The sequence below is a fragment of the Salvia splendens genome, chromosome 10 (genome assembly GCF_004379255.2).
Source record: "Salvia splendens isolate huo1 chromosome 10, SspV2, whole genome shotgun sequence".
Classification (NCBI taxonomy): Eukaryota; Viridiplantae; Streptophyta; class Magnoliopsida; order Lamiales; family Lamiaceae; genus Salvia; species Salvia splendens.
The window spans coordinates 11,833,621-11,940,619 of record NC_056041.1 but is presented as its reverse complement, the minus strand read 5'-3'; the positions used below and the strand labels follow the sequence as shown (position 1 = coordinate 11,940,619).

At 38.2% G+C, this 106,999-nt stretch overlaps 11 protein-coding genes and 2 pseudogenes across 17 annotated transcripts; 5 read left to right on the top strand and 8 right to left on the bottom strand.

The window, feature by feature from the left end:
- Positions 1–5,714: 5,714 nt before the first annotated feature.
- Positions 5,715–7,111, bottom strand: LOC121752612 (annotated as a pseudogene).
- A 2,193-nt stretch (positions 7,112–9,304) lies between these two features.
- LOC121751359 lies at positions 9,305–11,915 on the bottom strand (annotated as a pseudogene).
- Positions 11,916–14,654: 2,739 nt separating this feature from the next.
- LOC121752366 (phosphatidylinositol transfer protein 3-like) lies at positions 14,655–16,691 on the top strand. 2 transcript variants are annotated; one of them, XM_042147393.1, is made up of 7 exons: positions 14,655–14,984; positions 15,056–15,314; positions 15,393–15,429; positions 15,515–15,620; positions 15,701–15,811; positions 15,900–16,026; positions 16,352–16,691. In XM_042147393.1, the coding sequence occupies exons 1-6, from the start codon at positions 14,817–14,819 to the stop codon at positions 16,014–16,016; spliced, it is 798 nt and encodes a 265-aa protein (XP_042003327.1). In that variant the 5' UTR covers positions 14,655–14,816; the 3' UTR covers positions 16,017–16,026; positions 16,352–16,691. The 2 variants fall into 2 exon arrangements, with proteins under 2 accessions (XP_042003327.1, XP_042003326.1); XM_042147392.1 differs by lacking the exon at positions 16,352–16,691 and having other exon boundaries at positions 14,656–14,984; positions 15,900–16,150.
- Positions 16,271–20,459, bottom strand: LOC121752365 (glycine--tRNA ligase, mitochondrial 1-like). Its single transcript, XM_042147391.1, has 10 exons — positions 20,287–20,459; positions 19,743–19,897; positions 18,801–19,183; positions 18,585–18,702; positions 18,157–18,351; positions 17,839–18,063; positions 17,582–17,641; positions 17,265–17,345; positions 16,721–17,126; positions 16,271–16,598 (listed from the first exon to the last, which is right to left on the bottom strand). The coding sequence occupies exons 1-10, from the start codon at positions 20,408–20,410 to the stop codon at positions 16,381–16,383; spliced, it is 1,965 nt and encodes a 654-aa protein (XP_042003325.1). The 5' UTR covers positions 20,411–20,459; the 3' UTR covers positions 16,271–16,380.
- Positions 20,460–21,234: 775 nt separating this feature from the next.
- Positions 21,235–25,751, bottom strand: LOC121751195 (glycine--tRNA ligase, mitochondrial 1-like). Its single transcript, XM_042145909.1, has 9 exons — positions 25,558–25,751; positions 24,959–25,341; positions 24,726–24,843; positions 23,512–23,706; positions 23,202–23,426; positions 23,053–23,112; positions 22,685–22,765; positions 22,146–22,551; positions 21,235–21,737 (listed from the first exon to the last, which is right to left on the bottom strand). The coding sequence occupies exons 1-9, from the start codon at positions 25,735–25,737 to the stop codon at positions 21,520–21,522; spliced, it is 1,866 nt and encodes a 621-aa protein (XP_042001843.1). The 5' UTR covers positions 25,738–25,751; the 3' UTR covers positions 21,235–21,519.
- A 1,424-nt stretch (positions 25,752–27,175) lies between these two features.
- On the top strand, positions 27,176–29,691 carry LOC121751197 (mitochondrial import inner membrane translocase subunit PAM16 like 1-like). 3 transcript variants are annotated; one of them, XM_042145912.1, is made up of 5 exons: positions 27,176–27,412; positions 28,049–28,102; positions 28,632–28,719; positions 28,974–29,104; positions 29,222–29,691. In XM_042145912.1, the coding sequence occupies exons 2-5, from the start codon at positions 28,100–28,102 to the stop codon at positions 29,345–29,347; spliced, it is 348 nt and encodes a 115-aa protein (XP_042001846.1). In that variant the 5' UTR covers positions 27,176–27,412; positions 28,049–28,099; the 3' UTR covers positions 29,348–29,691. The 3 variants fall into 3 exon arrangements, with proteins under 3 accessions (XP_042001846.1, XP_042001845.1, XP_042001847.1); XM_042145911.1 differs by having other exon boundaries at positions 27,177–27,408; XM_042145913.1 differs by having other exon boundaries at positions 27,207–27,292.
- Positions 29,692–29,973: 282 nt separating this feature from the next.
- On the bottom strand, positions 29,974–32,179 carry LOC121751196. Its single transcript, XM_042145910.1, has 3 exons — positions 31,919–32,179; positions 31,119–31,229; positions 29,974–30,538 (listed from the first exon to the last, which is right to left on the bottom strand). Exons 1-3 carry the CDS (start codon positions 32,033–32,035, stop codon positions 30,266–30,268), a joined length of 501 nt encoding a protein of 166 aa, XP_042001844.1. The 5' UTR covers positions 32,036–32,179; the 3' UTR covers positions 29,974–30,265.
- Positions 32,180–33,826: 1,647 nt separating this feature from the next.
- On the bottom strand, positions 33,827–42,210 carry LOC121753411 (protein BONZAI 1-like). Of its 2 annotated transcripts, XM_042148711.1 has the most exons (16): positions 42,010–42,210; positions 39,920–39,967; positions 38,302–38,450; positions 38,168–38,216; positions 37,908–37,964; positions 37,365–37,550; positions 37,129–37,263; positions 36,765–36,826; positions 36,586–36,688; positions 36,394–36,508; positions 35,577–35,653; positions 35,363–35,500; positions 35,119–35,283; positions 34,811–34,924; positions 34,591–34,687; positions 33,827–34,497 (listed from the first exon to the last, which is right to left on the bottom strand). In XM_042148711.1, the coding sequence occupies exons 1-16, from the start codon at positions 42,151–42,153 to the stop codon at positions 34,403–34,405; spliced, it is 1,734 nt and encodes a 577-aa protein (XP_042004645.1). In that variant the 5' UTR covers positions 42,154–42,210; the 3' UTR covers positions 33,827–34,402. The 2 variants fall into 2 exon arrangements, with proteins under 2 accessions (XP_042004645.1, XP_042004646.1); XM_042148712.1 differs by lacking the exon at positions 38,302–38,450 and having other exon boundaries at positions 42,010–42,047.
- A 6,395-nt stretch (positions 42,211–48,605) lies between these two features.
- LOC121751901 (transcription initiation factor TFIID subunit 5-like) lies at positions 48,606–56,162 on the bottom strand. Of its 3 annotated transcripts, none has more exons than XM_042146713.1 (19): positions 55,910–56,162; positions 55,548–55,626; positions 54,684–54,762; positions 54,516–54,613; positions 54,378–54,434; positions 54,149–54,236; positions 53,916–54,025; positions 53,161–53,268; positions 52,907–53,043; positions 51,851–51,961; positions 51,694–51,763; positions 51,561–51,612; positions 50,227–50,385; positions 50,070–50,146; positions 49,807–49,923; positions 49,443–49,708; positions 49,247–49,342; positions 49,099–49,177; positions 48,606–49,014 (listed from the first exon to the last, which is right to left on the bottom strand). In XM_042146713.1, the coding sequence occupies exons 1-19, from the start codon at positions 56,083–56,085 to the stop codon at positions 48,961–48,963; spliced, it is 2,013 nt and encodes a 670-aa protein (XP_042002647.1). In that variant the 5' UTR covers positions 56,086–56,162; the 3' UTR covers positions 48,606–48,960. The 3 variants fall into 3 exon arrangements, with proteins under 3 accessions (XP_042002647.1, XP_042002649.1, XP_042002648.1); XM_042146715.1 differs by having other exon boundaries at positions 49,099–49,153; XM_042146714.1 differs by having other exon boundaries at positions 51,573–51,612.
- A 4,434-nt stretch (positions 56,163–60,596) lies between these two features.
- Positions 60,597–61,980, top strand: LOC121751903 (trihelix transcription factor ASR3-like). The gene is made up of 2 exons (XM_042146718.1): positions 60,597–61,559; positions 61,654–61,980. The coding sequence occupies exons 1-2, from the start codon at positions 60,941–60,943 to the stop codon at positions 61,962–61,964; spliced, it is 930 nt and encodes a 309-aa protein (XP_042002652.1). The 5' UTR covers positions 60,597–60,940; the 3' UTR covers positions 61,965–61,980.
- A 33-nt stretch (positions 61,981–62,013) lies between these two features.
- LOC121751902 (magnesium protoporphyrin IX methyltransferase, chloroplastic-like) lies at positions 62,014–63,962 on the bottom strand. Its single transcript, XM_042146717.1, has 2 exons — positions 63,287–63,962; positions 62,014–62,698 (listed from the first exon to the last, which is right to left on the bottom strand). The coding sequence occupies exons 1-2, from the start codon at positions 63,833–63,835 to the stop codon at positions 62,291–62,293; spliced, it is 957 nt and encodes a 318-aa protein (XP_042002651.1). The 5' UTR covers positions 63,836–63,962; the 3' UTR covers positions 62,014–62,290.
- A 129-nt stretch (positions 63,963–64,091) lies between these two features.
- LOC121751899 (probable alpha-mannosidase At5g13980) lies at positions 64,092–71,704 on the top strand. Its single transcript, XM_042146712.1, has 29 exons — positions 64,092–64,544; positions 64,672–64,755; positions 64,844–64,932; positions 65,116–65,290; positions 65,448–65,567; positions 65,669–65,755; positions 65,836–65,907; positions 66,097–66,210; positions 66,533–66,633; positions 66,714–66,807; positions 66,890–67,057; positions 67,160–67,249; positions 67,446–67,511; positions 67,620–67,676; positions 67,776–67,989; positions 68,061–68,191; positions 68,325–68,384; positions 68,474–68,533; positions 68,617–68,688; positions 68,873–68,920; positions 69,039–69,158; positions 69,275–69,340; positions 69,751–69,863; positions 70,022–70,106; positions 70,371–70,481; positions 70,561–70,653; positions 70,757–70,804; positions 70,956–71,024; positions 71,302–71,704. The coding sequence occupies exons 1-29, from the start codon at positions 64,350–64,352 to the stop codon at positions 71,524–71,526; spliced, it is 3,027 nt and encodes a 1,008-aa protein (XP_042002646.1). The 5' UTR covers positions 64,092–64,349; the 3' UTR covers positions 71,527–71,704.
- A 369-nt stretch (positions 71,705–72,073) lies between these two features.
- Positions 72,074–79,133, top strand: LOC121750579 (signal recognition particle subunit SRP68-like). The gene is made up of 13 exons (XM_042145138.1): positions 72,074–72,385; positions 72,468–72,534; positions 72,689–72,799; positions 73,494–73,689; positions 74,332–74,417; positions 74,591–74,786; positions 74,966–75,077; positions 76,037–76,164; positions 76,337–76,543; positions 76,626–76,735; positions 77,323–77,452; positions 77,762–77,911; positions 78,685–79,133. Exons 1-13 carry the CDS (start codon positions 72,295–72,297, stop codon positions 78,904–78,906), a joined length of 1,806 nt encoding a protein of 601 aa, XP_042001072.1. The 5' UTR covers positions 72,074–72,294; the 3' UTR covers positions 78,907–79,133.
- The last annotated feature ends 27,866 nt before the right edge of the window (positions 79,134–106,999 follow it).

Sequence of the window (106,999 nt, the reverse complement as noted above, 5' to 3'; positions counted from 1 at the left end):
ACACCCGGCACGGCATGGGCACGGTTTGGCGAGGACACGGCGGCTGCAACGCGTGCCGCCGCGGAACCGTTCCTCCGGAACGGCCTAGGCACCGCAACGACACAGCGTTGCGGGTGCTCTCATGGCTGATGCGATTCGATGGGCCGGCTTGCGGGTTGACCCGTTTACCTTGACTGCGTAATTGCTATTTCAATTTTCTCAAGCGAATTTAGGTCATCTGCAACGCTGTCTCTTATCCATCTCTTAACCGTCCCTTAAATTACTATTCATGGGCTCACTGTAATTTTTTACTCCATCTCTTAACTAAGGGACTGAACCTGCAACCCTCCATCTCTTATCCGTCCCTTAACCGTCTCTTAAATTACTATTCATTCAATTTTATTTTTTATTTTTATTTTCAACCAAATTCAATTAATAACTTCATTAAGTAAAATAAAATTATAACATAAAATAAAAATACAACTTATCAAAAAAATAAAAAAATACATAATTAAAATCCTAAAAAAATAAAAATTATATAATTTAAAATAAAATTTTATAGAAAATAAAAAAAACTACTCCACCGGCGAATCATCCCCCGAAGGCGGTGGAGGTGCACTGAAGCCACCTGAAGGCGGAATACCAAGTTGTCTTGCCATAAACTCAATTCCGGCAAGATAGACTTGGTATTGGGGAGGCGTCATGCTGGAAGTGTCCGCCATTATAGCGATCATGTACATGGACATTAAGGAGTTCGAGGGTGCCCCCGAGCCCGAGCCCGCCTGGCTTGATTCGGCTCAGCCCCTCCTCCCTCTAGCCGCCTTCGTCGCATTTCTTCCTTGCGGCCGACGGCGCCCACGGGAGGACTCCCCGGCATCGTCTGCCGTGCCCTCAACCTCCTGCGAGGCAAACTCTTGTGCGGCGCTGCCCGAACCGCCGTCACTAGATGAGTATTGGCCACCTGCCGTGTGCTTCGTGCGCTTCGAGGTCGAGCCCGAGTTGGACCGGACACCGTCGGCCCACCTTTCCTCGTCTTAGATGACCTCCCAAACATCGACATGTTTGAATTGTTTGGCGGTGTCGTCGAAGTAGACTCGCAAAGTCGACCTCAGAATGTCGGCTCCCGTGGCTCCGCTTTGGTAATGAGCTTCATTTTGTGATGAGAGGTTAGATGAAAATTGGAGAGAAAATGAAGATGATTTGGGAAGAATCGATGAGTATTTGTGTGTGAAATGAGGATGAATTAGGAGTATCTATAGAGTAAAAAAAAACGGTAATATTACCGTTTTTCGTTTTTTAAATTTTAATTTTTTTAATTCAAATTTTTTGAAAAAAATGATTTATTGCGTCAGCATGACCATGCCCACTCACAGGCCGGCAAGTGGGCGTCACGCATGGCGTCGGAGCGCGCCACGTAGCGCTGGATCGTGGCGAGACGTCTCGCCATCCGTCTCGGCGGGACGGAACGCTCGGGGGGCTGGGGACGAGACGGGGTGCTGCAACGCGTCACGCCGCCGTCTCGTCCCGGCATGACGGATTACGGGCCACCTACGTGACGCGTTGCGGGTGGCCTTAGATTTATATGCACAAAAAGTTAAACATCAAAGTTTTATGGCAATGTCGTGATAGTACTATTAATCTATTATTTAGGTAAATGTATTATTCTTTGCGCATATGTTTATCCTGTTTTGGATGATTTTGTTGTGATTTTGAAATCAACATTAATAAAACTTCTAATATCATATGCTAAGTAGTTTTTGTTTCTTTCGTACTCCCTCCGTTCCACAGTAGTAGAGTCATTTCATTTTGTGTACTTATTTTAGAAAAATGATAATAAATAGTCAAAGTGGAGAAAAAATAAAGTAAAAGAAAGAAAAATGTAGATAATACTCTTCTCTACATTATTTTCTCTCTTATTTTACTCTCTCTCAACTTTAACTATTTATTATCGTTTTTTTTATAATGAGTGTGCAAAATGAAATGACTCTACTACTATGGTACACAGGGAGTATGAAATATTGTAGCTTTTTGAAACAATTGGGCATATATTAGATATGTGATCAAAATATAGCTAATTTCAAATGCAAAACTAAAAAAAGGAATAGGTCATTAGTCCAGTGGCAGAGTCATGAATTCAATTTAGAGGGGAAAAAAATAAATATATGAAGAAATTTAGAAGTTTGAGGTGGGCATTTATAAAGGAAATTATATTTCTTTTAAAATTCATTAACAAATTAATATATTGTAGTGGGGCAATTGTTCCTTATTCCCACCGAGTGGATCCGCCCCATTACAAGAGATCACTATTACATCGTTGTTGGTTCACTTTAAGAAATTTGGAAGTTTAAATGACTTAGTTCATTTTTACATTGTTTAGTTTATTTTAAAATCTGAATTTTCTATAATGAACTAAAAGCAAAGGACAGCATATTCTGCATTTAGGGGCGTTCGACTCTATATTTTTATATGGAGTTGAAGAAGGAAAATAAACCATGGAGACGATAATGAAAAGAACAATATATGCAGAAATAAATAAATAAAGATTCAAGTAATCTATAAAAACCTAGCTATATATACAGAAATCCATATATACATGCATGATCTCTTGATCAAGTGGAGATTTTGTTAGAAGATTGGCAATTTCTCAGCACTCAACCCCAACGTCTCCTTATCTCGGAACTCGAGGGGACTAACTGATACGGAGAAACCCGTATCAATGATAATTGGCGAGAATTCGCCGGATATTGAAGGTCCGTTCGCGGAGGAGTCTCTGTCGAGCAACCGATGAACAAAGACGGAAAAGTAAATTGCAGAAAAATAAAAGACGGAACGATAAAGATAATTATATTTCTTTCATGATTCCTTCAAAAGATAACAAAGACTCATATTTATAATACTCCCTAATAACCTAACTTAGTGATCAAGAAATAGGAAAGATATGGAAATCAATAATATATGGAATAATAGAGATATGAGGATATTCTATAGATATACTCGTATCAACTCCCCACGGTTAAAATTCACCTTGTCCTCAAGGTGGAAACCATGAAGCCACAACGAGAGTTAAAAGCCGAAGCTTTGGCGAGGTATCTCCTCCAGGATCAAATGCACACCGAACAGTAGAGCATCTCCCTTCATCACCTCCATCAAAAATCATCAAAGGATGACTATTGTGGTTGCCAAAATTCATCGTTAAAATGGGAAGCTTGTCCACGCGTACCAGAATGCTCAAACACGACGTGTCCTTGCGCGGAGGAATCCACCGTTTATCACCGTCAAGCGATGTTGGTCGATGATTCATTCTTGCAACGTCACCATCAATTGGATTCGCGTCATCATTAAAACCTATATCGTCCAAATTGTGAAATTTCTCTGTAACTCTACTCTTGCCGAGAGAAGAACTAAAGCAGTCGCGTTTCACACCCTCTGAAATCCCCAATTTTATAGAACCGGGGAAAACAACAAGTAGAAAATGAGGGCCCGATGTTGGAATGGTATTAGAGTCGCCCGACTGAGAGATCACGGCTAGTGGGAGTGGGTCATCGTCTAACAATTCGCCCTCATCTCCATTGATATCGTGGCTGCACGGAGGAGTTGGCGGGGGTAGATTCATGGAGCTCAAGAGTTGTGATATTAGATGTCTTCCAACGATATGCAAGGACTCTGTAACTCCTAAGATGATTGAAGATTTGAGGCCTCGTAAATTTAATCACATGATTAGGAACAAGGATCTGAAGGAAACTAAGGTATTCAGGGCAGGCAAAACAAGGGCTGACTCTGTTTTGCCAAGATTATTGGCTGGAAAAGGGCGCCTAGATTTGGAGGTAGTGTATGTAGTCGCGTTCGATCCAGGAGGGAAAGTCTCAATGCTTTTGGTATCATCAACTTTGTCCGTTGTTCCGTGGTTCCCACCTTGAGGACAAGGTGGATTTTATCCGTGGGGGAGTTGATACGATCATATCCTAATTAATTAGTTATCTTTGATTCACCAAATCTTTCCATATATTATTTTCTTGTTTGGTAAGTTAGGGTTTTTAGTATAAATAGAGCCTTTATGTAATTAATTGCCCATCTATGAAATAAACGTATTTGGCTCAATTGAGTTTTGCTTCAAGAAACAAACCCTCGGCTGCCGACGAGTTACACTCGCGCTCAGCCACCCCCTCTGCCGGACTCGTCGCCGACCCAAACGCTTGGGCGCTCGACGACGATGGTACTAGTTTCTTGATTGTGTTCGATAACCCCTTTTGCTGTTCACGTCGCCGACCCCAACGTTCGGGCGCTCGATATCGACGGCAATTGTTTCTTCTTGATTACGTGTGGACTTCGACCGTTGAGGAGGAAGATCCTTAACAGTGTGGTTGTGAGTTTGTGTGTACGTATGTATTGTATATGTAGCACTAAGATGTGTTATTTTAATAAAATCCCACAAAAGAATTGGTTAAAAGCTAGGAAATTAACGATGCAACCAATAGAAAGTTTGGGGGGGATTTCTCATGCAAATCAAGGAAATGGAGAGGAAATTACAATGGAATTTAGCTTAGATTTTTCTTTTCTTAGCCTCCAACCAATACTAAGCATTATCAAGCAAGAAACGCCACTGTGACGTGGTGCATAGTAATATAAATGTATTTTATGTAAAAACGAAATACTATATATTTTGTCCTCGAACAGCATTCTTCCCAATTACTCTATTAATTATTTCCACCTAAATAATTAGATTTTTTGTACTTCAACCAAAATATTTCGGACTGATTTTGATAGAAGTCTAAACAAAACCGTTTCCCCATAAGAAGCTGTCTATTTCCAAATTAGTCAAATTTATATTAAAGAACAAAGAAATCCTACTACAAAATTACCCAATTCTGTTGTCATGTCTCAAGCTCTCTCTCAAAACGGGCTCTAAACATTTTAAGTGAAAAATATTTATAATTTAAATATTCAGAGGGTGTTAGAGTTTAGTTTAGCACTGTAAAGTACTATTTTTGAATGCTTGTATTTGTAAAAATTCTTTATTCATTTTAATCATATTTATGAAAAGAAATGTTTTGTTTCAATATATTTTGCTTATGCATTTATAAGATATTTTGAGTTATATTTAATACACTAGAAACAAATGAGTCAAAGTCTTCTACACAATAGACTAGTTGTGCACTGCGTTTAGGTAACTTAGTATCCACCATTTCAAAAATTAGTGATTCATACGAACATTATATGAACAATACTCATACAGGGTATTATCTTATTTTAAACTTTATTACAAGTATGTGTACACCGATAAACGAACTTAAACATCTATCAAAATATTTGTTATAGGTGGAGCTAGACATGATACATCGATTGATGAAAATTAAGTATAACTATACATTAGGTCCACAAAATTAATGAGCCAACATAAAAAACATAGATATTACTTCCAATCTTATTGTATAGGTTAGTAACCTTCTGAATTTCCATTTCTACCCTTCCGCGCAACAAGGATGACAATAACAACAGCTCCCAAAAGGGCAATCGGCCAAACGAATTCGGGCACCATCGTAAATTTAGACGCCCGTAAGTTGTAACCCAAATTCAAAAATAAATGATACATTTATGGAATTTTAATAGGAGTAGTAATTAATTTTTTGGTGTTGGAAAGGCATGTAAAAAAACTCACCAGAGTTGGAAGAGGCTTAGGATCAGAGTGAGCAAGTAAGAGGTAAAACAAGGCCATGAATCCGGTATGGCTTTCAACGCTAATATAGTTTGATACAAGAGTTAGTGTCTCTCCCCCACGATAAAACCAGCCTCATTTCCAGCTTCATTTCCTTTCCCATATATTGGCTTCGATGAGCATATGGTTCTTCCTCCCTGTTTCAAATACACGTGTCAACTGTTGCGTTCAAACCATCTCACGTCGGAGGATTAGAAAAAGTTACCTGGCCATATAGTGTGTGGTGCCTACACCCCCGGCATGCTGGTGCCCAACCCCATACACCACTTCTCCACCAACCGGAAAACTAAAACTCACACTTTCCGTATCAACGCAGCCATCTTTCTCGACTCCACCACCACAAGATTCAACTCCATATTCAACCTACACAACAACTCATCAATCTAATTAGAATAACAATATTCTAACACATATCAAGTTTGTGAAGTTGAAAATTAATTACCTTACAATGGTGAGTAGCTCTGATTCCTTTGGATTGATCAGCCTTTGTCCAAACATCAGTGACAATCGAAGATGAATCCCACTCCACATATTTCACAGTATACCTCAAATAAATTCTCTTATTTTCGCCACGAAACCCTTGTTTGAGTCTGCATCTGCTATCATCAGGACAGCAATGCAACCCACCTCCGGCTTCAAAAAAACCGTAGAGATCACACCTGCACTCCGTGCATCCCATCTTATCATCTGCACCACGCGTGTCAATGGCGTGCACATTTAGCACCCACCCTTCCTCGTACCCTATATAAATGGCACATATATATTTATTTTCATTACACATTGAACTACTAATAAGCCGGATCCTACTATAAACTAATGGAGTACTATTTCAATTACTTTTCTTTTTTTCTTTCATATTTTATCAATTTTACATTAAAATTTTTGTCATCCATAAAGTATCTATTTTTAGGGGACTAAGAGAGTATTATTAGTGAAGTACCTTCCGGGATGGTGGCCGGATCACCAACTTGGATTGCATAGGGATGAGGAATATGAGTCGATGTTCTGCGCGTTTCTGCTCCCACGCCAAAATACTGCGTCAGTCTATTCCCGCTAATCCCACTGTTTCTCACGATGCTCAGATCATCATCACCGTCAACGCCACTGTGTTTCCGAGCAAAGTATCGGTTGAGAACCTAGTGATGGAGATAAACTTGATGGAGAGGCACCGAATTTCCTCTCTCATCGACTAACTCCGCGTTGAAGCTCTTCAGCCCGATGTGTCCACGTGGGAAATCGATGTTGAAGTAGTTCTTGTTCGAGACTAATCCGGGCTCCATCACCATCTCTGGCGATCGGAAAACCTCGGTTTTCACGACGTTTGTAGCTGCCATGGTAGTGGTTTGATGATGAATGACTAGGAATAGGATTGTTACCATGATTATTGCAAGGTTTGCAGCCATTTTCGGTGGTGGGAGAATCAAGAAGAGTGTTTGGATTTGTATTGTATAAAAGTGGTAAATAATGCCCTTTTCGACGATTAGGTTATTAATGGACATGCACAAAGACAAAATCTAAGTACACGTATGATATCGACGCAAATCACGCAAGACTTTATGGTATGTTCCAGAATATGGATACAAACAACGTTTAAAATAATTGAAATAACAGAGAGAAGACTGTAATATTATATACTCCTATACGAAGCAAAGCATGGGTTAATATACTTAAAAAGAGAGAGAAAAAAGGTATAAGGGCTAGATGTGGAGATGTAGACGTTCTAGCTACATACTGTATGATATATTTAAATGCAAGAGGGTAACCCAAAAGAGATATAGGCAAAAGGGGAAAGTCGAGAGCGACAGTTGAAATTGACAATTAATTAGGAGATTAAAAGTAAAGATTTTTGTCCATTGCTAGTGAGACGTAGGCATTTGTTGATAATTTGATATATTAGTATGATATATATAATGACACATAATGTCATAATGAAAAGTAGGCCGTTATGTGTATCAGTATGTGCCACATATTAATCAGTGATCAATTTAAATTCACTATATATGTATTACCTCAAAATTCGTAAAACTAACGTATTCAATAACATTTTGTTAGAAGATAAATGCATCCCCATACCTCCTCTTTTGCATTTTCTTTAATACTCCTACAACAAAGTATGAATGGCCGTGAACCATACCAAGGCATTATTTGGGGGATATACTGTACATTTGTAATAATGATTTGTATCATAGTATTATCATGCGTGAATTCGCATAAAGTTTTAATAGATTTGGGTTCAGCAAATTATTTGAGACATGTTATATATGTCTGTCTATCGTAAAAATTATTCTAATTAACTTCTGTAACCAATTATATAGTTGTGTTTCTATACGAAGCTAAACAGGAGTTATATTTATATGACCAAAATTAATGTTTAAAATACCGAATTTTTGTTCAAATATCACATGAAAATAATCGACTATTTTCTCTCTGGGTCACCCGGGTGACAGGCGGGAATACTTACCACTATACTACAACTACTTGGTTACTTGTTTGATCACATTAAAATTTATATCTATTAATGAAGTGAATTACAATTAGTTAATAGGGGCTCTTTGGACTAATAAAAACAGGGTGTGGTTGCGGACGAATAAAAGCATTAATATATTTATCATAAATGAAAGTATATAATTAGGAAACATTTTGTTAGATGAGAGTCATGGGACCGTATATATTTGCATAAAAAGAGAGAGCAAGATAACATACGATTTAAATCTACTATAAATAGTTTAAAAATTCGTCATAAGGCCTGTCTAGGCTTGGCTCCTTCATAGTTTGAGTTTATGGATTGTTTTGTCTAGTTTGACTTTGGGTAATCAGTTTGCAATTTTTTGCAATAGAATTTAAATGGAGGGAAGAAATATGATTTATTCACACTTGTTAATCTTCACTCTAGGTTTGCTTGAGGATCATAGAGCAACCACCAAAGATACAAGGGCAATAGCTTTGCTACACATTTTTGGTGTTGTTATTCATCCACTTGCAAAATCTCTCGTCTATGCTAAGGGTATAGTGTTTGTAGGTAACTACTATTAACTTATACCCACCATCTCTATAGCTACTAGTAACCACCATTGTTATCTTGTCATCAATGTAGCCAGTTTCTATTTCACCTCATTGTAGCACGTTGCTGTTAACCATTAGTATGTAGATGCTTCTAGCCTTGTTTATAGTTTTGAAGTTTAATTGCATTCGAAGAAATGATTTGGTTAGTTGTTGTAACACTGCTAAGATTGCATATAACAAATTACAAATCTAATAAAACTCCCCCACGCTGTTATCTTATAGATAAAATTCTCATAATAAGGGTGTAGTGATATTTGGTGCTATAATACAATTAGATTAAGCAATGACTTCATTCACCCTGCATTCCCTCAACTTGACCTCTACAGATGTGCTAGTAGTGCCACCCACGACAACAACATCACAACATTCATATGGTTTTACATTAGATAGGTTTTACATTTCACTACTCTTTCTACTCACGTTCTATTATAAAAGTAATTATATAAAAGTGGGATCCACATTCCACTATCTTTCTTTTCACTCACTTTTCTTTATATTTTTAAAACTCGCACAGAAGTTTTTAGTCGCATATGGGACATGACACATTGGCTACCACGGTTTAAGGTCGGCGAAGGGCCCCGTGGTCCAGTTCAAGAAGGGCTCCCCGGGCTTCAAGAAGGCGTCGTCACGGTGGGGCGGGGCAGCTTTCGAGCAAGTCCATTCAAGATCTGATGGAAAGCATCTCCCGGCTGAGCAGGCTGCGGGAACAACATGGCCTGTTTCATGGGTGGATTGGCGAGCAGCCGTTGTTTCCTCAGTATCACATCAATGGGGATTGAGGTGAGGATCGTGTCGAGCTTAGGTACGTCTCTCTCTTGGACGAAGACTCCGATGTCCTCCCACGGGATGGCGTCGGCGAAGGGGAGGACGATGTGGTCAGCGATGATGACGGGGATGCACCCGAAGACCACGGCCTCCACGAGGCGGGGGCTCCAGGGGCGCCCACCCGAGTGGGCTGAGGCAGAAGATGGCTCGCTGCATGTCCTCGTAGTAGGTGGGAGTGTGCTCCGTTGAGATGTCGAACAGAGGGTTGTTTTTGAAGTTCTCCCACACCGATGCTCGCGCCCCTCGTGCGTAGTATCCACCCTGAGGGTCGTTCCCGGCGTCGTAAAACAAACCACGGAAGTAGACGAAGATGGCTCGAGGAGTGGTGGGAGGGATCACATGGGTTTGCATTTTTTGTGGAGGAGCGTAGGGCGGGATCGTGATGGATCCCTCCCGTTGGCACACGTGGTTCCGTTGTCCAAATGTTTGAACCAACGTGGCACGTTCCAGCAACGGAAGAATCCCCCTCTCAACTGCTATGTCCTCCTGTAATTATCAGGACAGTTACTATAAAGGTTCAACAATGCACACTCGAATTCTATATTTGTATGATAATATCAAATTTGGGACCGTGTTGATAGAAATCCATGGATTCCATTATCAGGACAGTTACTATAAGGGTTCAGCAATGCACACTCGAATTCTATATTTGTATGATAATATCCAATTTGGGACCGTGTTGATAGAAATCCATGGATTCCATCTTAAAACCAATTGGTGATAAGAGGAGAGGCACACTCGAATTCTATATTTGTATGATAATATCCAATTTGGGACCGTGTTGATAGAAATCCATGGATTCCATCTTAAAACCAATTGGTGATAAGAGGAGAGGCCCCAATTTGGGACCGTGTTGATAGAAATTCATGGATTCCATCTTAAAACCAATTGGTGATAAGAGGAGAGGCCCATGGGACTTATACAGTGGATTAAGCTCTTTGTATATACCGATATGGGATATTATTATATTCATTTTTATGTTTCAATTGCCAACACGTGTTACTCATACTAATAAAGCAGATGTTATGTTGCACTTGCACATTTTCCAACAATTATTCGTATACCTTACTTGATAGTGGAAGCAGGCACCAAAGTCGTGGGGCACGATGAAGAAGTGGTCGGCGCCTTGGGTCCGGTTCCAGTAAGGGGAGGTGGTGGAAATGAGTAGGATGGAACTCCTCATGACGCGGGGGGACTTGAGAGCATCTCCAATAATAGGCGAGCGACCAGCTCGCCGATTTTTGGCGCTCGTTAGTCCGCTCGCCGAACTATTGCAGCCGGCGAGCGCTAAATCGGTGAGAATTTCGGCGAGCGCTCGCCGATCCGCTCGCCTCTATTGCAGCCTTCCGATCGGCGAGCGAAAATTTTAATTTTTTTTATTTAATGTTTTTTTATGAAACTCATTCTTGGTTGTTTCTCTTTTATAGAGACATCCGTGAATGTTTTATGTTCCACTTTCGATGTGGGACAAACTCATTCTTGGTCGTTTCTCTTTTATAGAGACATCCTTGAATGTTTATGTTCCACTTTCGATGTGGGACAAATCATTCTTGGTTGTTTCTCTTTTATAGAGACATCCTTGAATGTTTTATGTTCCTCTTTCGATGTGAGACAAACTCATTAATGAGGATGTTGTAATGTTATTTTAATTTTAATGAAGTGTGCTTTTTTAATTAATGTACTTTTTAAAGTTTTAATATTATTATTGAATTTTCCCGTATCTGTGTCGTAAATTTAATTCCGTATTTTGTGTGATTGTTAATGATTTGTTTTTTATAATTTTGTTTATTATGGCTGAGCTATTGCTTGTCCAGTTTTTATTGCTTATGATGTGACAGGAGGAGTTTGTGGCTGGGCTATGGCTGGCCGATTCTTATTGCGGATGCTCTGAAGGGCAAGGGGAGGCCGTCTCTGGTGAGGTCGCAGGTGGTGTAGACGGGGATGTAGAACCAATCGGCTTCTTGGGGATTGAGGGTCCGGACGGGGCTGGATAAGAGGAAACGGTGCATGTATATCTCAGCTGCAAACATATGGTGGAGGCATCTCTCCTCCTTTTCTACCATCTTCTTCTTGTATTTGCTAGGGAGTTTGTACACGAACACTTTTAGCCTTCCCACTGGATCATCTTCCAACACATCACCAGCACTTCCTGACATTGGCATATTTTTAAATATGTCATTTGGATACAAAACGACGTCTTTTGGTGATGCTGAAAACACAAATTCTTACCGGAGATTCTCTCGGTTTTCTGACTTCTCTTGAGCTTGAAAGTTTCAGCCCTCAAAGAAGATCCAAGAAAGAAACACATTATCAAAGCCCATCTCAGATTTCTCATTTCTGAATCAACAGAAAAAAATATATATCAACAACAGCTGAAATGTGATGATACCTTTTCAGCACGGAATCTGCTGCACCAAGAAACGGAAAGTAGGGATTTAATCAGCAATTTGAAGGAGTGATTAAAGGAGGGAACTTTTGTTATAGTTAGGATGTCACTACAAGAACCACTTTTCTTTCTCACTTCGCAATAAAATTGAAATCTTGATTCAAGTGATTTTTCGTTCAACATTTATAACTATAATCAAAGTTAGTCACAACTTTCACGAATTAAGAAGTTACTTGTAGTACATGTATAAAAGTCTTTTTAAAAACTTTATAGCATCTGTAAAAATAAAATGTCCATTTCAAGAAATAAACCATGTACAAATCAACCGAAAGACTAATTAATCTTGGTATGAGGATAATTAAGCTAATCTTTACTAACTTATTTAATGTAAAAGTTTCGTGGATGGCATGTCTCAGAAACATTTAAGTTCCATTCAATAGTTTGATCGATGATTTATCAAAAAATGAGTTTGCAGTTGGCATGTCTCACCAACTTGAAAGTAACATAGCTGTTTTCAGGGTTATTGTGGCAATATTTGGTATGACTAATTATCATATAATCTTGCAAAATGAACTGCCCTTTCTTAGTATATGGTTTTCTGCATATAAACGTATAAACATATTAATTGTAAATGTGATATGCCAAGGTAGTAGTGACGCACATCAGAACTCTATATTAGTACTCCCTTTTGCCTCATAAAAGATGTCTCAATTTTCTTTTTAGTTTGTTCTACTAAAAATGTCACATTTTCATTTTTATAAAAAGTTCTCTCTCACAATAATATAAATATTATATTTTCTCTTTACACCTAACACACAAAATAAAACCTCTTAAAATTCCGTGTCATTACGGAGTGAATATGATATTGTCTGTTTTGGGCAAAGCCCACACGGTTTTGCTCTTTGAATACTTCCCAAAAGACCTTATACTAATGGAGTTGGGGTAGCTCATATATATGCTTGCAACTCTTACTCATTCTATGATGTGGATTGTGGTTTACACCAACAATCCTCACTTAAACCAAGACCACTAAACCAACATCACCCACAGGTCATCATAGGTCTTGATCGAGCTCACACAGAGACATCGGAAAACTTGCAAGCGCAGTTCACAGAACCCCGAGCCACACAGGCCCGCCATTGAAGCATGGCTCTAATACCACTGTAGGGGTTTGGTTGTGCACACCTGAACTCCACATTAGTATGACATTGTCGCTTTTGGCAAAGCCCTCACGGTTTTACTTTTGAGATATTCCTGAAATATCTTTACTAATGAAGTTGGGGTAGCCCATAATATACTTGAAACTCTTACTCACTCTCCAATGTGGGATGTGATTTGCACCCCACAAAAATGATATGTTTCATTAAAATAAGTTTTTTTTATATTCCTATATTTTTTCATTTCTCTTCTTATTTTATTGAAATATTATTGTTTTTAACATCATAAAAAGATGTCGATTTATATATGGATGGGAAAATTTGAGAAAAATTGAAACTTTGTAATTTAATATTTAAATTTCGAAATGGCTATTATTCCTTAATTTTATTCCTCAATCTACGTGCTCATGAGAAATGCACCAACGGTAATGGAACGGATGAAGTATTAGTCATGTTGATGACCATCTCTTTTAAAGTTGTCAATTTACATTAATTTCTGAGCAGTATGATTCAATACTTTGTCGCCATGGTCCTTCATGAACTAAAATGGAAAATTAACTAAACTTTTATAAAGAAATGGAAAGTTTCCTACCTTTATGGCCATATATATATAGATGATCAATCTCAAGGTTACCTTCTGCTTACTTTGAATCCACCTAATCTGGATTTTAAACTGTGTTATATTCACAAAAGCTAATCGAATAAATCCATTCGATTTGGAATAACTCTAATACTACGAGTTAGTTAATTTCTTTTATGTTGTAAGTTTTTGGTTATGATCCTAATTTTTCCAATACATTTTATCATGGATTTCAAGCTAAATTGATATCTCTAGCACCTTAACATACTTCTATGAAATATAAAATATTATTGAAATGTAAATATTCTTATAAAACATTGAACTTGTATCTTTACTGGCTAATAATTCATATTTAATTTTTTATTTTATAAAATAATTAATTAATTAATTTTAGTTTAACTCTTTTAGTCTCCAAGACGCCTTATTTTATGGCTCATACTTTAAAAAATGTGAAAAAATATGAATTGCAAAAATTAGTGAAATGTGAGATTCATTTTTACTAATTTTATAATGAGATATAAGTAGAATGAGTTAGCGGAATATGATGTCTAGTGAAATGAGACGAGTAACGGCGGACGGATCAAAATGAGAAATATAATTGGGGACAGAGAGTATGGAGTAATATTTATTTAAGTTTATCATCCATAAATTTTAATTATATTTTATCGACCACTAAATTTTACTAATAAATTTTGTATAACTATTTAATATATTTCTTTTACTAAATTTTACTGGTCCGATCAATTGAGTCGTGGATCAGTAATTTCGTCTGTTGGCTTATATTTGAGATCAAAGTTTAATACCCATAACAACTTCTAGGAAGTTACATTCCAAACAAAAAACATAGCACCAAAACAGGAAAAATCAACACAAATTGCCAAACAACAAGTCAATAAATTTGAATTTCCAAACTTGATGGCCAAATCACATGACTTTTCCTCCTTCCTTGAGCCCCCCTACCTCCATCATTGCCTAAATATAATTAATCTGCCTGCTAACTAAACTGCCTAAACTCTTTCAGTTTGTGACTGAAATTCATCACAATTTCCAAATTCAATAAATACAACTACACATAGAATATCTCCATAATCTTACTTCATAATCAAATCCCAGATGGAGAAAGCATTGAATCAAGAAGTGGAAGAAAAGGAAGAAGAAACATTTTACTCTCCCAATTGTATAGAGGAGAAAAATGAAGAGATTCAAAGCAATGGTGATGAGGAAAAGAAGAAGATTCATCAATTGAGAGAGTTAGCTGCAAAGCAAGATCCAGCTTGCAAGGTATGTATAGTACAGCATGCTCCAAACACACACACAGAGAGCATGAGATAATGAAAAATGGAATTATGCAGGAAGTAGATGAAGCAACATTGAGAAGATTTCTTTGTGCTCGTGACCTTGACATCGAGAAGGCTTCCGCGATGCTGATCAAGTACATGGCTTGGAGGCGAAAGTTCGTCCCAAGGGGCTCGATTTCAGCATCTGAGGCTCCCAACCACATAGCACACAACAAGGTGTTTATGCAAGGCACGGATAAGAGAGGCTGTCCCGTTGCACTTGTTTTCGGTGCTAAGCATTTTCCCAGCAAAGGAACCTATGAAGAACTCAAACGTTAGTACTATACTTACATATATATTCTGTTTTTTGCAACATTTTATGAATTACTGTACATTTTCATTGTTTTTTCAGGTTATGCAGTGTTTGCTTTGGATAAGATATGCTCTAGGTAAAAATGAATCTAGTCATGCTACATATTTCTGACATTTGGAAATTTCTATGTACTGATTTAGTTTGGATTTTCTTGATGCAAGAATTCCTTATGGAGAGGAGAAGTTCACAATAATTGTGGATCTTGAAGGATTTGGCTACTCCAACAGCGATGTTCGAGGGTATATTGCAGTTCTCTCCATTTTACAGGTGCGAGATAACCACCATCGTCATGATAAGTTCGAATTGCATTGACATCCCTACTAACTGTTTTGATCCGTGTGTGATAGGATTATTACCCAGAAAGACTCAAGAAACTGTTCTTTGTTCATGTATCGTACGTATTCATGACCGCATGGAAGATTGTGTACCCGTTTGTTGACAAAAATACCAGAAAAAAGGTCATTTTCGACTTCACATAAGCTTTGATTGGAATTATAATATGTTTCTTTTTTGAAGAAATATATCTGATATTTTAGTGTTATGCAGATCACATTTGTGGACAACAAGAAACTACAAAGTGCTCTGCTGGAGGAGATAGATGTAGATCAGCTTCCACAGATTTATGGAGGCAAACTGGAATTAATCCCAATTCAAGATTCCTAAATCAAGAAAGGCATATATTTATTAGAATTGCATCATTGATATAGCATGCTACATATTTGCAATAACTTGTAAAAGGGGGGTAATATATTGATGACAGATAACATCATCCCACATTAATGAATTGAATTCATCAATCTTGCATGACTAATATACATAAGTTTAAGACAGGAATGGAATTGGCACAAAAGGTGTAGTGACCCAAAAAAACACATCAAAGTAGCTCAACCACTTTGGCTGAAAGAGAGATTGTGTGATTAAATAAAGAATGTCACTATTATTGTGTGAAAGAGGTAAAAGAATGATAGTACTAACATTCAGTGAGGATTGTATGATAGGCCTACCTAACAAACCAACTCAGTGTTGGTCACGGCGAATGAGTTGGATACCTCAACAAAATACCACCCCACGTGACCGAGCCATCAGTCAGTTGCTTGGCCACGGATGCCACCTCATCCACGTTCACACGAATCTGCTGCTTGCTATCTCTTTCTCGAACAGTGACAGAGGACGTAGAATCGACTGTAATGGCGAAAGGAACTCCAAGCTCATCCGTTCTAGCATATCTCTTTCCTATAGAGGTACCTGCATATTTTAGGTTCGCATTTATTAAGTTTTATTAAACACAACCAGGGTTTATTGATTAACTATGGATAATGGAGCATTCATAATCTTCAATATAAAGATAACTCTCCACAAGAGAGTACCTGTTACATCAATCTTGTACGAAATCCCAAAAGCCGTCAGTGACTTGGCGATCTGCTTAGCAACTTCCTCATATTCTTGGTTCTGAATGAGGGGAAACACTGTGCATTTGATGGGAGCTACCAGTGGAGGGAAACGGAAGACGTTCACTTGCTCATCGCCGCATTTACTAGGCCTCATGTAAAAAGAGTGCTCATAAAGACAGTATATGATCCTTCCAATTCCAAATGATGGCTCGATGACCGATGGTGTGAAAACCCTTTGATGTTCCTTTCTCTTCTCTATGGAGATGGACACCATACTATTCTTTATAGTCACAGTTTTGTTAAGAGCACAAACACGTAAGGTGGCTTCTCCTTTTCCTTCCAAATTCGCTTTCATCTCCATTGCTTCTTCCTTGCCCATCGCCTGATTTCAAGTTGGATCAATTTTTGCAGAAGTGGTAAATCATGGGTTAAAAAGATAAAGCAAACATAAATGTGATGCCTCATTGAGTAATAATATAATGTTGAGACACAAGATAATACTGCATACATAACTAAATACCTCTAATGCTTCCACCACCATCTTATGATCACCTTTGAAGGCAAGACCTAGTTCCTTTTTAACAGGAACTACGGTGAGTTTCTGAAGAAGATGAAAAAAATATCAGAAAGAAAGCTTGAAAAACAAACATATGTTTCTGAAGATAGGGAAAATCAATGCAATTTCACGAGTACTCCTCCCAGTTATGAAGTTATGATAGTCAAATATGAAATGCCTGACACCCTCCGATTATAGAAAAAGACGGGCATTTTGACACTTTAATCATGATCTCTATAAGAACAATGTGCGGTGTAGAGTGAACAAGAGCGAGGACAGACCTCGACTTCTCTAGGCTGTTCATACTTTTCGTATGCCACCAAGGGTACACTGCTTCGATCCTGCAAAAGTAGAACTATAAACATCATATCTCTTTGTAGCATAAAGAGAAATATTCTGCCTCTCACAATTATCACTCGGCAAAATACAAATGTTTTCTTCTAGAAATTGCTTGAGAAACGCTCTATCACACTAGATTTATCTGCCCCGGTAAATAGCACAGGAACAATGAAGATTAGTAAATGAGGCAAACTCTTACAGCATGAGCCTGCAGATCATATGCTGATCTATCGGCAATTCCAACACACTCAACCCAACCATAAGAGCTTTCTATTTCAGCATCCCAACAGTCTACGGAATAGTGTGCCATCTCATTTCCCAGATGTTGGCGGAAACGCAGACGATCTTTTGCAATTCCAAGTTGCGTTAAAAACAAGTATACTCTCCCAATATAATAACCAAGTGTTTCATTATCGATGATCCCCTGAGACACGGAAAGCACACTGGTAATATTAAAGGGAGAGAGAGACAGATAGACACACAGACAGACAGAGTCTCAGGAAGAAGATAAAGAAACCTGAGAAACTGCTTCGCCAATAGTCAACCTTCTTGTTGGTTGTCCAGACATCTGGTCTTCTCTTGGGAATATAAATAATTCCAAGTCTGAAACCTCGGAAAATTTAGGAAAGGACTTGTGTTTAGGATCCACAAAATGTTCGATCTCAGCAAGCGTAAATTCACGGACCCTTAAAAGGCCTTGCCTTGGAGAAATCTGCAAAGTTCACGTGTTGGTATATGCTGAATCGTTATGAGGGCCACAACTCTCTCAAAACAAATTATTAAAAGCAACTAAGAAAAAGAAGAGAAATTAAGATGGAAAAAAGCAATAGCTATCGATATAATTAGAGATAGTTGCAAGACTTTCTTTGTCTTTATGGACATAAATTGTATACTGGACTTTGTGGGTCGTGTGTTGTGCAAAAATAGTAAGATTGCATACTAGACCTCATTTCTGAAAGCTTGACCAATCTGTGCAGCTGCAAAAGGAAGCTTGTTGCCATTATAGTAGTATAAGTCCTTAAAGTTCACAAATATACCTTGAGCGGTCTCCGGACGCATGTACCTGCAGCAAATTAGACTAGCTAAGTTAATCTATGAGTGTGCATATCCATTTTGTATGTTTGCAGTATTGGTGGCAAACAAAAGTCAGTAGTTTCTCACCCAGAGCTGGATCCAGATGGCCCAATTGATGTCTGAAACATTAGATTGAAAGGATACGGGTTTGAGAGAGCGTTCTTAGTATCCGGAGCAGTAATGCTGTACTCCTTAATCTTCGCACAAAGCTCCTCTGCAGAGAAATCATCCAAAACAGCGAGAATGTGTCTCAGTTCGGCTGCCTTCTCTATGCTAAGTTCATGGTCTTTCTCTAGTTTGTCTTTGCAGAAATCCTTGAGCAAATGATCTGCTCGGTGACAAGCTCCTGTTTTTTCATCTTTGACCATAAGGTCAGTGAACTTATCGACATGACCGGATGCCTCCAGTACAATGCCTGGCGTAACACATGGGCAATCAACTTCTAACATGTTCTCTTCAAGTACAAAATGCTGTGACATTTAAACAGTTTTGGACAGAAACATCAATTATATTTTTGTGAACAAGTAACGCAACAGAATTAAGCACATACCAATCAAAAAATGCAACAGCAGACATTTGTAAAACAAAGATTTTAAGTAACTCAGGGAAGAACGAACAAAGTGTGCATATCCATGAAATAAATTTTGTTTCAAAGACAAAAACCTAAAGGGAGGAAATAGAAAAGCTCAAAATACAAATACAACCAGTAGTCTAACAAACATACAAAAAATTAACACCAATGGATCTAATTATATCTCATTATTTAACTGTCAGTCCTTGCAGTCATCATATATCCGGTTAACATCTTTCAGTCAATAAAATAACTACTGTAGAAAATATTCATCTCAACTGAAGTGAAAGCCAAATCAGCATTGCCAAGGAATTGGTTGTAACATCTCCATAGTACATACTGAACCAACAAAAAATGACAATCACGCGATCATGGAAGGAAGACTGAAACAATCATAAACTAAAACATTCAAACCAGCATTAAACCAAAGTATATGGAAAAATGGAAAGTGTGCTGACCTGACGCCAAAAGGCAAGGACGTTGGCCTTGACAGCGCAACCAGGTGGGCCATAATCGTAAAGTCCAGCAACACCACCGTATATTTTGAAGGAAGGGATGTAAAACAGACGGCGCTCTAGTGTGTTAACAACAGCTTGCCGGAATGCCTCTCGTTCTGGGATTCTTGCACGGCATTTCAGATTTTCAGCATACAATAATAAGATCTCAGTTCACCAGTTTCCATCAAGAAAGATAGTTCTTCACAAGAATAGGATTAAATGGAATTATGCAATCGTTAATTCAAATTCTAACCAAACTAAGACAGGCATATCAACCTCAAAATATAACAGCTGAAGTCGCAGAGGATTACTAATTAATCATGTAATTCATGATAAATCAACATCCAATTTTGCATTTGACAAGCTATAAAAATTGAGTCTTGATCAGCAAAACAGTCTCCTTTCTCCCATATTCCACTAGAAAATGGCTACAAATTTCTAAAGGTACAATTTACCTTAAACCCCGCCAAAAATTACAAATCGAGTAAAATGGGAGGCAAATAACCTGTTCTTGAACAGGGGGTTTGTGGTGAAGACACGGTTGAATAAGGTTTGGAGGTGAAAAAAGCAGCACCACTCCGACGAGATGGCGGCCACAGAGAAAATGCTCTCCTCTTCAAGACTTCCATTAACGACGACTTTTAATTGCACAACACTTTGCACTAGTATAGCAATGGTCGAAGCTGATTTTATTTTCTTGATCCATATATATTTTCACTTTTAATTACTTTAGTTAATTTTATGTGTTAAGTGAAGAGATAAATATGAATAATTTTAAAGTTAATGCGAGAGCTGTTTTTTTTTTAAATGAAAATATAAACTAAAAAAGAAAAATTGATCGACTAATAAAGTGGTTCCTATTTATTTTTACTTTTGGACTAACCTTATATTGTAGAATAAGGTAAAAGATAAATCTCCTTGATTTTTGTTTGTGACGTACTTGTATAAAAGAGGGAAAAGAAGATAAATGGATGGATCGATATTTTTCGGAACGTATAATTTGTTTTACTCCATGTCAAATAATTAGTCACCATATTCTCCATCGAAGCCTCTTCAATCTTCATAAAACATAAATTGAATACCAGGTATTTACAATAGTTCAACAAAATCTTATACAACGTCTACCCTAAATCATTATTTTAACCATGAAATAACTTAATTCTGAAGACTACAAATTACTCCATTCATTCACAAACCGTATATAATTAAACATAAAAACGATTTCATTTTATAAATATGAAGTGTTTGTAAAATTTGAAATACAAAATAGTGTATAAGATTAGGCAATTATACTCTTTGTGACTGTTTGATCTGTTACATAAAATAATCATGAAAAATATAATTTAGGATTGAGTTGTGAAATTATTTTAATTAGAGGAAGATGATTATGACTCATTATCATATAATATCCATTGAGTAGCGAAATTTAATGTCATGAACCATGCACAATACATGTTTAATCCCAAGATATAATCTTGCAAACCACACGGCCCAAAATAAAATTTGATCGTACAACACAAAGCTTTGCAGCAAGCAAGCCTGCAACAACGTCTTGAATAGCAAAGGTTTAATAACATAGCATGGTAGTACAGCATCTCGATATGAGTATATAAAACAAAATTGACAAGAAATCATCAAGTTATTTTTAACAAGTCAGTCTAAATGTAAATAAATTCAAATTTTAGAGAAGATAATTTTACCAACTCCGTATTGTATTGTGAGACAACGGAGGCTCGACTCATGATGAATGAGTTGGGTATTTCCACAATACATCTGGCCATGTGCTCACACCATCAGTTACCTCTTTCATCAGAGATGACACCTTATCCACATCCACACGAATTTGCTGCTTGCTATCTCTTTCCCGCACTGTCACTGAGGTTGTAGAATCAACTGTGATGGCAAATGGAACACCGAGTTCATCAGTCCTTGCATATCTCTTTCCTATCGAGGTTCCTGCACAGTAAAGCTCACATGAATAGCTGGAAACTACATGTCAAATTAAGCTCCCAACATGTGTATAATTTTTGGATCACAAAACCTATTAAGTTAATAAAGGACCAAGGAACTTGAACAACATTTGGTTCAAACTGATAGAACCAACATAAGCCCAAGGTACCTATCAAGTACAGACCAGAAGCCTGAGTTCATAATGGGCGTAAATCACGGAGTAAGCCAAATGAACAAACTAAATAGTTCTACACCTCCTATAGGTTCACAAAAAGTATTTGCTGAAGAGATGGAAAAGAATAAGGGAAATAAAAAATGAGAGAGAAAGGGCATACACACAGATTGGTATAACCACACTAAAACATGTTAACATATAAACATATTTATGGTAAATGTCATATGCCATGGTGCTACCTGTTATATCAATCTTGTAAGAAATCCCAACAGCAGTCAATGACCTGGCAATGCTTTTGGCAACTTCCTCATATTGTTGGTTTTGGACAAGGGGAAATACTGTACATTTGATTGGAGCTACCAATGGAGGGAAACGGAAGACATTCAACAGTTCATCTCCATCTTTACTAGCTCTCGTGTAAAAAGAATGCTCATAGAGACAGTATATGATTCTCCCAATGCCAAAAGAAGGTTCAATCACAGACGGTGTGAAAGTCCTCTGGTGTTCTTTTTTAATTTCTTTGGAGATAGACACCATGTTTTTCTTTATAGTCACAACTTTGTCAAGAGTACAAACACGGAACTCAGCCTCTAGTTTTTCTTCCAAAGTTGCTTTTAACTCCATAGCCTCCTTTTCTTCCATAGACTAATCAGAAGTAGCAAAATGAGAAAATCTTACAAAATCTCATAACGAGAGTAATATGCACCATATGGACATGTAGTAGTAACTTCAAAAGGGAATGTAAAACTTGAAAACAAAAAGAATGACCAGTATGTACCAGTAATGCTTCAACCACCATTTTTTGGTTTCCCTTGAAAGCAAGACCCAGGTCCTTCTTGATAGGTGTTATGACAAGTTTCTGCAGAATAAAGCAAAGACGTCAGAAAGCAGGGTGGAAAAAACACACTATAAAGGACATAGTCAGACCGTCAAAGAGACGAAACTAAGGAGAAAGGTCGGCAAGGTCAAGAAATCATGTTAGGAGTGTAACAGAAAGTGTTGGAATAAATCTCTCCTCGGACTCTAAAAGAGCATTTATATATATTACATGCTATCAACATACTAGAATCCTGATTTCAGTAATATGGTATGCTCAGAGTAATATAACAAACTACAGAAGGAGCTAAGATAAGACGGAGTAGAGACCTCCACTTCTTTAGGTTCAGCATACTTCTCATGTGCCACTAGTTCCACACGGCTTTTATCCTGCAAAATTATAGGTTGAGCACTTAGGTATTACAAGATTTAAAATTAAAAAAATCCAATGTAGATGAGCAAACTTGATGAACTCGTACCGTGTGAGCATGTAAATCATATGCTGATCTATCAGCAATACCAACGCACTCAATCCATCCATATGAGCATTCAATTTCAGCATCCCAACAATCGGCAGCATAATGTGCCATCTCATTTGCCAAATGTTGGCGGAACCGTAGGCGGTCTTTATCGATTCCAAGTAAGGTGAGGAACAAGTATACTCTTCCAATAAAATAGCCGAGAGTTTCATTATTGACAATACCCTGAGCATACAGGATGATAAGTTGATGTCAGCAAGGGAAAATTATACGCCACAGTAGAGATTAAAGCAAAATGAGTGGCATGGACCTGAGAAACTGCTTCACCAATTACTATTCTCCTAGCTTGCCGTCCAGACACCTGGTCTTCTCTTGGGAACATTAAAAATTCCAATTTGGATACTTCAGCAAATTTAGGGTGTGACTTGTCATCAGGATCCACAAAGTGCTCAATCTCAGCCAGCGTAAATTCGCGAACCCTTAAGAGACCTTGTCGTGGAGAAATCTGCAGACCATGAGTAAATGTCAAGCATTAATGTCACAGTGACACAGATACAAAAGATCTCATGTGTCTGCAGTTATACTGGCACAAATAGAGGTTAACATAAAATAAAAAATGTAAATAGGATTTTCAAAATGTGCATGCTCAATAGAGCTCCAACAAAACAGAATTTAACAGAGCAAAAAAGCCCAAAACATCTTATAATCTGTTCTGTCCTTCACATTTCTTAAAACATCTATGCGCCAGTTTAAGTGGATGCAGTTTTAAAAGTAGATCCATTGTTAGAATGCTTCAAAAACTTGCACTCCCTCCGTTCCGGGATAGTTGAGTCATTTCATTTTCTACACTCGTTTTAGAAAAATTATACTCTCTCCGTCCCACTCAAGATGGCCACATTCTTGAGTGGCACGGGATTTTAGGAAGTGATGTTAGGTGGAATAAATTAAAGAGGAAAAAGGTAGTTGAATATTTTAATAAGGAGAGAGGAGGTTATTTCCAAAATTGGAAAGTGGTCATCTTGATTGGGACAAACAAAAAAGGAAAGGTGGCCATCTTGAATGTGACGGGGGAAGTAATAAATAGTTAAAGTGGAAAAAAGTTAAGTAAGAGAGAGAATAAGGTAGATAAGACTCTTATCTACCTTATTCTATCACATACTTTATTCTGTCTCCATTTTAACTATTTATTATCATTTTTCCAAAACGAGTGCACAAAATGAAATGACTCAACTATCGCAGAACGGAGGAGTACTCAATATCCCAAAAGGTGGTAAGCATGCTGCCAGCCTGCCACACAGACCCAGCCAACTAGCAAATATGTGCTACTGCTAGGCAACATTACACTATGTATTAAGTGTCGGATTAGGTGGGACATATTAAATATTAACAGGCATCTCTCTGAGATGTGCTGCAGTGGCTGCACTCTTCAATTACCAGATACATATACAATCACCTCATATCATGTTTATCATTTTACGTGAAGCTACAGAGCCTGTCTGAAAATAACTTAGAAAATGTACAAACCTCATTCCTAAAAGCTTGACCAATTTGTGCCGCTGCAAAGGGAAGCTTGTTGCCATTGTAGTAATATAAGTCCTTAAAGTTCACAAAAATGCCTTGAGCTGTTTCAGGACGCATGTATCTGTATCAACTTGAGCATTAAAACACCAAAGCAAAAAAAGGAAACAACCAAGTAATCATGTTTCCACTGCCTTAAAACTTTTACACTTGAAAAGGTAAAAATATTGGATTCTCACCCAGTGCTTGCCCCAGATGGCCCAATTGATGTCTGAAACATTAGGTTAAAAGGATAGGGGTCCGAGAGACTGTTTTTCGTATCTGGAGCAGTGATGCCATATTCTTTGATCTTTGCACCAAGTTCTTCAGAGGAGAGGTCATCCAGCACGGCAAGTACATGCTTCAGTTCGGCTGCCTTCTCTTCGCTCAGCTTAGGATCTTTCTCAAGCTTTTCTTTGCAATAATCCTTGAGCAGATGATCTGCCCGGTAACAAGCTCCAGTCTTTTCATCTTTGACCATAAGGTCAGTGAACTTGTCAACATGGCCAGACGCCTTCAGCACAACCTCTGGGGTAACACACGGGCAATCAACTTCCAACATGTTCTCTTCTAGAACAAAGTGCTGAAACATCAAAACATGTTTAATCAAGCAAAATCAAGGGCAGGCAAGGAAGCATAGTGTAGTTATAAATTACTAATTGGAAACAACACAGTAATATATTACTACTATACATACAATACAGAAAGAACAATTCGAGCAACTATCTAAGAATCATTAAAATCCAAATAATTCGGTGGCCTAGGAAACCTAGAAATAAGAGAAGGAAAATCCGCGGACCTGACGCCAGAAGGCAAGGACGTTGGCCTTGACGGCGCAACCAGGTGGACCATAATCGTAAAGTCCGGCGACACCGCGGTAGATCTTGAAGGAAGGGATGAAGAAGAGGCGGCGTTCGAGCGCGTTGAGAACGAGGTGCCGGAATGCCTCCCGCTTCTGAGCTTCTTGTGCAGCGTCCATTTTCTGAGTGAGTGAAGAAGGTTTTAGGTTGAAATCAATAACCCCCAATTTCAGATATATATACTCCTTCACTCGGAGAGTGTCGCCAGTATCGCCAAATTGCGATGTAGCCCCTATAGTTTGACAAATTACTAATTTAGTCCTAAACTTAGCTCGACTTCTTTCATCTAGTACTATCAATTTACTGATTGGATTTTTTCTTCACTCAAAAATTTCTATCATAGGAGTATATGCTTTTTCGACAAAAATTATGCAGTGATTTTCTCAACTAAAACAATTAATCTACTCCTATAAAACACATGTATCATGGTCACTTCAACATACATAACATGATTTTATAAACTCAATTTTTGAATTATTTTTATTGGACTACAAGTATTTTTATCATGTCAATCAGACTTTGTTTTGCATTATAAACTGAGCCTAAATCTCCTATTTGTAGATAGAGAAATCACAAGATGTTAATCATTTTGCTTTATTGATTTCCCTAATTTAATATACTCCCTACGTCCCATAAAAATATGTGCACTTTCCATTTTCATCTGTCCCATAAAAATATATGCATTTCATTTTTGAAAAGTTGTATCAATTTAATAATGTAGGTCTCACCATCCACTAACTCTACATTAACTACCATTCTACTCACATCTCTTACTTTACCATATCATTTTTATCTTCTCTCTTAATTTATCAATTTTGTCTTAATTCTCGTGTCATCTCATCCGTTCATATTTTTATGAAACGGAGGAAGTACTACCATAGAACTTTTTAATTTCTTTTCCATGCTAATGTGAATTCAAGTTCCTCGTGTAATAAAATTAAGAGTTCCAATTAAAATGCAACTGTTATGGAGGTGGTGAATTTTTTTAGCAAGACTAGAGTTGGGGGGGCAAATATGTAGCAATTGAGTTTGGGAGGGCTATAAATAAATAGTTCCAGATTTATTGGAATCTAAAAATAATATCTCAATCAGAAATTCTATTGTGTAGGGTTTGGGGATATTTTCCAGTGGTGAGATATGGACATGTGTGATCTCTTTTGCTCCTGTTTATGTAATGTGAATTTGTTGATAAAGTCAAATTTCTTGACTTAAATATCACATTGTTTATTCATCTAATAACTACTAAAGTACTAAATGTTAAAGCACTGCGAGTATACCTCATCAAATTGGTGCTAAAATTATAGGTGGTGATCCTCCACAGCAGATTCCTCACAAATCAATAAAATAATAGAGTATATATTTATTTGATTTATTTTATGTAATTAATTTTCTCTTACCTAACAATCTAAATACTCCTACCGATCAATTTCTAAATTCACGAGTAATGTCTCATTCTTAGTGGGATAAATTAATTCATTTCAAGAAACTGATAATAATTTTAATGATATACGAGAAAAGAATGGAGTTTTTATATTTCTGGAAGTTTCAAGAACTTTTCATATAAAACCAAAATAGTCTACACAGATGCCGCCTTCTTCATCAACAACCCTCACACGAGATTAACTCTTTCCCAAGAAATAAAACGAAACGAATCGAACCTCATATTTAATTTAGGTCGTCGAACCCTTTCGCGAATCCTAAACACAGAAAAACTTCCTCTTATTCTGCTCTGATTATTTTTTTTTGTATTTTAAGATACGGATTCTGTTCGATCTTCTCTTGAACGTATTGTAGGTCTCTTCTTTCTCTTTTTTTCTCTTTTGTTGGGATTGTTCCTAGCAAATTTGGTTTTCTGATACATTTTCCCTTTGATTGCTTTCATTTGAAAGCACTAAAAAGATTGATTGACGATTATGTAACTTGTTATTTGATTAATTGAATTTTATTGATATGCGCTTATGTGTCGATATGTTTTGTCAAAGAAATGGTGGTTTTTTGTTTTTTCATCGGTAATTTCAACTTTTGTGTGCAAAATTTTGCTATGTTTTTTTGCCGTTTGCTTTTCCCCTTGACGATTATGATGAACGGCTGCCTTAGGTTATCTGATTATAGCTATGTTCTCTGGAAAAAAAGATTGATTCTTGGGGAGCTTTAAAGATAAATGATGTTTGAAGTGATGGCGTGCTGCAAATTTTGATTTTGAGAAAAAATAAATTAACGTGTCCTCAGGGTTCACCTCGTTAATATAATTGGGTTGAGTTCTGTGGTCATTCGGTGATTCGAGCTGGATCTGCAGATTTAAAGTTTTGTTTTAGTAATGGATTATGTACTTAGATATGAATTGGGTCTTACTTGTAACTTGTATGTCTGTTTTATCCAAGTCTGTACAATTTAAATTGTCGAATCTTATGGATTCTTGTTTTGATGCAGGTTATTTGGAGCTCATTAATCGATTGGTGATTGTGTTTTGCTCTTCTAGCCATGGTATGTATCTGGGCCTGACCTGGTTTTCTCTAAAATAAGGCATAGATTTGCTGCAAGCATAGGTTCTGTACAATGTACAATTAGAATGACTTCTTCTAGCTTATATATGAAAATATGATGGAAAAGTATCTCAAACTGACTGATTAAACTTTCCAGGATTAGGAAGTGTTTTAATGTATTAATTGTAGTACATAGTATTTTTTGCGTTTTCACCACTTCAATTTCACATGCTGTTTCTTGGATATAGCTGGCGAAAATTCTTTTTGATGATTGTCTTGCATTTCTTGTTTACGGCGGTTGTTGTGTGTTCTGTGTGTTTATTTTCTACTTTCTAGAGCCCCACACTTTATAAATTATCCAGAAATTTGATTTGCAACATTCTATTCTGCCGAGGCATTGTAATTTGTAATGTATGATGTTATAGTTGGATCACATACTCGAAACATATTTTCCGCCATCCATGATATGATTTTGAGAAGTGTATGTAGTATAATTTTCATTGCAACTTTATGGTGTTATGTGGTTGCAGGCAGCTAGAATTCTTGCTAACTTGATTGTCATGGGTTCTGGAATAATGATCAGGGCGTTTGCTCAAGCATATCGCCAGGCACTTGCAAGTAAGTTTTTTCTTTGGGTTATTCACTAATTATTCCTGTTAGTGCCCAATTTGACTATTTTAAAGCTGTTGAAATGTGTGCAAATAGTTTTTATGGGGAGAAATAAGTAAGTCTTTGGTGCTTGTGCATGGAGTTGCAATTTTCTTCCAAGCCAAAGAATGAATTTAAATGAATGCATTTTATGCTTTGGCATTTTAAAGTGAATCGATCTCCCTCAATCATCTCTGACACTATTTTCTCATGGTGTATTGCAGACGCCTCAAAGACTGGTGCTGCACAAGAAGCAGTGGAAACTATCAAAAGAGGTAGTAAAATGATGACTGAGGCGGAGGCTAGGCAAATTCTTGGTGTCACTGAGAATACACCATGGGAAGAGATTGTGAAGGTCTTCTTCTTTCTCTAATTTCTTTTCTCTTTTTGCTTGCTTTTTAGATAAAAGTTGGGTTTTCATATATATGGTAATAGTAATTCAATGATTAAAAATCTCCCTTAAATTTATCAGAGATATGACAAGTTGTTTGAGAGGAATACTCAGAGTGGCAGTTTCTATCTCCAATCGAAGGTGGTTAGAGCAAAAGAATGCCTGGAAAGTGTTGAGAAACCAAAGCAGCAGCAGAACTCGAGTTAAATCGTTTTCTCCTGGTTCGTGAGATATCTCTTACTGAGCTGTGAAATATAGGGTAGTTATATTACTCTCGGAGAAGATCGTTGTTTCTCATATAATTCTTTTTGGGGTTCAACGCCTGGAATATGGTACAAAAAGTTTGAAGTGGCTGAATTTCATATCTTAGTTGAGGATCGGAATGTGCGATCCTACTGCTGTTTGTAAACACAACTTTCGTATCCTAGCTATATCATTATATATGTGCGGTTAACGAATAACCCTTGTAACTTTTTTGCACGAGCTAGGCTGTTTATTCAGAAGATGGCCTATGTTCTCATAGCTATTGATTTGATGCTCTTGGTTTGGAAGTGTTGTATTTGGTGCGGATGTCCGCATGGTGCGGATTGCACACGTGTGTCCTATTAGACAAAACCTGCTCTAGTGAGACACTCATGATGTGTCTTATCAGGCACTCTAAACGTCCGTAAGACAGTTTTATGTAAAAATTGCAACTACAAAATTAAGAAAATCTTGCAAAAATTGGGCAGCTAGAACCATCACTATTGACCACTTTGGTATACTTACCAAACCTAATCAAGATTTTTTGAAATTGACTAAAGTATGACTATAGTTCGATCGACTTAAAAGAATGTTTCCTCCTTAACCTGGAAGGTTAGATGTTCACTTGAACATGAACTATAAAAATATAATACACAGAAATCATCATACAGAAAATGCAGCTCAGAGAGATCATTGCTACTTAGTAGTAACAATCAACATAGTGTTTTTATTTCAGCTCAGCATACAACTGATTTGTGTTGCTGTACTGTTGCCCAGAATGCCTACTCACGTCCCATCACAGTAATGGCGACCCTAACTAAGCCTTTGAAAATTGGGGCAATGCCTTGTAATTCAAACAAGTGCGAAAATTGTTTTGAGGATTCATCGCATTCCTGACCTCTTGTCAACACGTTCTGGTTCTGGTTCTGGTTCCGCCTCCTCAACTTCTTGGTCTGCTTTTGCATTCTTTGAATTTGCAAGTGCTTGTGCTTGTGCATCTGCATCTGCTTCTGCTTCAGCTTTTTCAAGTAGAGCCTGTCTTTGCATGGTTGCCACCATCTCTCTCATTGTCTTCTCTTCTCCTTCAAGCTGAGCCTTCATAATCATTTCTGCTTCCTTGTCAATCGGCTTGAAGTAGTCCTCTATGGCTGCCTCCTACAAATTTTTCACCTTATATAAGTGGACTAGAGATAACCAAATATTGCTGGCAAGAGATACAGGACATAACTTCATCATGCCTCTAGATGAATAGTGAAAACATGAACTAAAGGTGCGAAAACACTTGTCTTCAGTATCAAGTGTGAAAGGATGCAAGATGTTATTCTATCCAATTAACAGACACCAAATTGAAACTCGCCCTTGACATAGACCACGAAGCTGTCTAGACAGCATATACAGGAAGGCAGAGAGAATTGAGCATCCAGCTAGCTATTAATTGCCTGGTTCCAGTACCAATGTGCAAAAACAAGAGATTGCCTAATTTCTTCCCTGACAAGACGAAGATGAAAATCTATCAAGATTCTAATGGTATATGGGTGGGTAGCTTTCAATCATTTGCTCTCTATAGGAAGGTCGGTGGTTACTGATTAATTTTAAGAACCACAATTCAAGATAAAATCCACATCCATGAATGAGTAATATTGGTCTAGAGGAAAACGTTATCCTCAAATTTCATAACATTATAGCCCTGTAACTGTAAAATCAGGCAACAAAACTGAAGAGTTGAGAAACTTACTGTGTCCTCTAACTTCTTATTCAAAGACTGCATTTCCTGAACCATCTTCCGCACCTCTGACAAAATAATCTGTTCGGGTACCTTATTAAGAGCAGCTTTCCTTAATTCTGCCTGTCAAATGACAAGATAACAATGTAAGAAACAGGACGAACCTAATGAATACATTAACTGGTAGATACATAGGCATGTAAATTGGAAATCTAGTTGTTCCCACCTTTTCATTTGTAACTAGATGTGCATATACATAACTCAGTAGCTCACAGTCCATGACAAATATCAACCCAACTACATGAAAACTATCTTCAGAATGTACAGTTTGTTAAAAGCTGTATATCACCAGCAAAAGGTCATTTGGCAAGACAAAGCATATTATGAATAATTTCTGATCCCAACTCAACTGGCTATGGCATCACAGTGGTGGTAACACAACAGACATTTGCAGCTTATATTATCAAAGCCTCTATTGTTGTATATCAAAGAGTAGCCCCTACCGCCAGCTCAAGCAAGCAAATTTCGAACAATTACATGAGCTTCAATCACTCATACCTAGAAATTCTTCATTTTCATACTCCACGTTGCGCAATTCAATAGTATTTTTGTTCTTTTAAATCAAAGTAGCTGCATTAATGACAATGATCCAACAACTCCACTCTAGCAGTTTATTTCAATTTCAATAATTACAACAGAAAATACTACACTAAAAACCCATTTCATTTCATCAAGGATGTAACTAAGCAATAGGTGACTGCAAAAGTATAATGAAATAAAAAAAACGAATTTAAGTCAGAGCAAATTGAAACCTCCTGGAGACGTTTCTGAAGCAGCAATCTGTAAGATCGGATTCTGCGCTCTTCGTATCCGGAAAGAACCCGAGCGTAGAACATAGTTTTCTTGAAGAATTCCCTTACTTTATCCATTTTATTCCAATCACCCTCAATTACACTTCTTCTTTCTTCGTATTTCTTTGATGTATCAGAAATCAGGATACACAGTTTCAAACAAATCGTTTAAAGTTGAAACTGAGATGGGATTTTGGGCGTTTCAGAAGTCGGATTGCGCAAAGTAATGAAAGTAATGTTTTATTTTATTTTTAGACTAAAGGCTCATTTTGGTCCTTAACATATATTGCATTTTTTGATTTTGGTTCAAAACATTATCTTTTGAATTATTCGATCCCTCACAAATAAAAATGGGTCACATTTGGTCCATTTTGGACGATTTCGTCAAAAATTTGACGGAAATTCCAATTTTGGACGGAAATTCAAAAATTTGACGGAAACATGTCAGCTTCCAACTCCCGGTGTTCTGCCGCTGCTGCTCACTGTCAAGTCTTCTTCTCTCCTCCTCTCCCTCTCCCTCACCATCGACCCCTCCATCGACCACCTCCCCCTCACCCTCGCCGTCATCCAGGCACCCTCCGCTACGGCTGCCTCCCCCCGCCGCAGTTCCACCTCCTCCTCTCAAATCGTGGCTGCGGCAACACCGGAAGGCGTCTACGGGGGATTGATTGCTGAGTTGAGCGAGGCGATGAAGGTGGACGTCGTGGCAGAGGTGGTGAGGGAGATGATGTAAGGAGGGGGTGAGGCTGAGGGATGAGACGATGATGACGGTGGGTGAGGCTGAGGGATGAGATGGAAGGTGGATGTCGTGGCGGAGGTGGTGAGAGAGGTTTGGGTTTAGGGTTTCCGTCAAATTTTTGATGGAACCGTCCAAAATGGACCAAATGTGACCCGTTTTTATTTGTGAGGACCGAATAATTCAAAAGATAATGTTTTGGACTAAAATCAAAAAATCGCAATATGGTAAGAACCAAAATGGGCCTTTAGTCTTATTTTTATGAAACGAATTCGATCAAATAAGTCTATTAAGTCGATAGAGGAATTTGGAAATGCTATTAAATTTTAAATTTAAGTGGGGAGATGATCAAAGTATAAGTGTATTTAATATTAAGTGTATAATTAGAGAACAAATCTTAGCCATTAGATCAAAATGATTTAATTCACTATACGGGCGATTTAAGTAGTGAACTAAATCACTCTTATAGTAAACTAAATTCGTGTTCTTTACTTATGTATTTAAGTAGTGGTTTAAGTGTATATTAGAGAAAATTAGTACTCCACTATGTGAGATTAAACTTAACTAGGTAAACCGTAGGACTATAACAATTTTGATAAAAAAAAGAACCTAGTTTCGAGTACTATTCAAGCAAGCAACTGTAGATTTCATGACAAGACACGGCGAAACAAACTATGACAAAAAAAAATTTGGTTGAAATGGGATAATAACATCATTCATAAAATTTGATATTTTAATAGTATACTCTTATTATTTTTTAAATTCATAAAAAAATTACACAATTCAAACAAAATTCATAGTTGATTCTTGAGACAAATAACTATAATTATAATTGATAGAGTTAGAACATCGAATGAGAAATTGATCAAACAATTGCAACATTAACTAAACCATCAAAGTAAAGAGGGATCAACTCAAAGTATGAGCAATATATAATCAAGTTCAATTCACAACGTATGCGACTCAATTCACAACGTATGCGACTCAATTCACATTCTAGATCTACAGTTACCTAGTGATACCGTATAAGATGAAACAAAATATTGTGGAAGTACTTTGTCACATGTAATAACTACCATCCATCAAAATCATGAGAAATTGCTAACGCATATTACAATACTACTTGGCAAAACTTCATCAAATCCAGCAGTATAATCTAAAACATTGATGTACTTGATAGTTTATACAACGCATAAAACAGCAAAATCAAATCCATGAAAATGTAGATCAAACCTCAAATTGTGGTCAGAATTTACATACACCGACAGCTCCCTATTACAACCATGCATCAATAATTACTGCATCTACTTATGAAAGAAGTATGATTTCTACTCCAATCGTAGGCAGCGATGACAAGTCGAAAAGAAACAGTATCCTTTGCATAGACGAGTCGGAAGATTTCAGATTTCAAGAACCGATGCAAAATGTTGTGATTGTATCAAAATTTGCAACAATTCATGTCTACGTGAGAACCGTTCACAGATTTTAAAAAAATGAAACTTCATGCTACACAATGAACAAGAATGGTTTCTTTTAGCCATTTCCAGATTTATGAACCCTGACAAAGTTGGGCACGTTCCGTGGAGAGATAAAAAAACCTAACCAGGAACTGGACATAGATCATTCCGGTGCAACTGTCATAGGCTCTGGAAGCAAGCTAGGCACAAAATATCCAGAGTGTAATTTTGTATTTACAGTTGTAGATTTGATTATGCAGTTGGGCCAAGACCTCGAGCTCGCACATAAGTTAAAAACTGTGTCGGTAATTCTGCTAGAAGTGATTGAACGACAGAGTCTTCTCCACCTGCATTTCAATAACACCCCGACCAGCTCAGACTACTGAATATGCTCTTATAAGAACAGTATATTACTGGAATTCAATAAATTTGCTCCTTACTTTGTACATCACGGAAAGGAACAAATTGGACAATGTCGCGTGATGCAACCCGTCCCGATGAACTTTCGAGTCTCTCCCCTTTGTCGGCGTCCAATATCTGATAAATGAATGACAAAATATTATTCAATAAGTATGTGGGAAATGAATAGAAGAATATAGATTCACTGGTTAAGGGAATAACCCAATCAAGTACAAATCACACAAAAAGAAAGGCATATACCTCCATTTCTTTGAAATCAGCTCCCCCAACCCCAACAATAAGTATTGACAATGGCAGATCAGATGCCATAACAAAGGCATCCTTTGTTTCCTGGAGGTCTGTTATAACTCCATCCTGAGAATTAGTATGGAAAATGAATTAGTGAAAGGTGAGGTCTGTGAGGATACAATCAGATTTACTTACGATATCAGTGATTCTAAAAATGCAAACTTCACTCAGGTTCTCTATACAGCATATGATCAGGTAAGCTAGAAGTCTAGACTATAGAGCATACAGCAAAAAGTACAAGTTCAATGTTTTTAACATACCGTGATAATCAACAAAACAAAATACTTTCTTTCATTTCTTGCAACAGATCCACTGGCTATCTGAGCTGCCTGCATAACTACATGTCCAAACAATGTTGGTCCTGCTAATGAGACATTAGGAAGAGCGTTTGCATAAGCCACCATAATTCCATGGATTCCTTCAACCTGAGAGGAAATGGAATGATTAAAAATGAAAGTGGAAACTTAGAAAGAATGCTTGATCAGTACGTAGTCCCAGCTTCACCTCACAATAGGTACTGCTGCCATTTAAGTTAAAGCAGTGAGATACGGGACCATCAATTGGCCGGGCTCCGAACCCCCAAGCAGGAAACTTTTTATCATAATCGTAGAACTGCAGAACTCCTCCAACTTCCAAAATTGCCTAAACTAAGAGAGAGCATATTAGCGTTTTATCTTCAAACCCAGAAACTGAAATGATAATACTGAATGCATCTCACTCTCTGATATGCATTTGGTCTCCCTGATGGATCGATATAGTGCAAGGAATCAGGTAAGCGTGGATTACCATTTGAAGCTGATTTAAAGATATTGAGAGTTAGTAACAACCTCATCAAACACTAGGATAAAAGAAATTATAGTACTGCGTATATGGACGCCCATACATTGCACGCAAACTTAGGACAGCCACAAGTGTGAAAGCAAGAAACAGAGAACTCTTCACATATTAAAGAGTCGCCAAAAAAAATACTCCCTCAGTCCCGTGTTACTTGCACTATTTTCCTTTCTGCGCGTCCCAAGTTATTTGCACTCTTTCCATTTTTAGTAAAAATTATCACCTACAGCCGCAATTGTTGACTTTGCTATACACTCAGTCCTTAATCTCCGTGCCGAAAAGCAAATGTGCGAGTAGCCCGGGACGGAGGGAGTAGTACAACTTGTTAACTTATGACAGCAGTGTCTCTTCCATTATACTTGGCATATGCTATATAAAATATTGCATCATCAGAAACCGGATGACCTATTACTTAGTAAGGAGGACATTTTCTGTTCATTGTATAAAGATCCTATGACACAACAAAAAATTGTCTGCACACAGCACCAAGGGAAACAACACAATCATGGTAGCATATTTGAAATCTAATGAACTGACCGCTCAATCAAAGAGAATCCAACTCGGTTTGTACCGGCTTTCATCATACATGACACAACCAAACAGAAGGAAAGAAAAGTTGAAAAATATGTAAGTTGAATATCAAGAGGCACTCAACAATCAAATCCAAAGGAAAGCATGTTTAGCATAGACTGAAGGTATACCAGTGAAATCAATAGCAACCATAAAATTTAGCTCATATCCTCCAGCCAAATAATCGAGGAATGTGTGCTGGATGTTCTCTGAATACTTATCCACAATCAACTGACTCTTTAAGACCTACAAGAAGAAATATGCAACTTTTAAATAGTTACATATATGCTGAAAAAACTCTTTCTAAACAGTCTGTTTCTTACCTTGCGCTGGTGATTTTGCCCAACTGACGTTGGGATAAATAAATTTTCTACGGCGCCGGTAGAGTGCAGCTTTTCCAATTCTGCCAGTGACTTCTGAACTTTTCTGAACAGTTACAGCTCGGAGTCAGTGTAGGCTAGAAAACTGTTACAGAGCTGGTTAAGTAAAGATAGCTGCTTACCCCAATAAAGCATGTTTTCCATTGCTGTTGAAGTCAAAACATTCAATAAGTAGTGGGCTGTCCTGCATTAGATAAACCACGTTAGGTAGAAATCTCCATGTAATTACTGAAAAAGAATAAAGAACATCTATACATGGAGAACTAAAGATATCACAATCCAACATTATTATTCATGATTAGCTTTATACAAATGATACGCATAGAATTTAACATCTGAAAGAAAATCTAGAATCTAAAGCACTGTATTTTCTGTAACAAGCTTGGGTAGCAACTCTGTCTACTAAATACTATTTAATAGAAAGTAAAGTTTCATGCTACTCAAGTGACAAGTGACATAGAGACTTTCTAGAACCATCATTTGTACCTTGCTTCCTACTTGCTGAATACTCAGGAAAATTGGCTTCCATGTTGGTTCATGATCATTTTCCAGGACTTCAGTTTTACAAATTGGAACTAATATTCCATGCTCTGTAGCTTTTGATATTACAAGAAATGGGTCCTGACAAAAAAAAGGGACAAAGATTTTAATGAGTTTTTCTGACTTCATACAGAATCTGATATTCTGATTATGAGATAAACCAGGAGAAAGAACTCTCTTACACTTTTTGAGAACAAATCCTTGGATTCCAAGTCTGAACATCGCAATATCAACTCTACTGTAGTCTTTGACGCAACACTTTCTTCAGCGTAAACTGTAAGCTGGCCACATTTTCGAGTATGGCCTGGAGCAGAAACTTCTTCACGTGCTAGATCTACAGTTACGGTTCTGTATAGTTTTGCGGCAATCTACAAAGAGGAAATGAGGGAAGTTGGGTGAAAATGAAATCTTATGAATGCTATATATCCATTGGAAAATGATTAAAAGGTCCGAAGCCTAAAACAGATAGGTTATGGATATAGAGTCAAGGATTGCCCATTATCCCACCTCAAAGTCAAAGGACTGCACAAGTACCGCTACGGCTTCATGGGGAAGATATTATCAATCAACCATTAAATACAATTTAAAAAATTAGTTCCTAGAGCAATCACAGGAGAGATGGGAAGAGGGGTTTGTTTGTAACTGTAACGAAGTTGTAGATTTTATTTTCTCTACACATGTAAACATTATTAAATGCAAGAAACAGAGATGAAGAATAAGCATACCTCAGATAACATGCAAGTAGCCACACCAAGAAGCTGCTGCTCCTCTAGCTTAATTGCCTATAGCAAGAAAAGAAAACAAAACCGAATAAAATCAATCCGGTATATCTTGTTCTTATGAAATAGGCAATGAAGATAACATAGCGAGGGACATCAAAGTATGATGTGACGTTAATGAGAGATAATAAAGTATTGTTGGACATTCAGTTAAATTTCCACTCTTTGTAACAGAAAAAAAAATTTAATAAAGGAAAGCATTCAACCTTCACATCCATCCCATGAAACTGAGTGTCGACATCATAGACACGTAACCTGCAGCAGAGGAAGCTCTTGAGATGCATAATACAAAATCATAAAAATTATTGGGTATAAAAACTACATTCACAATTAAACTCACACCAAATTCTGCACCATTTCGAATTGGTAGGTAACAGTAAATTTTTTAATCCATTTGGGACTCAATGAATTCAGAACTACTTCTGTCCGACCAAGCTCGCGTAGCGAACCGTCACTTCCTTTGATATACAGAACCGCCATAGGATCACTCTAAAATTATACAACGATAGTCAGTGGAAGGTGAGGGTGTCAAGGTGAATCCATTAAATTTGTCCAAACAGCATCATACCCCTCACCAACTTTAGTAACCAAATTCAAGAATAACAGGTGTAAAAGAAAAGAGGTACATCATAATCCAAAGAAACTGGATACAACAAACAAAGAAGTCTTGAAAAAGGTCATGATTTTTTTTAAACAAGAAGTGATAGAATTTTCCTTGTATATATCTACAATTTTACCGTTAAATTAATTTTGTACATTGCATGTCTATGTGAGTGTAATTTATAATACAAATAATAAAACATAAACAAGTAGTAGTACTCCCTCCGTCCCGCTTTAGCAGTCCCAAGCACTTTTGAGCATTCGTTTTGTAAAAATGATAATAAATAGTTAAAGTGGAGAAATGGTAAAGTACGAGAGAGAATAGCATAGATAAGACTCTTCTCTACAGTATTCTCTCTCTTACTTTACCATTTCTCCACTTTAACTATTTATTATCATTTTTACAAAATGAGTGCTTAAAAGTGATTGGGACTGCTAAAGCGGGACGGAGGGAGTAAGCATTGCAGTAACTGATCTCAGTAGTTAAGGTCTGGTGTAGTTTAAAAATGTTTATCAACATGTAAAATATGAGAAAATGCTCCCACAGTCCCTTATAAGTGTTCCCATAAATTTTCAGTCTGGGTTACTAAATATTAGGTAAGTGTGTGGATGAGTGGAAAAGGGGGCCATCATTTACTATAGGGTAGTGTACTGTATTGTAGTAGTATATTTTAGTTTAGTGTGTAGATGAGTTGTGGCATTGTGGGCCATGCATGGTTTGTTCTGAATAAGTTGATATAGTGAGAGTATAATATAAAGGGTTTGTGGTGGGTAGTAACCAAAAGTGGAACTGGAACACTTTGAAGGGTAAACTAAAATGGGAACACAAACTTGAATATTATCTCATATACCAAACAATACTCCCTCCGTCCCATTAGAAATGAAACGTTTTCCTTTTTGGGTTGTCCCATTAAAATGAAACATTTCCTAAAATGGAAACATCATCTCTACTTTTTTCCTCTCTTACTTTATTCTCTCTTCAATAACTCACAAAATAACACTATATAAATCCCGTGCCGAAAACCAAATGTTTCATATTTAATGGGATGGAGGGAGTACTTTATACGCCTTCATTTTTACATTATCTACATTTTGGCCCGAAAATTGTATCTCATTGTTATTATCTTGTTTATTCCTAACTGTAAAACCAAACGGGTCCTTAAGTTACAATACTAAAAAAACTAATTCTAAAATCAAAATCAACACATTTAAGCTTATAAAGGTAAACAGACATGCATAGACTGTGAACACATCAGCAAGAAAAGAAAAGAAGAAGCATTCAGAAAATGATACGGTATTCTAAACGAAGAAATGAATATAGTTGAGATAGTTCTTTTTCTGATAAATTAAAAACAAACCTTGGAGAGCACATCCCGATCACGTAAGTCTGTTGCAGAGAGAGATAGCTGCAAAATATTTTAAGTTTGATCAGAAGCTTGATAAATCACCAATGAAACAAATTTCAGCAATACAAGTGAAAAGGCAAGAAGTCATTAAGATGATCCAGCCACGAAGTCATACATTGCAAAATATGGAGCATCAACAGCAGAAAACAGGACACGTTAACAAAATTGCTAAATGAAAATGCAAGAAGTCATGAAGCTGATCCAGATTACCTAAGGACAGGCAGTTATAATTGTCTCTATTTAATTTGTTATAGTCCACCTTTGCACCAATAACTTGAGATGAACAGTAGACTACAAACCATCCTAGTATAATATCGCATGTCTATGAGTGACCTAAGGGACAGTGTGTTTAAGAAAGTAAAATCCAAAGTAGTGGGTTAATTGTACTCGGATCACAAGAAGATTGTATAAGCAAGGAAAATATATATGTTCACATCCTACTACAATTTTACATACATTAACAGCAAGCAAGGCTGCAAGAGTGACTATTTAAAACCCTGATCACTTTCTAATGTGTTGTCAGTGAGATTTTATTCATTATAGCCACATGCAAACTTTATACAGTACAGATTTATTCTGAGAGACAGCCCCAGAGAAGAGCTCAGATGCCTACCTGGGCCCAATTTGATTCAACATCTCCGATACAATATATACTACCGAATATTTCAACGTCTGAATTTCCAGGTGTGGACTTAATAAAACACATCTCATACTGAAGCACCATTTCTCCAGCAGGTCTTGCCAACCCCTCACCCCCAAACGAATACTTACATTATGGACTACCCTAACTAATTTCCTGAACTAGTACCTTGTACTAGTAGTTTGTAGCAGTACTTATCTTAGGAACTTGTGCAGAAACATGTCCTATGATACTTGAGCATTGCAAACTCTCCAGTGCCTCCAAGGAAAATAGGGATCAGTGACGGTATGCATTATGCATATGTTACCAAAAACACCTAAAATCCACCTTCAGGTACTAATTGCTATGCCAGAGTTCCTGATACAACCCCATCCTATAATCTGACGTAGCGCTAAATACATGGTATTACTCATTGTAATAATGGAGTGCTCATTTCAGTTGGAAGAAGAAGAGAAGAAGAAGGAAGCTCGGCTTTGAGCTCGGCTTTGAGTTCGGCTTTGAGCCGAGAAGACAGTTGGTCTTGAGCCGAGTAGCAAAGGAGTTCGGTTTGTGTACCGAGAAAGGAGTTCGGTTTGTGAACCGAGAAGGGAGCTCGGTTGTGAGCCGAAGAGAGTGCTCGGTTGTGAGCCGAAAAGAAAGTTCGGTCTTGAGTCAAGAATAGAGTTCGTCTTGAGCCGAGAAAGAAGAAGCAACAGTTCGGTCTTGAACCGAGAAGGAAGTTCGGCCTAGAGAAACTAGCCGTTGGAGCAGCAGTTAGTTAGCCGAGATGTAGCGGTTATTCTTCTTGCTTTCTTGATTCTTCTTGTAGTTAGTTAGTAGCAGTTGCTACGTGATTAGAGAGCTTTAAATAGCTCACCATGTATGTAGTTTAGAGATAGAGTTTAATCAATAAAGAGTTTTCCAGTTTTCTCTCCAAGATTATCATCTTCAATACTCAAAGTGTGAGTGTGTGTGTTTCCTGCATTGTGTGATCTCATACAACAGTGAGTGTGTGTGTGATCTTATTAAGTGTGTGAAAGCCTTGTGTGCGTAAATCCCAACACTCATCCATTTTGGCTATTTTTACAAATTCATACTTCATTCCTCGAATTAGGATAGAACTACAAACGAGAACCTAATCACGCTCAATTGCTCAATCTCCCCAATAATTTTCCCTAATACGCGAATACCAAACTAAATGTCTGCGTACGAAATCACAACGCGGAAAACAAGTTAGCCAACATTTCCAATTGCAGTAATCCAATTTCAATTACCTATGCACCATCAAAACCTAAACAAACACACACATAAACAAAAATAGCAAACTCTACCAAAAAAAAGTCAAAATACAGTTCAGCAAGCAAATGCCGAACACATAATCGATTGAATACACATATCCAGTGTGCAAACAATTAGCACGGACCTCGATCTGAGAGTAGAGACCATTGTAGCCGCGAGACTTGAAGAAGGCATCAACTGCTTCGTTAGAAGCGTTAGCTGCTGCGCTGGAGTTGGTGCCTCCGACCGCCGTCTGCCCTCCGGCCACGTCGGAGCAGCAATTCCCCATCGCCGGCGTCGCCTAATTATTGGGAGGGAAAAAAGAAAAAAGAGAGTAGCAGCTAAAATTACGTAAAGATATTTTACTGAGGCGTTGGCAATAATATATAGAGCGAGCGCGGTGAAGACAAAAGAGAGTGAAAAGAGTCAGAGCAGCTGTGAGGCGGGGCCCACCTGTCTTTGAATGTCCACGCGGTAATAAAATTACGTCATTCCAAAAATAGTAAAGCTTTCATTTTTAATTGAACATTTGATATTTTTAATAAATTTAAAATTTGATTGTAACATTTATGGATTTAAACTTTGCAGTGAATTTTGCAATAAAATTAATTTTTTTTCGAACTCATTCGAAAATTCATTATAAAGAATAAGTTCATAATTTTTTATTAAATTTTAAATTCATAAAATTTAAGTAGACCAAAATATGTGATTTAAGAAACAATATCCTAATTTATAATTTGTTCTATATGTCATAATACAAAATCTCTCATTTTAAACACTGATTATTTAGGAGTATTATTTCTTTTCACCACGGGTTTTAAGATAAAAATTGGTAGAGGAAAGTTAGCTAAACATTAGTCTCTTGTATATATACCTCTATATAAGATTATATTAAAATGACAAACACTTTTAAAGTGACAATGTACCACCAATAAGAACTCTTAGATTTATGTGCTGATTTAACCTTAGTCTGTCACGTGACTGACTTACTTGCTTATATATCTTAGATTGTTTGACTATCTTTATTGTCGTATCACATATTGCTTAGAAATATATGCTAAGTTGCTTGCATATGTATTGCAGATTGCTTGTCTATATTGTCATTTTAAATATGATGTCACCATAGTGCTCTTATTTCGTATCGCAAATTAGTTGTATATGTATCACAAATTGGTTGTCTATGTATCACATATTATTTCCCTTGGTTGTTATTTTAACTATGGTGTCGGTGCCATCATAGTGCACCCCTACATCCATATATATATATATATATATAGTCTATATATAATGATTTAGGAGTATAATCCTACATCCCTATAGTGTCACCATAGTGCACTCCTACATTCAAGAGGAGAAATACTCCTCCCGTCCCACAAGAATATGCATTCTTTCATTTTTAGTTCGTCACATAAGAATATGGACTTTCTAATTTGAGAAAGTATTTTTTCTCTAGTAAGGTGAGACTCATTCTCCACTAATAATATTTTAATTATTTTTTCTCTTTACTTTTCTCTTACTTTATCAATTTTATATTAAAATTCGTGTCAAATATAAGATGTACTATATTATTTGGGGACGGAGTGAGTAATAATTAGATCAATTGGCGATATTGCAAATGCTTTAGGAGACATCACTTTTCGGTCACTTTTGGTTGTGATTACTTTAGCATTGCACACTGTACTTTCACCTACTTAATACACTATTAACCAGAAAATAATCATAAACTATGAAAAGTTATTAGCAATGTTTGCTTTAGACTGTTTGATTAGTGATTTTCTATCTTGTTCACATTTTTTCTCCTACTCTCTTTAAATAATTTCTCGATAAGAATTAATCTCATATTAATCTCTATTAAATTGGTGCTTTCATTAAGTTCTCATCCTCGAATTTATTTACTCTTATTCTACCATGTTCGTTGTGTTGTTAAGCTCCTCTATTGCTACTTATTTTTCTGGTGTTAATCCCGTGGTTTGATTTTCTTTCCTAATTTATACATGTTATAGATATGTATAAGAATATCATTGATGTGAATCAAATTGTACATTTTTATTCCCCTAACTTTACATGATTTATATAGTTTGATGCTTGCAAAAGTATGTTTTATGGTGTAGGAATGAAGCTCGGATGGTGAAAAGGTTGTGCAAATGGCGTCGTGAGTTCAGAAAGCTCGGAAAATGAGTCACCCGGCCGGGTGAATTTGTGGGGTTGAAAACCCACCCGGCCGGGTCATATTTGAACGTAACTCGGAGTCCAGATTTATCGTCCGGTCGGGCGATGTCATCTTTCGGAACGCCCGGTCGGGCGTTTCCCTGCGAGCCATCCAGAAGCCTTTCGCCCGGTCAGGCGATTCCCTCTTCTAATTTCGCCCGGTCGGGCGTTTTGGAGTTTCAACTGCAAAATGGCAGTTCTAGCGGCAGTTTTGAGGATTAAAAACGAGAAAAATCATAGCAGAAAGGGGGAGGACTCCTAGGGACGACTTGGACAGAGATTGGAGAGAAAGAAGAGAGGAAGAAGAAGAGAAGAGGAAGGAAGGGAGATCCAATCTTCATCATCTCGGAGGAGATTTACTACCATCTACACATTGAGTTCTATGGTTCTTCTCGTTTGGTTGTGGATGTGTAACTAAACTCTTCTGTTGCTCCTAATTTGTGAAAGATGTGAATTACTTTAGGATTCTATGGATTAATATTATTCTATGATATTTTCTACGGTGCTTTTTACGTTGAATTATAATTCCGGCCTGTTTTATGATTCAATCTTGTCTTTTAGCCAATGTCTCTTTAACTTGGTTAAAAGGTGGAAACGTAGATAAAGAGTTTGAGATTTGTATCGTGTTCAGCATATGAATCTTGGATAAGCTGATTTACATGTCGTTACAATATTTGTTGGACATTTACTATGCGTCTGTAGGAATGTTTAATTGATTTTGTAAATGAATCATGTACGTTGGAACGTAGAAGTTGGATTAGAGCTTACTATGCGTCTGTAGGAGTGATAATCCGACGAGTACGAATTTGATCTTAGTGTTCAGCAAGGTTAAATTCAAGCATCTACGAACATGTTCAGTGTGAGTAGAATGAACGAGTTTATTACAACTTTCATTAGATTAATCTTTAATCCTTAGGTTAATTGGTCCGTTAAGTTAATTCACATCTGGAGCATATTAGGAGCAACGCTCTCAATCTCTTGAGTTTCTCTATTTTCGCACTTTAGTTTGTAAATTTAGTTTATTAATCTTGTCAATTCTCGTTAAATAACATACGACTCCCTGTGGTTCGACACTCGAAATACTACAATCGACTCTGTACTATTGCAGATAGATTGTAATATTAGAGCTATTTAATTAAACTTGTTTGATCTTACACTTGATATTTAAGCTCGAAAAAATACACATCAATCATTAAGAAGAATACAGAATTAAATTATTAATCTCATTTTATTTATGACGCCTCGCTACGCAGAGATTTTCTATCTTATTCATTTCTAACACTCTCTTCAAATAATTTCTCGAATTAACCTCATATTAATTCATATCAAACTTCGTAGCTATAATTAACATTATTAGGAAAGACGCACCTACTACTCCCTCCGTTCTATAGTAGTAGAGGCATTTCTTTTCGGCACAGAAATTAAGAAAAAAATGTGTAATGTATTAAATACAAAGATATTAAAGTAGGAGAGAAGAAAAAATATAGAGAATAAATAAGAGAAATGGAAAAGTAGCTGAGAAAAGATGTGTTGACTTTTACTAAATAGATAAATGACTCAATTACTATGATACACTAAAATGGTAAAATGACTCTACTATGAAATATGAGGAGTATAATGGAGGGTAGTAGCACGAAATCGAATATTCGGTAATTTGAATGTTGATACGATGTTGCAACTTGCAATAATACCAAGTAAATATATCAAGGAAAGTAGATACTTTTACAACTGATGACATGGAAACACGTATGAAATTTGGTGGCGAGGTATATAGTTATGAAGTCAAGGTCGAAGTCAAGGTCAACCACTTTAGGCAAAAGAATAAAAATGTAGTAGTGGGCAATATGGCCTTGTACGACGATAAAGAATGTGCCTATTTCCTCTTTTGGCTAATCATGCCCACCGAGAAGATTTGTTGGATCAATTTTTAGTCCAAAATTAGATTTAGAGGAACCATGTAGTATATCTTAATTTATTTGAGTAGTGGACTAGAGATACATACACTGATAGACATCTTCAATTCTGTTTACTGCTCATGTCTTATATACTCTTATAAATATAAAATAATAGTATTACAAAACATGCGAGACCATATAACAAATTGAATATTGGTTAATGTATAAGAAAATATTGCGTGTGAACTAAATGAAATATGGGGCTTTAGTTAAAAGTCACAAATTTTGGTAAGATATATATGGGGCTTTAGTTGAAAGTCACAAATTTTGGTAAGATATGGCATTCACCATGATAATTGTTTAATGCAGAAGAAAATATTGCGTGTGAAACTAAATGAAATATGAGGTTTTACTTGAAAGTCACAAATTTTGAGTATTTACCAGGATAACTCTTTATTCATATAACATATTACGTTTACCAAAAGCAGTAGAGAAATCACTGGGAAGTACTTAGAGGGTGAAAAATATTTAACGAATTCATAGCGAAAATGATGTGGTTGGAACTCATCTAATTTACCCGTAAACTTTCTCTATACTGGTAAAATGGTGGCGTGGTGATCGCTAGTGGTTGGAGTTCGCTCGTGGCATTTCACTGATGGAGGATACATACTGAATCACGAACGTAGCTTCTATTAACACTATGTTATTCTCTTTGTGTGTGCGCGTGCGGTGCAGTGTGTGTGTTTTTTTTTTCTCACTTCCCAATAAAATATATCCAGTTTTTTTCGACTTTCAATTTTTATTATTATTATTATTATTTTCATCCCAAACTTCACATTTTCATCTATAAATAGCTCTCATTTCAACCCAAAAAATCACATTACACAAACAACTCTCTATCTCATTTTCTCTCTTACAAACATGTCCGGCGAATACCTCTCCGGCTCCGGCGGATGGAACCACGATTGGTTTAGGGTTCAGCGGTTCGTTATCCGCATCGCCGGATACGAATTTCTCGCCCCATCCTCTTACCCAAGGCTCACAAATTCCAGGTGGCTACCGTCCTTACCCGGTGGACATGCAAAATACCATGGATGGGCAATACAGGTGGACACCCAAGCACGGCTCGACACAACCATTGTCCCAACTTCCCGAGGGCAATTCTAGCAGTCATGGTGTCCGTAGCCATAGCGGTGGCGGTGACCTCAACGTCCGCACTCCGTACACTCCGCTCGAGATGGAGAAGATATTCGATGCTTATGTCGGGATCTCCGAAGATCGGGATGTAGGCACGAACCAAACCGGGGACAGGTTTTGGGGCCGCATCGCTCGCTTGTACAATGCCAACCGACCGGAGGGAAAGGTGGTGCGCACTGAGAGTATGTTGCGCAATGCCGTCGGAAGAGCCAACGAAGAAATCCAGAAGTTCCAGGGGTATTACCTCACGGAACATCGGTCGTGACATCATCACAACCGCCATGTTGGTCTACCAAACAATACTACACCATTCATTCAAGCATCTCAAGTCTCAACACTTGGAAGAAGGTACATCATCTTTCAAAGTGGAAGGGAGGTCCAATCCTCCTTCGGTTCCTCTAGCAAAAGGTCGAGGTCGCTATCCGACTTCGGCGAGGACGAGGTGGCAAGCCAGCTTGTCGAAGCTAGTTGGATAATTACGATGTCGGCCCGAGCGGTCCCAACGTCGTCCGTCGGATAAGAAAACGGTCATTCGCCGTCGCGTCGCGACCTCCAGCCGAACCGTTGGCTCCACCCCCTGCCTCCACCCCCTGCAATGCCTCCAAACACCAACACGTTATTTCCCATTTTGAATAACACCATTTTTGCCGATACATCTCGGATGTCTCCCGAGCAAAAAGAGGCTCATAGCCGGATGATACGAACCCTCCAACTACAATTGGGTATGCTCCCCGACCCCAATCAATAGCCGCCATCGAACTAGTCTTCTTTAAATTTCCACGAATGTAATTTTTTTAATTTTCAGGATATTACTTTTTAACTTTTAGGATTTTAATTATGTAATTTTTTATTTTTTAGTAATTTATAATAATATTTCGGATATTTTCTACGTGTGTGTAGTAATTATTATGTATGTAATAATTTAGCCTCTTATACATAAATAGTCTATGATGTTTCAATCATGAACATGGATAATCCTTGGAGAATTTTTATACCCGTTTTGGTACTTTTGACATTTTTTGGCCCAAAATTGCCCCAGGCATGGAGGCATTTTCAAACTTTCCACCCAATGACTAAATATGATATTTTCCTTGACCTTTTTACAAAATATGATATTTTTCTATGTTGGATACTTGAAATGATATATGTTGTAAATTTATCCAAAATAAATAAATAAAATAATTTCCATATCCTTTTTATGCAAAAATAATTTAAAATATTTTTTGACTCCTTGTGTATGAATAAACAAGACAAAGTATCACTTGGATTAAAATTGAATATTTCTACTTAATCAATTTTAATTTGTAAAGATTATTAGACATTATTATTAGTTTTTCCTCTTATTTTAATTTTACATGATATCAAAAGAAGAAATAAGGAAGGAATAAAAATAAGATATGAAAGAGAGAGAGGAAGAAGGAAGAAAAATAAGGACGCCTTATTTAAATAAGAAAGACAGAGATGATTTAACATAAATTTTACTTAGTTTAGCTTTTGTGGAAGCTTGAACTATTTAGCACTAACATTTCTATTTGACAAAGCCTTTCCTCCAAATATAGGTTCAAGCAACAAAATACAGCTACACGTCATAAAACGAGCTAAGAAATAAGAATACAACCAGTATACCTCATAAAACTAGTTCTACACCATATAGAAAAAGATTGGATAAATGAAATAGCTAAGTTATCAAAACTGATACTCAGACAAAAGCAAGATGGAGAAAGTGTAGTCGTTTCACAGGTAGCATAGTAAGTTGAAGAGCTTAGCTTCCAAACTCGAGGCACCACATAATTGATCTACAACTGCTTTGAGAGAGCGCCGGCAGCAAATAAAAGGTTTCTTCTGGAGAACTGTTAAAGCAAGCAGTCACCAAAAGCAATAGACTTGATTCAGTTAAACGGAGTGAAGGATTAAAGGTGAAGTGATGGGTTTACCTGCAGAGCGTAGACAGGAGTAGATTTGGTGAGCAAGGTTTTCAGCGATCTCGGTCTGCTTGTGTACCCATTTTTGCCGCTGAGGATGAAGACCCAATTATGAAACCATAATGCTGAAAAAAGGTACATATTTTCTAGTTAAACTTACTTCTCATCTGATTTTGGCACTCTTGAGCTTGTAGCTACATCCCATATCTTCACAGTGCAGTCAGCAGAACCTGAAGCTAGAAGCGAACCTTCACAGCTGAAAGGATAGTTCACAATTGAAAGACTGAAAAGCCGTCTTCTACTTGACACAAGCCCTTAAAGATTTGAGTACAAGAAGCTGGAGAAGCGCACTCTACCTGAAAGCCAGTGACCAAATGCAAGAGCCATGGCCGACGAATGGGGCAAGGCAGCGTCCAGATGCAAGATCCCACATCATTATTGTACCATCTTCATCACCAGATGCCATATAGCGACCATCAGGTGACATTGCCAAACTTAAGATCATACTTCTGTGACCAATGAATATTCTAACACACTCGCCACTCTGGACATCCCATAGGCGCACTGTTTTGTCACTAGATCCGGTAGCGAGATAGTTGCAATTTGCATGCCATTGCACACACTAAGATGGAAACCAAAGAAGGCGATAAAACTACTTTAAGTTACTGAAGATCATACTCGTAGAATTAGCATGCTTAGCCACCCAAATAAAATACTTACATCTACATCAGATAAATGACCTGCCAAAATCCTTAGAGGCTGTATTCTGTCCATCGACCAGATCCTTGCTGTGCGATCATGTGAAGCACTAGCAAAATAGTGGCCAAGTGGACTAAACTGCATGAGTTTATCACAGATACATTAGTCCAGGCATGCACATAACAAAATTTGCATAGAAGATGAATATCTTCTTTTCTGTTTATCCAATAAAGAGCAGGTTCCCATAACTCATAATAATTGGAGCTAATTGCTTTTACTCCTACCTGTACATCCCATACAGGGTAATTATGACCCTTGTAGCAGACGAGATTTGCATTCAGTCTTGAGCTCCATAGTCGAACTGCAATCACATGCCATCGATTGCTTAAGGAAACCATTAGAGGAGCAAAAAAAAAAGAATAATTGTGAAGTATAACTTACTTGTAGAATCTGATGAAGAAGACAGAATGAAATCCCCAAACGGACTAAAAGTGGCAGAATGCACAGGTCCGGCATGACCTCGGAATAATGTGTAATTTCTTCCCCCAGCAGTTGAGCTAGGCTCATTGGCAGCCAAATCATTTTCACCCTGCGAAGGAGCTGGCATTCTAGAGTCAACATCAAAATACATTGATAAACACAAAAATTATGTTTTGGCCGCAAAAAGGAGGACTCCTATATGCAAACCACTTGGTAAAAAAAGGTATGAATTATCACATACACTACTTCAAGATAACATCAAGAATCTTTGGCAAAAGTTTCTTTAGAATCAGAATGACAAGATTGTTCAGATCAAACTTATCTATATGCATGACAATACTGCATATAAAGATTGAATTGGGGATAAGATCAACATTAAGCAACTAAAAGTCTGAAATTTGACAGGGAATAAGACCCACTAATCACCAAATTATAGCTTGTTTTAATGAATGGAAGTCCTCCTACAGGAGGACCTACACTGAAACAAAATCTTGCCTACGTTAAATCCATCAGATATTAAAAGTAGAACATAAAGACACAAAAGAATTTTAATGGGTTGATAGCATTTTTACAACCCAATTTGGCTAATTAAAGAAAGTACTCCCTCTATACCACAAGAGTGCTCAATTTTCCATTTTAGTCCGCCGCACAGGAGTCTGGTCATTCCTTTTTTTAGAAACCCCCCTTATATTTTTACTCTATTTTTTAAACTTACGTACAACAGAACCAAGAATGGCCCACATCATTTATCCTTTAACTACATAAGTGGGACCCTTCTCCACTTACCCCTATAATAAAAAATGGGACCCGTTCTCTGCTTAAAATCAACACCACCCAACTTTTATTAAACCTCTTGCACATAATCAGTGAGCACATTCTTATCGGCTGGAGGGAGTATAACATAATCTCGACTTTAACATATTAGTAGTACCCAATAAATGTATTCTGCATTAACATCTAGAGCGGGTGAACTTTTCCAATACCGGATAGTTGCTTTGGCAGTTTCACACCCTTGAGAAATATGAACAAGATAGAAAATAGTGACATGGATCTAGCTAGTAAGGTTCCTTCCACATATTAATATATAATAATATATTCCACATGAAGTTCAGACTGCCAATGCGAGTATACGGTACTGGAAAATTCAACCTGGTCTAGATTTGAAAACACAATACATGTAATGGGTGGTACTAATACGTCAAAGTCTAAAGTGTGTTCCATTTCTGAAAAACCAAGACATACTTTGGGTGTGAAAGTGTAATTGACCCTTGTTTTAAAAGGTGGAGAGAACTAACACATTAACTTACAGATTACATTCTGTTGCCCAAGCTTTGCCATGTCCCAAACCTGTCCATTGAACTTTAATTAGCACATCAATGAGCAAAGACAATTGATTATGAAAATAGAGTACATAGAACAATAAGAAACCTTCAATGATGAATCTGAAAATCCACCGGCTACCATTGACCCATCATGAGATATTGAAGCACAATTCAAGCTGCAGAACAGTTCCCATTTATCACCATGATTCTGATATGCATAGACTGCCAGACAATTAATAGTAATTTCTTTATGAAAAGCATACCTGTCATGAGTGTTGATAAAAGTGTATAAGCTAATGGAAGGCAATGCCATGCTACTCAACTGCACACGGTTCCTCAAATCTTCAAGAATAGAATGTTCCACCTCTAGCGGTCTAAATGTACAGAAAACAAGTATTAGTTCAAATTCTTTACCCAAATTAGCTAGCAGATTCAATTAAAATAAGTTAATATCATTCCATCACATGAATCATTTACAGAATGAGATAGGAATATGTATAGATTCACGATCATTTCAATAGTGGAAGCGATTAGTTGATTATAAAACAGTTCAAAATAACTCCACACAGACAATAAACCAACAAAACCAGTCAATCATCTAGCCCCTTCCCTCTTCTTTCCAAAGGGGAAAGAAAATAATAAAGCAAATATACAATCTACTGTAGCAATACACATCTAACCTTAACCCCTGAACCACAACACTTAAAACATGCTAGTGCATCTATACCACAACATCCTCCTTATCCTTTAACTCAACATTGAAAGCTGATCATCTAACAACCCCCACCCTTTAACTCAACATGGTAAATTGATTTATTGCTGAAGTCGTTAATCAGTTCTGTTTAAGTAGGGTACACTAAAACAAACTCTATACGCAACATGATCATATATACCACATTCTCCAACAAGAAACTTCGATATCTACAGAACCCTGTAAGTTGAACTTGCAACATGTTTTTAGTATTATCTCACATGTCGGTCCCTGGAGCATTGCATAATCTCATAATCTAATTGAGTTGAGAGTTGAGACAGAAATAATCTAATTGAGTTGAGACAGAATAGATCACCAGTACTCTCATCAAAAGTAACATTATATACATCCATAAAACACAATCTCATGGATCTCGACTAAAAGAACCAAGGAATTCCAGATTTATACTATTATAAACACTGTTTTAGCAACTTGGCATTAAATGGACAAATTGAGAGGTCAGGAGTAGCAACAGTCCAAATTAATATGCTCCCTAGAATGATGAAACAGGAAATACATATAAGAATTAATCATAAAACACAACTTGACAAGGTCATTTCAGATATACATTACTGGCTGTGCTAGCTCAGGTTTTACACATGGTGCAGTAACACTATCTGAACGATGAGCTTTTGCTGTAGCACCAGCAACCTTATCCTTTTTCAACTTTTTTGTTGTAGTGCCTTGCTTGACATCAGATCTTTTCTGAAAATGAATTGTAGAAAATATTGGTCAGCTAAACGAAAAAGGAAAAGAAAAGGTTACTTCCGCCAGTAGTACAGTTTGAGAGTAACTGTGAAAATCTCTATACAAGTAAACAACCTTATTTTCTTCCAGTTCACCTTCTCTCGCTTCAACATCTGCCATTTCGAAATCCATACTAGGAGCATCAATCTTTTCCAACCTTTCTTCCAGAGAATCTTCAAGCAACTATCACATTTATATAGCATAAGAATGCTAAGATAAGAAGATACTCTTCTAGCTAACATATGCTCTAGTATAAGATAAATGAGAAGTAACTGAAAGTCCAGCATATAGAGAAAGGTAAAGTTTTCATTCCTACACTACCAACACAACAGAGCAACGGCTTGAACTATTGATAAGCAAGATCCTGCATGAACAAACCCGACTTCATATATGAAGAGCTACAACTACAAACAGGTGCTTGAGAACAAGCCACTAGTTTGATTGCATCTTAAAATTTTATACCTACATGCATAAGTTAATTAAAAAGCATTATGTGAAGTGAGTATTAAAATAAGTATCAGGTGGGAATCAACAGACTAGTCCTTGTTCCAGGATCATCAATACATGCTAAAACCAAAAACAATTAGAGGTTTGTCTATTCCTAAAGAAGTATAATTAGCTATCATGGTATCACACCACTTGCATAATAAGTCCAAATGAAAGCTGTATCGAGCCAAATCTCTCTCTTAGTATTCTAAATAATGCAAACATGAAGATCTATATATAGCATTTCACTTAGTAAATAATGTAATTTCATACTCAAATCAAGGGGACAAAGTGCAAAATTGCTAAAAGCCTAAAACAAAGTCCTATGATTATGGCTGACTCACCCCCCAGTGAATTTCTTTCTGGTTTAACAAATTAGCAGTATCCTGGTCACCTCCGAAAAATGAGACATATTCAGCATCATCAGCAATGGAGTTTGGTTGTCCAGGAGACACTGCAAAAGACCAAACTGCCGTTTGTGATTCCCCGTGAAAAAGATATGCACAAAAAGGGAAGGCAAAGCAGATTAAAAGCACCAAGAAAGTAATAAATAACCAGGAAGAAGAGGGAACTGCACCTTGGAAGTTGATGTGTTCATTGACAATTCCAAGCATTGTAATTGATTGAGATTTATGCAAATATTGTAGAAGTAGGTCATAGGAGTACTGAAATGAAAATTGGAAAAGGTAAGCATGTTTTCATGTTCCCAGTACAGTTTTTATGCAAATATGCACAACTCATGACTAGAGCATCAGTTAGTTTCTAGTATGTAGTATTCGCAAGAGAAACAGATCGAGAGAGATTACTTGGCATATCTTGATGCCCGCTTTTTTCTGCCTTAGAGAATGTGCAAATTCCATTTCCTACATATAAGATGAGATTTTTAAGATTGATTGTGCCTGAATGCATCAACTTAGAGTCACCATTCTAGGAAAGTGATGGACCTTCAGATGTGAGGGAGAAAGAACACCTTCTAGCTTTTGAAGGTCACGTATGTGCATAACTTCATGATCTCCTCGAAAGCTATTAAAAAAAGATCGAGCTGGAAAGCAAGCGAAGATTTCAAGAGGTTGCACTGGTAATGTTTTAGAAATTCAAAATATGCATCTGACCTTCTTGAATATGACCTTTTTCCACAAGATCCATAAATGCATGGATAAATACTGGATACAAAACTCTAACCAACTCATGCTGCATGGCAATAGGAAGCATTGTTATAGAGTAAAGTTAATTCAACTAAGGGGTTCAGAATAACCATGCCGCAACCCTTTGGTTATTAACGGCATGAATTGAAAGTGTTGTCAAACAACATTACAACAGCTTTATTACAACAGAAGTCATGAATAGGAAATTTAAACCATAACGGCAAAACAGGGGAATGGCAACCTGCAGGAAAAAAAAAATACAAGCTATGAAGCTATCTGCAATAAAATTAACAAGGCAACCGCATATCAATATAAGGGAGAATCTTAAAAAAGGGCAGATGAAAAAATCTTCAAACTGAGATATCTACTTCTTGTTCTTCGAATAGCCTCCGTATCATTCCCAACTCTTAATCCTATTCTAAAATTTTTTTTAAAAGCACATTTTTACTCCTTTGAGCTATGATGCCTTCCTTCCTATCTTCACTCTCTCTTCAATTTCATGCAAGTCAATGCTTTTTATTTGGTATTAATGGAGTATTAGAAAAGGAATACCAACCACCAATCTCAAAAACATACTGAATCAATATATCGCACAAAATAAACCCATAGATGGGAAGGCTATTTGTTAGAAATAGGAAGATAACTTAAAACCTTTAAGTAACAAGAGAAGCAACGTTAGTTGGACCGAGCGCAAATAAAGGTACATTAGCAGCTGAATAGTAACACTGGCAATGTGTACAAGGCAGCAGAAGGAATTCTCTTTCACACGGCTGACAGACGATTACTAGTGCAGAAAGCAATAAGAACCATGAGAACAGAAGCATTAATTACCTGGTACTGATCCAGAGAACTATAAGCCCATGACCGTAGCTTGCTATAGCCTTCTTGGTACTGAGCGGGACCATCCACTCTGAAAATCACAATATACACAAAGTCGTCAAATACCAAACACCCTTAAACGAGGCTGGCCACTCTTCTTCAATTTTACTTTCATAAATTCCAAAAAAAAAAATATCACCACTCACAACTTGTTAGTATTAATACTAAGAAAGGAGATGCATCTCATTTACTAATACTAGTATTCGAGCTGAAGACCAGCTCAGAGAGATACATTTGAATTTACATCCTCTACCAAACAAAGAGTAAGGGAAATTGAAGAATGCGGGAAAATATGAGCGGATTTTAGTTCATACTCAGAGAAAGAGAGGATTTGTTTAGCAATATCAGGATCAATCTGTGCAGTGGAGGATGCATTGCTGCCTTTGCTGCTGCTTTGCTGCTTCTCTTGCTGAAGAACGAGGCCGGCTTGCTTGAAACCCCTCTTGTCCAAGTAGGCGAGAACCACTTTATCGATCTCTTCTTGGTCCATTCTCTCTCACTGTGTCGTCATAATTGAAAATCTGTTATTGGTATACAACCCTAAATCCCATGCTTCTTTTGATTATGAAAATATTGGAATTTCGTCTCCAATTATTTTATCCGTTTATACATTAATAACCGTCTTTTGATTATGAAAAACAAATCATTATTTTCATAAAAAGGAAAAATTGTCTAAAAAGTGACAAATTTTGGGGAAAGTTTGGTTTTTCCCCTAAATTATAAAAGTTGCGCCTAAAAAGTCACGAGCAAAGTTCCCAAACTAGCGATCTGACGACATATTTCCATTAAAAAACTTGTCCCACGTAGCATGACGGAGGCGTGACTTGGCAAAATTTTTGACTGGGCACAAAACGACGCCGTTTTATGCTTTTTTTTATTGAATCTTCTTTACACATCGTTCATCCCTAAACCGTTTGTGACGATTTCACTCTAGTCGATTACGTTTTTCGTCGATTGAATTGGGGGTTGCACTTTCGAAATCAGCCAAAAAAGAGGTTATACCTGAGTTTAGAGTTAAGCCATAAATTTTGCCATGTCATGCCTTCGGCATGCCACGTGGGATAACTTTTTAACGGAAATATGTCACCGGTTCAGGTAGTTTGGGAAATTTGCACGAACCGATAAAGTTCGTAACTTTAGGTACAGTTTTTATAGTTTGTGGGAAAAACCAAACTTTACCCAAAGTTTGTGACTTTTTAGGCAATTTACCCTTCTAAAAATAATATTCCTCTGTGAAATTTTAAAATAATGTTATTTGAACAATGTCCAACTTTTATAATATGAAAATTAATTAATTTGATATTGTAAGAAGGATAAGAATTCATTCTTATTGAATAATTATTGCGATGGGGGTGGAATATAATACTACTAACTAAAAAACAAAATGAAATAATATATACTCCCTTCTTCTGAAAATATAAACTGACACGAATTTTAATATAAAAATTATAAAGATAAAAAGAAAAATGTATTATGAAAAATAGATCTCACAAAAAATTTTATTTTTAGAAAACCGACAGAAAAGTAAGAGTTTTTATTTTTTAGGGACATAGGAAATAAATGGATCAAAATGATTAAATGAGATAATACTTACTGGATGGAGCTTGTTTAACATTATTTTTTCACTAGTATTACTATTTAATTATCTAGTAATAGGGGTATGATCAGATCAATAAGTGAAATTCTGTTAAAATCAAAGCAAATCTCATTTGATCTTGTGATGTAACCGTTAGATTAATGTCACGTGTTATCTAATAATGTAACTTAGCTAATAATGTACTATTTTAGTATAATAATGTAGTTTGTCTAATAATGTAACATCTTATTCTAATAATGTATCTTATCACAATCTTCCAATCTAAGAATCCAATGACTAAAATTTGCTTTGATTTTTGATAGAATTTCACTTATTAACCGTAATGCGTCCCTCTAGCAATATACTCAAGGTTCATGTATAACTTTGACGAATTCACTAACCAACGGGTAAAATGTGATCAAATGTTTTAAATGACGAAATGAATGTATGATCATAGTGGTAATTAACCACTATAATAATTGGAAACATCGTGAGTTTGATTCAATGGAAAATGAAGCTATATATAACTCTAATTGTGATAGGGACATGATATTCTATTTTATTCCGGAAGGGAGCTGATATACTCTCCGTATATTTATTTAGTTTATTTATGCTTTAGTATTATTTAGTTGTTATGATTTTATTTACTTTCCATAGTGGTTAGGATTTGATTTGCTTTCCTAGTTTATAGAAGATCTTTTTGTACCACATATATTATAAATATATGTGGAGTCTTTTATTATTATCAAGCGGAATGAATTAAATTAATATTTATCATTCTCTCCCTACGGTTCTCCCTCTTGGTGAAACCGATTTCTCTCTAATCTCTCTCAACGTCTCTTTCACTCAAATAACTACTTTGATAGGTAAACCCTATCAAATTGGTGCTTTAATTAGGTTCTCATCCTCCTATTGATCTACTTTCTACCACCATGTCCGTCTTGCTGTCAAACTCTCCTCCTCAGTTTTCTGGTGTTAACCCCGTGAGATGGATTTTGGATATTCAGGAATATTTTGACTATCACTTGTTTTCTGATGTTGATCGTCTATTTTTTGTGAGGTTATTTTTTGACCATCCAGCATCTGTATGGCTCCATGAGTATCGACGCTCGAATCCTAAGTGCTCATGGCAAGAATTTCTGGATGTTGTTTATCATAATTTTGATGAAGATGTCATTTACTTCGCCGAGACGAATAAACTTCTCAACAAAATTACGGAGGCAGTTGCATATTTAGCTAAAAAGGAGGCCATGGCTAAAAAGGAGGCCACATCTGATTCTATCATCGAGTCTGTCGCAAAAAACGATGATGAGCCAACAACAAATGTAAAGTCTGATCCCTTCATCGAAGAGACATTAAAAAATAACGATGAATCGTCTGAAAAGCTAGATGAGCCAATGGATTTGGTGGAAACCAAATTTCCTCCAAAATCTCATAGCCCAAAAATCACTATTGTCATCATTGGTTATGTCACTGAAGACACGGAAGAGATCTCATGTCCAAAGACGGTTTGTCCATCACTCGTTGCGATCCCAAATGATACAATTTTGTTTGCAGATGAAGATCCAAACAAAGACAGCGCCAACGAGATGTGAGATTATTTTTCTGACTTCCACCTTGATGGCAAGGTGGTTTTCAACGATGGGGGAGTTGATAGGGACATGATATTCTATTTTATTCCGGAAGGGAGCTGATATTCTCTCCGTATATTTATTTAGTTTATTTATGCTTTAGTATTATCCGTATATTTATTTAGTTTATTTATGCTTTAGTATTATTTAGTTGTTATGATTTTATTTACTTTCCATAGCGGTTAGGATTTGATTTGCTTTCATAGTTTATAGAAGATCTTTTTGTACCACATATATTATAAATGTATGTGGAGTCTTTTATTATTATCAAGCAGAATGAATTAAATTAATATTTATCATTCTCTCCCTACGGTTCTTCCTCTTAGAGAAACCGATTTCTCTCTAATCTCTCTCAAAATTCATGTCTCTTTCACTCAAATAACTACTTTGATAGGTAAACCTTATCAAATTGTGATACGGAGGAAATCTTAATCTTTGTACATTTATTATAAAATATTAAATGGTATAATTTGCACATGATAAAAGGTTAAAAACTTTTACTTTTAATAATTTTCAACCTTTTATGAAATGGAGTACGACAAGATAGCCCAAAAAGAAAGTGATAAGTGAAGGATCACTTCAACTCATGAACCACCTATGAATCACATTGCAATATACTCATGGCGGGCTAAGGGGAACTAACGAATGATAGTATTGTTGGCCCGATATACGCAAATAAATAGTACTCCCTCCGTCCTTGAAAGTTTGTCCCATTTTTCCATTTCCGTCCGTCCCACAAAATTTTTCTCATTTAACTTTTTACCATTTTTATAGTGGACCCTATATTCCACTTACTCATTCATACTCACATTTTATTATAAAACTAATATATAAAAGTATGACTCACATTCTGCTAATTTTTTCAACTCACTTTTCATTATATTTCTTAAAACTCGTGTCGGGTCAAAGTGAGACAATATTTGGGGGACAAAGAGAGTACTAGTGTTTAACCGACATCGTGTCCACTAGTTAGTGTCAGATAGTAAGGTTCAAATTTTCAAATCTCCAAGCTACCTCTCTAACGAAATTCTCATCCGTTCAATAATAGTGAAGTCATTTTATCATTTTGATACATTTCATAATAGTAGAGTCATTTTCCTTTTTAGTAAAAGTTAATATTTCTTCTCACTTACTGTATTCTCTTTTCATATCTCTACCTATTTCATTTCTTACTTTATTATTCTCTTACTTAACTGATTAACACAATTGTTCTTAAATCGTGTATCATAAAGAAACACTTCTAATACCGCGGAACAGAAGAAGTATTATTTTATCGATAATTGAACTAAGTGTATGTATTCATGCATATGAATTTCCACTCATGTGTTGGGGATTGTTGGAGAAGTTGGTTTTGAGTTTGTAGAACTCTAAGCAATTCGAGAATTGTTGGAAAGATGCATTGAAAGGCTGTTCGTCTTTAGCATCTTGATTGTCGTGTATTTTTATGCTTGTATCATATTGACGTTTGTAAAATTATGTCATATTCTTGACTAACAAATTTTATCGATGTGTTATTATCATAGATTCATACAATAATTATTAATTACACATACAAATCATATACTATCACCGTCGTCGTTATTGTTATTATTATTATTATTATTATTATTATGCCCGTATCACATTGATGTTTATAAAATCGTGTCATATTCGTGTCAAACAACTATACAGCAAATCGTACTCATGTCTGTGTTTTGTCACATGATATCAGTATGGTACGCCAACTAGGTCAAAACGTGGGATATATGATCGAAATATTACCATAGGATTAGAGAAATTCACACAATCAACAAATCCAGTCAATGAATGTGGCGATTAATTAGGAAAGTGACAGAATCAATACAAATCGAGAAAGTGACGTTAAAAACAGTCAATAAAAAATGAGCAATGTACCTTAAAAGCTAATAGGATTCATCACCCAAATAAATGACTCTTATTAAGATTTGAAATTGAAAGAGTGCGATTTGGTTAGCATGTGCATTCGATCCTGCAATAAAGACTGTTGCCCTTTTTAGGACACTCAATAAAGACCAGTGCATCACAGAATAAAGACACACTTGAAACCTTCAAAACAACACCACCCAAACACACACATTTGATTTGTCTGGTTAAGCACACAAGAGATCCAACTCTCTAGAATGGCGGCGCAAGGACTCCAATCGCCCGCTGACAGCAACAAAACACCGCGACATCCTAGGTGGAGCCGACAGGAGACGCTGGTGCTCATAGAAGGTAAGAGGCTGGCAGAGGAGAGAGGGCAGAATGGGAGAAGATCTGGTTCGGTTTTCGGATCAGACCAGGTTGAGGCCAAATGGGACTACGTCGCGTCTCACTGCAGACGAAATGGAGTGGGCAGAGGGCCGATCCAATGCCGGAAGAGATGGAGCAATCTCCTCAGCGATTTCAAGAAGATACGGACATGGGATTCCCGTGTGCCACAAGAAGAAGACGAATCTTTCTGGGATATGAGGAGTGATTCTAGGAGGGAGAGGAAGCTTCCTGGTTTCTTCGACCGAGAAGTGTATGAGGTGTTGGATAGGAAGGATTTCGTAGGATCTGCATATCAGCTTGCGTTGGTCGCAGTGAGTCCACATGAGAACAATGTCAATGGTGACAGCTTAGACGACGAGGATGGGATGGTGGACAGTGAGGAGGCCGAGGAGGAGGCAGAGGAGGTGCTCGTCACAAGCCCGGGAAAGGAAAACGTTCAAGCAAATGACAAAACATACACAATCCCATCCCCAGTGCCTATATCAGGTAAACTAAAACATTCCATAAATCAATGCTGCTTTAATCAAGAAATTTACTCAATTTTTTCACAGAACTCACATTTTCCTATTGTTAACAACAGAGATGAGATATAAGCCATCATATACAAATCAAGGTACTGGAAACAAGAACAAGAATTTCAGGAGAGAGGAAGAGTTTCAAGAAGGCGCGAAGAAGAGAAAGCGGTCACCAAGTGACTGTGTAAAAACTGATGTCGACAGCATACTGATCAAAGCTCTAGAGAGAAACAATGAACTGCTGAGTGCACAGCTCGAAGATCAGAAGTCAAGTTTCCAGTTAGCCCGAGAACAGAATAAGGACCAGCATGAACTAATAGTCGAAGCACTTACCAAGATCAATGCTGCTCTAGAAAAAATTGCAAATAAACTGTAAACTACTTAACAATTTAGATGGATCTGATAATGCAGTATGCGAGCCGAAGTCGAAGAAGAAAACATTTAGCATTTTGCACGAATAGAGTAAAACTGTAAATACACATTTGAAATGATGCACAACGCAAGAACTTAGTGCAGACAATATGCATCACTCAAGTTAGTTATCAACGGCAACCCTTTACACATAAAGCACAACTCGAAGTTAGCAAGCAAAATTTTCCCACCACATCACAAGATTGAGATGCACAATCCATCTCTGTACAAGATTTGGATGCCAGAGATAATAGAATAGGTCGAGGGCGTCTCTAACCTGAACTCTCTGCGCTATGCAGGGATGGCCTCAACAATTCGGGAAAAGTAGAACTGCGTAGTGGTTAGCCCCCTCTTCCGTATCCTCCACCCAGCTTTTTGCAGCGCGCTCTCGACATCAGCCTCAGCGTGAAGATATGCTCTCGTAGCCTTTGAAGGTCCGGGAAACAACTCCCCCACCCTCTTCAACAGATCATAGTAGAACGTTTTTGGGGCAAAACTTAGAATCAACCGCTTCTCAGCCAAAGAGGCGAGATGTGCAATCATAGCATCCGCCTTGTTTTGTGGGTAGTGTATCAAGACATCTAAACAGACGACAGTGTCATACTTCCCATTCAAGCTCTCCAAGTCGCTCACTTCAAATCTTGGCAAGACCAGTCCAGCGGGAAGCTCTTCTTTTCCTTTCAAAAGCTCATTTCGGGCCTGCACCAAAGTCCATGAATAAGCAATTCAAGTGCAGATAATCAAGGTGAGATGCATCCAAACATATCTACTTCTCACTATGCACTCAAGAAAATATTGCAAAGGCCTAGTAACAACATGATTTCTTGATTGCTGAGATTGAATAGCAGATAATTTAACTAAAACGGGACCATCTACATCATCTGGTCTTAATCCAATCATGAAAACACGCTCTTTTCACTGTAAAATAGCACTAATAGGCCATGACTCCAAATCCTCGAAAATCATCACTGTAGACCGGTAATGACCATCAACTACTACTCGTGGACCAAACAACTCCTGATCGACTTAAGCCAGCACTGATACCATATGACCATATTAGAATTGACCCCATCATATCATAGACCTTATAAAGAGAGAGTTATCCAACATATTACCAAAATGCAATATCAAGAATTCCACACACTCCAAAACATCAACCGAAATGCAAAATTACCCTCCCACGAATCAGTTCATTCATATAACAACAAAAGCAAATACGAAACAGACTGTATAACTAAAACTATAAAAGTGTATATCCTTCTAAAATTTGATACTCCTATTACTAACCTGTTTCTCAGCCTCAGCAACCATGGCGGCCGAGATATCGCTGGCGGCCACGACCGCCCCTTCCTTGGCGAGCGGAATGGATAAGCAGCCCGTCCCACACCCGGCGTCGCACACCGTAACGCCAGCCAACGGCCCTTCATCCAGCAACATCTTCATCACATTCTCCACAGTCATGGAGTGGCCGAGCCTGATATCCCTCTGCACCTTGTTCACATCGTCCCCGTCTCCATAAATCCTCCGCCACCGCTGGAACCCGTCGTTGTTGAAATACTCCCTCACCACCTCCTTGTCGCCGCCGCCCACCTCCTCCGCCTGCATCTGCCGCCGCTTCTCGGGGTCAGACAAGGAGAGCACCGCCGCCAGCGCCGCGACGGACCCGCCCCCGATTACGGCAATGGTGGTGCCGTCGATGGCGTCGGCCACCACGGCGACGTCGGCGGCGGGCGGAAGGGCGGCGGCCACTGAGAGCTGGCGGCTGCGGGGGAGGTGGGAGCGAGGCTCTCGGAGGGGAAAGTGGACTGGGGAGTAGAGGATAGAAGAAAACGCCATTTTTGAGGGATTTTAGAAACTGATAGCAAAATTTGGAGCAGTAGTTGTGGTCGTTTGAGGCGGTGGTCGAGTGGCAGTTGGGATAATGTAATCCCGGGAAAGGATAGAATGTGCCGACGTGGCTCCAAAATCGACATAAAAAACGAGTTAATTTAAACATTATAAAAAAGTGAATTGGCTCTAACTTTGTTTGAATCGGGAATAATTAATAAGTGACCAACATCAGTAATTTCAACAAAGATTAAAATTTTATTAGATTCCACGAGTCGTCGTCACTCACAGTCACCACTCCACTCCAAGGTTCCACCTCCAAAAATCTAATTTTGAAGTCAATTTATTTACCATTGGCACGTCAATGCGGCATGCCTTATCCGCAATTCATATAAACCCACGTTGTTTTCATTGTTACCAACGCTTTATAATTACGGAACAATAGTCTTTCTTGTCCTTTTTTCTGGGGTTGCTCTATTTGCTCATTTAGCTGCTGCCTGGGTCGATTGCAGCTGCCGCGATCATGGCTGCATTTGGGGTTTTAGCGATGGTCTTGAGTGTGTGTTTTGTGGTGGAGGGGAAGTACATAGTTTACAACACCTCGGCAGGCGTTGTGCCTGGGAAGATTAACGTGCATTTGGTTCCTCACACGCACGATGATGTCGGGTGGTTGAAGACTGTTGATCAATACTATGTTGGATCGAATAACTCCATCCAGGTGGTTTGATTCTTCTATACACGAATTGGGGTTTTTGAGTTGTCTTGGTCTCAGTTGACTTAATTTCTGTGGAATTTGTTGAGTTGAAGAAATGGACTAACTGATTCTAGCATGTGCGTGTTTGTAGGGCGCCTGTGTGCAGAATGTGTTGGATTCATTGATTCCAGCGCTGTTGGCTGATAAAAACCGGAAATTCATTTATGTTGAACAGGTATCAGTTCCATGAAGTATGAGCCGGTTTATTTAGTTAACATTTATGAAATGCATTGCTTATGGTAGAAGCTTTTATGTTGTGATAGGCGTTTTTTCAGCGGTGGTGGAGACAGCAGAGCGATGAAATGAAGGAAACGGTCAAGATGCTAGTTAGCTCGGGTCAACTTGAGTTCATGTATACTAATTTATATAAATTCTTATGAATATTTTATAACCAAAATAAAATCTTATGAAGATAGTATTGCTGTTTGTTTGCTGTCGAATAGTTTGTTTTCGGGTGCTAGAAATATCACATTAGCGAATAAGAATTTTAGTTCATAGTTTTACCTCTCATGTCCTCTTGAATCTGCATTTGCAGAAACGGTGGTATGTGCATGCACGATGAGGCTGCAGCTCATTACATTGATATGATAGACCAGACAACACTAGGCCACTGGTACATTAAACGGGACTTCAATGTCACTCCAAGAATTGGTTGGCAGATAGACCCGTTTGGTCATTCTGCTGTACAGGCTTATCTTTTGGGAGCAGAGGTACCGTATTCTAGAAAATGCACTCATGTTTTCTGAATTTCTGATTTTACATGTTCTCCAGGTCTAGATTTTTTCCCTAATCATTACAGAAGTAATGTGTTTGTACATTATATAATTTCTTATCTAAGCTGAATTCTTCTTTTTGTTGGGCATTTAGGTGGGATTCGACGCTCTATACTTTGCTCGTATTGATTACCAAGATAGAGCCAAGAGGAGTGCTGAGAAGAAGCTTGAGGTTATCTGGCAGGGTTCCAAAAGTCATGGTTCTTCCTCTCAGGTTGCAATAATTTCAGCATCATCTTATTTAACAATTTGATAAATTCTCAACTTATTGACTAATTATTACTAGGCTGTCTAATTTTCTTTTGATCATTTCAGATATTTACTGGCGCTTTTTATGCCGGAAATTATGAGCCTCCAACTGATTTTTATTATGAAGTCAATGATGATTCCCCCATTGTACAGGTAACTCTTTTGATGACCATGTGTCGCCTGAATTTTTGGGTTATGCTGATACTGATATTTTCCAACTTTCTTGACTGAAGGATGACATTGAGCTATTTGATTACAATGTTCAAGAACGTGTAGATGCTTTTGTAGCTGCTGCCTATTTTCAGGTGTGGTTTAACTTCCATGGCTGCCAAACTATCATTTATCATGGCCTTTTTGTTGTTGCCGTTCCCACATTGCTATCTGACCATGTTGTTTTCCTTTCTGTTTTATTTGATTTGAAACTATTCAAATAAATGCATTCCTTCATAAATCATCGTGGTTTACTTGATAACTTCAATTGGTTTTGTTTGCAGGCTAATGTTACCGGTACAAATCATATAATGTGGACTATGGGAACAGATTTCAAATATCAATATGCACATACATGGTTCAGGAATATGGACAAGCTCATACACTATGTGAATCAAGTTAGTATCTATAGAACATGTTCTATCATGTGCTTCCCAATGGTGGATGATTATCAGAAGAAATCTCCGTATTTGAACTTCTTACTTACCTTCCCTTGCACTCTTAAGCGTTTGTATGCATGAAGATTTCGATTCTACTAAAAACCTAGTACATATGTGGGAGTGCATAATTTTTCTCTATCATTAATGAACAACCGGATATTGTTTTCTATGAAAGTATAAAGTTGCTAATGAATTGTTATTTACAACAATTACTATATGAATAAAATTGATCTGTGTTTCTTTGTTTTCATTAATATGTATTTTCTGAGCCTTCTTGCAGGATGGCCGTGTCAGTGCCTTATATTCGTCTCCATCCATATACACCGATGTGAAACATGCTCTGGATGAATCATGGCCTCCTAAACTTGATGACTACTTCCCGTGAGCTCAAAATTATATATATGCGGTTTATGTATTGTTCTACTTCAGTTTTATAGTAACAAAATTAAGCTGTGTATCAGGTATGCTGACCGTATAGATGGTTACTGGACTGGATATTTTACGAGTAGGCCTACCAGTAAAGGCTTTATTAGAGAGCTGAGTGGCTACTATTTGGTATGCCAAAAAACTCCTATATATGTGTCGGATTAAATTGTGAAGGATTTATATGAAATCTCAAACTCACATACCTTATTAGGCAGCAAGACAGTTGGAGTTCTTTCGAGGAAGAAATAAATCCGGCCCTACAACTGACTCCTTAGCTGATGCTTTGGCAATAGTACAACATCATGATGCAGTTTCAGGTACTGCTAAACAGCATGTGGCTGATGACTATGCAAAACGGCTTTCAATAGGTTATGAGGAGGTAAGGCTTTCCCCTGCTATTATAAATTCTTCATCAGTAAAGTTGCTTGCCTCCACTTTCTTTTTAGTAATATCATTACCTTCTGTCTCTGAATCCATGCAGTCCAAGGATGTCGTAGCAGCTTCCCTTGGTTGTCTAACACAATCACCATTGTCTTCCGAATGCAAAAGTCCTGTCACAACCTTCAACCAGGCAAGAATTCATGCGCTTTCCTTTTTATCAGACCTTATCTTTTGTTGTTTACAAAAACATGGAGCCACAGTCTTCGTTTCGACGTCTCTGTTTCTGTCACTGTTTTACTTTTTGTTATTAGTCGGATACGATATTTTTCTTGTTGAACTAATTGCATGCATGAAATGTTTATTTATTTATTTTACTGTTTTTTCAGTGCCCGCTGCTGAATATAAGTTATTGTCCTGCAACAGAAGTTGATCTCTCTGTTGGGAAAAAAATAGTAAGTATTATATTGACTTGATCGCGTGCGGATTAATTAAAATAATAATCACATGGCTACTTTTCACTGATGCTCTAATCTAACTTGATGCCTGATTTCCATCTGCAGGTAGTACTTGTTTATAACCCTCTGGGGTGGAAAAGAACATCTGTTGTCAGGATTCCCGTGAGCCTTTCATGTTTGCTTTATTTTGTACTGTACTAATTTTGTTAGTATGCTTTAGTAAGATCTTGGTCATTTTCATTCTTGATTAACTTCACACAGGTCATCAACAAGAATCTCTCCGTATCAGATTCTACTGGAAAATTGATTTTGTCACAGCTTCTTCCTATAGTTAATGCTTCATTATCCATGAGAAAATTCTATGCTAGTGCATATACGGGTGAATCGCCTTCGTCCGTTGCCAAATACTGGCTTGCTTTCACAGCAGTAGTTCCACCTTTGGGTTTCAGTACTTATGTGATCTCAAGTGGTCAATGTAAGCCTTATTTTTTATTTTTAAAGCAGTGAAATATAGTGCATTACTAATACTCACATGTTGCAATCTAGCTTCTGTTTCGACAAAATTTGTACCAAACTCCTTTGATACTGGTGGCATTGAAGTCGGGCAAGGCAATTTGAAGCTTATATACTCTGGAAATGATGGCAAGCTTATGAAATACATTAATGGAAGAAACTCGGTAAGACATTTAGACAATGCCTTATATTTGTCCTTTTCATCGAGTCTGATACACTAAAGGTCAAACATTACTGTTGTCTATTATTACTGGATATTCTCGTGATTAATGTTAAATTGTGCAATTTTTGTTGAAGGTCAATGTGTCTCTTGAGCAATCCTATAGTTATTATGTTGGGAGTACTGATGAACTTCAGGTAATGCTTATGTGGTGTTAAGACTTCCCTCATAGAGTTGTTGCGTTGAGTACTTGACGTTAATCTGTCGTATTCTTTACTGCTTGAAGGCTTCTGGAGCATATATTTTTCGGCCAAATGGCACTCACACAATACAGTCTGAAGAAAAGGTATTTGTATTTCGTATAGTGCTACAGCTTTTGCTGATCTGAATTTGCAGAATCAAGCAGTAATTATTCACCTCATGTTGTAGATTCCACTTACAGTATTTAGAGGCCCACTTTATGATGAAGTTCATCAGAGATTTAGTTCGTGGGTATATCAGGTATGTTTACAGATTCAATACATAACACTTTTAGAGTGAATGACGATCCTCTCACACGTAACAAGCTTTTAATGAAGAATTGGGACCTCATGTTGTGCAAGAATTTTTAGGTATATATTATAGACACGTGATAATTGTTTATGCAAAGCTCATATTATGTTTTTGATGAACTGTTTGTGCATAGACTACAAGAGTTTACAAGGAGAAGGAACATGCCGAGGTTGAATTTACTGTAAGTTAATATCTTTCCTTGGGTAAATTATATGCTATCAATCTGTTTAACTTTGTTATATGTCAAAATGGGAATAGAAAAAAAAGAACACAAATCTCATATTATTCATCGATATCAGGTTGGACCCATTTCCATAGACGATGGAAATGGAAAAGAGATTGTGACCAAACTCAAAACCATGATAGGAAACAACAAAACATTCTATACAGACTCAAATGGACGCGATTTTCTGGAACGGGTATGTATTTCTGCTGTTGAAGATTTAAGAAATATTCCCTCTAAACTAAGCTCATCCTTTTTTATTCCTAATGTCAAAATTTGTGCTGACATTGTATGTTTTCTGGTTCTGCTCAGATTCGAGACTACAGAGCTGACTGGGACCTTCAAGTCAACCAACCAATTGCTGGAAATTACTACCCTGTATGATCACACTCTACACCATTTTCTCTTTTGTTCATATAATTTTGATTCAGCAACTACATTTTTTTCTTACAATGATAACCGGCACTTATTATGTTATGTTGATTCATAAATGGATAAAATGATGTAATTTCAGTGAAAGCCCGACAATATGAAATCCATTAGGCTCATAGAAAGGATTTATTGAATTGCACAAGATATATGAACCAATCTAGTAAGAGTCGTAGTTTTGTTGGACCTGGGTAGGAACATTCGTGATTTGTGAGGTTTATTTCACATCTTTCTTGCTGAAACTTGTATTTCATTGAAGCAAAATAAATCTGCACACAATTTCCGCAACAGAAGTTTGGGCCAGTCACGGAAAGCAGTTTACTGTTGGTCATCTTATGTATATTCCATTTTTCTTCCAGATCAATCTTGGAATTTACATTAAAGACGAAAGCACGGAGATGTCAGTTTTGGTTGATAGGTCGGTTGGAGGATCAAGTATTATTGATGGTGAAGTCGAGATAATGCTGCACAGGTTATTCTGCTTCTCCTGTGGCCAATATAGACTTAATTCTAAATTTACTAATATTTCTTTTGCCGCACCATTGCTTACTTTCCTTTGTAGAAATAGTAATAATTTCTTTCACAAATGCATGCAATTTTAAGATAGTAACATAAGGCATCATTTTGCAGGAGACTGCTACATGATGATGGTAGAGGTGTTGACGAGGCTCTAAATGAAACCGTCTGTGCTCTTGATACATGCACGGGTTTAACTGTGAGTAAAAAAATGCCTGCACAGATTTATCATATCCTTGTTCAAGATGCCCTGTTATGTGAATGGATGTTTGCATCCATTTATGTAAAATCGTTGTTACTTCAGATGCATCGAACAATATTCTGCTTCAGTGTGCAACAAAATTCATCTAACATGTTCTAAACCCTTCTAAAGAGAAGTAGACAATAAGAAAAAGAAGATGGTTAGATTGTGCATGGTTTTCACTTTTCATGCTTAAAGATTTATCAATAAAATTCAACACAGGTCCAAGGAAAGTACTATCTCAGATTAGATCAACTCGGAGAGGGGTCCAAGTGGCGTCGGTCGTTTGGACAGGAGATATACTCACCTTTCCTTCTGGCCTTCAGTGAGCAGGTAAAAGCCATGGCTAAGCTGTCCCTGTCACAGATTCTTCGACATTTTTGTGCTTGATATTGCATTCGTATACACACAGGATGATAAGTGGACAAATTTTCCAACACCAACTTTTTCAGCCATGGATCCTTCTTACAGCCTACCTGATAATGTCGCAATTATAACACTCCAGGTAAAATCATCAAAATGAAGAACTGACGATTCTTGATCTTTATATATACCAAAACATGAAGTAGTATAATGCAATACTTATTACTGATCTTTTGTTGCCTCAGGAGCTTCAAGACAGCGCTGTTCTCCTCCGTTTGGCACATCTATACGAGGTTCTGTGCTCTTAAATCATGCACTAAGTTACTTCCCACTTCAGTGCACCTAAGGCTCCATTTCTTTTCCCTGCAAAATGCAGCTAGTTTTCTGAAAAATAGCATCACTTTGTAAAACTTCATATACTGCTTTATTTCTTGTGTGTATCAGGTTGGAGAGGACAAGGACTTATCTAGCTTGGCAACTGTGGAACTGAAGCGAGTTTTTCCACATCGGAAGGTGAAAGCGACAATATATATATATAATAAAACCATACTATTGCCTGTTATTGTTTGGATAACTTATTATCAAGCCATGGCCTTTAAATGTGCCTGACCTTTGAAATCACACACACAAAAAGAAACAAAAAGGAACTGCGTACGTATGTCTCGGGCAATAACGTTTTCGAAAGCCTTTTTTTTTGGCATATTCAGAAGATCACGGCATTTTAAAACGCCCGAGTTCATGCCATAAGTTGATGATAACTTTTTATGATATGATCTATTTTTTCCATCAGATCAACAAAATCAAGGAAATGAGTCTATCTGCCAACCAAGAAAGAGCAGAAATGGAGAGGAAAAGACTGTCTTGGAAAGTAGAAGGCTCTGACACAGGACATCGCTCTGATTCCAGAGGGGCCCTTGTAGATCCCGTGAAGTTGGTAGTCGAGCTCGCGCCCATGGAAGTACGGACATTCATCCTCGACTTAGACTCAGATATCGTCCAGTACTCCACGAGGTGAATGTAGATGCATCATAAGGCTATGAGAAGTTTCAGCTGTCTCTATTGTTGTTGACGTCAGAAAAACATGGATAAGTTTCATGTGTTTTAATAAGGCTTTTTGTTGCTAAACTGAAAGTGTAAATTGTGTATAACATGGTTTTTTATGCAATATATCAAGACGTCAAGATTAACAGTAAGTTAATTCAGTCAATATAAGTGATAACAACAAGTTGAAGCACAAAATTTGACGTTCGATTGAATATTTATTTGTACTTTAATGCAATTTTCACTTAAAATAAAATGAAATCCCACTGTTGTTGAAAAATCTTGTAGGAATAAATGTGATTGCCCTCTTTCTGTTAAATTTGGTTAAGAAATGTTACGATGAAAGCAAAGAGTGATGTTCAAAATTAAATTTATGAAATTTTTAGTTGGATGACATTTTTTCTTCACATTTTCATTATTGCTAATATAGGGGGCAATGTAATACCGAGCATATGTAAATTGTTTTAAATGCATAAAATTAATAATCCTATTAACAAATTCTCTATCTAAAGCAAATTGCGACCCGACCCGACCCGACCCGTCCCGACAGTAGAGGGAGACATCAAGTCATCAGCTTCAGCGTTACAAAACTGAACCCTTTCCCAAATCCGCTGCCGCTACCGCTACCGCTACCGCACCCACCGACACACCGTAGCTTCTGCCGGAATATTCCACCATTTGCCCCACTTTTCCCATAAACCATTAATCGGTCTCAGTCGTCCACCGAATCTCCAATTTAATTATGGCGAAGGGAGACGACGTCGCTGGGATGGAAATTGATCAGAATTCATCCGCCTTGGATCAGATTAGTAACCCTAAATTCTCTATCAATGGTGCTTCCCTCTCCTTCTGTATGATTTATTTTGTTTATGTGTGTGTGGATGAGTTTCCTTACTTTGGCTGTGAATTTCCCAGTGCTGCAGCTACTGAAATCAGCACAAATGCAGCACGGATTGCGATTCGGTGATTACGCTCGTTACAGGTAGTGCTAACTTGTGTTTGTTTGGAATTCAGTTTACTTGTGGAATGTACCTGTTTGAGGCATCCTGTTTGGTTGGGAAGAAGGTTTCTGAGCATTTTTGTATTGAAATTGATGATATCATCAATCATGAGATATATTGATTTTGAATTCTCAGGAGGTACTGCACTGCACGTTTGCGGAGATTGTACAAGTCCTTGAAATTCACCCATGGCCGTGGAAAATATACCAAGAGAGCCATATCATCATCTACTGTGACTGAAGTCAGGTAGTGTGAAGGTCCTCTTGCCTTTCTCAATGAGACAATCCCCTTGGGATCGTGGATCCTGTTTAGTGAGCTGATTGTTATACATACTTATTTTTGGCCGAAAAGAAAAGCACTTTTCAAAAATATGATGTTCAGCCAGTTGCTGTGCATGTTCATGACTTTCCATTCAACATTAGATTTAAATATATTCTGAAGTAGGTGGATACTTTTCTTGCATGATATAGGATGCTGCCCATAAAAATAGTAGTAGTCAATTACTGATGATCGAACTGATAGTTAAGAAGTTAAGATCATAAACAAGCTAAGGGTCTGCATAAACCTTTGCTGATCCTCCTATCGGCATCTAAGATGCTGCAGTTTTCCATTACTCCGTCCATCCCTTGTTAAGTGAGGCGTTTTTTTTACACATCATTTATGAAAGTAATGTTTAGCTGGTTACTTGGATAAAGAATAAAGTAGAGAATAAAGTAAGATAGAAATAAAGTGTTGATTATTGCTCAAAAAAGGAAATTACCACTTATCTTGGATCATCCCAAAAAAGAATCTGAATCACTTAACAGGACGTAGGGAGTATAAACATGGAAAGAAATGAGTTTGTGCTCCTTCATTTTCTTGTTCATCGTCAAGCATTGAATGAAAACTAATTTTCTCCCTATATTCTCTTAGTTTATGAGGCTCTTGGAATTTGTTCTAGGTTTCTTCATTTGGTTCTATATGCTGCTGAAAGAGCATGGAGCCATGCAATGGAAAAGAAAACTTTACCAGATGGCCCAAATGCTCGTCAGAGGATCTACCTCATTGGCAGGCTAAGGAAGGCCGTAAAATGGGCTACCCAGTTTCAAGAGCTGTGTGCCATCAAGGGAGACTCGAGGACATCTCTGGAAGCTGAGGTGTGAATCAGATCTTTTACTCTGATGCTATTATTATATTTTCCCACTAAATTTCAGATTTTTCGTTTCACAGATTTTTTGTTTTTTCCTACTATAATGATACATTAATGAATCCTGTACAACTGCTGTGACTCTTGGCTCGTTAGCCTTCAGTTAGGCTGTTTTCTTTAAAGATGTTTCATCTTTTCGATAAGTTGATATTGAAAAACAGTCTTGTAGCAAATATAGCCAGTAGTTCTTTCTCCTTTTGATCACTCTCTGTAAACATGAAAAAGCTTGTGGAGATATGATATAGAATATTTTTGTTTTGTGGCTCCACGAGCCGTTTCAAGAACATTTTAAGATAAATTGGTCAAATAGTTAGTATATCAGGTTTGAGCACTTTTAAGAAAAGAAGTTGGGATAAGAAAAAAAGGGCAGGAAAAATCGTGAAATGTCTTCAGTTGGTAATGTCCTGAGTTTTAGGAATCACTTGTTATGTTTCTCTTCCAAGCAGTGTAGAACATAGATCCTTTCACAATATTTCTTGTAATTTTGTTTTTCGGTCAGTGTTCAAAGTTAGTCTGTTGTGGATGCTTAGAGTTTTATGCAAATTATGCCATTTCTTATGGAGAACCTTTTTATTTGGTCTTTATTATCCAGGCGTATGCCTCTTATATGAAAGGGAGCTTGTTATTTGAGCAAGATGAACACTGGGACATTGCGCTTAAGTGCTTCAAAAGTGCCAGGTACATTTTTATCTCTAATGAGTTTCTGGATAAAGAAAATAAATTAATGGCTCTTCTTTTGACTAATAAGTGAACTTAATGGCAGTTGATCACTTGTACTGCTTCATTAAAAAATCTAAACTTTCCCAGAAAAGGCAGTACTTGTTGATGGCTAACGTGCTTCATTTTGACAGGGCCGTTTATGAGGAACTTGGAAAGTATGGAGATCTAGAGAACCAAGTTTTATGCCGGGAGCGGGTTGAGGAACTTGAGCCTAGCATAAGATATTGTCTGCACAAAGTTGGGGAGTCAAATATAAAGACTTCTGAACTAGTCCAGATAGGAGAAATGGAAGGGCCTGCTCTGGACCTTTTTAAGGCTAAATTAGAGGTGAGTCTATTTCATCAAGTAGAGGTAGCATACAATATATATTTGATAACTGCTAGTGAAGCACACCACAATCTTCTCAAAGCAGAGTGTTCTGTCCGTATCAAGTTTTCTATCCTTGCTACATTGCCTATTCCATGGATTGTTATTGATAATTTATCTTAATTTTCCATCATCACCAGGCGGTCATGGCCGAAGCTCGTTCTCAACAGGCTGCATCGTTGACTGAATTTCATTGGCTTGGTCACAGATTTCCCATATCAAATGCAAAGATTCGGGTTGCCATACTGAAAGGTACATGCCTTTTATTATAAGGACTGTGGCTCATAGTGTTTTAGGTGTGGTTCTGCCCTCCCAAGTTCTCATCCAACTTGGTTAGGATTTGTTAATGTGTAAAAATCTTAGTGGACTAGAGCAAATGCCTTAGTAAGGTGAACTGCACTGTACATTAGCTCTACCATGGTCCAAGAAATGTATAATGTTTTGATTTCCCTTTCGGGTTAATTGCAGCAAATGACACAACCTTTACCCTAAATTGCAATTATAACGTGACTTTGGAAATGTTGTAATTACAACAATGCAGTTTACTTTTTTTAACTACATGCACTGTGAAAACGACTTCTTTTCAAAAACTGTAGATGTTGTATTACAAAAGCTTAAAAGATGATGATGTAGTTGCAATATTGTAGAAATTGGGTTAGTGCTATAATTGCAAATTGCGTCAACCTTTCTTTTCCTGCTCGATGCATAATGGCATGATAGGAAGGCTAAAGTGAGTTGTGTGTTTGGCTGTTATATAAACATGACCAAGTCATGCAACTGGGGACTGGTATGGTGAGCCCTCGTATAATCGTATTTTGTGCAATTATGGATGATCATATTTCCTGGGGTTCAATAACTCAATTAGTTACTGGATGCTCCTAGTACTGCTCTCACAATGTCTTTTATATCTTTTAGTAGCCATTTTATCAGCCTAGGTTTTCTAAAATTTCCTGCTGTGGTTAAGCTTAGGCGGCCACAGTTTTTTAAAGGTGAATACTCATATTGCAAGTTTTAGCTTTGTATTTGTGAAACTCAGCTTATACTTGCATATTTGTATGTATTTGCATTTGCTATATAGCTCTGTTATGAATGTGCAGCAATTATGGCAGTTAGATTTTACCTGGTTCTGTCACTGCTTTGATTATTCTCGTGAATTCTTAAACTTGCACATACCATATCTCAAACCTTCTTGCTTGACTTTATTTGATCAGCCCAGGAACTGGAGAAAGATACTAATGGTCCAGGAGCAGATTCAGTACCCGCAGAGAAAAAACTAGCCATATTTGACAAAATATTTGCTGCTTATAGTGAAGCCAGGAGCTGCATAAGGAATGACTTGGTGAGTTGGGCTTTAGTTATGAAGTTTCTGTTTACCCTACATACTTTCTATGAGAAACAGTTTTATGAATTATAGAGGCGGAATATTGGCAGAAGTCATTTTTTTTCCTGAAAGAGAAGGAAACATAAATTAGGGTATATATGGTGAGTTTGACAGTATTTTTCTGCTGTAGGCTAACACCGGTAATTCTGAGAGCGTTAAGGATGACCTGAGTGGCCTTGATAAAGCTATTGGTGCTGTCTTAGGAGAGAGAACAATTGAGCGTAATCAGTTGCTTGTGAACATTGCAAAGAATAAGCTCAGTAAGGTTCGTGATGACAAAAATGAAAAGGTTACAAAACCTGAAGAGCTTGTCCGGCTATATGATCTCCTGCTACAGGTGAGAGTACCTAGAGACTGACACTATCTTCATATTAGTATTAGCATTAAGTTTCATAAAGCTAACCAGCTTCTTCAAATAGAATGCTGCTGATCTTTCTGATCTGGTTAGTTCGGGTAGAGACCGAAAACCAGAAGAAGTGGCTCTCACTGAAGAATGTGAACTGAAAAGTTTAGTTTTCCGAGCAGAAAGGTTTGGCGCTTGTAATGTTTTGGAGTTCATATTTGCTTCTTTCTCCCAGTGGCTTATGTTTCATGCTGCTTTAGTTCCACTTCAGTGGCCAGAAAATTAATTTTAATTCTAGAATTTTTCTGCCTCTCCGCATAAAGTAAAAAATGATACACCACTTAATTGTAATATGCTAATACTATACCACCCTCAACTCTAGCAGTTCAGAAATTTGTTGTTTATGAAACCATTTCACATTTGTAGTTGGGTACTTATTGGCTTATGAGATAGTAGTAATACCTCATTCACCAGATTTAGCTTTTCTTGTTTACTTGTTTCTTATGTGGTACAAAAGTATACCTAGATCTTTATGCATAGCATCTTCGAGATCCCTGGTTACTTATTGGCTTATGAGATAATAGTCATATCTCATTCACCAGATTTAGCTTTTCTTGTTTACTTGTTTCTTATGTGGTACAAATAGTATACCTAGATCTTTTTGCACAGCATCTTCGAGATCCCTGGTTAACGAACCTGCTGTATATGCTCATCTCAACTTTGTCTGTGAATGGCATCCTCTGGGTATTGATCTATTCGTCACTTTCCTGTAGGTGCTTTTACTTGGCAAAATCTTATAGTTTGGCTGGTAAGAGGGTAGAAGCATATGCTTTGTTCTGCAGAGCTCGTTCCTTAACTGACGATGCTCTTAAGAAGCTTCAGAGTTCGGCCAATACTGATCAGGTGCTTGCATTCTCTATAACTCACTATACTGTATACTCCTCCTCACTGCCAGCTGACAATATGTTACCTTTACTGGTCGTGCTTCCATTGTATCCAAAACTCCTTACAGTTAAATGGAAACACTGTTCTTCAATCATAAGATGACCAACTTAGATAATATATCAGTTTTCCAATTACAGTCCATAATTTATTAGAACATTTCGTTGCAATGTGATCAGTGCAATTTGCTTGTATCTAGTAAGATGCACATATTTGAATCCCTACTTTGGGACTTCATTTCTGACTTGAGCACAATTTAATTTATTACAGGTTGCTATCAAGGAACTGAAGATGCTTCACAATGATTGTCGATCCAACATTTGTATAGAACATGCAACAGGAGTTATGGAGGAGGAGAAGGCTCCAGAAAATCTCTCTGAAAAGATCTCAAGTATCTCATTAACAGGAAATTATAAGAAGGTATGTAGCATAACTTTCCTTGGCTTTTAATCTGGAAACTAGTAATGAATTTGAGATTCTGGTATATCTTCTTTATGCTAGCTTGTTGGTCAGAGGACTTGAGAGTTTATCTTTTGGCCTATGTTTAGCTGAACGAAATTTGTTAAATCAATTAGTTGAAAACTAAACTTTTAGCAACTTGAAATTTTCAATATAGCATAATAGTATATTGGTTTCTTTGATTACTTCCCGCAATAAGCTCACCTAGTTATTTGCCTAACCCTACTATCTCCAGCAACCCTGAATTAATGAGATTCCATATTCAATGGCACATTTGGATCGTGATCAGTGTTGCATCCATAAACAAAACAAAACAAAAACTGAAAAAGTGATCCTTGGTCTTTAGCTTAGCTTAAGTTTTTCATCTGCAATTTTGTGACAATTTCGGTACCAACTAGGGATGGAAATAGGACCTGATATATCCAACACGCCCAAGAATCTTTCCATTCACATATATATTCCAGTAGTAACTAGGTTCATATTGTCTAAATATATTTAATAAAATGTTTGTGTTGTGATTCTACAACAATAACCAACTATGAGAGCAAAAGTTAAGGATTAATTTCTTTGGCTGGTCTCTAGTATGGGTTGGGATGGGTCCGAGTCCGGACTGAAGTGGGTTTTCTCATGTTTGAGTGGACCTGTCATACAATTTAGGGATGGTTGTTTTTTTTCCTATAACTATCACCACCTTGAGATGACTCTTTTCTATGTTTTAACTCTGTTTGCTTCAGCTTGAAAAGCTGCTCATGGAGAACCTGGAGAATTATGAATCTGCTGTTGGTGACCCGACCACAAAATCAATCCCATATATCTCAGTCTTCCCGCCTGCCTTTCAAGCAGTCCCGCGCAATCCAGTTATCATGGATCTCGCCTACAATTCAATTGACTTCCCGTCACTGGAGAACAGGATGAAGAAAGACAAGAAAAGTTTACTTAGTAGGTTATGGGGATGAGCTTCATTTACATTGCGTCTGGATTATAGAGGTCTACGGACAAAATCTGGATTTTGGCCCTTACTTCGACTTTAACTTGAAAATTTTGACTTATCAGGCTGTAAAAGAACTACATAATCTTGTGTATGGGTAATGTTAATTTGCAAAAACACATTCAAGAAACTGAGTTTTTTGTTGGGGCTGAAATTTAGCAAAATATACAATATTCTACAAAGACCATTTTCTCATATGCTTGTGGATGTTTCCTGCTGTCTGCGTGGGAAAACTTATGTGGATTATTATGTAAGTTCAAATCTTGATTTCTTACTAGCTACCAGTTGAGGAAAGTTTAAATATCGTGTTTGTTGCACTTGGTACTTCCCAATTCAACTCAAAACATTTTTTCATGCGTTGGTCATCGAAATGTAGCTGCTAATATACATATATATAAAAATAATATTCTGAAGATGAATAAAAGAGGATTGGAAAAAGAAAAGACAAAAGAGGATCGAAATAGGAAAATATTCCTTCCTACCTTTATTGTGCGTGGAGAAAATGGGTGGACCTAAATAGAGCGATTTCACGAGATATATATATTACATGTAAGGCGTGTAATGAAGATGGATGGGATAGTTGTGTGTCTGTGATATTGATTAACCATTATACCCTTTTAGTACATGCAAATGATAAAGAATGGAGGCCTCTCTTCCATTTAAAAGAGTAAGGTTTACCCACATAAATATGTGGAGTGACCACACAAGTAAGGATGCTTCATCCTAAGGCAAAAATAATTAGGTGGGAGTTAGATAAATTATCATTACCCTTTGTGGACCATCAACCAATATATAATAAATTCCATTACATGATTCAATTATTCTCCTTTTCATTTTTCATCAACACTATGAAAATTGGTTGGGCGTCCTTGTACTATATTTGAACCAACCAACACTACGTTTGGAGGTTAGTCCAAGTTTGTAAATGCAGGTAGATAAGCAAAACCCATGTCATGAAATAGATGAAAAATGAGCAAAATACACTAATTACTGAAAAAGTACAGCTAACAAACGTGCTTAAGCTGGCTTAGTAGTAGCATATTGGTAGTATGAAATCACCCAAGTGAAAGAATTGGTTATAGTCTATGTATACTAGAAGAAGAAGAAGAAGCTAGATTATTGATTTTTGCATGATATTTAATTTTCCCATAAAAAAAGTAAGTACTGCTCTTTAGTAGTATAAAACAACCATTTATGTAATATTTCTATAAAATATTCCCTTTCTCCCCCATCGACACGATTTTATAAAGTAACATATAACAATACTAGTCCTTCTCGTATGTTGATCATCATTAATCAAGATGATATTTTTTGTCCCACTGTAGCAGAATCCGTATTCATTTTTTAGACATTCTACTGTAATTCTTCCCTTGATAGCAAATACTTAACATATTTTATATTTATTATTTTAATCTCTTTTATACCTTTTTTTTGTTGATGTATTCTGTTCTCTTTTCTTCTTTATTATCTATTCAATTATTACATTTTTTTCCATTTTACCGATAAACAATCATTACGTAATTTATGTTATGTGCCTAAAAGATACCCCTAAACTACGATGAAACGGAGGAAGTATTATTAGTATTTCAATTTTGTTGTTTTTTTTTTAATTTTTAGCATGATGAAATTATTTTTTAATTATATTTTGAAAAACAATTTATGTATATAACTAATTTGTTTAAGATTGAAATAAAATATGAATAAAAAATTTTGAGATATACATACAAATTACTCCATATAATAGTAGAATTATGATTGCTTGATCCACATTAGTGGAGGGGGTTGAAATTGAGAAATTCGTTATCATGCGACACTGGTGAAGCGTAACAATAAATGTGAAGATATAGTATATGTGAAATTAATACAGTAGTATTATTTGTATTAGGCCATTAGCAATGGGGCGTCCTAAGGCGCGACACGTCATCAGTTTTATTCTCCTACCCCCACCTACAATGGGGCGCCCTAAAGGCGCGCTCTATATGTTATACTATTGTTTTGTTAATTAATTTAAATGTTTTCAAATATGTAATGCAAACTACATTAAAAAACACAACGATTAACTAAAAACCGGCGAAGTTTGCATTCATTAAACAAAAGTTACACAATTCAAGTTGGCTAATCTACGCAATTCCCAACTTCCGGCGCAGCTCATCGATCAACCCCCGGAGATATTCGGCTTCGTCGGGGTCCGTACACTTCTTGAGGGTCTGCAACAACGTCTTCGCCATCGAGGCTGTTGCCAACTGCTCGTACGCGGCGGCCGTCGGGTTCGGGGTCGGGAGCGGGACCGGGATCGGCAATGGGGCAGCGGCGGTCGAGGATGATGTCGCCGCCGCCTTCCCCTTGGCCTTCGCAGTCTTGACGCCTATGAGACGCATGGAGGACATCGGTGTGCCGGAACTCTCAATGTCCTCATACGTCCGGTTGAGGTCCACTGGACGAGTTCCGCTTTCGCTGCTCGTGTAACCACCAGCTTCGGCGGTCTTCGTCTTCTTTGTCGCCCCGGTGTGCAGAATCCCGCCTTGGAACTTCTGCTTGTCCCTCAAGAGCGCCCAGATGGCCTCGTGCTTGAACTCGCCGTATAGGGACTGGTACGACAACAACGCTTTGGAGCGCACATCGCTCAAGCTCTCGCCGCTCCCCGGCTCCCTCGTTCACTTCTCGTACTCCGACGAGAACAGGTTGATTTGCTTCTTCACCTGGTCCCAGTGCTTGCGGAGCTGCTCCCGTTGGCGCTTGTACGCGCTCGGCGATGCGCTCCCAGTACGCCACCTGCCTCTGGTTGTTCGCGAATATCGGGTCCTCCGATATGTCCACCCAACAACTTGTCAATATGAGGGTTTCTTCCGGCTGGTAGTTCGTACGGTCGGGGGGCGTACTCTTCACAATTTCCCGGAGGTGGCAACTTCTGCGCGCGGTGCCGGGTCCGCTTCTTTTTGGCGGGGGCGGAAGGGGTGGCGTCGGCGGCGGCGGCGCGGCAGGAGGGGGAGACGGGTCGGTTTGGTGACGGCTCCATGTCAGACAAACCGTACGATTTCGTGCTGAATTCGGGATCGTACTGCGTGTTGGCGTCAAACGGCCGATATTCGGCGGGTTCTGTACCCGGTCAACGCGCCTCCCCAAACATCGGACTCTTGGGACTTGAATCCATTTCTTAGTAATAATAAAAATGTGAGTTTCGAGAGTGAAATCGTGAAATGAAACGTTACAAATGAAGGTGGGGTAGGGGTATTTATACAAAAAATAAAAAACGCGTGCCATCGTCCGCGACCATCGTCCGCCGATCCCGCAATGGGGCGCCCGATGTCGCGGTCGATGGCCTATCGTCCGCGCCAACGTCCGCCGAGCCCACAATGGCGCGGACGATAGGCCATCGTCCGCAACGTAAGGCGCGGACGATGCATCGGGCGCGGACGTAGGGCGCAGACGATGGCGGACACCCACAATGTGGGCATCGTCCGCGGCCAAGGACGATGGACGCCATCGGGCGTGCCATCGGACGCCCCATTGCGGGTGCCCTTAGTGGTACATATGGTACATTGTGGTCCATTGTACAACATTTTCTGCGCAGGGGACGACAGGTGTTTCTCATTTCCTAACTAGTGGAAGCCATCCATTACTCTCTGATGGAGGTACAATGCATCATTGCACTCTTTCTATTTGTACATGTTTCAAAATTCCATTTGTCCACATTTGGTTGGTGGATTGGCGATGCACCCATTGATTGGATAGGAAATGGAAACACTAGCCAACTTCATTTTTTATTCCATCTTCACAAAATGGCCACTCAAACTTTCTAATTTTGTGAAAATCTTCTACTAGGCTCGAGCCAAAATACTCACCACAAAACAAAAAAAACAAAATACTCACCACAAAACAAAAACTTAGTAAACAAATTGTAGAATCACACACTCAAAAACACCACTAAACACAATAAGGCATCAAATTAAAATAACAGAATAATCTCAAAAGCTAAACAAGCGATTAGGTTAAGAACGAAGTAACAAACACCTTAGAGCACCCGTAACGCGTGCCGCCGGCGTTCCGCGTGCCGTTCCGCCGGAACGGTTTCGCCGCGGAACGCGTTGCGGCGCTGCATTCCGCTCCCGTCCCGTTCCCATTCCGTGCCGGGTGCCGACGGCACGTAACGCGGCACGGAACAAGCCGCTACGCGCCTGGGCGACGTGGCCGATCCCCGTGCATGCGTGCTTCCCACTCGCCGGCCCGCGAGTGGGACACGTCAGCAATGACGCAATAATTATTTTTTTTTATATAAAAATCGAATTTTTAAAAAAAAAAAAATTTTAAACGGTAACATTACCGTTTTTTTTAACTTTTTCTTAATTTTTTAAATTTTTATTTTTATTTTCTTATTCTATAAATACACCTAATTCATTCATTTTATACACAACTACACATCTATTCTTCCTACATCAACATCAATTTCTCTCCAATTTTCATATTCTATCTCTTCAAAAAATGTCCGGCGACGGCAATTACGGTGGTGGCGGCGCCGGAGGGTGGGATCTCAACGCGTTCGGCGATTGGGAGACCATGTACAACACACTTGGTGGTTCTGGGTCATCGACGCCGGGCACGCAGGGGTCGGCGACGCCGGGTGGGTACCAACCACCCACTTTCGATGTGGATGCCTACGCTCGAGGCTCCCGCTCGCAGCTTTCCCAGGGTTTGTCCCAGATTCGGGAGGATATCCCCGTTGAACCCACTCAGGGAGGAGGCCGAGGCGGTGGAAGCTACAGGGCTGCGTCTGAGGCACCCGAGGAGGATGAGGAGGAGGAGCCGGAGGATCTGGGCCGGCATCCCTACACCAACGAAGAAACAAAGGCGGTGTACACCGCCTGGCTCACCGTCTCATATGATCCCATCGTCGGCAACCAACAAGCCGCCAAGTGCTTCTGGGAAAAGGTCCGTGATGTCTACCACGAGACTAAGCCGAAAGGGGCCCGGAAGCGCAAATATACAATGCTTCGTGCTCACTTTGGCCGAGTCGATTTACAGGTCAAAAAATTCTGCGGGATCTACTCCACCGAAGCGGCGCACTACCAAAGCGGAGCTTCGGGCGCCGACATACTGAGGGCGGCTTTGCGCGCCTTCCACCAGGACACCGGTGTACAGTTCAAATATGTTGATATTTGGCAGCTCGTCAAGGACGAGGAAAGGTGGGCCGGTGGTGTCCGCTCCAGCTCGGGATCAACCTCAAAGCGGACGAAGCACAGTACTCGTCTGGTGACACCGATGCGCCCAGTGATCGTGGCACGCAGGAGGTTGGGGTTACGGCCGCCGAGTACGAGGGATCTAGCCGTGGGCGCCGTCGTCCGCAAGGGACGAAGGCGGCGAAAGCGGCTAGAGCGAGGAAGGGCCGAGGAGAATCAAGCCAGTCGGCCTCGGGATCGGGCTCACAAGGAGGCTCGAACACACTTATGGTGGCGTACATAACCGCCACAATGGCGGACACTTCCCGCTTCTCGTACGCCCAATACACGGCCTGGTGGAACGGAATTGTGCATATGGCAGGACTACTTGGTCTTCCCCCTCCCCCTAAACCTCGACCGCCTCCGGAGGATGATTCGCCGGCGGAGTAGTTTTTTTATTTTCCCACGTTTAATTGTGTGTTTTTTATTGTGTGTTTTTTATTTTTTTAGGATTTGAATTGTGTGTTTTTTTTTAATTTTTTTAAGTTTAAGTTGTAATTTTTTTTAATATTGTGTGTTTTTTAATAAAGTATGTTTGTTTTTTAATAAAGTATGTTTGTTTTTTAATAAAGTGTGTTTATTTAATTTAATTTAGTTGGAAATAAAAATAAAAATTGAAATAGAATGAATAGTAATTTAAGGAACGGTTAAGGAACGGTTAAGGAACGGAGGGTTGCAGGTTCCGTTCCTTAGTTAAGGAATGGAGTAAAAAAGTACAGTGGGGCCCTCAAATAGTGGTTTAAGGAACGGTATAGGAACGGTATAGGAACAGCGTTGTGGATGGCCTTAGGAAAACTAAGTATCAACTTGGCCAGTGGCGGGTCAAGGGGGTTGGGAGCCATTGACCGCCCCAATTTTCTTTTATCTGGATGTAAAATTTTCATGTCCGTCCCTTTGTTTGCCTCCAATGTTGCCTGAAGACCAAAAAAATAGTCATGTCCGCCCCTTCCATTTTCGAATCTTGGATACGCCACTAAACTTGGCTAACCTTTTTTGCATTTTCTGTGGTCACAAATAATCCCAAATTCCATTCAAGCTAGTATTACTCAAGAGATCCGGTGTGAGGTTCTAGCACCGACCCTTTGCTAGGGTGCCTTGAAGTCTTCCATCATCTGATAATACTAAAATTTTTCATTGTTTGCACATGGAAGAATAGACTAGTTGATTGCTCTCAAAACAAGAAAAGCTGTCATGATGTAATTGTATTGGTATAATGATAGAATGATTGATATTTGATATCAAAAGTCTTGAACTCGAAAATATCAATCAAAAGTCTTGAATTAGAATGCAACGTGATACGGCTATTAAATTTATGTCATTTACTACATAGTAATATTAAGTGTGTGTACCATAGTAGTAGTAGACAACAAAAAGTAGTTGTCCCATGGCCATGAACCATGTCACGTTTGATTGTTCGACTAAAAAAAGAGAAAACATTATTGCACTACTGTTTATCACCTCATGTAAATAAGTAACTAAGCAGGCCTTAAATGATTTTATTTATTCTCTTATGATAACATTCTATATAGTAGTAGTATTTCATTTGGTAGCTTTTTTTCTTTTTCTTACTTAATCAATAAATTACTCATATCAGGATATTTTCCAAGTGGATGACATGTTGCCAGCTGGCCCACTCAGATTTTATTCTTCAATATTTCGTACTGACATTTTTATTTTTTGTTTTTTGTGGAAGGAACTTCTAATTAATTTGTTCTAGTTTTATTATTTATTTAGAATTTTTTATATCTAATCAGCGTATTCTTTTAGCATTTTATTTTGATTTTAATTAGTAGTTTGCTTATCACGATTTATAAATTCATACTATAATTTTTTTAAGTCGCTTTTTATCAATAAAAAATTATTAAAATCGAAATTTAAAAAGTGTTCTTCTAATGGTGATACTGATATAATATTAAAAAACGTTAAATAATGAGAAGTACAATTCCACGTAGCGTTTCATAGAAAATGACTTCCAACAATACGGGCATGTGATTAAGCAATGAATCTGACCAACTTCTTATTTACTATTCATTCGCTTTAGATTGAAACTTTATGATTATCATTTACAAAAGATTAATTACATCTATCAATACCTCATACACGGAAAAGGAGGTACCGACCACAACTTAATTAATTACTCTTTTTTGTTTTGAATATAATTTATTTGAGTAATACAAATGCTAGTTCTTTTCGTTGTACCTTTTTAAGTTATATATATATATATATATATATATATATATATATACTACTACTACTAGTAAAATATTATTCAATCAGACCGTTTTTAACTTTAAGCGAATTTAATTTTGGCATGATTGAGATCAAATCGCTGTCTTCGTGTAACTTAATCTAATTGCAACCCTTTTTTACCAAAAGAAAATGACAATTTTATTTGATGTGTTCTAAAATAAAATTGAAAATCGTAGTATGAAATAACAAAAATTAAAATAATAAGAAATGCGACTCATTAGTATTTAGTAATGATAAGTGGGTGATAAAAATAATATGACCTTCTATCGTGTGTTAAAACTTTATAGAGAAAAATAGCTACGTGACTCGTGAATAATTAAGAAAATAGTAGGAATATGTCTTGTATTGTGAATGCACAAAATTCTTGTAACCAATAATTGCCATGATAACTCTCAATCTCAACTGCAATATATGTTTGAATACTAATATAAGCATTAAAGATGGGAAGCAACCCTCCAATTTTTCAACTTTCATGTACATTTGCCTCGAGTCAAATTAAATGAATAAAATTACTTCCACGCCACAAACATAAAAGAAACATTTGAATTTGTGTAAATAAAATAATTTGATTGGACAAATACATGGGTAGGCCATCTTACTATCATTACCACAAATCACTGGACACTTGAACAAAACAATTAATTATATTTTACAAATGTCGACTCAATCATGTAAGAGTGGTTAAGCCCCAAATATTTAAGATTATCGTGTAATTGGAGAATAGCCGTCTCAATTTATGTGGTCTAATCTTGTGGAGTGCAAGAGATAACTAAACATGATTCCATCATCTTTGAATAGGTATAGATAGCTCCTCAACAACTGGTTTCTATTTTTTTAATGTTTGTTTGTCAAATGCGAAAATGTTGGGTTCAAACCAATTAGATCATATAAAAATGTGAAGTCACAAATTTAAGGAATTTAATAGAGCCGACTATATATGCTACTGATGGGGTACGGACTAAACAAGCCCAATAGCAGTGACGGCCCATCAGCCCAAAGCCCAACGAAGAGTATCAGTTCGGCATTACCAAAGAGTTCGGCCCCAGCCCACAGCTCGGTAAAAGCCGACCAATCAAGCTCCACTCTCAGATCGGCAAAAGCTACTCGGCAATAGTTCAGCAGTTCGGTCTCAGTATTCGACCGAACTGGAAGATAGTCAACTCATGCAGGATCACATGCAGGATAGTGGACCAAGCACAGAGATAGTGGACTCATGCAGGATCTCATGCAGGATAGTGGACCCATGCAGGATCTCCATGACCTCCACGACATTCACAACCATCATTAGTGGTGATGCAAGCCACGATCTTAGTTCAATGTATAAATAGAACTCAGATCAGATAAAGAAGGGTTAAGTTCTCTAGAGATAAAATATCAAATAGCAAGTCTGTATTGTAAGCTGTAGAAAACAGATCAAGCAATACAACTCTGCCCTCTTTTCTTCCCGTGGACGTAGATTTACCTCAGTAAATCGAACCACGTAAATCTCTGTGTCGTGATCTGCATTTTCCTGCATTCATCACCATCAAAAATTCGCCAAACCATCACTGGCGCCGTCTGTGGGAAACAGAGAACCAAATTTGTGATAAAGCGAATTTTTGACCCTTTTTCCACCCCAAAAAAATGCATACCAGATCACATACTACCCGTAATACCGTTCGTGAAAACCATGAGGAAGCTAGTCCAGCCCGCAGGTCCGGAAAACAGCCTCGGGAGACATCTACTTCCAGTTTTCACGATGAAGGAACAAGCCGCTCAAAAGGTCCACACACCGAGTCTTCCCAGCAGCCTGATTTGAATGAGGCTGTCAAGCTGTTCTTGGCTGAGAAGCAGGATGAGTTCTTAGCCTTCCTGCAAAAGAGCCAAGAACCGAAGACGAAAACGGTGGATTCTCCTTCCTCATCCAGACATGAAAGTCACTACCGCAGTAGTGCCGTGTCTTCCAGGAAGAAGAATCCTCAACCCCGACATGTTCCTGTTCATCCTCGGTACCGGAATCACAGGAGATCTCCATCTCCTCCATACCGAAGAGATGTCGGGTTCGCCATGTACGGAGCTTTGAAGACTCCGTTCTCGGACGATATCACCCGAACTCCCCTTCCACAGAACTACCGAACTCCGTCGATGACTTATGACGGGTTGGTGAATCCTCATGACTTCCTGGGACGCTATCAGTATAACATGGCGAACCAGGGTCTCAATGAGGTCCACATGTGCAAGCTGTTTCCCGAGCTGCTTATCGGGAACGCAAGAAGGTGGTTCGATAGCCTCCCCCAAGGCAGCATTAGATCTTACCGAGATCTAATGGATGCTTTCCACAGGAGGTTCTTTCAGAAAGCGGAAGCCCGAATCACTTCGGCTCAGCTGCTTTCTATACGTCAAGGTCGCGACGAAAAGATCAGCGACTTTATGACGAGATTCCACAAGGAATGCCTACAAGTAGATGATCTCAATGATCTACTTGTCATTTCGGCATTCCAAAATGGAATCCTGCCCGGAGCTCTCTACAGAAAGCTCGTGGAATGCAGTCCGCAAACAGCTCAACAGATGTGGGACATTGCGGACCAGTTCTCCCGTGCCGATGAGGCAGACCGTCGCAAACGGTCTTTAGACAGCTCATCCCGAGGAGACAGGAGGAAGCCCGATCACAGCGATCAGGGACAAACTCGCCGAACTCCTTTTGGCGATCAGGGACATCCTCGCCGAACTCCTTTTGAAAGGATTCAAAGGACTCCGGTGCAAGACCGATTGGGGCCACGTCTCAATCCTGAGAAGCCGCCCGCTCAGTTCGTACCATTGAACAAGTCAAGAGCGGAAATTTTCGAACTGCATTCCGATATGTTCGAAAAACCAAAGCGGATGACGAAATCGGCCGCGCGTCGACCTCAGGATCAATATTGCTCCTTCCATCAAGACCACGGTCACGATACCGAGGAGTGCCGACATTTGGCTGCAGGTATTGATGCTCTTGTGAAAGCAGGGACATTAAAAAAATACCAAAGCAAGTAGCCGAAAAAGAACAAAAAGCAGAGAGGTGCGAACTGCGCTCCTCAGGATCCGAAAAGGCAACAGGATCCCGAAGACGATGACGAGCAGCAGTATGATGGAGTAATCCTGACTATTGATGCTCTCCCTGCCGGGAAGACTAAATCGTCCCTGAAGTCAGAGCGCAGAGGCTTCAATCGAGAGGAGCCAACGCATAAAAGGCTGAAGCAGGACGAAGTGATTACATTTTCAGATGCAGATCCCGTCCCGGCCATCTCTCCTCATCAAGACGCTATTGTCATCCAAGCCGGAGTGGCAAACAAACTGATCCACAGAGTGTTTGTGGATACAGGAGCATCAGTCAGCATTCTTTTTAAAGAATGTTTCGATAAACTAGAAGTGGATCCAGCTCGGCTTAGTCCGGCACCACTTCCTCTGAAAAGTTTCGCCCAGGAGGACACCCGCCCTGAAGGTATTATCAGCCTTCCGATCACGGTGGGAAAAGCGCCTACAAGCTCCAGTACGATGATCGAGTTCTTTGTGGTAAAAGCTCGGTCTCCGTACAACATCATCCTGGGAAGAGACTGGCTCAACGCAGTTCGGGCCGTTTGCTCTACTTATCATCTCACCATCAAGCTCCCCACTAAAGGGGGGATAGCGGTCATCCGAGGTGATCAAAAGAGAGCAAAAGAGTGTCTGCAGATTGCGCTTAAAAGTGCCGAGCAATCAGATCGGCATCATCAAGCATAGCAATCACAACAGCCGGAGTCAGAGGCAAGCGAAATGACCGAAGTCACACCAGAGCCGAACTCAATGACCGTTCAGTTATACGAAGATGATCCATCCAGAACGGTCAAGATCGGTTTCGCGGGAACGCCTCTACTCCGGGAAAAGACCATCCAGCTCCTCAAGGAGTACAAAGATGTCTTTGCATGGTCTCCGTTGGACATGACCGGAGTGCCCTCTGAGGTAATCACTCATCGGTTAAATATTGATCCATCAGTCCGGCCTATAAAACAGAAGCAAAGACTCTTTGCGGCAGAAAGAAATCAAGTCATCCATGACGAAGTCCGCCAATTACTGAAAGCGGATGTATTATTCGAGGTGAAATATCCCTCTTGGGTGGCCAATCCTGTGATGATCAAGAAAAAAGGAGGATGGCGGATGTGCATAGATTTTACCGATCTAAACAAGCACTGTCTTAAAGATTGCTATCCCCTTCCGAACATAGACAAAAAAGTAGAAGCTTTGATCGGCTTCGAAATTTTCTGTTTTCTTGATTTATACAAAGGCTACCACCAAGTCTTAATGGATGAGAATGATGCTCCAAAAATGGCTTTCATTACTGACTTCGGCATCTTTGCTTATAAAAAGATGCCGTTCGGTTTAAAGAATGTCGGAGCCACATATCAAAGGATGGTAGATAAGCTTTTTCGGCATTTGATCGGAAAGGAGGTTGAAGTGTATGTTGACGACATAGTCGTTAAAAGCAGAAGCACTTCGGAGTACGAAGACAATCTCAAGTCCACTCTCGACGTGCTCCGAAAAGCCAACCTCAAACTCAATCCCCAAAAATGTACCTTTTTGGTAGATTCGGGAAAGTTTCTAGGTTGTTGGGTTTCAAAGGAAGGACTCAAGGCAAATCCGCTAAAAGTTCAAGTTGTTCAGAACATGGCAATGCCGAAGTCCATACATGATGTGCAAAGGCTAACTGGATGTCTAGCCGCACTGAATAGATTCCTTTCCCAAGCAGCCGAAAAGCAAATGCCATTCTTCAAAGTGTTAAAGAAGGCACCAAAGTTTGAGTGGGGAGTCGAGCAGAAAAAGGCTTTTGACGAGCTCAAAAGTTATTTAGCCGAGCTTCCTATTCTCTCTGCTCCAACAGATGCTGAAGTGATATTCTTATACTTAGCGGCATCGGATCAGACCATTAGCACGGTGCTTGTACGAGAAGAAGGCCTAAAGCAGCTTCCCATCTACTTTACAAGCCGAGCATTAAGAGGTCCAGAAACAAGGTATCAACCTCTGGAAAAAATTGCTCTGGCATTAGTAAATGCAGCAAGGAGACTGCGGCCATATTTCTATGCTCACAAGGTATGCGTCTTAACCGATCTTCCACTTCGGCAAGTTTTGACCAAGCCAGAAGCATCAGGCAGAATCGCCAAATGGGCCATAGAGTTGGGAGAACACTCAATCGAATACCTACCTCGGAAAGCCATCAAGGGACAAGCCTTGGCAGATTTTCTTGCAGAAGCAAAGTTCGATCAAGCAATCCCTGTCATTGCCGAACAGAAAAATTCTACCAATGCCGAACTAGCACAGCCCCTGGAATCCGAAGTAGAGCCACCGGACTGCTGGAGCGGATTCGTAGATGGAGCTTCGAATAAAACGGGAAGTGGAGCTGGTATTTTACTTATCGCTCCCGACGGACACGAGGTAACTTACTCACTTCGGTTCTTATTCCCAACTACTAATAATGAAGCCGAATACGAAGCTCTCCTTGCCGGACTCAAGCTAGCGCAAAGTCTATTTATCAAGTCTCTCAAAATCCATTGTGATTCACAAGTCGTAGTGAATCACATGTTGGGTACAAGTGAAGCCCGTGATGAGAGGATGAGGAAATATTGGGACAAAGCGCAAAGCATTAGCCGAAGTTTCTCTTATTTTCGGATAATCCGCATTCCCAGAGCGGAAAACAGCCGAGCAGATATTTTAAGTAAGTTAGCCTCATATCCAAGTTCAAAGGTGGAGGAATTGATGCACAGAAGCATTGATGAAGCTGAGGTACTTTCAGTAGCCAGCTCGCCGAACTGGATGACGCCGATCTTACAGTATCTAGATCAAGGACGACTGCCCGAGGATAAGAGAGAAGCTCGGAAAATCACATGCCGAGCCCTTCGGTACGAACTTCATGGAGGAGTCCTATACAGAAAGTCCTACCTTCAGCCGTTATTGCGATGTGTAGGGCCAGAAGAGACGGACTACATCCTTAGAGAAGTTCATGAAGGATCTTGCGGTAGCCACATCGGAGCTAGAGCTTTAGCTAAAAAAGTTCTGAGATGGGGGTATTATTGGCCAACTTTGGTACAAGACGCAGTGCAGCTCGTCAAGACATGCACGAAGTGCCAAATCCATGCAAATATCCCAAAGATGCCGCAGACCGATCTATATGCTATGCAAAGCCCTTGGCCTTTTATGCAATGGGGCATAGACATAGTGGGACCACTACCACAAGCTCCTCGGCAAATGAAATTCCTTATCGTTGCCGTGGATTACTTTACAAAGTGGGTAGAAGCTGAACCATTAGCTACGATAACGAGCTCGAAGGCATTGGATTTCGTCTGGAAGAACATAGTGTGCCGATTTGGCTTACCCCACATCCTCATTTCGGATAACGGGACTCAGTTCACCGACAAGACATTCAAGAATTGGTGCCAAGAGCTGAATATTCAACAGCGGTTCACTTCGGTCTCCCACCCACAAGCAAACGGACAAACGGAGGTAACAAACCGTATCTTGGTGAAAGGGTTGAAAGCTCGGTTAGAACAAGCCAAAGGACAATGGGTAGAAAATCTCCCTCAAGTCCTATGGTCCTACCGAACTACACCCAAAGCTTCCAACGGTGAAACTCCGTACAGTCTGGTGTACGGCGCTGAAGCCGTGATTCCGGTTGAGATCGGCGTACCCAGTCCCCGAACTCTAAATTTCTCCTCAGAAATGAATGATGACGGACTGAGAGCCGAACTAGATCTGGCCGAAGAAAGAAGAGAATTGGCATGCATAAAAGCAGCCAAGTACAAGGAGCAAGTAGCCCGGTATTATAACCAAAGGGTGAAAAAGCTGCAATTTCAAGTGGGAGATCTTGTCTTGAGAAACAACGAAGTAAGCCGAGCAGAAAAGCTGGGCAAGCTCGAACCCACATGGGAAGGTCCATATCGGGTGTCAGAAGTCCTCGGCAAAGGGTCTTACAAATTGACTCACATGTCAGGAGAACAAGTACCCCGAACATGGCACATTTCCAACCTCAAGAAGTTCCATTTGTAAGAGACAGTCCGGTCAGTCCGTCTTGTGTCTAGTTCGGTCCTAGAGGTATGTGTTTTCTTTGTTTTTTTACTTTGTCTATGTGCTTTTTGTTTGTCTATGTGCGTCTCGTTCGTTTATGTGCGTCTTGCTTGTCTAGGTGTGTTTTGTCTGTCTATGTGCGTGTCGTCTCTTACAAATGTTACTGAGGTATCTTGTTCTTCAAAGGCTGATCCCCTTTTTAGAACATATATAAGCCAACGATTGTGAGTCCAAGCTTCTAAGGAGGATACAAGACCACAATTCAGCTTAAAAAACAAGCAGTTCGTCTGAAACGAACTGCAACAATAAGCCAACGATTGTGAGTCCAAGCTTCTAAGGAGGATACAAGACCACAATTCGGCTTAAGAAACAAGCAGTTCGTCTGAAACGAACTGCAACAAAGGGAAAGTCCGATCCACGCGATAAAACTCGCCGAATTAGGACAAGGGAAAGTCCGATCCACGCGATAAAACTCGCCGAATTAGGACAAGGGAAAGTCCGATCCACGCGATAAAACTCGCCAAATTAGGACAAGGGAAAGTCCGATCCGAGCGATAAAACTCGCCAAATTAGGACACAAGCTTAGTCCGGTCAAAGAAATTTACTTCATAAGACCAAAGACGAGTCCGGTCAAAGAAGTTTACTTCATAAGACCAAAGACGAGTCCGGTCAAAGAAGTTTATTTCATAAGACCGAGGACTAAGTCCGGTCAAAGAAGTTTACTTCATAAGACCAAAGACGAGTCCGGTCAAAGAAGCTTACTTCATAAGACCGAGGACGAGTCCGGTCAAAGAAGTTTACTTCATAAGACCGAGGACGAGCACGATGAAATTTTTTCGCTGAGCTGTAAATACGCAGTGATAGAAGCAAAATGAAGATTTCATTTATTAAAACTTGTTCGGCATACAATTCTGCTGCCCTACGAGAAGGCGTTACGCCATTACAAAGGACTATTCTACTGTCCCTGGTTGCTAAAGTTGAGCCATCTATTCACAAAATCCTCGTGAAGCCGAGTTCGGGCGTTCTCGGCAGCTGAAGAATAAGCAGGTCGACGAGATGCTCTAATCGACCTACCGCCTCTTCCCTGAGCCCGGGAAGCTCTAGCACCTCGGCGGCGAAGAGTCTCTTCACGAAGCATTTGTTGATCTTGCTCACTCATAATCACAGCTCCTCTACGAACTTCAGTCCGTCCTTGTCTTGACGTTTCCGGTTGCTCCTGAGTCCGTTCTCGTCTTGACGTTTCCGGCTGTTCCTGAGTTCGTTGCTGACTTGGAGTAGGGTTTTGAGCAAGTGAATCAGGGGTTTGAGCTGGAGTGCGAGCATCTGTTGGCGGGAAATGCCTAAGGAATCTCTCGATTGAAGGACGCCGGGAAAGAATGATGTCGTACCGAGAAGCATAGCGCCGCAATGAATTCACGACTTGTTGGCAAACCGAACTCTCCAGCGCATTGTTCCTCCGGAGTACATGATATTCCTCCCACAGTTCGTCAACTCGTTCCTGAACTTCAGAGATGGTCATTCCCCCGCGCCTGCAGATGAAATCCTCATACGCAGTCCTCTCAGCGACGGCGGTATTCAGCTCGGCCTCCAGATCTTTCTTTTCGGACTCTAAGTCCTTATTGTCGGCCTCCAGCTTCACTGAACGAGCCAAGAGTTCGTCATTCTTCACCTGGTCAGCTATGGCTCTTTTCTCAGCTTCGTCTAAAGCCGAAGAGTACAGCCGCTTCCAGTGAAGTACCTCCAGCTCCTTAAGAGTTCAGAATATAGAGCAGCTATGTCAGTTCGGCATTTCAGATTACTGAGCAGGTAGTAAACCACAACAGGAGTAAAAGAGAGTACGAAAGGCTATACGAAGACACAAGAGCAGAAAGAAGAATTTTTTCATTCATAAGAAAAAATTTTTTCTACACAAGGGCTTCAAGGCCGTTTTACAAGAAGGAAGAAACTAAACTAAGAGAAGGGAGACGAAATCATACTCCGCCAGCTTCGTCTCCGCCTTCTCGGTGAGGTTCAGCTTCCTTCTCCTTGTCTGCTTCAGCTTCAGCCTCGGCCTCCCTGCTCTCCCCAGCCTGCTCGGCGCCACCGTAGCCGATCTGCTGCGCCTCCTGCTCGGCCTGCTCATCGCCGGTCTGCCGCTCATGCTGCTCGGTCTCACCCTCTCCATGGAAAATTGGAGCGGGTGAAACTGACCCTATGGAGGCAAAGATAGCCTCCATGTTCTCATCGCAGTCAGCTCGGCAACTACGAACTTGGTCTGCAGAAAGCAGGACCGAGGACGAAGCAAGCTCCTCAAGCACCGGCAGACTCTGAAGCCGAGCTGCTATCTCTCGGCCGTACAGCGGCAGGATGACTTCGGGACCCTGCTCGGCTTTATCGGTCATCAGTTTCAGCAGATCACCGACAAAGGCTGAAAATTGGTTGCTCAGAAAGAGTTTCTCCGCGAAAGCACGGAGAGCCTCTCCTTGGGCAACCACGGCGGCAGCATCCCTCCGTTTCGTCTGCTCTCGCTGGATGACGAGCTGGTTTTTGGCAAACTGAGCTTCATCCTGGGCCGAAATCCTAGCAGCTCTGGCTTTCTCAAAGTTTGCCTCAGCCTGCTCGGCCCGGTGACAAGCAGCCGCCAACTTCCTCTGCATCTCAGCATAGTCGTTGGACGCTTTGGAGAGTTCAACGGCGACGAGCTTGGAGAGCATATCGTTCCTCTGAAAATGGAAAAAGCAAAAAGTCAACAGAGGGGCCACAAAAAATACAGGAAAAAAGCAAGGCCAGAAAATCAAGAAGAGAATTCACCTCGGCGAAGTCCGTGGGCCATAAAAAGGGCTCACAGATATGTTCCGAAGGAGGCGCCAAGACCACGTCTTTCTCTGACGCTCTCGGGGGCTTCTGGGTCTTCCCCTTCCTACTTGCCGAAGTCGACTCCGGCTTCTTTGGATCCGAAGAGGTCTTTTGCCTCTTCGGATTCTTCTCGGCATCAGGCGCCGAGCTGGTAGCCTTCTCTTTCTCCGGCTCCTTAAGCTCGGAGGATTTGCGGCTAATCTTATTCAGCATGTACACTGCCAAAAAGCAAGAAAGCAAAGTTAGTTTTCGCCACAAAAGCAGTAAGGCACAAAAAAGAATTCCTCACCCTCGGTCTCTTCATCCGAAGACGAGGAGTCGAACACGAAGTCGCCCTTGACGAGCTCAGACTCCAGGTACTGCTTCCTAATCATAGGAATCTTATTGAGCTCGCCCTCGAGCTCGTCCAACGGTTCTAACCGAGGATGAGGAATCACGGACTTCGGCCCTCTCCAAGGAAAGCCCGGAGCCGCTGTCCTATTATAAAAAAAGAAGCGATGTTGCCACTTTGGCCACTTGGTTTTGCAGAAGGCCCTAAAAGGCTGTAAAGGGATCAAGTAAAACCAAGATCCTTTTCTCTTAAACTGGAAAAAATTAAGGATTGCCCTCAGAGACAGATCCTTGTCTAGCCTACGCAGTTCGGCAGCAAAGGCCGATAAGTGCCTCCAAGAGTTCGGAGTCACCTGACCTAAAGGGAGTTGAAAAAAATCTAGCAGCTCTACAAAGGCAGGGGGAAGAGGGAAACGAAGCCCGCATTCCAAGCCGGCTTCATAAACGGTGGTGTAACCCTCCGGCGGCGAGTCAGCCCTATGAAGGTCGTCGGGAATCGCAACCTTCCCCCCAGGAAAAAAATATTTTTCGTGTAAGGATATCACAGTATCCTTACTCAAGATGCTGTGAAAATACTCTACGGTCTTCTCCCCGGATTCCTTCCGGCTAGAAGACCCCTTATCCCCTTTCCTACCGCTACCTGACTCAGAAGAAGAAGAAGAAGACATGGTTCTTACTCTTTGAAAGTCTGAAGAAATTCTGAAGAAATTCTCGAAAGCGGAAGGAAATTTTTACGCAAAAGAGAGAGATTGCAGAAGAAGCAATAGCAAAAGTGTTCAACTGATGAAGAAAGGACGTATTTATCAGATTCGGAGAAGATTTCAAAATCATCGCACCGTTTCGAATCCCACCTTTTCAGGATTCAACGGCCGGATTTTACTGTCGCATTTAATGCAGTCACGCGCAAGGCACGTCCCCTGACGTCAGCCTCCCCCGTACCTTTATCAAAATGCCGAAGTGACTCGCTTCGCCGAAGTGATTCACTTCGCTTTTCGGGGGGGGTAGTGATGGGGTACGGACTAAACAAGCCCAATAGCAGTGACGGCCCATCAGCCCAAAGCCCAACGAAGAGTATCAGTTCGGCATTACCAAAGAGTTCGGCCCCAGCCCACAGCTCGGTAAAAGCCGACCAATCAAGCTCCACTCTCAGATCGGCAAAAGCTACTCGGCAATAGTTCAGCAGTTCGGTCTCAGTATTCGACCGAACTGGAAGATAGTCAACTCATGCAGGATCACATGCAGGATAGTGGACCAAGCACAGAGATAGTGGACTCATGCAGGATCTCATGCAGGATAGTGGACCCATGCAGGATCTCCATGACCTCCACGACATTCACAACCATCATTAGTGGTGATGCAAGCCACGATCTTAGTTCAATGTATAAATAGAACTCAGATCAGATAAAGAAGGGTTAAGTTCTCTAGAGATAAAATATCAAATAGCAAGTCTGTATTGTAAGCTGTAGAAAACAGATCAAGCAATACAACTCTGCCCTCTTTTCTTCCCGTGGACGTAGATTTACCTCAGTAAATCGAACCACGTAAATCTCTGTGTCGTGATCTGCATTTTCCTGCATTCATCACCATCAAAAATTCGCCAAACCATCAGCTACCTTTCAAGCTTTGATTCTTATAAAATAGTAGTAGTAATCAACTATGTATGCATACAAAGATGATTAAAAGAAGTGGATAGTCTTATTGAAGCTAAGCATTAGGTTCGAAACTCACCAATTCTTTCTAGGTCAAATAGATCACACTTGATTTTTAAAATGTGATTTAAATCTCTTGTGTGATAGTACTAATGTACTATGGTTTCTAAATAATTGTACAGACATTAAATGTTGATTGTACATACCTAATTTTTCGAATGTAATTATCCCTTGTATGGTTTGCAATCTATAGCTCAAAAGTTGTTACTACTCCCTATTACTAATGTGTACACCGTACCCCGTGTAACACAGGGACATGCCACGTCATCGAATTATATCTATACCATATTTAGAAATTTTATTTTATAGTTTGAAAATAATAATAATAATAACTTTTATACACATAAATATTGCATATATTGCCAACAAAAATCTTAATTATAAAATAGAAACATTTAAAGTGGCATGAGTTTTAAAGCACAATGGATAAAATAAGAGAAAAAAATTGGTAAGTAAGAGAGATAGGGAGAAAAATGAGTAAAGTAAAAGAGAGAGAAAAAAAAAATAGTGGAAATAGAGTTATGGATTGTGGAGTCCACTTCATAAAATAAAAAGTTTAAAAAGTTTCTATTATTACAAAAGGTCCAAAATAAAAAATAGTTTCTATTTTTTAAAATAAAGAGGTAGTATTAGCAATATAATCAATTAGTATTGGTGCTGAATCAAATGTGTATGAGGTGAAGGGCATAATAAGTAAGGTATAAATAATGAAACCCAGGATTAGTCATTTCTACTGTTTGAAAATGGATGACGTCACAAGAAGGCGCGACTGACATCATCTTGACCGTTCCATCGAACTAACCTATCTTTGATTTATGGAACATCACTACTCGCCACGTGTCTCAGTTTTAGACTAACGTGTCATCACCTCATTGCTCACACGATGCCTTGCCAAATTAATACTCCTACCAGACAGTTTATACTACTACCAATGATTACATTACATATATAAGCGTAATTAAATATTGCAATTTGAATACGATGATCACTTGCGAGATTGTGACAAAATATTATAGTCTAAAATATTGCCAACCGCAATATTGTTTTATATGGACTGCCGAGTATTATTTGGTTGGCAATAGTGTTTTAGATAGATTATTACTTTTCATTTTCTAGATTAATCTAAAACATCCTATACATGTAATTTTTATCGGTGGAAGATATATTTTCGAGATTTTGAAATCAATATACTGAAAGGATACTTTTTCGTATTATAATTTATTTTGAGGATGAGGTTATGCACAATCAATTATACTTTTATATACTTTTATTAGATAAATGTAGACCTACCCGTAATGTCTAGATGTGTCGACTGCGTCTGTTTGAGGGAAAGGTTTGTTGAGAACAAACTCATCGCACATCGGGAGTTTGAGGAAAGTTGAAAGGTGTATATAATTTCTGTTCAACCACAATCAATTTGAGGTCTTTTGAGAGTGATCTAAAAACAAATCCGTGCAGATTTGATTCAAAATGGACAACATCAAACTAGTGTTGCAAACATTTACTTAGTAAACGAATCCATCTAAAATGACTACAACATTCCATATAGTAGTATACATTGGATAAATACTTAAATAGTAGTACTACTTAATTCAAGAAGTTTAATAACATTTACTTAGTAAACGAATCCATCTAAAATGACTAACAACATTCCATATAGTAGTATACATTGGATAAATACTTAAATAGTAGTACTACTTAATTCAAGAAGTTTAATAAGCAATAGTGAATAAGGATTTGTTTGGTGTGGAGTGGAGGGATGTCCCACTCGGATATCCACTAGGACATCCCGAAAACACCTCCCGCCACGTCACTTGGACTTCCCATCCCACTGCCACGTCACTAGGACATCCCCTTCACAATCCGCCCTTCCCATCGCCCTTCCCACTAGGACTTCCCGCAATAAAAAAAATCACAAATAAAACAATTTACGTTTACGGAAATAAAATTTCAACACGAATACGAACGGGAAAAATTAACAACTTCATTTAAAAAAAACATACATGATTTGAAAAAAAAATTACATAGTAATAAAACAAAAAAAGTACTAACATCAACGTCAACCCTTCCGCGTCCAAACCTCTTCGATAATATCGTTCTGAAGTCGAACATGGGCATCTGTTTGCCGCATGTCGGCAAATGCACGCATCCGCTCGACCTCTCCATGAGGTATCCCCATATTCACATTCGCGGTGGCCACACCGTGACTTGGACCTGCACCCGTATCATCTTCATTGGTCCACTGAGTCAGTTCCGCACCTTCATTTTCGACAATCATGTTGTGCATTATGATACATGCGTACATGACATCGCCGATGTTGGGAATATACCACTGCCGTGCAGGACCCTTGACTACCGCCCATCGACTCTGGAGCACACCAAAAAATTTAAAAAAAAATTTAAAAATCGGGACGTCCGACCCACGCCACAATGGCGGACGTCCGCCCGCCCGTCGCGCCGACGTCCGAGGACACCCGATGTCCTCACGGGACGTCCGTATCCGACCTCCCCTGCCATAACGGCGGACGTCCCGGTCGCCCGTCGCGCACGTCCGACCGGACGTCCGCCATTAGAGATGTAGGCCCACAAATACGATTATTGTCCTCTTATTAGGAAACACAAATCGATGAATGTGGCAACGCACGACCATCACATCTTCCACTCTTTTTTTCTTCTTTGCGATTTATTGTTCAACTTGCAATGAGGAAAATACGAGAGAGCCATTGATTTCTTCCTATAATTTAGGGGACAACTTGTAAGTTTTTTATTCTCATTTCCAACCTCATGAAATTGGCATGTGTGTAATTTTAATTTATTTCAATGTTATATAAGTAGTAGTATTTGTTACACGTTAACCATTATATCTCAATTAATTTGAATTTCAAACCTTTGATCTTACACATTAATCATTCTACCATATTTTTTTTTCTCACATGATTTTTCTACTATATCTCACTATTATATAAGTATACATATTAACCTTTATATTTTAATAAACTCGAACCTAAGATTTTTGGTCTTGCATATTAACCACACTATTCCACCGATTAGTTAATACATTGATTACTATCATCATTTTTGTATTATATCTCAATGTTATTATACCATGGTTTTTGCCCTCAAATATACATATTGCACTTGTACATATTTAGAATCTAATAAGTCGAGACATTACAATATATCAAAAGTTAGGTAGATATTGACAAACAGATACAAATGCGAAAAAAATGAGTTAAATTTTAATCACTTTTTATGATAAAGATGTGCTTTTTAGAAAATATTGTATTACTAGTATATTGTTTCCATTTGATATATTCATGTTAAATCTTTTAGAAAGTAACGAATCTTAAATTTGATCAAAACAAAGAAATACACATAATTTTTCATGGTAAATATGATACCTTAAACGAATTATCTCACATAGTAATTACTGGTATCATTTTCCACATAAAATCTACTTCTAATTTAAACGCAATCGAAAAGTACTCTCGTGCCAAATGAAAATCTTTTAATTCAAGAAATATTTTCCCAAAATGTGATTGAGTTATTGTTCTCCTCAATGTAGAGATCTACAAATTGATAGGAAAAGATTATACAAGTAAAATGGTACTACTACAAGATTGAGTGGAAGCACATTTATTTACAAATTTGTGAACTCTTACCTTTTCATGCTTCACTCAAAACGACTAACTCACATCTTTGCTGATGTTGTAGTGGAGTCTATTAGACAAAGTGTATTTTGACTAAACGAAATACTTTTTTTTTATCAATTTATTTGTGATAGTGGAGGATCTTTTATGGATCAAAATGGCACTCATATTAATGAAATGTACAACCACAATAGAATTACCAAAAAAAAAAAGAACTGGTAATTATTTGAGATAGATAGAATCACAGGATCAAAATCTTACAATTATCATTTCCTGGTTTCTGCTAATAATTTTATTATAACGATTTAATTGATTGAAATGTGAACTCGCGATTGAATTTCGAAAGTCCAATATTTGAATTGAACCAACATATCACACACGACTTCAATACATACACATACTAATATAAAAACTATTCTAAATATGTCCTCACTTCTCACCAATTTAAGATAATTACGAATTGTAAGAAAGTTGTTCGACCATCCTTATCCATTTATTCTATGTGAAAAGACACGTGTGCCCCGAGTAAGTCAATAAATTACTTGATAATTACAAATTCTATAAGTAAATTTGAGAAAGAAAAAGACTAGCCAATCACCACACCACACCAAATCTAATGGGTATAAATGAAAACGGCAATCAATGAAGGTCAATTTTTCAAAGCTTTTTTGATGTGTTTGGCCGCTTCTTTACTAAGGATTTTTTCCCCTTTACATCCTTTTCTTTCTTTCTTTCTTTATTTATTATTCTCTTTGATATATAATTACATGAAAATGAGTGAGACGTTAAATAAGGAGAAATTATATATTGATATTCAAATTATTCACTTTGTACAATTATGTTCCAATTTTAAGGTTACAACAATTGCAAACTCAAATTATCAATCATTTAACAATTGTGTCATCGGATTTGTTTTTCAGCAACAAATATGCTGCATTACATGTCGAAATTAAGTCCAATCTCAACCAAAAATATGCAGATAAGTGGTAATTATTTGATGTGAGATTATTTGGTTAAGATTAGAATTAGTGTTTCGTTGTCGAAACTTAGCATGGGTATTTGATTGTCTTTTTCGTTAGTTTGTGACGTGATAATGAAAAAAACAATAATTTTAGGTATTAAAATGTAATTTTTGGTTGATAAAGAACCGATAATGATTTGTTAATCTAAATAAAGAGAGGTTGAAACTATTGGGACATATGGAATAAATAAGAGGAGTGAGGTCATGAGTTTCCCAATAAGTCCAAGCAAGGTAAAAGAGGGACTTAACTTGCATGTCAGAGGACTGAAACAAGACAAGTTAGTGAGTGAGATTATGAATAAGTGTTTTGGTCATGATAAAGAAGTCAGACCTTTTGAAGAAATGAAGAATGGTGCAAAACATAGTACGACATTAATTAGTTTTAATTTGTTTTCTTTTAATTACGTTATTTTGATGTTTATTTTGATATTCTTTTCTTTTAATTATTAGGTTTGTGGTAAAGCAAACCATATCCCACATCGGATAATGGACAAGAGTTGCAAGCATATAAATGGACTACCCCAACTCCATTAGTATGAGGCATTTTGGGAGTACCCCAAGAGCAAAACCGTGAGGGCTTTGCCCAAAGCAGACAATATCATACTAATGTGGAGTTTGGGTGTGCACCACCGATACCCAATAGTGTATCAAAGCCCTGGTTCAGGCCTGGGTATGTGTGGCTCGGGGTTCGGTGGTTGCGCTTGCAAGTTCTTTGATGTCTCTGCGTGAGCTCGACTAAGACCTGTGGTGACCTATGGACCTGTAACATGGGGTGTAGGCATGTGTTCTTGTTTGAGGGGAGGATTGTGGTATAGCAAACCATATCCCACTATCGGAGAATAGACAAGAGTTGCAAGCATATAAATGGGCTTTACCAACTCCATTAGTATGAAGCCTTTTGGGGAGTACCCCAAGAGCAAAACCATGAGGGCTTTGCCCAAAACAGACAATATCATACTAATGTGAAGTTCGGGTGTGCACCACCGGGCTCCCAACAAGGTTTTTTTTAAGTTTACTTTATTTTTAGATTATTTCTTTTATGTCTAAGAATTCATGTCTATATAAAGGCTTCACTATAATGGATCACAAAATTCAACTTTTATCATTAATATTTTTTGTTACTTTTATCTCTCTTGAGATTTCTCTTCAATTTAACAATTCATGGAGATTTTTTATCTAACTTAGTAAACTAACTTGAAACTTCTTTTTGTGGTGTCAATCATTCCATCCACAACTTATCAAACTGTCGATTCATCCCGCAACGCGTTCTTTGCAATATCCTTATTTCATCAATCGAACCACGAGAATCATATCATATACGCCCTTCGTCCCATAAAATTTGTCTCAGTTTGACTCGGCATGAGTTTTAAGAAATTGTTTGACTTTGTATTAAATGAAAGTGTGTAGTGGAATAAGGGTCCCAAATTGAGGATATTGAGGGTGTATTTAATGTCTATTTTTGAAAATATTTGAATTGGGACAAATTTTGTGGGACAGACGAAAATGATAAAATGGGACAAACTTTGTGGGACGGAGGGAATAACTTAAGTTATAATTAGAAGTTGTATTTATAACTGAGCTATATAAAAAATTAATAAAATCAATATCATAGCATCTCCTTAGTTAACTGTTCAAAATCCCTATTTTTTTGTTTATTATCTTTAATTATTACTGTTTATTTCTATTTAATTGCTTAAAGCAATCCTTGACTTATACTCCGATACTCATGTAATTTTAAATTGTATTAGAATAACACTACACATTTACTGTAGTATTTTAGTGCTAATAAAACATGTACTATAGTGTTTACGTTAACTAAATTTACATATTTTTAGTGTTTACGTTTATAAATTTTGTATTTAATCCTAGTCCTAATCCTAATCCTAATCCTAATCCTAATCCTAATCCTAATCCTAATCCTAATCCTAATAGTCTATAACATAATTTTGTACATATAAAAAAGTTTACCTAAAAGCATAAATGAAACATCTTTTCTTGGCACGACTATCTTAAAACATTGTTAGGAAAAAGTGGACCACGAAAAGCAAGTACTAGTAATTATTTATTGAGGAAGTGGTGGCAATGGCAAATACTTCTTCTATTTCTTCTTGAATTTATCTGCCATTTTAATTTTGTTTACGCTTCAGGCCAAAAAACTCATTTATTGAGTGAAAATTATTAGTTAGATGAAATTAAAATGCCGCTTTATTTGTATCGCAATTAATTAGTTGGACCATTATAATCTTACGTACTCGTACTTTGTCGGTCTTCTTATAGTAGTAAATACTTTTTATATGACACGTAATCTATTTTTAATATTTTTAGTCCATTTCAAATTTATTACTAGCATTTATATATTTTGACAAAGGAATTGTAGGGGATGGGGATTAGAGCATCCACAGCGGAGGGCACACCGTTGTCCGTCCATCCGTGCCAGCGGCACGGCACCGCTGTCCGCCGCTGCGCTCTTGCCGCTGACACAGCGCTGCTCTTAGCTAAGAGCACGTCCGTGCCAGCGAGCAGGGCGATATGGCGCGTTTCTATTGGCTGTTGGCATTTTATTTTATTATTTTATTTTTTTAAATAAAAAATAATACCAAAAATTTAAAAAAAAAATTGGATTCCCAAAAATATACAGATTTTATTACCATTTTTTAAAAAAAAATTGGTTTTTTTTAAAAAAATAATCCCAAAATCATCTATAAATACACACATTCATCATCCATTTGGGCGAAATTCGGCCACGAGTAGTGAGTTTTTTTTAATTTTATGAATTTAATTATATAATTTTTAATTTTTTTGTAATTTGTAATATTATTCCGGTTAGTTTTAATGCATTTTAATATTGCGGAAATGTTTTTATTTAAATTGAATAATAGAATGGTGGGACCCTTGAGCATGTCCTTGCGAAAGATCACGGATGTGAGTGTTGTGCTATTGTCTAAGAGCAGGGAGTAAAAGTGGGTCTGGGCCCATATTCGTGCTCGTTGGCAAGAGCACGGATGTGGATGCTCTTAATGACTATAACACTATCATGTAGGGTTTTATCTCTAAAAATAAAACACAAATATAAACCATTTTTAAGTTACATGATAGTCTGATAGATATATAAAAACAATCAATTCTGTTTTACCGTTTACTTTGATGGATTAATTAATTTAAGATAATCTTATCCTTCAAATACTTTCTATTAAATTTATAATACTACTGCTTAACTTAAATGCCTCAGAGTGTCTTTAAACTAGTCATATTGACGTGTAAATCAATTTTTCAAATTTAGAAATAAAGGTGTTTGATTATTTTATGGCTTCGTATGAACGAATTGAGTATATTCGAAAATGTATGAAAATATGTGATATAATTGTAAATACGGGAGTAAAATATTAGAAGGCACTAAGATTTGTTATTTTTAATTATATATTCAATAGAGACAGTTGAAATGGTGAAATAATAGTACTCCACTAATTAGTTTTAGTTTGGCAATTATCGGTTTTAATTTTAAAGAAAAAGTTTCACCTACAAATTAAATTTGGGTATAAGAGTAAAAGATGCAAACAGAGGTTGATCAGATACCCTTATTTTTTAAGCTTCATAGTTATACAACATCTACTTAATTTGCAAGTTCAGTTTAATTAATTTGATAGATGTAAATTATGATACAATTAATTGTTTGATCGTTAGATGCTGTTGAATGCTTTATTTATAGTTCTATACCTTCTATGAATGGGCACTTCAAATTTGTTAGGATTATAATGTTTTTGGCCTTCGACAATTAGTTATGAAATGCTAAGCGATAATCGGTAATTTCGTTATCAAGATTTTATAATTATTTTGATTTTTAGATGTTTCTCACTTTTTCTACCTTTTTTTGTAATATCAAAAAGTATTCTTGCTAATTTACAAATGTTTTATATTGTTTTTCTTCGGCTAAACATCCATTCTAATTGTAAAAAAACCTAGACCTTAATTTCTATTTATATTATTTTATGTAATTTGTAGTAATTTC

Coding starts and splice junctions, on each gene's coding strand:
- LOC121750579 (XM_042145138.1), top strand. CDS start 72,295: ATGGCGAAGGGAGACGACGTCGCTGGGATGGAAATTGATCAGAATTCA. Junction 74,418..74,590: donor AAGTGCTTCAAAAGTGCCAG/GTACATTTTTAT, acceptor TCATTTTGACAG/GGCCGTTTATGAGGAACTTG. Junction 76,165..76,336: donor GCTGCATAAGGAATGACTTG/GTGAGTTGGGCT, acceptor TTTCTGCTGTAG/GCTAACACCGGTAATTCTGA.
- LOC121751196 (XM_042145910.1), bottom strand. CDS start 32,035: ATGGATAAAGTAAGGGAATTCTTCAAGAAAACTATGTTCTACGCTCGG. Junction 31,230..31,918: donor TTCAGAAACGTCTCCAGGAG/GTTTCAATTTGC, acceptor GTCATTTGACAG/GCAGAATTAAGGAAAGCTGC. Junction 30,539..31,118: donor ATAAGAAGTTAGAGGACACA/GTAAGTTTCTCA, acceptor AAAAATTTGTAG/GAGGCAGCCATAGAGGACTA.
- LOC121751901 (XM_042146713.1), bottom strand. CDS start 56,085: ATGGACCAAGAAGAGATCGATAAAGTGGTTCTCGCCTACTTGGACAAG. Junction 50,147..50,226: donor TTCTTCATCAGATTCTACAA/GTAAGTTATACT, acceptor ATGTGATTGCAG/TTCGACTATGGAGCTCAAGA. Junction 49,015..49,098: donor CTCCTGTCTACGCTCTGCAG/GTAAACCCATCA, acceptor TTGCTTTAACAG/TTCTCCAGAAGAAACCTTTT.
- LOC121751903 (XM_042146718.1), top strand. CDS start 60,941: ATGGCGGCGCAAGGACTCCAATCGCCCGCTGACAGCAACAAAACACCG. Junction 61,560..61,653: donor ATCCCCAGTGCCTATATCAG/GTAAACTAAAAC, acceptor TGTTAACAACAG/AGATGAGATATAAGCCATCA.
- LOC121751195 (XM_042145909.1), bottom strand. CDS start 25,737: ATGGACGCTGCACAAGAAGCTCAGAAGCGGGAGGCATTCCGGCACCTC. Junction 23,707..24,725: donor GTCAAGCTTTTAGGAATGAG/GTTTGTACATTT, acceptor CATGGTCTGCAG/ATTTCTCCACGACAAGGTCT. Junction 22,552..22,684: donor TGGTGGTTGAAGCATTACTG/GTACATACTGGT, acceptor ACTTCTGATTAG/TCTATGGAAGAAAAGGAGGC.
- LOC121752366 (XM_042147393.1), top strand. CDS start 14,817: ATGGAGAAAGCATTGAATCAAGAAGTGGAAGAAAAGGAAGAAGAAACA. Junction 15,430..15,514: donor TTGGATAAGATATGCTCTAG/GTAAAAATGAAT, acceptor TCTTGATGCAAG/AATTCCTTATGGAGAGGAGA. Junction 15,621..15,700: donor CAGTTCTCTCCATTTTACAG/GTGCGAGATAAC, acceptor CGTGTGTGATAG/GATTATTACCCAGAAAGACT.
- LOC121751902 (XM_042146717.1), bottom strand. CDS start 63,835: ATGGCGTTTTCTTCTATCCTCTACTCCCCAGTCCACTTTCCCCTCCGA. Junction 62,699..63,286: donor TTGCTGAGGCTGAGAAACAG/GTTAGTAATAGG, acceptor ACTTTGGTGCAG/GCCCGAAATGAGCTTTTGAA.
- LOC121751197 (XM_042145912.1), top strand. Junction 28,720..28,973: donor ATATCGCCAGGCACTTGCAA/GTAAGTTTTTTC, acceptor GGTGTATTGCAG/ACGCCTCAAAGACTGGTGCT. Junction 29,105..29,221: donor CATGGGAAGAGATTGTGAAG/GTCTTCTTCTTT, acceptor TAAATTTATCAG/AGATATGACAAGTTGTTTGA.
- LOC121751899 (XM_042146712.1), top strand. CDS start 64,350: ATGGCTGCATTTGGGGTTTTAGCGATGGTCTTGAGTGTGTGTTTTGTG. Junction 65,291..65,447: donor CTTATCTTTTGGGAGCAGAG/GTACCGTATTCT, acceptor TTGGGCATTTAG/GTGGGATTCGACGCTCTATA. Junction 65,908..66,096: donor TAGCTGCTGCCTATTTTCAG/GTGTGGTTTAAC, acceptor TTTTGTTTGCAG/GCTAATGTTACCGGTACAAA.
- LOC121753411 (XM_042148711.1), bottom strand. CDS start 42,153: ATGGGGAATTGCTGCTCCGACGTGGCCGGAGGGCAGACGGCGGTCGGA. Junction 36,689..36,764: donor GGAAAACATGCTTTATTGGG/GTAAGCAGCTAT, acceptor GTAACTGTTCAG/AAAAGTTCAGAAGTCACTGG. Junction 35,501..35,576: donor GACCAAATGCATATCAGAGA/GTGAGATGCATT, acceptor CTCTTAGTTTAG/GCAATTTTGGAAGTTGGAGG.
- LOC121752365 (XM_042147391.1), bottom strand. CDS start 20,410: ATGGAAGTCTTGAAGAGGAGAGCATTTTCTCTGTGGCCGCCATCTCGT. Junction 19,184..19,742: donor TCCTTGCCTTTTGGCGTCAG/GTCAGCACACTT, acceptor TAAATGTCACAG/CATTTTGTACTTGAAGAGAA. Junction 17,127..17,264: donor TGGTGGTGGAAGCATTAGAG/GTATTTAGTTAT, acceptor ACTTGAAATCAG/GCGATGGGCAAGGAAGAAGC.